The sequence below is a fragment of the Astatotilapia calliptera genome, chromosome 3 (genome assembly GCF_964374335.1).
Source record: "Astatotilapia calliptera chromosome 3, fAstCal68.1, whole genome shotgun sequence".
In the NCBI taxonomy this organism is placed as follows: Eukaryota; Metazoa; Chordata; class Actinopteri; order Cichliformes; family Cichlidae; genus Astatotilapia; species Astatotilapia calliptera.
This window is the reverse complement of record NC_137424.1, coordinates 66,763,003-66,906,150: the sequence shown is the minus strand read 5'-3', so window position 1 is coordinate 66,906,150 and position 143,148 is coordinate 66,763,003. Positions and strand designations below refer to the sequence as shown.

The window sequence follows — 143,148 nt, the reverse complement described above, 5'->3', positions numbered from 1 at the left end:
CCAAAAAGACAAAAAACAAACTAAAAACCAGCAACAAACAGCTTAAACATAAACAATCACAAAGAAAGAATACAGTATCCACATCTGAACCAAAGAGTAAAACAGTGAAATGTGGATTATTAAATATTAGGTCTCTCTCCTCCAAGTCTGTTAGTACATGACTTAATAATTGATCAACAAATTGATTTACTCTGCCTTACAGAAACCTGGTTGCAGCAGGATGATTATGTTAGTTTAAATGAATCAACACCCCCGAGTCATTCTAACTACCAGAAATCTCGAAGCACAGGCCGAGGGGGCGGTGTGGCAGCAATTTTTCACACCAGCCTATTAATTAATGAAAGACCAAGACAGACTTTTAATTCATTTGAAAGCCTGATGCTTAACATTGTCCACCCCAGCTGTGAAACTCAGAAACCAGTCTTACTTGTTATTGTGACCCGTGGTAGGTACCCATTTAAAATAGGACAGAGCCGTAGGCGCACAGTCAGTTTAAAAGAGTTTAATTTTTAATACAAAATAAAAGAAACAGTGTAACAGCAGCACCTAAAAACAATTAAAAACGTTACCTTATTAAAAAACGATAAAACTGTACGATTGCCCGTGAGGCAGGACAAGCCCTGCGGAGAACAGTTTAAAAACAAATCGACATAGCACACAGGTTAAAAATGGACGGCAACTCACACATGACCCCAAATGGGTAAAACACTATAGAAAAAAAAAAGGCAAATCTTCGGTGCCGTCTTCACTCGGGCCCCCCGCTGTGCATGCAAGAGCGGGGAGACAAAAAAGGATTTGTTTTCCCTGCAGCGCCTTCACCGCCTGCGAATCAATATCTGTGGTGCCTACTGATACAGAAAAAGTAAAACAAAAAACCAAAACCATCGACAGCCGCAGCAGTCAGTCTGTCGGCTTACACCAGTTTAAAACAAATTAAAACACACTGATGTGTCGGGTCCTTTGCCCGCAGCCAGAAATCCACCTGGCAAAGCAGCAGCTCGGTACTCTGTGAATAAAAGGCAGGAGATCACTAGCTGGACAATAAAACACAGGAATATTCCTCCACTGAATTGGTTTTGTTACCTGTCCACAAGTTCGTGTCACACCCTAATAAATGTGGGTCAGTGGCGATGAAGTCCACTATACCGTTCTCACGGGAGCAATGTTTCCCACCTACAAGGGTGCAAATAACTGTAAACCTCTGCCAACAGCCAGAGCTCAAGTGGTACATTTTTGTGTAACCTACCGTTCTAACAGAAGTTTAGGGGAGGACGCGTATCAGACTTTCATAGTTAAGAAACACCAACTTGCCCAACTCGGACCAAGCACTCGCAGCTTCAGGTTTGCAAAGGAATACCCAATTGCCCACACCTGCGCTTATGAAAGGAGCGAAGACCAGCTCCGCCCACCAGGGGCGGTCCCAAATCTCCAGGTCTCACCTGTCACATTATCATCTATCGTCCACCTGGGCCTTACACAGAGTTTCTGTCTGATTTCTCAGACTTTATATCTAATTTAGTTCTGAGCTCAGATAAAATAATTATTGTCGGTGATTTTAACATCCATGTAGATGCTAAAAATGACAGCCTCAACATGGCATTTAATCTGTTATTAGACTCAGTTGGTTTCTCTCAAAACGTAAAAGAACCCACCCACCACTTTAATCACACTCTAGATCTTGTTTTAACATATGGCATCGAACCTGAACATTTAACAGTGTTTCCTGAAAACCCTCTCCTGTCTGATCATTTCCTGATAACATTTACTTTTACAATAATTGATTACACAGCGGTGAAGAGTAGACTTTATCAAAATAGATGTCTTTCTGAAAGCACTGTAACTAAGTTTAAGAATATAATCCACCCACTGTTATCATCTCCAATGCCCTGTACCAACACAGAGCAGAGCAGCTATCTGAACGCTACCCCAACAGAGGTCGATTTTCTTGTTAATAATTTCACCTCCTCACTACGTACGACTCTGGATACTGTAGCTCCTGTGAAAACTAAGGCCTCAAATCAGAAGTACCTGACTCCGTGGTATAATTCTCAAACACGTACCCTAAAGCAGATGACTCGTAATCTGGAGAGGAAATGGCGTGTCACAAATCTAGAGGATCATCATTTAGCCTGGAGAAATAGTTTGCTGCTTTATAAGAAAGCCCTCCGCAAAGCCAGAACATCTTACTATTCATCACTGATTGAAGAAAATAAGAACAACCCCAGGTTTCTCTTCAGCACTGTAGCCAGGCTGACAAAAAGTCAGAGCTCTTTTGAGCCAACCATCCCTTTAACGTTAACTAGTAATGACTTCATGAACTTCTTCACAAATAAAATTTTTATCATTAGAGAAAAAATTACCAATAATCATCCCACAGATGTAATATTATCTACAGTTACTCTTAGTACCATTGATGTTAAGTTAGACTCTTTTTCTCCAATTGATCTTTCTGAGTTAACTTCAATAATTACTTCCTCCAAACCATCAACGTGTCTTTTAGACCGTATTCCTACAAAACTGCTCAAAGAAGTCCTGCCATTAATTAATTCTTCGATCTTAAATATGATCAACCTATCTCTAATAATCGGCTATGTACCACAGGCCTTCAAGCTGGCTGTAGTTAAACCTTTACTCAAAAAGCCATCTCTAGACCCAGCAGTCTTAGCTAATTATAGGCCAATCTCCAACCTTCCTTTCATATCAAAAATCCTTGAAAGAGTAGTTGTCAAACAGCTAACAGATCATCTGCAGAGGAATGGTTTATTTGAAGAGTTTCAGTCAGGTTTCAGAGCTCAGCACAGCACAGAAACAGCTTTAGTGAAGGTTACAAATGATCTTCTTATGGCCTCTGACAGTGGACTCATCTCTGTGCTTGTCCTGCTAGACCTCAGTGCAGCGTTCGATACTGTCGACCATAATATCCTATTAGAGCGATTAGAACATGCTGTAGGTATTACAGGTACTGCGGTGCAGTGGTTTGTATCATATCTATCTAATAGACTCCAGTTTGTGCATGTAAATGGAGAGTCCTCTTCACACACTGAGGTTAATTATGGAGTTCCACGGGGTTCAGTGCTAGGACCAATTCTGTTTACATTATACATGCTTCCCTTAGGCAGCATCATTAGAAGACATAGCATACATTTTCACTGCTATGCAGATGACACCCAGCTCTATCTGTCCATGAAGCCAGATAACACACACCAATTAGTTAAACTGCAGGAATGTCTTAAAGACATAAAGACCTGGATGGCCGCTAACTTTCTGCTTCTTAATTCAGATAAAACTGAGGTTATTGTACTCGGCCCTGAAAATCTTAGAAATATGGTATCTAACCAGATTCTTACTCTGGATGGCATTACCTTGGCCTCCAGTAACGCGGTGAGGAACCTTGGAGTCATTTTTGACCAGGACATGTCCTTCAACGCACATATTAAACAAATATGTAAGACTGCTTTCTTCCATTTGCGCAACATCTCTAAAATTAGAAATATCCTGTCTCAGAGTGATGCTGAAAAACTAGTTCATGCATTTATTACTTCCAGGCTGGACGACTGTAATTCATTATTATCAGGATGTCCAAAAAACTCACTGAAAAGCTTTCAGCTAATCCAAAATGCTGCAGCAAGAGTCCTGACAGGGACTAGAAAGAGAGAGCATATTTCTCCTGTTTTGGCTTCCCTTCATTGGCTTCCTGTTAAATCCAGAATTGAATTCAAAATCCTGCTCCTCACATACAAGGTCTTAAATAATCAGGCCCCATCTTATCTTAATGACCTTGTAGTACCATATCACCCTATTAGAGCGCTCCGCTCTTGCTCTGCAGGCCTACTTGTTGTTCCTAGAGTATTTAAAAGTAGAATGGGAGGGAGAGCCTTCAGTTTTCAGGCCCCTCTTCTGTGGAACCAGCTTCCAGTTTGGATTCAGGAGACAGACACTATCTCTACTTTTAAGATTAGGCTTAAAACTTTCCTTTTTGCTAAAGCATATAGTTAGGGCTGGACCAGGTGACCCTGAATCCTCCCTTAGTTATGCTGCAATAGATGTAGGCTGCCGGGGGATTCCCATGATGCATTGAGTTTTTCCTTTCCAGTCACCTTTCTCACTCACTATGTATTAATAGACCTCTCTGCATTGAATCATATCTGTTATTAACCTCTGTCTCTCTTCCACAGCATGTCTTTATCCTGTCTTCCTTCTCTCACCCCAACCGGTCGCAGCAGATGGCCGCCCCTCCCTGAGCCTGGTTCTGGTTTCTTCCTTTTAAAAGGGAGTTTTTCCTTCCCACTGTCGCCAAAGTGCTTGCTCATAGGGGGTCATATGATTGTTGGGTTTTTCTCTGTATCTATGAAGCGCCTTGAGGCGACTTTTGTTGTGATTTGGCGCTATATAAATAAAATTGAATTGAATTGAATGGATTTGAGAGGATACAGCTTGAATCTCTTACTGAGAACAAACAAGAAGGCCATTTAAAAAGGGAAAGACCATCTCTGAATGGGGGATCCATGTGTGTGTCTGTGTGTGTGTGTGTGTGTGTGTGTGTGTGTGGGAGGGTGGGTGTATTGCGTTGCTTATATTGTTGAGATTTACATTGCTGTGCTTGAGAGTCACCATCTACCTGAACCAAATTCCTTGTATGTGTCTGCGCATATACATGGCCAATAAACACGATTCTGATTCTGATTCTGGTCTTTGATCAGCGATCATAACAGTTCATGTTAATGATCATGAGCTGAGCTCAAGGGCTAAGTAATCGTGTAAACACATGTCTGTGACATCGTGTGTGTGTGTGTGCGTGTGTGCGTGCGTGTGTGTGTGTGTGTGTGTGCGTGTGTGCACTGCACAGTGTGACTGTGGGGATGAAGGAGCTCCCCTGTGGCTGTAACAGTCACTGCCCTACAGCTGTGTTGGACAGTATTTGTTCTACCTGCCAGCAGGTGAAAGTCGTATCATATGGACGTGACAATCACAGCGACACACAATGATGTAGAATATGAGCCAACAGGCCACGTGCTGACTGTGCTCTAAAACAACGTGCCATCATGATGATGGAAACATATGATTGCTACGATGAGGACGGGTTTCATAAAGCACTTATAAATATCATCCGTCCCCGTGTCTGAATTTAGCTTCAAAACTTTCAAAGAAAAGACTTTGTTTGTTCTCAGTAAGTGATTTAAACGGTATCCTCGCAAACCCATTAGTCACACACACACACACACACACACACACACACACACACACACACACACACACACACACACACACACACACACACAGACCGTCTCAAACAAACCATAAATAAATCCATTAAAAACAAATTTCAGTATCTTTTGAGTCAAGAGGACTCTGTTGCCATGGTGAATCATGTTTTAATGGAGACACCAATGCTGGTAGCCCACTTATGCTTCTGTTTTGTTTCTTTTCCTCCAAGTCTGATTTGCTTTTTTTTTTTTATAAAAGCAGCAGAAGCAGGAACAGCTTAAATCACAGAAGGGGGAATAATTATCTGATAAGTTACACACAATGAAGTCTTTTGTGTTATGTTTTTTTCATTTTAAAAGAGACAGAACATCAACAAAAGCATGAAGGCTGTGTATGAATTGTTTTCATGTCCCTGAGTGAGGTAAGTATTAGATGTGCTACAACCCAGCCAGAGGCAGTACTGTGGTGCAGTAATTAGCTCTGTTGCCTCACAGCAGGGTTTGAATCCCCCACCTGGCCTTCCTGTGTGGAGTCTGCATGTTCTCTCTGGGTTCTCTGTGTTTGGAGGCTTCCTCCCACAGTCCACAGACATGCAGTTAGTGGGGTTAGGTCACCCGGTGATTCTGCAGGTGTCACTGCAAATGTTACCCTGTGATAAGCTGGTGACCTGGCCAGGGTGTACTCTGGCTCCAGCCTCCTGTAACCCTGAGCTGGATAAGCAGAAGAAAATGCATAGATCTCCCACAGAGTCAAACCAAGTACAGATACTCCTGATCTCAGCTCAGGTGTGGATGAAGCACACCTGTCCACAGAATCACACCGATCACTGCTCTGCTAACGTCTTACAATAACACACTTACAACAACACACTTACAATAACACACTTATTTATTTATGTGAAAAGGTTGCACTCTGGATTCTTTGCACATCATGTCCTACCTGGATTTTGCACTCACCCCACTCATAATCATTGATATTTCATATTTTCTAATTGTATTCTGTATCCATGGGCAGATGAATCGACATGTATATAACATATATACTAAAATAAATAAATAACATATATTCTATTTCTGCCACTGTGTTGTTTCTCGCACTGCAACCGATTCTTGATTCATGTCTGTGTGTCACTGTCTGTTCCTCCAACCTCTGGGCTGCAGCGTCTTCAGCACTAGCTGTTTCTCAGTAAGTGTCTTATTGTGATGTGGACTAGAACACACACACTGTGTGTAAGAGCTCCACAAAGCTACAGTGAAGTGTCTTAGTGCTGCTTTTCTCCTTATATTACTTTTATATTCCTTTTTTGCTCATAGAGCTCCTTATAAATGAATGTCCACTGTTCAAGTGAGGCACTCAGCAGTGTGAGGTTCAGAAACCCAGCTGTGGGTCTGATTCAAACAGTGCTTATTATAGATGCAGCCAGTAATCAGCTACCCTCTGCTCCATCACCACATCTGTTGAAGCTCCAGCAGCAGCTGAAGCAGGAAAACCTCCACCTGCCTGTGCATAAATGAAGCAGTTCTAACTGCAGCGATGCTCCACTGACTCTGATTTGTAGTGGAGGATTTTCCTGTTTCCTGTTTATTCAGGAGGAAGAGAAGATGTGTTTGTCTTTGCTCTTCTTCTCAGGAGCCAACAAAAGCCCAGCTCCATTCCTGATATGCTGGCCTTCAGTGAAAACTGCAACACTAAATGTTTTTACAGTGTCAGCATCCTCTAGAGCAGGGCTGTCAAACATAAGGCTCGGGGGCCAGAATTGGCCTGTCAAGGACTGTGATTTTCCCGCTGGACAGCTTTGGATCATAACGGGCTGCATATGTGGAAAATCAGTTTGAGAGAAAAGATAAGGACAGAAAGCTGAGAGGGGCACGAACAGACCAACAACAAAGTCAACAACAAAGACGAAAGCACGATCAGATATCTCCTGCACCGAGACGCGGACCCAACAGCTGGATGCGAAGACAGAACATGTGAGAAGAGGGAGCTTAAACAAAAACGTCTTAAACTTTTATATTGTGTATATTTAACTTCAGCTGTGCTCTCAGACAGGGGCGGAGCGTGGGGGTGGCTTACTGGGCTTAAGCCCGGGTTGTTTTGTCAGAAGCCCGGGGTATTTTGGAGTGCAATTTTTTCATAGTTAGATGCCTGGCTGACAACTGTATAAAACAAAAAGTACACACAATATTCGAAGCACATAGTGCACACTGTGGGAATTTACGACTGTGCGTGAATCCCCCCCTGATATTGGTATGATCCAAGCTCAGGCACTAAGCGACTGAGCGAGGGGGCGGGGCAGCTGCTGCCTGTGTGCACTGTTGGAGAAACGGAGCCAGCCATACTAAGGAGAGCTTAAGTTTGAGCAGGTACCAAAGCAAATCATTCGTACCGTACAAATAATGTAAATATGACGGTGCATCACGAAAGATTGATATCAAACTGATCACTTGACCAATATTACGTTACTTGTTCTTCAAGTGAATCAACAAATGGCGAAATGAAAAGCCGAACAAATGCTATTTTTTAGAGTCTTAGCTTACGTGTGTTTATTTCATATTTTCAGTTCTTACCCTCCCCGACTAAATCGGTTTCAGTTATGTACTGAAATATAAGAATGGACATTAGAGGGTTCTTTCAAAGAAAAAACTCAGGTAAATGTTATTTTATATATTATGCTTTGTATGTTGTTCAGTATATTTCTATGCAAAACAAGAGGGATTTCAGTACACAGCAGGATATTCACATTTGTAACCAGATATTTACACTTTAGGGAGAAAACATAAAACATTTTTACTGCACAACATCAATTTAGAGTAAACTTTTGTTTTAGATAAATATTGAAATATCTTTTGAATTAGTTAAATGTCACAATAACGAGAGACACAGCTTTCTGTTTTTTATCACTTTCATCAAATTTAGGAGTACATGTACACTAAGTTTATTGTTAATTAATAAGAAAACTCCAGACGATTCCATTCTGAGCTGAAGAAGCTTCTGATTGGTTAGTAGAGTCCATGTGAGTAAATTGGTGGCACAGCTGTGGATGCATATAAGGCAAAACACAGAGCCTGTTTCTGTGACATGGAAAAATCAAGAGATGTCAACCAAAACACCAGGAAAAGAACTGTGGAGCTCCATAAGTGTGGCTCAATTTTGAATACAATTTGGTGCCATTTACAATTAAGAAATACAGACAGTTTCTCTCTTTACTCTTAAATTTAACAAATGTGTTTTTATATTTATCAATCTAAAAAAATAACATTTAGTCTGATTTGATGTTACAATTAAAAAGTGTTTGTGTTTTTATCTGAAGAGTTTGTAAATATCTGTATATTTGATGATTGTCAGCACAAAGAGGGAGAGAGAGGAGCAGAGAGGGAGAGAGAGGAGCAGAGAGGGAGATGGAGAATGAGGACAGAACAGAGATGAACAAGAGCAGGTGAGACACACATGTTAGTCAAATGGTCGTTTGCCAAAAGTATCACCGTATCATAGGTACTCATGTATCTCGTGTTTCTTTTTAGGTTTGTTATTTTTCAAATTCTATATTTATTAAGTTATGCAGGCTTGTTTGCACAACAAGGCTAAATAATTATATAAACCTTTCTCAATCTAAATATTGTACTTTGGTAGAATTAAAAAATAAGTGTAGTGCAGGTCTATGATGATTTTTAGTGCTACTATCATCTAGTTCTGATTCTGGTTCTGTCTTGGTTAAGTCCCAAGTAGTCCTGATTTTGAACTGTTGTAGTCCTGTTTTAATTCTGGATCAGTTCTTGGTCTGGTTGAATTGGGGTTTAGTCCTCGTGTCTTGATACAGCCCTGATTTTGTTCTGCCTTGCTGCTTAATTAAAAAACTAGTTTAAGGTGTTCTGCACATGTGATATATATTTTTCCCTATATGAAGTCATTCTTTTTTTAACAAAACTCAAAACAGAGCCAATTAATCTTTCAGTCATTTCTACCCCCCCCCCCCCCCAAGGGAAAAAAAATCCCACATGCATACTATCCTTTTGGGCTAAGCCCCGGGTGTTTCAAATGTCTGGCTCCGCCTCTGCTCTCAGACAGACTGTGGAGCGGCTCCCAGCAGAACTGGGCCACTAACGTCACCTTCATGTCCCGTGTCCATGGGAGCTCTTCAACACCACCTGGTAAAAAACTATATAGGACCAGTGACTGTAATAAAGACCCCACCACTGTGTGTGGACACAAACCAGTATCTTTGGCAGTGAGGACAGGACGAGTAAACTATCTAAATACTGCAGATTTAATGAGGCTGTGCTAAATGATGAGGTCACTAAACAGGAAGTACAGAAAGATTTAACAGAATGGGTTTTATCACATGATGATGCCACAGTCAATCTGTCTATCCTGTGGGAGGGGCCTAGAGTAGGCATGAGTATTACACCCATTTCCTCCAGACTGAGAAAACAAAGCTGATCCAGAGAAACGAGAGACAGAGCAACAGCAGCCACACAGTCACGTCATTAAAGGACACGTTGACGATATATCCACATCAAAGCACACACACACTGGGATAACAAACAGGAAAATGATGGAAGAGGTGGAAGGCGGAGCAAGTCTCCAGTTTCACTAATCACAGTCCATCAGGACTGGTCATAAAATGAAACGCTCACATCGTGACAAGACGTCAACATGACAAAACTATACCACAGCCATGTTTCTGCTTGCTGTCAGAAGACAAGGACGATCCCATGAAACAGGAAGGATTTAACTATTCTGTGACATCAACGACAGCAGAGGCTGAAACACGTCCTAGCCTTCAAAATCACAGATCCCCACGGGTACACTCCAATCACTGCACCTCCACAGTGCAGCTGGAAGTGTGTACGAGTGTTCAAACACCCCACAGGGATCTGTGATTACTCTGACAGAATATGAATCGTGATACAGACATTTTTCTTTCTCTCTGGTGGAGGTTGGGTGACGTTCTTTACTGCCCTACAGCTGTGTTGGACAGAAACAACCACAGGTTTACCTTACTGAAGGTCACCATGCTCACCTGTGATCAGCGTGGGAGGAGTTTCAGGCCTTCAGACAGACGCTGCAGGTCCAGTGCTGCACCGACGTTTTTGGCTCCCGAGTCATGGGGACAGCAAAAGATTTGTCAAATGATCTGCAGGAGAAGAAAGCTGAACTTTATTAACCAGGAAAAAGATGTAGAATCACTAGATGTCAGTAAAGAGCTGCTCCTCGGCCCCATCACCGTGTGCTTGCATGCTGTAACTTCTACATCAGGTTCTAGTGCACAACAATGAACCTGCGTTCATGAACACTGAACTGAAGTGTAACACCTGAACCTGTCCAGCCGTTCTCAGTCTTTGTGTCTCCACGTCTCTGCTGGATGGACTCACCCACTGAAGCCAGGACTCAGCGTGGAGCTGGGTGTGGAAAATGTCCTGTATCATCATCATATGACACACTGGGCTCCACAGAGGCTGGCACCGGTGACACGGGTAAGCTCATGGTCACTGGGAGGCTGAGAGTGGAGTCAGTGTTGCTGTGGTTTGTCTATGTGTGGAGATGAAACACACCAGTGCTGTGTGTGCTGTTCCTCCTCACATCTGTTTGACCTCTGTCACCATGAGCTGACCTCTGCTCCTCCTGCCATCTCTCACTGAACTAACTTTGTTAAATGGAAATAAATCGTGTCCACAAAATGTTTCCTTACTAGGTGAAGGAGGTTTTATTTAAACCGATGCTTTGATTTTATTGTGAAAAACCTCCTTGAAACACGTCCGAGTGGTACAGTCTGTGGATTTTCCCGCAAACGTTGCTCTCATGCTTCCACACAGCTGTCACACAGACACATTACCAACTTCATGTCCAAACAAAGCTCCCAGATTTATACTTTTCCACGTCCACGTCCATAAATGTGAGTCTTCAAATGAAAAGCGGCACTTCCTGTTTTCATGGAAGAAATGTAAAACCACATGGAAGCTTTAAAAGTTAATGTTTGCGGTGCTGTTGACGTCTCATCTTCAGTCTGGCATGTTTTATACTCATGTACGTCTTGTTTGCGTTTCTGTTATGATGTCATCATTTCCCTTGTTGTCATTCATGAATATTAATCCTGTTTTCTGTATCTGATTTGATTGTTTATCAGAAGCTGAGTACAGCTCAGGTGATCATCCACCATGTTTCCTCCAGCCTATGATCAGACTGGTGCTCCACCTGGTGGTGAAGATGCTGCTCAGCTGTTGCCATGGAAACAAAAATGGCTACGTATCATTTTGTGAGATTCAGTCATTTTAACGTGTTTAAAGGGCGAGAGATGCTGAGATCAAAAATGTGTCGCTATGGTTTCAATAAACATTTAAATAAATTCAGCAGAAAATGAGATGATTATGGTGACTCCGCTCCAGTGTTTCTAACATGGAGCAAAGACTGTGGTCACGTGACGCTGATACGGATCAGCAGAACAGACAGATGGAGGATAGAAAGAGTATAGATGGATAAAGGATGCAGGAAGGATGGAGGAAGGATGGAGGAAGGATGCACGAAGGATGCACGAAGGATGGAGGTATATTGTATGGAGTACCTTATTGGGAGAGATCAGCTCAAAGTGCTGCCATAGAGGGGAACCCCTTCTTCTGTCGGCAGGCTCCATGGTAACGAGCTCTACGTCACAAGTTAAACTCCAACACGAACACTGACATGCGCATTTTGCGGGGATCCAATCCTCTTTATATATGTTCGTACATCACGGAGACACTACAGCTACGCATTGCTGCATTTGAGCCTCCACACACGTGACTTACATGTGGTCAGGTGATGGCAGCTGCGGGTTAATTTTCCTTGCGCTTCTACACTGAGGTTTACGGTAGCGCATCTCTTTCACTGATTGATCCTCCGATCAAAGAAAAAAATAATTTATGTTTGTGGTAATGACTAAACATGTGATAATTATATTTATTATATTGCACCGTTTAAGATAAAGGCTGTGTGTGTGTCTGTGTGTGTGTTCTTGTTTGTGAGAGAGAGCGACAGAGGTACCATTGTGCACAAGTGCAGAAAAACATGGTCATACATGCAGCTTCAGTAAGTTTGCAGTATTTTTAATATAGATTTGGTTGCTCTAATGTAAAAGGTAAACAACATGAGAGTGAATATAAAACATAACTTTATTGATAGAAGATGAGAGGCAATAGCTGTGATGATTTGGTGCTCTATAAATCAAATTCAATTGAATGAATGGTAAACAACTATCTACACCTCAGCCAGGGGTGGGCAAATCCAGGCCTTGAGGGACGGTGTCCTGCAGGTTTTATGTGTGTCCTTGATTAAACACAGATGATTTAAATGGCTAAATGACCTCTTCAACATTTCTTGAAGTTCTCCAGAGGCCTGGGAATGAACTAATCATGTGATTCAGGTGTGTTGACCCAGGTTAAGATCTAAAACCTGCAGGACACCAGCCCTCGAGGCCTGGAGTTGCCCACCCTTGCCTCAGGCTGAGGTTCAGTGTCTGATCCTGGGTCAGGCAGATCTCCCTGGTTGCAATGAGACGTGACAAAGTGACAAACGAGCAAAGAGAGAGAGGGTGGGACATGAACACTAGAACAGAGACGTAAATGGGACAAGAAGGTGTTTGGAGATAACAAGAAGAATGGAAGTATGAGGTCTGAGGTCTGGTCCTTCTAATAGAGACACATTTCCTTCACCACAGAACGACTAGTATGTGTAACAGACTCTGTAATCCTCACTGTGATCAGTGCTGTCGGTCCAGATAAGAGGACATGTTGGATCTCTTATTGTTTAATGTCCATATTAAGCAGCCGCTGATTCACTCTCATCGCTTGAGGAATCTGTATTTTGCAAATCAAATTTTTGTGACATATGGGTGACATAATAAATAAATAAAACAAATATCATAATAGACCTGTATGTGAAGTTAGGCTAGTTTTTTCTTTTTGATTAGCACCTCTTAATCAACAAACTAATACTCATTCCTAGCTTGCACATGAAAAACCTAAGGCTGCTAATAAACTTTTTTATTTTAAAATCATAAAAGCATAGAAAGTTGAAATCCCCTAAAATATTGAAACTTTGGTTGTCAAAGACCAAGTTTGATCAAACGTATCTTGATTTTTAAGCTAAGTCAGTTCTGAATGTCTAATTTATATGTGGTTTGCTTATTCGGGCTACTTGGCTAAAACATATTTCCAAATTATCAACTAGCTAACCAATATTAGCATCATTGTGAAATAACTTTTTACATTCAGACAGAAAATGCTGAAATTTAGATTTTTGGTGTACTTTTCCTATTCAACAGAAACCTTAAGACATAGATATAAGAAACTTAAAATAAATCTAATCACTTTTCATACCTTTAAAGCTGCTCCACATGCTGCTGTTGTCCGGCGCACTCGTCCATAGCTGCATTCAAGACCTATGGTGAAATGCACCTCCCCTCTCTGGCCTTTAGGCTATCCCTGCTCTGTCCCTCTCGACTCTCTCACACACAAAAACTCCAGACCTGCATTCACCTCTTCCCTCTGAACCACCTGCCCCACAGCCATACCAAACCATTTATTTTGATCTTTTTATCTTTAAGTTCTTCATTGTTGTTCATACACTGAGGGCCATGGGAGCATTGCAAATTTAAATTCTTGCACATGCTCTGTGCATATGGTCATTACGGTGGCCCCTAGAGACAAAACACATACAAAATCCAAAACACTTCTTTGGAATTAAAGGATTATTATATTTCATTTTTCAAAACCTCTGAGTTTTAATTACTTTTGTCTCTAGTTTTTGGTTCTTTGTTGCCTTCATGTTTGTTTCATTTTTGTGTACAGTCTGTGAAAATAAAAGCAATGTTGTTCAAAGAACGTGTAGGATTTACAGGGAGTGCAGAATTATTAGGCAAGTTGTATTTTTGAGGAATAATTTTATTATTGAACAACAACCATGTTCTCAATGAACCCAAAAAACTCATTAATATCAAAGCTGAATGTTCTTGGAAGTAGTTTTTAGTTTGTTTTTAGTTTTAGCTATTTTAGGGGGATATCTGTGTGTGCAGGTGACTATTACTGTGCATAATTATTAGGCAACTCAACAAAAAACAAATATATACCCATTTCAATTATTTATTTTTACCAGTGAAACCAATATAACATCTCCACATTCACAAATATACATTTCTGACATTCAAAAACAAAACAAAAACAAATCAGCGACCAATATAGCCACCTTTCTTTGCAAGGACACTCAAAAGCCTGCCATCCATGGATCCTGTCAGTGTTTTGATCTGTTCACCATCAACATTGCGTGCAGCAGCAACCACAGCCTCCCAGACACTGTTCAGAGAGGTGTACTGTTTTCCCAAATCTCACATTTGATGATGGACCACAGGTTCTCAATGGGGTTCAGATCAGGTGAACAAGGAGGCCATGTCATTAGTTTTTCTTCTTTTATACCCTTTCTTGCCAGCCACGCTGTGGAGTACTTGGACGCGTGTGATGGAGCATTGTCCTGCATGAAGATCATGTTGTTCTTGAAGGATGCAGACTTCTTCCTGTACCACTGCTTGAAGAAGGTGTCTTCCAGAAACTGGCAGTAGGACTGGGAGTTGAGCTTGACTCCATCCTCAACCCAAAAAGGCCCCACAAGCTCATCTTTGATGATACCAGCCCAAACCAGTACTCCACCTCCACCTTGCTGGCGTCTGAGTCGGACTGGAGCTCTCTGCCCTTTACCAATCCAGCCACGGGCCCATCCATCTGGCCCATCAAGACTCACTCTCATTTCATCAGTCCATAAAACCTTAGAAAAATCAGTCTCGAGATATTTCTTGGCCCAGTCTTGACGTTTCAGCTTGTGTGTCTTGTTCAGTGGTGGTCGTCTTTCAGCCTTTCTTACCTTGGCCATGTCTCTGAGTATTGCACACCTTGTACTTTTGGGCACTCCAGTGATGTTGCAGCTCTGAAATATGGCCAAACTGGTGGCAAGTGGCATCTTGGCAGCTGCACGCTTGACTTTTCTCAGTTCATGGGCAGTTATTTTGCGCCTTGGTTTTTCCACACGTTTCTTGCGACCCTGTTGACTATTTTGAATGAAACGCTTGATTGTTCGATGATCACGCTTCAGAAGCTTTGCAATTTTGAGACTGCTGCATCCCTCTGCAAGATATCTCACTATTTTTGACTTTTCCTTCTTTTGACCCATTTTGCCTAATAATTATGCACACCTGATATAGGTGTTGATGTCATTAGACCACACCCCTTCTCATTACAGAGATGCACATCACCTAATATGCTTAATTGGTAGTAGGCTTTCGAGCCTATACAGCTTAGAGTAAGACAACATGCATGAAGAGGATGATGTGGACAAAATACTCATTTGCCTAATAATTCTGCACTCCCTGTATTTAACTGAATAGTGGACATTGGTTGCACAAAAATGTTTTGCTTTGACAGAAACTTAAACAACTGAGTTAAAACAACACAACTATTCATATTCAATAAACCTTTTGTGCTGATAAAACGTGATTGAAACATATTTAGATGAAATAAGTGGAGCTCTTGGAATATTTAAATCCTTCCCAATTTTGTCACTTTATTCCAACACTATACAATAACTTTTACCCCAATAGTACTTGGTCCCTTAAGTACTATATGTTGTCTTCATATTACATAATCTTCAACAGTCTAGTTAACTTAAAACGTAATAGATTTATAACAACTTTCACTCCACTCTCTTATCTTCATCGGCGTTGTGGAGGAGCTGGGGCCTATCCCAGATGTGATAGGGTAAGTGGAAGGGTACACCCTGGACAGATCGCCAGTCTATGACAGGGCTAACACATACAGAGAAAAAAACATTAAAATTAGTTTAGAATGACATATTAACCTAGGCGTAATAACTGCAAACCAGATGGAACCCACTGCCCAATTGTGGATTTGAACTCCTTCTCCTACTTCTTGCTGTGAGGTAACAGTGCTAACCACTGCACCACCGAGCTGCCAGTATATGTGTCATAAAAGTATTAAAACTATGATTGCAAGGTTTGATGCAGCATTTTTTGTCCTTGAGAGGTTAAACCACAATAAATAGCAACAGCATACATGTGATGCGTGCATAGTTGTCTGCCTCTTATAACTCCAGTGTTTTTCCTGTTGTTTGAAATCTTGTGTGATCTTGTGAATTTTGTGAGTCCGGGCAACTAACCACTCTTACTAGATTGTATCATGTCATCTGAACAAGAATAAATGAAGTTGTTAAATTTCATGCAAATCCTGCATGATTTAATTACGTTCATCAGAGAAACGTAAAATTATTTTGTACCAATTAAAAGTTAGACTTTTGTAACAACCACCCAATTTCCTTTTTTTTGTTTGTGGAGTGTCACTGTAAAGTGCTTTGACAGGATATCACCAGCAGGTGGAAGCCCAGTCAGACCGACAACACACAAGGCCTTGACTGTGACCTCTGACCTTTAATAAGGGAAAGCTTCTTTAAATCTATCTAAGTCATGCACAGTGATCTTTATGTCATTAAAATGTCTCAAATGGGTGAAATCACAGAATAAATGTTAGAAACTTTCCACTGATAAACAAACTGCTGTTGGGCGTGGCCTTCTCACTCTCTCTATCTCTCTCTCTTGTCAAGTCTCGGAGTACTCGAAACATTTAAATGACTTCCTTTGAGAGCAACAGCAGATTTCCCCATCATTGATTTTCTGAGTCTGTTATTTCGCTGTTCTGCTGAATGACAGAAACAAATAGTTTAAAACTCTGTCTCTGGCTCATCATGTTTCCTTGTCGTTGAAGGAAAACATCACGAGGTGAAGGAATGATGAGAGGTTTTCATACAGCTCTCTTATCATAAAGGATGCTCCAGTGTTTACTCTGCTAATAGAGGTCATAAAGGAAACACCGCTGCATGTTTCCCTGTTATTTAAAGAATCAAAACAGCTCTGATCACAACTACTGTTTTTCGGGTTTTCCATTGAGTCATAGTTCCTGGTACCAGGTACTTTTTAGTATCTGCTCGGCTGGGGTTTCAAACAATCTGAGAAGGTATTAAAATGTCACCTTATCAGACTGCATGCCACCGATTGGCTGATCAGTGGCATCACTTGATAAGTCATGAGAACATCTCATTCATAAGTATCCAATCCGCCATTTTAAAACATCAGTGTTGTGCCGAAAAAGTCATTGTCTACCAAATACAGATTTTCAGTATATGCCAAAAAAGGATTTCCCATATTTAAACAAATGTACATGACCTATAATACGTGAAACACATTACAGATGGATATAAGTAATGATATCATGTCATTTTGAGCCACAAACCACGTTCCTGTCAGAAGGCAGAAGCTGCAATCAGTTTTTGTCAAACTGATGTATCCTTTATTTATCGAGTTAAAAAGTCTAATTTAAATTAAAAATGTATTTTTTGAAGTAATCTGGCCAAGAGGATATCAGGAATTACAAAAATATAACACTAGCTTTATAAAGGTATATGTTATGTTAAAATAGGCAATTTTTAAATTTGCAAAAACTGTTCACTAACATGTATTTACAAATATAAGTAAAGACATTACACATAAAAAACTACAGACAATCACTTTTGGCACAACTGTCAACAAGAGAAACAGCTACATAAAATAACACTGTAGTCCCCGAATTCGACGAATAGCCACAGACAGAGTGAAAATGAGTGTTGTTTGGGCCACATGTGGCACAAATGTCACAGCACTGCTGACAATTTACATATAAGAGGGGAAGATGTGGCTGAATTGATACAGTCTGATTTATCCAACTTGTGAAAGCAAGTGTGAGCCAAAAATTACACACAGGCAGCTTGCTGAGGAAACTCCCTCTGATCCAGCTGAATCATCTCTGCTCTGGAGTTTTTCTTTAAAGCATATTTCAGTCTTTCATGAGATGTGTTATCCTGATGACATGATGTTGTGATTTGGCGCTGTATAAATACAATTGAATTGAACTGTAAAACACTAAGAGCAAAGCTATAGAGAAAAAGAAAAAAAGACCCAACAAAAAAACAGGTTCGAGCTGACAACGCACTACTGAATAAACTCATCTGATCACATTTTTAACATCCAGAGTTTGTGCTCAGGCACTTACACGCTCTTTAGGCATCATTTAAATTTAAATGATAAACTTGTTTTAAAGGAAAAAAATGATTCAGCAGATATTTTTGAGAGAGCTGGGATGGTAGCTGTTCTCCATAAAAACCACTTTTGCTTTTGAACTGTGCAGCAGTGGCGCTTATGTACAATCCAGGCCCTGAGGTGACGGTTGATGATTGCCTGGTTCCTTTCAGAGGTCGCTGTCCCTTCAAGGTGTACATTTTAAGCAATCCAGGGAAATGTGGATGTAATGTTGGACCCAAGAAACATAAGCTGGAGCGAATATGATGACAGCAGAATTTTTATTTAATACTGTGGTTTTTACTGGGACACAGACACACCCGCTCTCTCTCTGCTGTCACGTCCGCTTCCCTCCTCCGACTGTCACTGCCAACATATAAAGAGACACAATCACTGTCAGATCCCAGCACACCTGTTCACCCCGCCCCTGTGCCACCCCAGGAGCTCACTGCGTCACCCCTCCTCTGCAGCTGGCCAGAGACCACACCCACGCCACAGTGGAATAAAGGTCTGGGTAGCATGTGACGCCAGGAGCAGCTATGCCTGAAATATGCAGGTATACACGGGGAACCCCAGTAGTGGAGGAGCCGACGAAAACCAGGGCGTGTGTGTTGTGCTGGACAAAACAACCAGTCTCCAAGTGCATAATACCACATGTGACAACCAGAGATGGTTGTCACAGTAACGTAATCTGATTACTTTTTTCAAGTAACGAGTAAAGTAAGGGATTACTATTGCAAAAATGGTAATTAGATTACCGTTACTTTCCCGTAGGAACGCTCAGTTACTGCGTTACTAAAACCGTGATTTTTTTGCGAAAATGTCTCATGACAATGACGTAAGCGAGTGCCACGTTCGTGCAGCGTGAGGGTTTAATGGGAAACTCACAGAGAAACTCGCGGATTCTTCCACTGACCGCTCCGGCACACCTGCACCAGAGCACACCTCTGCCTACCCAACTCCTGCTTTACAGGTGAAAATAGAGCAACAGGACCGCTGAGTCTTTGACTTTATTTATGTTCTGCCGTGTTTTACTTGCATCTATTTGAAAGAGTGAGTGTAAACAAAAAAAAAAAATTTTATGTGCTGGAATGTGCAGAAAATAGGTTTAAATGTTAAACTAATTTCTTCCAGTCAGAGAATGTTGCATATAATTAAATTTTTGCTTGATGCATAAAGTTAAAAGATTAAAACTAATAAAACAAGTTTTAAAAAGAGACTTTTCCATTTGATTACATTTTGTATGATGGATTATGCAGAAAAAGTAGAGGAAGAGAGGCACTCTCATCAACATGTGCTTTCACTGACACACACACACTTGTGTTGGATTTTCCCACGGAGAATAGAAATGTCATCCCGATGAGCACGCCACACAAAGACGCCACGGTCAGCACCGTAGAGGACAGGAAGCCCCTTATAATCCAGGACTACAAGAAGAACAAAGGAGCTGTTGACTGCCTTGATAAGGTAATGTAAAGTTTCATCGATCCTGCATGCATTTCATTTTCATTTATGTGAATCATAGCATTTTGTGTACGACAGATTCAATATGTTCCCAATCTCTTATTTATTGTTCCTTTTATTGCAGTTTACTGGCACATACACCTGCAAGCTAATGACAGCTCGTTGGCCTGTGGCACTGTTCCACAAGATCCTTGATGTGTCTGCTTTCAGCGCATATGTGGTGTGGACAGCCATCAACCCAACCTGGAATCAGGGGAAGCGTTTCAGGAAGAGACTTTTCCTAGCAGAGCTGGGGAAAGCTTTGGTGACTCCTCTTATTCAACGGCGCCAGCACATTCCCCGCACACCAGCCTCTGCCAGTCTGGTTAAGAGTGTGCAAGCCCCAGCCCCAGCCACTGGCCTGGCTGCTCTCCCCGAACAAAGACACGGGCAGAAAAGGAAGCGCTGTGAGCTCTGTGCCCCGAGAGACAACAAAACAAGCCTGAGATGCTGCAAGGTTGATGCCTATGTTTGCAAGGCCCTCACCTAACTGTCACATGTGCATGATACACACACACACACACACACACACACACACACACACACACACACACACACACACACACACACACACACACACGGCTTCATGTTGAGTTTGGTCTTTGGTTTTTTATTTACTTTCATTCATTCGTTTTGTAATATGTTTTCAGTGCCCATTTGTATTTTTACTGCAGTTAATTCATATTAATATTATAATATTAAACACTACTTTGAGACATTGTTCACAGATGAAGAATGTTGAATAAAAGATTTGTTGGTTGTTGTGCTGATTTAAGAGCAGTTAAAACTGGCTGGTCAATTTTGAAGAATGGGAACACTAAAGTAAGGGGCGGGAGGTGAACACGACAGGAGCGTTTAAAGGGACAGTTCACCTGTGTGCACTCTTTAATCTTCTCACCATTCAAAGACACACATATTTGTAACTGTGACCTGTTTAGTTTATAGAGCTGGGATAAGCTTTATTCCCTGTGTCCCTGAGACCCCCGTGATAGTAATATATGAGTCTTTGTGTTACTTTACTGCTAATGTACATATTGCAGCTGATATTTACTGACCTAGAGCAGTAGGAGCAGGCCTACACATTACATCTTAAGCCTTAGCACCGCAAATCATATAAATAAAGGGACATAAATGTGAACTGCTGACAGTTAAATCTCTTCTATAAAAACATCAAAGATTATAGATGTGACCTGGCACATGGTTTACAGGTTAAGCAAAGTGAAGTGTTTTCTTTATGCAATGTAATGTCTATAAAGTGTTAAACAGTCCTGATAAATCTGTGCAGCTCTGTACTCGTCTGGACTCTATTTATCCCCATTGCAAGACCAAAGAGGTGACTTTACCTTTAGTAATGTGAAAGACGTGACTAAGACTAAGTTCCAGTCATAGTCAGGTGTGTGTGTTTGTTTTAGTGTTAATTAAGGCTTGTGTGTTTTTTCTGCCAACATTGCCAATGTTCACGCCTCCTGTCAGTCAACATTATTGCCTCATAGAACACAAGGTAAGAGCAGAATAAATGTCATAAACATTGTCCATTTGAAGCTGGAGATTTTTCCTTCTTTTAATTCATATTAACTTGTTAACAATAACAAGAAATTCCCTGGATTTACCCACTGTGAGATAAAGTCACTTGTTGGATTGTGAGTTTAACTTTGCGCACTTTAAGACTAAAGGAATGAGGAAATAAAAGGAGATGGTAGTGGAACTTTTTTAAATATGCATTTGAAATTCTAATCAGTCAGGAACTAGATTCTCAAGATTCCAGTGTAATTAGATCTTCATGAACACGAGCAACAGCATACCAGAAGAACAAAGGCTTGTATAATCACTTCTCTAGAAAATAACCATGGCTAGTATGATCATCTCTCATATGGACTATTGTTTCACGTCCTGGTCACTTGCTTGTCCAACAACACTTAAAACTATTGAAAACATTTATAAAAGAAGTTTAAAAGTACTTGACAAAAAACCGACTTCCCACCACCACTGTCATGTGTTAAAAAAACACAAATTACTGAACTTCAATAACTTAGTGAAATTTAAAAGAGTGTGTTTAATATATAAAGTCTTACACTCCCTTGCTCCACCACCACTAAAGGAGTTCATTAGGCATAAAGAAAGCTCAGACAGGACCACTCGAGCTACAACCCCACAGACGGACAGCATTTGGGCAGAACGTCCTTTCTGTCCAGGGTGGCCATCTGTGGAACAGTCTTCCTCAACCCATTAGAGAATGCTCGACATTCAACTTGTTTAAGGCAAAGGTTAAAAACTGGTTATGGACAAATCAAGTGTGTGATCATGTATGAGTTGTACAGTTTTAATGTTTCATTTGGGAACAGAATGGTGTGTATGTGTGAGTTTGGTGATGGAGTTTTTATTATAAGATAAGATAGAACTTTATTAATCCCTCGGGTGGGTTCCTCTGGGAAATTCGGTTTCCAAAAAAGCACAGCAACGACAGAAGTTACAGTTACAGAATGTTATATATATATATATATACACACACACGCACACACACACACACACACACACACACACACACACACACACACACACATATAAATACATAGACAAATACAAATAAAATATACGAAGGGGATAAATAGATTATGAATGAATTATGAATTTTTTATGAATTATTATGTTTATTTTTTATGTTTTATGGACAACAGATGGAAATTAGCCCTTGGCTATAATCTGGTATGTTTACATTCATGTAATTTTTTTTTACATGTAATTAACATGCACTTTCCTAAATAAAAAAAAAGTAGACAATAAAAACACACAATCCACAAAAAGAGGTTGTTGCAGGAGTTTTTGATAAAGATGTGCTTTTCCTCTCAGTGGGCTGAGAGAACAACAGTGCACATTAGCTTTAACTCTGTTTTGAGACTTGAAAACAAAAATTTATATATTTAACTCTCCAAAAGTTGATTCTGTTCATTCAGACGTAGCGTTTTGTAGGAGAAACGTTTCATCTCTCGTCCAAGTGACTTCTTCAGTCTGTATTTAACTGTTTAATAGGAGAGGACTCTCGGGTTGGACTTCCATTGTCATCTTTCCAGTTTCCTTGGGAGTCCTGGAAACTGGCTTTTGTTCAGAAGGAGAGCGATAATTTGAATTCGCAAATTTTCTGTAGATCACAAAACCAGCAACAGTAGCAACAAGAAGCCCAGCAGAAGCTGACAGACCAACCATCAGTTCAACAGATCCATCCTCCGTGAGTCCTCGTGGCTGAGCTGCAGGTGAGAAACATGCGTGAGGTGCTGTCAGACATTATCAATTAATAAATGGAAGAAGCAGTGAAAGATCATAGTAAACTTTGGAATTTGTTTGTGTTAGTTTCTAATTTGTTTGTAAATTGTAACATCACTGATCAATAAATTTACATTAAAAACACTTGACACGATACTTAAAATGAAACCAATTTAAAATCATATAAACAGGCTTCTGATCTTCTTACAATGGTTTTAAGGTATGATGGCTTTTGCTTTATTAAAAAGGAAAAAAAAGGTGCATTGTGTAGATTTCATCTAACTTAGGCTAAAGATGCCAAAACGTACTTATAGATTTAACTTTCAGCTGCACTACATGCTGGGCTTCAGAAACTGCTCTCTTACGGCGTCCAGCGTGAGTGCCTACCACATAACACTCATATGTTCCAGTGTCATTAGTGGTGGTGTTGAAGAGAATGAGGGACACATTTCCATCTTTAATTTGTGGATCACTCAGCTTCACTCGGCCACGAAAGGATGGATGCTGGATGTTTTCATAGAGGCGATTTTCTCGGTAGAAGAAAACATGCAGATTTGTTCCCACATCTCTCCTGATCCATGATAACTTTTCGATTTTACCGATACTGGAATCACAACACTTCAGTAGTGCATTCTCTCCAGCTTCTACAACTTGTTTTTGGTCTAAGTCAAACAGAAAAGAAAGAAAGAAAATATTTATATAAAGCACGTCACTGTCAAATGAGCCTTTGACGCTTTGACAGTTTAACGTTCTCTTTCCAGAAGAAATATATCTCTGAGCCATAAATGTACAATGTCACGGCGGTGCTGCTCAACCTTTTTTTTAATCTTATATATCCATTCCACCAAGAACCAGTAGTATAATAATTAACTCCATTTATACTATTATACTCCATGTTAGTGTTGTTCTTAATTCAAATGTCAACATTTTCCCATGTTTATCTACAAATGAAATGCAATGACTGACTGTTCATAATCCTTTAAAATTAAATTATCATCATATCAGTTGTCAAGTCTACCTTGGAGTGACTCAAAATACCTGCTTAGCCTGAAGTAAGCAACACAAGTTTCTTGTTAACAGAAGGGGAAAAACCCGAACAGGAAATTCGTTTTTTTTTTCTTTCAATCCAGTAGATAAAGGTCGAAAGTAGTAGAGGTAAAAAAGAAAGACAATAATAGGCAGACACTGCTAGTGCTTAATAAAATATAAAACAATATAAAGTTTAAATATACTGTTTCATATCATCAAGCAAAAATGCATTACAGAAGGAGAGAGGGAAGAAGCACAAATCATGCACGTATTTGACATTTGGTTTTACTGGTCTTAATAACTACTGGGTTATAATCAGTGTTGGGGAGTAACGGAATACATGTACCGCCGTTACGTTTTGGGGCATGTATTCTGTATTCTGTAACGGAATACATTTTAAAAGTAACCTTCCCAACACTGGTTATAATGACCTTTTTGAAGACATCAGTGACAAAGTTATTTTAGAACGGTTACTTGAGTTATGAGAGCAACTGTCAGTATACTACAGAAAGCACAGCTTGACCTGAAAAAAATATTTCAATTAATTATTTTCTATATAATTTTCTAAACTTGTTTGCGTATACTTGTGCTGTTCAGCTTACCACCGAGAGCAGAAGCAAATCCCCAAAAATATGTAGTAAGGAAAAAGCAGAGGAAAGGTGTTAAATCCATGGCTGTCACTGGCTGTGTGGCACACTTTGGGGATGTGGGAAATGAAGACACAAACCTTGGACTCTTTGTGATGAACAGTGCATTTATTTACAGTGGTGTAAATAATTCACACAAAAAACTGCCGTGCACTCCCTTGACTCCCGTGTCGTGCCGTCTCCAAAAAGTCCATGTTTTTCTTTGCTCCCCTGTCTCCTCTCTCTGGCCTTTCACACTCCTCCTGGGGGAGACAGCCATAAAGTAGTGATGGCCCGCTTGAAGCTGACGCTCCGGTGCGTGTGTCGAAGCTTGATTTGTTTGGCCAGAGTCACGTGATCAGTGACGTCCGATGCTTCATTTAGAATCTGACTGCCTCGGTATCTGATTCAATGGTTTATAAGGAAGCGAATCATTCGCGGGATTTGTGGAGTGTTTTGATGGTGACAGATAGCGAACCACTGATATTTCTACTGAGAGATTTGGAGCCAGCGAGGAATAGAGTAGGTTCTGTTGTGTGGGAATATTTTGAGTTGATTTTGGTCAATCGGGTGGGTTTTCCAGCTTTGTGTTCTTGTTGTTTGCTTTTGTTTTGTGCGTGTTTATTTTATCTGACAACGGGGCCCTGTTTCAGGAAGCCGGTTTAGTGGAAAAACTGAGTAAGTATACCCTGAGTTAACGAAAACTCTGGGTTTTCGGTTTCACAAAGCGAGTTCAGCTGCAGCCTGAGTGAGTCACTATGACGACACACGCCGTGAAGCTAACATGCCCCCTAGCAGGTTTACTACAACTAACCCTGACTGTCTCCGCCCCTTTGTCGGAAACCTGACAGTAGGAAGTGTCGGACATGGCGTACCACTTCCTTGAAGAGCCAGTAGATCGTGAAGCCCAAATTCTCCGCAGAGCTCTCCGCCGGGAGAGAGTGATCAGAGCGCGTTTGGACATTTTATCATTTCCTGATGATTTTCTGTGCGAACGTCACCGTTTCTCAGCACAATCTATAAGTTATTTGGATAACATCCTCAGGCCATATATTACGCATGTGACACATCGCGGACATGCTCTCAGTTCATTGCATATTATTTGTATTGCACTTCGGTTTCTTGCAAACGGGAGCTTTCTGTATAATATTGGTGACGCTGAGCACGTTTCCAAGGCTACCGTCTGTCGGGCAGTCAGGAATGTTACAGTTGCACTGAAACGTCTCCTGTACTCGTCTGTGGTGTTCCCCGGTCATAGACCCACAAGATTTATCAAAGAGGGATGCCACAAAATCGCAGGTATCAGGATGACCAAAACTTAATTTATGATGTGGTGATACTTGGACTACTACTTAAATTGCACATTTATTTTCACGGTTCCCAGGCGTGATTGGCTGTACAGATGGCAATCACATTCCAATCATTGCTCCTTCAGTAAATGAAGGAGACTATGTGTACAGGAAGTCTTTCCACAGCATTAATGTACAGGTACATAGTTCCCTGTAGCATGTCAAACTAACAAATTATTTCATCATAGTAATGGATGCTAATTTGTGTTCTCTGCACTGTGAAGATCATATGTGATGCTGCCAACATTATCACAAATGTGGAAGCCAAGTGGCCAGGCTCTGTCCATGACTCACAAATATTCCGTGAATGTACACTGAGCACAAAATTTGGACATGGTGAGTTGAAAATACTTTAAAATATATAAAGACCAATTGCTTCAGGGACATTTGAACTGAAGTGTATCCTTCTGTCTTAGGAGAGTTCACTGGCTACTTGCTTGGTGATAGGGGGTATCCATGTTTACCCTATTTGCTTACCCCTTACCCTGACCCTGAACCGGGCCCACAGCAGCGATATAATCTGGCTAATTGCAGGACAAGAGCCAGAATTGAAATGACTATCGGAATGCTTAAGGCCCGGTTCCAGTGCCTGCAAAGACTCAGGGTCACCCCAGAAAGGGCATGTGACATTATTGTGGCATGTGTGATTCTTCACAACATTGCCACAATTAGAGGAGAACACTGTCCTTCTGAACCAAACATCAGCAGTGATCCAAACCATGAACATCCTGACCCTCCCACGGACATACAAGATGGAAGCGCAGTCAGAGACACCATATGTCACAATCATTTCTTTTGACCCATCACCTCAACATGTTGAAAGAAGAATAAACAGATTTTCTGTTCAACTGGCTTTATTGGTCGCCTGTATTTCCTGTACACAAAGTATTAAAAGATGTAAACCTCATAAAGTGTCTCTGTTGCTTCCTCCTCTGTAACAGCTGTCAATGTTTCTTCATTATTTTCCTGTAGTAAAGAAATAAACAACATTGCTGTTCTACTGTAAACTCATATAATCTGTGGAGTATTACTCACAACTGCATGTTGGTCTGGCTCAACAGGAGGCTGCACCAAATGCAGTACACCACCACCATCAACTGATAGAATATGAGGTTCATACAGGTCACTTATAACTTACAAGGGACCAAATGGCAATTAACAAACATACCAATCACCTTACACTTCATTGTCATTATGCTCTCAAAGACAACCAAGACTGAGGGAAGGCAAAATCAGTAGGAAAATAACTTCACTACAAAATAATTCATTATGGTAAAGAGTTTATCAAATGAATGAGTAGCACTGCAAAGGTGACTGTGAAGAAAGGATGTATGCACATCATGTATTATTTTGGATTTACCCCCTATGTAGGCACTTGTGTCTTGCGGGGTTATTGACTCAGAGGATGTCCCCGCAGAGATGCCTTCGGCCACAGGGCGCCCACTGTTTTGGCTGAGGGCCAACTGCTCAGCCTCTGTGAGTGGTGGTGGTGGAGGACCCCCACCTGTTTTTCAGGCCTCCGCTTCTTTTCTGTTGGCTATAACGGGCCACATTTGAGCATACAGAGTAAGCAAATATGTACTTGTAATGTGCTCAGATAATTTCAATAAGTGCTTACAGAAAGAAAATTAATGTAGCCTCTAACTGCAATTGATTTACAAACAGACCAAGCACTATATGGCTCATAATACAATTACACCTTACCTGTTTGGACTATATTTTTATATTTCATTTTTACTTGCTGCCAGGAACGTTTGGGGCCTGTTGGGTTGCACCTGCGCTCACATCACGTCACAAAATAAAATGTATAAAATAACAAATAAAATAACATATGATAAAATAACGTGTTAAATGGGTGGAAATCCCTCGATCAATGTTTATATTAACACTCACGCATTGACTCTGTCGGCTATGTTTTGCCATGCATGCTCACTTTCTTTTGCAGCTGTGGCTGTGTTACTTTTTTCCGCGGAATTTGCATGTTATCGGCATATGCTGCCATCAGAATTTCGGCCTCAAGCGCTGTGAAATACATTGACCGCGCCTTCTTTCCCTCCGTCTCCATGGTGACTCGCTTAATCTGTGCTCCGCTTATCAGGGCTTTATGTATCCTCGTCCGCGCGCTTCACTTGGGGTTAAAGCAACTCCGCGTTGACTGAACTAATTGTTATCAGCCTTTCTGAAACCGAATATTCCGAGTTGGACAGTTCGGGGTTACTCAACCGTGAGTGTCGTTTTTCACTCTGAGTTTTCCAAACCGGCTTCCTGAAACAGGGCCCGGGACAAACTTAAAATGTCAAAAATCTGCTTTTCATAATATAAATATTGTGGCGAGCTCAGACAAGGAGGAGACGGAGGAATCGTTTGGTCGTGCTTCCCGTGAGCTAGCCAGGGAGCACAGCCGTTTTGCAGAAAAACACACTGCCGCTACCTAACTGCTCAGCGCGGCAACAACACCAACACACAGGGCGCCCTCTGACCCCGGAAGGACACACCGTCGCAGCGAGAGGGCGTCACCCGTCACCATGGCAACATACACAAAACATAACTGTACAAACAGAACCCCGAACAGCCCTGAGCCGCTACAATATCATTAAATAACTTTAGAAAGACTTCTATTTGACTCTTTACATTTAATGTTATAAAAAGAAATAATTTATGTTTTAAATAATCTTAAACTGCTAGTCTGCAAAAAATGTGCAGCAATTTAATTTATTTATTCTCATTAGCTGATAGTTTGTGGGGCCCAGTTAGACCATATAACTGCATCTCTACCAGTTTCTGTGCGCTCCAGCCTCTTCTGTGCCATGTGAAGGGATTTTCCTTAAGGCAAGAGAACTTAGAACGCACACTAGAACAAATTCTCTTCTTAAATACAAATGGAAAAGGGCTACTTTAAATGTATCATGTTTTTAATTTGCAAGTTCATAAGCATTTTCCCTTTCCAGTTCACAATCAAATCTACCTCCAGGTCAAAAATATGTCTGGGAAAATTTCCCAAAATATAATATTATTTATAAAAATACCCGTCTAGCGATTAACTGCATAAGTACATGGAGGCGGGACCTCACAGCAGAAACATACTCCATAATGTGTTGTACATTATCATATGTATATTATATGTAACGTGGTATTTTTCAATTATTGTATTTACCAACATCAAGAAGTCACAAGCAAAGAAAAATCACACAATGGTGCATGTTTAAACAAGCAGAGTTTACTGCTCAAAATTATGTATTAAAGAAAAACAACATTTTTGTCACCCCAAAAAATACACGTTTAAAGCAACACAAAGTGGCCCAACATCAGACAGAATTCCACTCTGTAGAGTGGGCAGTCATTATGAAGCAGTTGGTTTTATTTTGTGGATTCAAGCTGCTCTTCATATTTTTGGCCACCAGATGTCACCAGAGAGGACTGTGTTGAAAAGCTTCGAGTAATGAACCGTTTTTCAATCCAAGCTTCAGTGCTTCAGAAAGCTTCATTTGGCCATCACTACCATAAAGCCACTTTTCTACAGCAGGCATCTCACTAAGAATACTGACGTGGAACCTCACGCAACAATCCACCGTCAAAGAGAGCTCCACCACACTCCTAAGTAGCTCCTCCTACAGGCTGATCAGCTGCAGGTGCGTAGCATGATCTTCAGGTGTGGTCAGCCACCTGGCAGGGCCACATCCACCAGGCATGAAGGTGCCTATCACACCGACACACATACACCTGCCTATACATACAAGCATGAAAACACAGGAACTGCAGCACAGTGCAGCAAAAACAGATAATATAATATGAGTCACCAACTGCTCATGGACCCTCGGTTCCTTAGACCCAGGTGTCATGGTCTGTGTGAAGGCAGGCAGGAAACTGACCCAATATGCAGACTCACAGAGGCGGAAAATTAAACTCAAAGATTCTCAGGTTTATTGCTGGCAAAAAGGAAAACAGAAACCAAACTGGAAAGCTAGAAAACAGAACACACAGGCTAGGATGGGGATGACGCAACAACGAACGGGAACACACGCAGACATTAAAAAGAGAGGTGGGAAACACGGCTGACAGTAATTACAAATATGAGGTGGGGAGGAAGCAAAACAGAATACAATGACCTTCAAAGTAAAAATCCACAGACTAAACTCAGAGGCACAATGCTAACACAGAACCAAAACCTAAGAACTAACAAAGACACATCAAGAAATCTAAGATTAATAATAGAAAACCGAAAACACTGGCGTCACCGACCCAGGACTGTGACACCAGGTTCCTGACAATGGCATGGAGAACAGACTTTGACATATGACAAATATGACACAACCTCTTTCTTGCAACAATATGGGACTTTAGTGCCAGGGAGGGATCTAGAGGGTGGAAATCAAAGATGCATTGTATATATGGTTAAAATTCATCAAATGCAGTTAGTATGCACGTGTTTCATATAAATATAGTCTATAACTTTATTTTCTTAAGCCCACATAATTAAACATTCGAGTTACATAAAACATGTGAATTTTGACTTTATGTAAATAAGTACGAAAGCTACACAATGTGTGGTGGTTCATGCAAGAATAAATGTTTCACATTTGTTTTTTATTTGAAATAATCAAAATGTTACATCAGGGGTGGGCAACTCCAGGCCTCGAGAGCCGGTGTCCTGCAGGTTTTAGATCTCTCCCTGGGTCAACACACCTGAATCAAATGATTAGTTCATTACCAGGCCTCTGAAGAACTTCAAGACATGTTGAGGAGGTCATTTAGCCATTTACATCAGCTGTGTTGGATCAAGGACAAATCTAAAACCTGCAGGACACCGGCCCTGGAAAGCTAGAAAACAGAACAGAGCTGTTTCAAGCCCTGCTTTCCAGGCCCAGGCTCCAGGTCCAGGCCTGCGTTACATGCTTGCATTTACACAAAATATCAGAAATCTGCAATGTCATGAAAGATTTTTCACCAGTAGTTTAGACCTGATTATTCATGCCGATTGCCGTTTTTTATTTTCACAATCTCTCATCCTGTTTTGCTTCCTTCGTCCTGTTATGGCTGGTTAGTTCCTTCTGTGTTCCCCAGCTGCCTGCACTTTTCATTTGTATTTTGCACACCCATATATAAAGACTCACTTTTAGTTAAGGTTCCATTCTGCCTCAAGAGTCTGAATTTGGATCCACATTTAGCGATGTGCAAATAGAAAAGTAAACCAGTACTGAACATTTTTATCAGTTTTATTTAAAATGGGTTCCTTTATTCAATGCTTTGTTTTAGTGACATCTGGTGACAGAAAAACATTTTTTCAATAATCATATGATGATTGTTTTTTTTTTTTTTTTTTTTTTTTTTGGCCTGTCCCGTTTGGCTCTTTTGCCATCAGAATTGTTGTCTAAAGGCAAAGAAAGATGCCCAACGGATTTACTTTACCAAACTGACCATCCCAGCCTTGCCGTAATGGTCCATTTGATTCACCTTTTATTGTTTATTTTATTTTCACTTACTGAATACGGGACAGACTTGACTGGGGGAAAGAAGGGGAGAAAGAAAGAGGGAAAGAGAAACAGCTGAGAAGAGGGACGGGGGAGAAGGGCAAAAGACAAAAACCAACAGAACGGGCAGAGAGAAAAAAATGCATATATCAATCACCTGGATCACCTGCTGAGAAAGAAAAAAGAAAGCAAGCAGAAGAGAACAAGAGTAATAGAATAAACAACATCACAATGATATATGGGAATATGACAGTAAATACTAAATGTTAAACATTATTGTGCAGCACATAAGATCAACAGAACACAGTGTGCTTTGAGGTAGGAGCCAAAAAGGGTGTAGTTTGTGGGTGTGATCACCCGTGTGTACACCTGTGAGCATGGACGCGCTTGTTTTTAGTTTTTTTAAAAGGTTCCTTCATGTAATAATCTGCTAGAGGGTGTGGGGGGGCCACAGCCCCGTCCTCCAGGGCGTGAAGCAGGTGTGGAGGAGATCAAAACTCCAGACATCCAGAGGCCCCCAGAACACAAGAGACCAAGGAAGACCAACAGAGGGGCAGCTGCGCCACTGTCCCGGAAAGAGCTGAGGAGAGTCCCAGATGAGGGCTCACTCAGCAGCCGCGGGGGAGTTGCAGTGACGCGCCCGTGAGCTCCGCCGGCAGCCAGCTGCGCCTGAGTGACCGAGCCCCAGGCCGAGAGGCTGGGGGCACCCCACCTCCGAAGTGGCCCGAGCGAGCCCCAGGCTCCAGGCCCCGATAAGCGGCCGCCAAGGAGTGAGCCGGTGTGTACCTGGACGCCCATCCCCGGACACAAAGAACCACCAACGCACCGATGTCTGAGGGGGTCCGCCACTGGCAGGGGAAGTGGTGGTAGGGGGAGATAGGCCTCCAAACCTTGGAGGGCCTGAGATGTCCCCAGAGAGGTGGCGCCTGACACCCAACCTGACATATAGACACAGACATACAGGCACACACAGATACAAACATCCATACCCACCCTCATGCTCTCATATGCACTTACTCCACACTCAACCAACGTGGAGACAGACATAAAGAGACGTTGTACACACGATCACACTCCCCAAGCGTACTCTACAAACCGGGTCTAGGTGCCCCCGCCCCTGGAGGGGGAACTGCACCCAGACCCAGGTGGTGTTTCCCTTTTCCCTGCGGTGGGGGGAGGCAGACCGCCCCGACTCCGCAGCAGCAGGAAGGCTCCACACTCCAGACCGCAGTCGGACGGCCAACTCCTCCTCCTAGTCCTAGCCCCCCTGCTCCAGCAGGTCGCAGAGAACGGGGGTGAGAGAAGACTCCGAACCTCCCTCCACCCGCTCATTGTAGTGTTGATGCATGTGTGTTCTAAGGTGCATTTAAAACCCAGGAGGGCATGGAGCTACCTGCCAGAGAGCAGCAGGTAAGCGCATGGTCCCTCCTGCTAGCCCTCAATGTCTACGTGTATTTAAAATTGAGAGGTGGGCAACGATGCCAGGGGTGGGGTGTACACCCTGATGGTACTTTGGACTCCGTGTATCGTGCCCACCCCCAAGCTCCTATATGTATGTGTAATGAGAGTGTGAGTAATGTGAATGTCTAAGTTGTGGGATAAAATTGAGGCAGAGGCAGCCAGAAGGGGACAGAGGGGGGGGGGGTAGCCTCCTCTGCACCCTGGTGACATACCCCTACTCCAAGGCCCTGCATGTGTGGGTGGTTGTGGTGGAGCGGGAAGAGGGAGGCAGCTGGAGATGGGGAGGGAAGGAAGGGAGGGGCAAGTGACCCCTCCCTGGGGCCAGCTCCCCCGCTGACCCCAGTAGGCACCCCCATACTCCGCGACCCGCCAGGGAAAGGGGGCCCAGGCCCATCCAGACCGGGCCCAGTGCAGCAGCGCCGCCCGGCCCCACAGAGCCCGGGACAGTCCACCCAACCCCACCACAGAGAAAACTGCACCCACCCCACCATCCACTCATCTTCCAGACTACATAAGACAATAAACACCCAGGCTGAGATCTTCCTCCACCTCTCCTGTATCTCCCCCTCCTGCAGAGGCAGCTCCTGAGGAGAGGAAAGCTCCTGCAAGATGTGACAATCTCCCCCACCAGTTGAAGAGCCCCCCAGGTGGCTCGACGCACCGGCGGCACCCTGCTCCAGGGCTGGGCCCCCATGCACCCACCCGCCCACAACCCCGGCAACACACCAACCAGGACCCAAGCCCCCGAGGCCCGGTCCGGGTCCCAGCCCAGAGACGGAGCGCCCCCAGAACCTCACGCCCATCCCGGACCCACCCAGGGGCAGCCAGGCTACCAGGTCAGTAACCCACGTCCGTCAGCACAGACCCTCCCCTAGCCCCGCTGCACGCAGCCGCGAGGAAACAGTCACCGGAGAGCCAACAGAGCCCCTAACCGGACATGACCGCTACCCCGGGTTGAGCCCCCCAAGGAAGATGCCTCCGGGGAACCCCCCGACGCCCTAAGCCTGTCCCTACCCCCACACCAATCACAACAGTGAAGGCGGGACCAAACTATGACCCCCGACCCGCACTAGGTGATGGAGCTGATCAAAGGAGCCCAGAGCAATTGATCTGATGTGGTGGCAGAGGCTGTATCAAGACTAATGTAATCTAATAGATAATTTCTATATTGGTTAGAATTAAGATTATTTTTATTTTTCCAGTTCATGAGGACTGTTTTCTTGGCTATGCATAGGGCAGTGAAAACCATATGGGCGATATTCTTTTCTGAAGTGACATTATCTAAGCTGCCCAACAAACACACTAAGGGGGAAGTTGGAATGTTACATTTCAGACACTTCGATAAGTCTTCACATATCTCGCGCCAAAACTTCTGAACTGGTGGACAGAACCAAAGAGCGTGGATATAATTGTCCGGTGAATTGGTTTGGCAGTGTGAGCAGTTGTTGGTAGACGTAAAGCCCATCTTGAACATCCGATGACCTTTATAGTGCACTCTATGTAATATTTTGTATTGAATTAATTGAAGACTGGGATTTTTAATTAGATGAAAGGTTTTTAAGCAAATCTGAGACCAGAAGTTTAGGTCTAAGTTAACTGATAAATCCGCTTCCCATTTTGCAATAGGAAGTGATATTGATTCATCTGTTTTAGAAAGCATTCTGTATATTTTGGATAGTAATTTGGGGGGTTTAAGAGTAAGAAATTGAACCACACTTGGTGGTGTTTGTAGTTCAACTTGACCCGGTTTAAATTTCTTTTTTACTATGGATTTAATTTGTTGATATTCTAAAAATCTTTTCTTGTTGATCCCATATTGTGTAACTAGTCCGTCAAATGAAATAAATTCTGTTCCTTCTAGTATATGTTCTAAATATTTGATTCCTTTATCACTCCAATCTGAAAAGTTTATCATATTATTGTTTTGTAATATGTCAGGGTTGTTCCAGATACGTGTACGTTTGCATGGGATTAATGAAGACGCCGTCAATTTTAGAAACTCCCACCATGCTGTCAGAGAAGAGCTGATGTTGATGCCTTTAAAGCATTCATGTCGTTGGATGTTTGAGCTGATAAATGGTAGGTCTGAGATCTCTAGATTATTGCAGAGTGCTTGTTCTACATCTAGCCAAGGTTCATCTAAGAGGGTGTGTTTTAGCCATCCTGAGATAAACTGAAGCCTGTTGGCTAAGAAGTAGTGCTGAAAGTTAGGCAGTTCTAGTCCTCCTTTATCCTTGGTCTTTTGTAGTGTTTTTAAGCTTATACGTGGGGGTTTATTTTTCCAAAGGAATTTGGACATACATGAATCTAGAGATCTGAACCAATCTTGTGGCGGTTTAGTTGGGATCATTGAGAATAAATAATTTATTTTTGGTAAGACCATCATTTTTATAGCGGCAACCCTTCCCATGAGTGATATGGGTAGACATTTCCATCTAGCCAGATCATCTTCTACCTTCTTTAAAAGTGGGATATGGTTTAATTTAGTTAGATCTGCAAGCTTGGGAGAAACATTAATACCTAAATATTTTATATTTCCCGATTGCAGTGGTGTAGAAGAGGAATTATGGAAGGAGCAATTAATCGGTAGGACTGTAGATTTTGACCAGTTAATTGAGTAATCTGATATTCTTGCAGTTTATCAATTCAATCACCCCAGAGATATTGGTTTGTGAATTTTGGAGAAAGAGTAACACATCATCCGCATAAAGGCTGATTTTATGTTCCACGTTCTTGCATTTTATGCCCTTAATTACTGAATTCTGTCTAATTGCTGCTGCTAGTGGTTCAATAAAAATTGCAAATAGTGAAGGGGAGAGTGGGCATCCCTGCCTGGTGCCCCTCAAGAGACAGAAGCTGGAGGATGTCTGGTCATTTGTTCTAACACAAGCTGTTGGGGAATTATATAATATTTTTAACCAGTTTATGAAAGAGGATCCAAAACCAAATTTGTGTAAAGTTGCAAATAGAAATTTCCAGTTAACTCTGTCAAATGCTTTTTCTGCATCTAAAGAGAATATTGTAGTTTCTAGGTTTTTACTGTATGAGTAGTCTATCAAATTAAGTAATCTACGTGTATTTGTTGATGAGTGCCTACCTTTTATGAAACCAGTTTGGTCAGGATGAATTAAGAGGGGGGTTATTTTCTCCAGTCTCTTTGAGAGAGCTTTGCAGATTATTTTAAGGTCTACATTTATAAGGGATATTGGACGATAGCTTGAGGGATATACAGGGTCTTTGCCTGGTTTTAGCAGGAGATTAATGTTTGCAGAATTCATATTTGATGGAAGTCTGCCCTTTTCTTTGATTTCCAACAACGTTCTGTAGAAAACTGGTGCTAGAATCGACCAGAATTCTTTGTAGAATTCTGCAGGAAAGCCATCTGGACCTGGAGCCTTATTATTGTGCATACTTATCAGGGCTTCCTGGAGTTCACCTGGTGTCAGTGGTGAATCCAGTGCCATTGCTTGAGTGTCCAATAATTTTGGAAGAGTTATGTTGTCCAAAAACTGATCAATTTCTTTTTTAGATGGGTTTATTTGTGGTGAATACAACGTTTTATAGAAATCCCTGAAAATGTTGTTTATTTGTATCGGATCATATATTGTGTTCCCAGATGAATCTTGAACAGCACATATAGTTGTTTTTTCTTTATTTATTTTTAGCTGGTTTGCTAGAAATTGACCGGATTTATTACCATGTTCATAATTTTGTAGGCGTAGTCTTTGTACTAAGAATTTTGTTTTTTTTTATCAATTATCTCATTTAATTCTAGTTTTGTTTTGCGTATTTTGTTCAATGTTTCCTGATCTTGGTGGGACGCGTAGGCTTCTTCTAGTGATTTGATGTTTTTTTCTAATTCCTGAATATTTTTGTTTTCTTTTTTCTTTTTATGTGATGAGAAAGAAATTATTTTACCTCTCATCACAGCTTTCCCTGCTTCCCATAGAACAGAAGCTGATGTTTCGGGAGTGTCATTATAGTTCAAATATGAAGTCCACTCTTTTTTAAAATATTTAATAAAGTCTTCATCTTTAAGTAGTGATATATTAAATCTCCAGTTTTTTCTTGGCGTAGTATTATTCTTGTGCATTAGTGTTAAAGATACAGGACCATGATCGCTGACAGCTATAGGGTGAATCTCAGTGTCTGAAATGTCGTTCAGCAGTGAGCTGCTGACCAAAAAATAATCCAGACGAGAGTAGGAGTGATGGACATGTGAGAAAAAAGTATATTCCTTACTGGTGGGGTGAAGGGAGCGCCATGCATCGCAAAGACCAAAGTCGCTCATATACTGTTTGATTATATTTGTGGACTGCCAATTACGCTGAGTTCCCGCTGTATTGAGCCTATCCATGTCTTCATTTAGTCCAAGGTTGAGGTCGCCTCCAAGAACAAGTGTGCCATCTAAGTGTTCAGAGAGTGCACTGAAAAAACCGTGAAAGAATGAGGGATCATCAACATTTGGACCATATACACTTGCAATACATAGCTTTTTATCAAGTATAGATAGTTTAATGATTAAGAATCTGCCCTCTGGATCTATAACTGTATCGAGTACTGTGAAATTAATATTTTTATGTATTAAAATTGCTGCTCCCCTTTGTCTAGAATTATAACAAGCTGAGAACACATTAGGAAACTCAGGTGTTTTAAGTTCATTCGAACCTCTAAGAGGTCTGTGGGTCTCTTGTAATAGGACAACATCTGCCTGTAGATATGATGATTGTAACTAGGGTTTGGGTGAATGATATGTAATTTTGGGAAAATGGCTTGATTGGTCAGTTGATTCTATAAACTTATGTAATGTAGTAGTTGGCTGTAGAAGTGCTTGGGGAACAGAGGGTGCTGCTTGTGTAACTAAGGAGGATCTGTCATGAACCTCTACAGTAGCAGTGCTGTGGAAGGGGACATTGATTTTTACGAAGCATCTCACATTGTGTAGCAGTACCCATTGGTTTAGACCAGCCATACAATCAGTCAGGGGAAGAACAATTATTGTTCATGTGTGTTTTTCTGGCATTTTCCCTGAATGGTTCAGGAAAAATGCAACTTCGAGTTTGAAGCTTGTATCTGTTTCATATCAGCCATCATTAGTTTAATTATTTTAGAGAATTAAAATGATTATTTAGGAAATGCTTAGGAGAATTACCAGAAATATGGATTTTATGCTTGTGAGGAATGGTACAAAGCAGCATAAGCCTGACTCTCAGAACTAAATCAACAACTGTATTTGGCTGCCTAACTCATTTTTAATAAAACAATATAAATTGCCATTCTTGTGCAGTTTTACTCCTCTAGGGGGCACAGTTACCCCATTACAGGCCATAACAAATATATTTTCCTAAATACGCCACCATCTGATCTTAATCTGTTACACAATGTTAGAGGCAAAAGGTACAGAAACCTGTGTTTCTGGCTGACTTTTTACTAAAGGTATTTCAAAGACGTAAACAAGAAGAAAATTTGTAGGAAAGAACCTTAAAATAATTTTTTTTTTGGCATGTAAAATACTTTTTTTTAAAGTTCTGAGTTCAGGTTAACCCGTGAAACCTGAAAGCGGGAAACTGGAATGCAGGAATCAAAGAGTAGCCAGGAATATTGCTTAGTCTGGATCCACTAGGATTTCAAGAAGTGCTGCCTGACTAACAACCTGATTTAATGTCAGGGCCTAAATGACAGCTGAACCTGCTAAATCACTTACACTTTCACTTACTTAATTCGTTAATTGCATCGCTCTCTTTTTTCCTTTTATCTCATTGGTTCAGATTCTTTGTCTTTCCTATAGAATAGCGACATTCTTAAAAACTGCACCAATTTTCTTGGTACATTTTCTGCTGTGCACCTCAAGTAGTGGTGAGAGAAAACCACACTACACTGTAAATCTCAAAGAGGAAGGAGGTGGGCTTAACTGCTGTAAGAAATAGTCTGAACCTCATGTGACTTAACGATACGATGGGACAAACCACTCTGCTTTGCCTGCTCTGTAAGTATAGACATTTGCCTATATTATAAAATAATTAATTATTAAAATCTGTCTATATTATAAAAATTACATTACTAATGTCAAAGTTGTACAAAAAGAACACTAAGCTTTTACTTTCAAAGTTGCAGACTTTAATTTTACAAGACAAATTGAACTCTAAAACGTGAGTTTCAACATAAGGAAACAAATGCGATGACCAAATGTGCAAAAAAAAATATTAACTGTTTAAAAGCTGGTGTATGAACTTTGTAGCTACCGATGAATAACATATTCTTTTGTGGGGGGGATTTTACTGTTATATCTTTTTCACACATTTGAGGTATGAAAGGCATAAACTTCAAGAAAGAAGAAAAGAGCTCTCAGGATACAATCACCGTTGAAATGACCAGAAGAGGTCACCTGTAAAACAAAACACTAAACATTAAACTGGTTAAAACTTTTCTTTTGAATGTGATGATGTTTTCATGGATTTAAGCTGGATGCACAGATGCCTTCCTTTGGGTTAAGTTACAATACAATACAATTTTATTTAGATAGCACATTTAAAACCAAAAGTACACCAAAGTGCTTCACAGTAGTGCAATAGTCATTGTTATTAAACATTAACAAAGTACAAAAACAAGCACTCGTACTATCAGATGGGAAGCACTATTTAAACCAGGAGTGTGGGTTAAATAAATTGACCAGATGATCTTAAGGCTCGACTAGGAGTATACAAGCTAAGAAAGTCGGCAAGATAGCTAGGCGCAATGTTATTTATAATTTTAAAGGTAAGCAACAAGATTTTAAAATTAATACGATATTTGATGGATAGTCAGTTTAAGTCAGTGTGAACTGGAGTAATGGAAGCAAATGTTCCAGGAGACAAGCCGCAGCATTTTGAGCAAGCTGAAGTCTATGAAGATGGATGGCAAATCCAATAAAATGAAAACAGTGGGGTGACCTGAGTCAGCAATTAAAAGAAGATCGTTAAAGACCCTCTGCAGAGCCGTTTCGGTACTGTGGCGTGGTTTAAAGCCAGACTGAGATTTATCACTAATACTATTTGTGTTTAAGTAGGCCTGTAGTTGCAATAACACAATTTTCTCCAATACTTTAGATAAGAAAGGGAGTTTGGAGATCAGCCTATAGTTTGCAGGATCATTCTGGCTGCTCTTTTTTTTAGAACAGGTTGCACTATCACATGTTTAAAGCGGGACACACAGCCCACTAGTAATGATAGTTCATCATCATCCAAGATAGAATATAAGGCCCAATTCCAACAAAACCATCCACCATCCAGAATTCGAACTGCTCAGCTGTTTAATTAATCTCTTGAGGGTGGACAGTGAAATTGGCTCAAACTGATAGAAAGTTGACATTCATCCTAAAGTAGGAAGAAGATTCACCACAGAAGGGTGTAAAAGTGAGGCCCTTGATAATAAATTTTTTTCTTGTAAAATGATTTAAAAATTGCTCACAGAGAGCTGCGGAGGCCAAAACTGACATTCCCGGACAAGGATTGATCACAGAGTTACAGATTTTGAACAGGATTCGGGGGTTGTGGCTATTAGTCTCAACAATATCCAACAGGAAAGCAGCTTTAGTGAAAAGAAGGAAAAGAGACAGATAGAAATGCATGAGGCAAAACATGAAATCTCAAGACAATAAAATGAAATTGGGCCAAGTGTGCAAAGAAAATCTGAAGTGGTTTAAAAGCTGTTATTAATTACAGTGTTTAAGATGTACTTCTACCTTTGACCTGTTTCAAAATTCTACATGTTGTATGAGTATATACAAAACTATATAGAAAGGAGATGGATGCAGTTTTGTTTTGTTCAAAAGTTGAACGAAAAGAAAACAAAGGAATTGCATGTTGAAGTGTTTCAAGACTGTTCTATCAGCCAAAATTAGCCAAAATTAAATTATTTCCCTCATATACATGACCTTTGATGAACTCCTTAATTATGAGTTTGGACACCTTACTATGTATCAATAAAGACATTGTTCGATAATCATGGCTATTCCAAGGGTAGCCCTAGTGAAATGTAGGCAGAGATCAAACCCAGCCATTTTTAATGGAAAATGAAATGAAAATGAATCGCCTGAAATATAACAGAACCCACACATTTCAGAAAGCAGAAAAAAAAAAATTAAAACGATTAATTGACATCCGAGGGGGAAACAGCTACTGTTAATTATGAATGCATCTTGTTAACTGAGCTATCTAGCAAATCCCAGAAAAACTCATTGGTTCTACCTGCTTGTGCAAATTTGCCAAATATGGTCTAGTTTGTTCTGCACAAGCTGTCACAGTAGCTACTTCCTTTATAAAATATGGTATCTGATCTTAACCAGAGTTAAAACTAACAGACTCATTTCTCTGCAGTGCAGACATCTTTGCTCATCAGCAGATCAACACAAGGTAAGTAAACCTCTTGGAAAAAAGTAACATTTTCAGTGCGTGTGTGTTTCTATATTTTTTTGCTATATTACTAATGAAATATTCACACGAAATACAAGAATGTGAACATTCTACACATGATGCAATAACAGTGAGTGTAATAAATTCTCTCACAGCTCATTTGACTGTGAGTCCCAGCAGCTCTCAGTTGTTTGAGAACGAGTTTGTGTGTCTGAGCTGTGAGGATGTTCAAAGCTCTGCTGGATGGACTCTGAGGAGAAACACAAGTCAAGACATCAGTAGTGAGTGTGGACCTGGTTGGGGAAAACCAGCTGGTTCTTCTTGTAACATCAGCTACACTGACACAGTTGACAGTGGAGTTTACTGGTGTGAGTCCAGAGAGGGTCCCATCAGTAACATGGTTAACCTGACAGTCACTGGTAAGCTGAGTGTGTGGAGTTAGTGTTGATGAAGCTGTGTGTAAATGGATGAAATGCTGTAGTTTGTCTCTGTGTTGAGGTGGATCAGTGATCCTGCAGAGTCCTGTCCTCCCTGTGATGGAGGGAGATGACGTCACTCTGCTCTGTAAAACAAAGACCACTCCCTCCAACCTCCCAGCTGCTTTCTATAAAGATGGCTCCCTCATCAGGAAGCAGCCTACAGGTCACATGACCATCCAGCATGTTTCCAGGTCTGATGAAGGCCTCTACAAGTGTGACATCAGCGGTCATGGAGAGTCTCCATCCAGCTGGATCACTGTCACAGGTGACACACTCACCTGTCTGTGTTTCTGCAGCTTTCAACATTCACAATGTGACGACAACTTAATGACTGTGTTTGCTTTATTTTAGGGGAAGACACCACCACACCTCCACCTACATCCACACCTCCACCTCGTTCTACTTCTCTTCCTCCATCACTTGCTCCTCCAGTTCTCTTTGTGTTGTCATTTGTTGGGTCAGTCTGTGTTGTGACTTTACTGGTGGTACTGGTTCTGCTGGTGAGACGACTTGTTAAAAGGAAACTTAAAGGTGAGGAGATTTCATGGTTTCTTTCTTTTCAGCTTCAATTTTTAGTCTTACTTCATTCACATAGTAAGCATATATAGCAGCTGGATAGCGTATTCAGCTTTGGAACTTCAGATCATCCCTCCATGATGTCTAGATCCAGTAAGGGTCCCCAGGCTAATCAAGCCTAGCCTACCTTGAACATAAGCAAGCAAGAGCAATAACTGGTGTCATATACTGCCCTTTACTTTCAGTGACAAACAACAATGGAGCCGAAATCAAGCCAATATCAGTCACCATCTAATGCGGGATTTCCCAAGGTGCCCTGTCCACACTGCTGTTATAACTTTGTGTGATTATCAACAAGACTGGCTACAGATCCCGACTAAGGAAAGGAGCAAATCTGAACTACCTCTTCTATATGAATGGCATCAAGCCGTATGCCAAGAGTGATTGATAAAACTTCCAGTTCAGTGGAAGGCTCTAACCTATACTTCCCAAATGAAACATCTTTTGCCTGGCTTTGTATTTGCCATCAGTGACATCCGTAGTGGCTCATTCTGCAGCATTATTTGTCCTTGAGATGCTTTCAAAGAGTTGAGACATACTTCAAGATGACAAACTGATTTCAGGTCACAGACAGGAAGGCAGAGATAAGGAGACAGGGCCTGCTATTACAAGACAAAGATCAACACAGCACTAGCGTAACATCACAAAGTGTTCTGGTTATTGTAGGGACCACAGACCTGTTTTGATGATTGTGGGCCATAGATTGCAGAAGCAGCATGCTTCCACTACCCACATGGCCTACTTTTAATCCTTTGGGGGGCGGGGGTTCAGCTCTGTTTTCAGTTTCAAAACAAGACATTTCTGTATGAAAAAAACTTTTCTGTTCTTGTATCCTGTCTTATTTGTACCTGGGATAAGGTGCCTGCATCATCTGCACAGTTGCGTCCTCCCTAAAGCAGCTGTTTCACTGCTAGTCGCTGATTTAAGAAATTTAGTTTTTCATTATGTCCAGTTTGAATACTGGAGACAAAAGAAGGGGATCAAATAATTTTGCATCATAATCAAAATATTAACAGCAGTACTTAAATGACTATCTGCAGTGATGTCCTCTGTGTGTGTTTTATTGTGCAGAGACTGATCCAGCTGCAGTCTACTCAGCAGTGAGAACTGAAGACGTCAGTTATGGGCAAATCACCATCAAAGAGAAGAAAAGAAAATTAAAGAAAAGAGGTACAGCTGCGCTTCTTTGTCTTCATCATGGATAAAAAATGAGAAAGAGAGTCCAGCAGATGTTGAGATTACTGTCTGCATGAATGTGACACTGTGTACTAATTACTGTTGAGCAAAGCATCTTTATTTAAACAGGGCTGAAGTCAGTGTGAGATCATCACAGTTTTTTCACGGGACGCAGACACGTTTCTTTCATCAGATTCATAAAGCTGTGTGCATGCATGCATGCCTCGGCTTTAATTACATTTCCACTCTCATCTGTAGAAGTGAAAGCTCCCGCAATGCTTGAAGCAGAGACACCAAGTTAATTGTCCGTTCAGGCTTGTAAGGCCATCGCCTTCAGACTTTTTCATCTTTTCTGTGCATCATGGAAGATGCATGATGTGAAGTTATGGCAGAAGTCTTGACTAATATCTTTAATCATGTGTGGGTGTAGTCATTGCAATATTCATTTTTTTTTTGCATAGAGAATCACTATTTGCACCAAATGTTATAAGACATGTAAATATCAAAGAAGTGCAAAGAAGTGCAGCTCAGTTAAAAATATTGCAGTTAGTGTGATGTACATGCATCCCATGATTTTAGCATGTTTTCATGAAAACAGTGCTTTGATCAGTTGTTTGGTTTAATAATAACCTTCACTTCCAGTTCTGTTTTCTTCTTTCATGACAGTAAAGAAAAGGGTCAAATACTATATGAATACATAATAAACCTATAAATGCCAACAGTTTCAGTTTAACATTTTTGTTTGATGTTTGCTGCTGCAGCACTAAACAGATGTGTGTCTGTCTTATTCCTGTTCATACAACATAAAAAAAGAAGTGTAAATAATCGAAATAGTTTTTTTGTCATATTAAATGTAATGGTAAGTGCCAGTATGAATGTAGAACTGCACTGATGTCTTCTTTGTGTGTTTTATTGTGCAGAGTGTGATCCAGCTGGAGTCTACTCATCAGTGCGAACTGGAGACGTCAGTTATGGACAAATCACCATCAGAGACAAGGAAACAGATCAAAGACCAGAGGTACAGCTGCTCTTCTTTGTCTCCATCATGGTTCAGAACAAGTGTTTTTTTCCTTCATAAGGCCGATATTTATTCTAAATATTGAGATGCTATTTGATTATCTGTTTATCTATCATCTATCTATCATTCATTACCTTTATGCTAACCATCATTTCAAAGAATTTGAAGTGTGCACTTTGTTTTGAAAACTAAAAAAAATACTGTGTTAGTGCAGTTTTGCAGTTTTTTAAAACTCAGTTTGCTTTAAAATCATTGTAAGTTTAGTGATCTCTGAGGATATTTAGATGTGTTTGCACTTTTTTGTCTCCATAGAAATGCATGCCTTAGTCTACTTTAGCTTATTAAAGACAGTACCATACCATGTAGGGTATATTTTGTCACAAAGTGCTGCTGTTTGGGTTTGGAGTGTTAGGATCAACTTTTCTAGCTTGAGTAAGAAGGCAAGCCACAGCATTCAGAATTTAATACAATTGCACATAGCTCAACATCAGACATGACCAAAAAATGGTCAGAAATACCAGCGTTGTCGATGTTCATATTACAAATATCCAGAGAAAATGAGAGGACCAAATCCAAAGTATGTCCTTTTTTAAAAAAAATTGTTAGGCGAAATTATAATGATGTAAATGTTTCCAGTCTCCTGGTCACGTTGGTGTACAAGACAGCCCATTGACTTCAAATATATGAACACTTCAGGAAAAGAAAATCATTCCCACTATGAAGATGTCATAGTGAGTGATCCAAACAACACAGCAATGTATTAATGATTAACTGCGTTTGAGATTTTGAGATTTCCCTTCTTCTTGTGTCACACTGTACTATAGTGATGGGATTTCCGGCTCTTTTTAGAGAGCCGGCTCTTTCGGTTCGGCTCACTAAAAAGAGCCGGCTCTTTCGGCTCCGAACCGGCTCTTCAGGTTGTTTTGTTGCTTTAATTAATTTATTATTAACAATAATATAAAATTATGCACAAAAGGAATTACTAACGTAAAAAAAGTGGTTTTATTTGTATATGTTTATATATAAATATATGCGGTGGCCCCTAGAGACAAAACACGTACAAACTCCAAAACACATTTCTAGCATGAACTGAACTTCCAAAGCAGAGCTACTAGATCACTTAAATTACACAATTGAAAGCATGTGTGTATTGTTTGTGTATTTATACACAGGCACTCATATATATTCAAATAATTTAAAAAAAAAGTTCATTTACCTGTTACTACCACACACCAAATCCGGTCGTTGGTACTTGCTGGCTTGTGTAGCCACTAGGTAACAAAAGCTCAACACTGCGCCCAGCATCCTGGAGCACTTCTGTTGTCTTTTGTACGTGTTTTGGAGTTTTTACGTGTTTTGGAGTTTGTACGTGTTTTTACGTGTTTTGGAGTTTGTACGTGCTTCAGAGTTCGTACGTGATTTGAAGTTTGTATGTGCTTTGTCTGTAGGGGCCACTGTAAATATACTTTTATTTTTTCACTCCACATAAAATGTAATAAATAAATCATATAATACAAAAATCAACTATTCACATTTCAACTTTTAACTATTTAAATTTTCAGCTTTTTCCTTTTACAAATTTAAAGTGAAAACAACACAAAACACTGCAAACCACAACACAATTAAATATAAATTATAATATGAAAACAAAAAGAAGATGCATATTCTCTGTCATATGGACCTGCATGAATAAACTTTCTGAATCCTTTATCATCTGCAACCGAAAATAGTTGTGGATGATTACTATACCTTTCTAATGTGACGTTGTTGTCCCTGGCTCTCTTTCTCTTTCTCTCTCTCTCCCTCTGGCTCTGTTCCTGTGCTACTGAGTGTAACTACCGCCCCTCCCCCCTCTGCCCAGCATAAAGCACAAGGCTCAGGTGCGAAGTGAAGCGGAAAAAAAGTGCGAGAGAGAGAGAGAGAGGGTGAGAGAAAGAAAAAAAAACCCACATGACGGCTCGCGATAAGGAGCCGGTTCGCGTCGTTCATGTCAAAGAGCCGGCTCTAAGAGCCATTTCGTTCGCGAACGACCCATCACTACTGTACTAAGCAATTTGTGGAGAACTCAGGACTATGAGGTGAAACTAAAAAGCTTTTATTGTTGGCTATTCAACAAGTTCAAAGCAAACCACAGAAAAAGACTTCTAGGGGAAACAAGGAGCAGACAACTGTGAAAGTAGAACGGACAACTTGACATGAAAGCAGTGGGAGACAGACAATAAATACACAGCAGGTGATTGAACTGGTGGAAAACACAGAAGGAACAAATTAATGTGACAGAGGACGTTAAATTAAACATGATGTACATGAGTCAAGAGCCCTAACAAAATAAAACAGGAAACAGAACAGTGGGACAGAAAATAAAAATAAAACTCAGAGCAGAACAAGATGAGACAGTAGATCAATATATTATGTATATTTTTTGTATATATATATATGACAAAGCGGAAAAATGGAAAGAAACTAAAAACAAATCAAATACCCTCATAAATGATGATTATTATTATTATTATTATTATTATTATGTATTGCTGATGCCAGAACAATAAACTATATTGTAAAACCTGGGCAAGCAGCCACACTGATTATTTTAACTGAAGGCACATTCTTAAAGTAATAGAGTACTTCTTCGATTTTATCAAGAGTATTTAAAGCAAAACCCATGCATTATTTTAACTGTGGCTGGTCCCATGTTGTTTGAACTTTTCAGAGTCGTCGCCTAGTCCTTGCTGAAGTCCAACCGCTGGAATCCAACTGCTGTTCCACGTGACCTGAGGACATTCATTACAAATCAGATCTGTATATATTGTCTTTAATCTTTTCAATAAATTCAAGTCAACTCCTACTCAAAGAGAAATTAATGTTTGTGGTAAAATAAAAGCTAAACTTCTTTAACGACTTTAAAGAAAAAAAAAATACATGTATATTTTCATCACCCTGTCTTTCAGCATCTCAGTATGGCCATAACAGCAACATGTATCTATATAATACATGTTATGTGAACAATAAATAACAATCCTATCTAGTATATATCTAATATATACATGTAAAGTAATATATTTAACATACTTAGTTACTTGTAGAACCCTGCTGTTGTCTCCACTGCAGTGATCTGTATTCTCTGCAGGACTTTAGTTGGACTTGTTCTTCTCGTGTGGTTCTGTGGGTTTCATGAAGATGTCTGATGGAAAATGTGAACTGTTGTTGCTAACACATGCACATGTCTTCAGTGTAGATCAACAAAAGCTTAAGAACAAAGTGTGGATGTGGTTAATGAGTTTTGATTTAAGGAAATGAATTATGTGAGAATTTAGATGCTGTTTAAACGAAAAAATTCTCCATCAGTAGATAACAGTTTGCATGTGCATCTTAGTTACAGTGTTGTTGATATCTGTGGTTGTCCTTGCACAGGACAGTGAGGACATATGTGCTGTCTATACTCATTCAGTCTGATATGATCTCAGTTTCCATTCAGTCAAAATCGGGGTCAGATTATGCTGCAAAAACAAATGCTCAGAGAAAGACTGATGTACTAAGAGATATACTCAAGTAGAGTTACCAGAATCACCAGGATCTTTCCAGCCACTTTAATTATATGCATAATTAGTCAGTTCACAGCCAACTATAGGTGCATTCCAGCAGCATCCACAGACAGCAAAAAGCACTAACCACAGTTTAAAGCACGGTCTGGTGCTGCCATCTAGTGACACTGAAGAGCTCCAACGACTGATTTTAGGATCATTCTGGGTCACTTTAACTGCTGCACGTATTTTTGATTTCTTCTATCGATGTTTACAAAATGTATAGCGCATAGGGAACACAGAAAGACACATCTATACTACAATCATTATAGTATAATGTTGTGGACATTATAGCGTGACTCATTTTAATCTGACATTTCATTCTTTGCTCAACTGCACTGTGAAAAGCACAGATGTTTACAGTATTTGTATAAGTTATATACATGCTGCCACTCACAGTGCCCTATGTAATGTTAATGCAAAGTTTCATCAAGCTCAGCCCACTCATCTTAGGGAGCACACAGTCACACATGCATGTCTATGCTGCAGTTAACACAGTATGATACACACAGCAGTCATGGAGTAATGCAGAGTCTTTGTCATTCTCCCAACTCCTTCAGTTCATCATCTCTCACTCACTGTCATCTACATATAGACCTACACATAAACTAGCATATATATATATATATATATATATATACATATAGATAGATAGATAGATAGATAGATAGATAGATAGATAGATAGATAGATAGATAGATAGATAGATAGATAGATAGATAGATAGATAGATAGATAGATAGATAGATAGATAGATAGATAGATAGATAGATATAACAACAGTTCTAGATATAGAAGGAAGGGGGCCAGGGACTGGTGAGTGTCAGCACCACTGTCCAGGAGGAGAGAAGGAACATCCACGAATACATCACGAAGATGGCCCCAACTGACCGAGTGCTCAGTGAATACCTCAGGCAGCAGAAACCCAAGAAAGAGGAGGGAGACGAGGAACCATCATGGAAGGACAGGCCCCTGCACGGTATGTACCACCGGCAGATAGAGGAGGTGGCTGCTATCCAGAAATCCTACCAGTGGCTGGACAAAGCTGGACTGAAAGACAGCACAGAGGCACTAATCATGGCAGCACAAGAACAAGCTCTGAGCACAAGATCCATAGAGGCTGGGGTCTATCACACCAGGCAAGACCCCAGGTGCAGGCTGTGTAAAGATGCCCCAGAGACAATCCAGCACATAACAGCAGGGTGCAAGATGCTAGCAGGCAAGGCATACTTGGAACGCCATAACCAGGTGGCCGGCATAGTGTACAGGAACATCTGTGCCGAGTATAACCTGGAAGTCCCGAGGTCAAAATGGGAGATGCCCCCAAGGGTGGTGGAGAATGACCGAGCTAAGATCCTGTGGGACTTCCAGATACAGACGGACAAAATGGTGGTGGCTAACCAACCGGACATAGTGGTGGTAGACAAACATGAGAAGACGGCCGTAGTGATCGATGTAGCGGTCCCGAATGACAGCAATATCAGGAAGAAGGAACACGAGAAGCATATAATCTGTTTCTTAGTGTATTTTCTTTAAAATACGGTGTGTTTTTAATATCTTAATTCTATTAATCCATAATTATGTGATATGGATATTAAATACTTTTAGTGAAATATAATCCCTCCAGAAAGGCAGGAAAAGCCCTGTAACTTACTTTAAAACTAAATATGTTCCCTAAAACGGTGACAGAGCTACAGACCCATGACACCGTTACCCAGTTAGCTAGCAGCTAATGACCACCACTATTTGTGCAGTTAATGAAAATATAGGTGATGTTTGTTGTGGTGTTGCAAACACAGCACACTCATTTGTTTCAATTCGTCAGTTGTCTAAATGGATTGGTTCTTATAGAGCACTATTCTACTCTGAGCACCCACAGCGCTTTACACAACTTGCCTCATTGACCCATTCACACAAGCACTTTTTTTTCCTATCTAACACGCACACACATTGGGGTATAATCTTGGCCAAAGATATTTGCCACGCAGGCTGGAATTTAACCACCAACATTGCCACTTCATTGGGTACACCTGTTCAACTTCTTGTTAATGGAAATATTTAATCAGCCAATCACATGGCAGTAAGTCAATGTATTTAGACATGTATCATTTTATGATGCTTCATGCTACATGTTGATTCCTAAGTGTTTAGTTTCAATTTGATCCCGGTTATAATATAATATTATTTGGAAACTTTTCATGGGAATCATTCAGTCTAAGTCATCAGTCATGCAGGTCTTTCCACACAGCAGCTGTTTCTATGCAGTTTGTTTTCCTTAAATGGAAAGAACTGCTGACCTCCATGGGGAAGTAATTAGACAGTGTTTACAAATTTCAGTTGTTCATTGAGTCATCAAGTGTGATCTGTCAGGGGAGTGTGAGACAGTCCAGGAGGAGAAAATCACAATCAAGCTCAGTATGTTTGTGATGTCATGAGTATGACTAAAATACTTGTTGATCATTATTGATGTAGGTCTTTCATTTTTTTAGGAATAAAGTATTTATTTTGCTGCTTCTTGGCAAAATAAGAAGACTTTGTTCATGGATGAAGATTAGATATGATATGAAGGATAACCTGAGACAGGCCTGTAGTCTTAAAAACATCTTCAGCACAGAGGATCATTGGCTGTGCTCTTCTCTCCCTGGAGGTGCTGTAGGGGTCCTGCTGCCACAGGAAAGCCTGCAGCATCCTGAAGGACGCATCCCACCCATCACCTGTCAGAGCTGTTACCATCAGGAAGGTGGTTCAGGACCATTAAAGCCAAAACAAACAGACTGAGAAACAGCACATATGCCAGGGCTGTTGCATTAATAAATACAATCGGGGGATAAATCGCTGCGAAAACACAACATTCAACTGTGCAATATTTTCTTTTTAACTGTGCAACATTCTAAGGATTAAATCACAGTGCTCCAACCGTATCCCCACTTGTTTGTATTCTCACTTGTTCATATACAGTCTTGTATATGCTATATTTATTTATTTTATTTATTTATATTTATTTTTAATTTATTGTACATATATGTTTCCTCCTCTTAAAAGTACCCTCTTTCAAATGTATTGAACGGGTCTGCATACAATTTTGGTTGATTCTGATTCTGATTTAACAAATATGCAGTTAATCACCACACAGACCCATGAAACTTAAGAGTCTGTCAGAGTCCTGCGTTCAGATTCAAAAGAGGTGATTTTTTTTTCTGATGCAGAATCAGCGTATGTCTGTGGCTGCAGGTCTTATCTCTGAAAACAAACAAATGTTTAATCTCTTTCACAGATCAGAACTGTTTTGTTGTGACAGCTTTGTCACAGTGATGATGATGAAAAGAAACTGCAAACAAAGAACACACATTTTATCTAAGAGCAGCATTTAGCTGCGTGTCATACCAGTTTTCTTTCCTTAAAAAGCAGCTCACAGAAAGTGAAAACTGCACGCAATGAAAAGGTAAATATTTATTTCAGTTTTAAGTGCTTTCATAAAACTTTATATTTGCTGCTCATCTCAGTGTCGTCTTCACACTCTTTATGATGAATCGACAGACAAGAATACATGAAAATATGAAGCCCATCACATTCAATCTCAGTAGTAATAATTCATGTGACATTAGTTCCTACTCAATTAATGAACATTTTTAGAAGAAAAAAATGTCACTTCTGTGCAGCTTCTTTGCAACATATACAAACCTGGTCATGAAAGGAGGCTCTGTGTTTGAGCATTGTGAGGGGGGATGTTACTCAGGTAAAGGGACCAGGCGAGCTACAATGAGGCCCTCAGGTATTCTTCCGTTTTCTGGTATGTTATTATTCCCGATGAGTCAACACACATCCAGACATGATGCAATCGTGTTGTGTTAGTCTGAGTCCAGAACTCAGAGTCAGAGAGTAACAGATGGCATCTCAGTCTGACATCAGGTTTGTTTCTTTAAATATGCATGCTCACCTGGTCATCAGTGGATTTCTGTCTCCCTGCTGGACTTGACACCTGGGGTCTGTTTCAGCGAGATCTCCGCTCTTATCCTTTTTCTGATAAGCTTAAAGAAATCATGTTCATCTTGGATGTGTTATTAAATCTACTGAGTTACTGAGGCAGCATCAGCTGAAGCAAATATGTGTGACATGAGAGGTATGAGTTCACATCATACTCTGAAACTGATACTGTCAGCCTGCAGTATCACAGAGACAATATACATGACGAATACATCATAGAAGATCATAGAAGACCCACTGTTTTAAAAAAATAAAGACACGTCTGTGTCCCATTGTTGGCTTTTAGAGTACAACAGGTTTTCAGTAACTTGTCTGATTCTTTTGTAAGAGAAAAATGCATGACGTTGAACCACTGGATGAAACTGAAATACGTATAATACACAAACAGGTTAAACATGAACAAAATAGATCACAGAGCATCAGATTCTGCCCACATGATGTCAGCAGTAATAACTTTCCATTCAGTAAAACAAGTCCTTGACATCTTTCAAACCTCTTTCATATTCATGTAGGAGTTTTGTTTTGTTTTTCTGTTGTGTGTGTGTAGTTTACGTCATCAAGGTTATAATTTAATAACATGTTTATAGTGATTGGTGTATGAAGCCCTCTGACAGTTCTTCACCAGCAGGTGGCAGCACAGGAGATTCTGTCGACCCAACAACACATGGAGGCTTTCTCTGTGACCTCTGACCTTTAAGCCTGAAAACTTTTGAATTAACGAAGCGTGGTGCTGCTCTCTGTTTTCCTCCATGTTCCTCCAGCGGAGCGGACGAAAAGAAAAGAAAACCCCCAAAATGAATCAAAGCACCCCCAAAGATTTCTTACTTTTTTGACAATATTTGGTGTTTGTGTGACACACTACAAAAAATATAGAAAGCATATAGTACTTGGTTGAGATGTAATATTTTAACAACAAAAGTATAGTTACCCCCAGTCCCAAAATGGTTTGTTCCAGCTCACCTCTCCCCATCTCTGGCTCTGGTGCCCTTTGTGCCAGAGCGATAGTGGCTGAGTAAGTGCCTGGCTTAAAACAGGACATAATAGCTGCAATTAACCTTCAGTTACTCTTTATATACTTTGATAGGAGTCAGGCCATGTTTCTTTTTAGCTGAAAAACATTACACCAGGTAACCTGCAGTGTTGAAAACATGTTTTCCGACAATGTTTGCTACCCTACAATCCGTCCTGTTCTGTAGTAAAATCAGCGACATTTGACCATCCTGTTACTGTGTGTGTGTGTGTGTGTGTGTGTACAGAGAGATATATATAATATTGTTTTGCCTGAGACACGCTGGCTCAATTAAATTAGCAAATAAATAAAAAAGAAAAAAAATCATTTCAATTCAATGTTATTTATATAGCACCAAATCAAAACAGCAGCTGCCTCAAGGTGCTTTATATTGTAAGGTAAAGACTGCACAACAATACTGGGAAAACAGAGAAAACTCCAACTATCATATGACCCCCTATGAGCAAGCACTTTGGCAAGAGTGGGAAGGAAAAACTCCCTTTTAACAGGAAGAAACCTCCAGCGTAACCAGGCTCATGGTGGGAAAACCATCTAACAGTCAAATGTTTGATCATTTCTGAGACAGTCCTACACTTGTACGGACAAATTCAGGTATGAAAGTATGAATGTTTTGTGTGTGAAATTCACTGTTCATGAACGAGGCACTTAGACTGTAAACATACAGCATTTTAATGTCACAGCTATTTGAGCTGAGGGTAACGCTATCAGATGGAAGCAAATACTATTTTTATAATGGGTCTATCTGATGATTATTTATTAATCTTTCAACAGTCCAATACTAGAAAACATTAAAACTATTACAAATACACAACGAAAATGGTGATCACAGTTGTGGAGATAGAATCGTGTGAATGGGGGAAATTTTGGTTGTGTTGTTATGGATGTTCTTCAGTTTATTTCATATAAAGGATGAATAATGAAGAAAAACATTCTAGATTTTTGCATTTTTATTGTTAAAAACTGCTCAAGATGTTGCTCAGTCACATTTCCATAACAGATGGTGTAAGATCTTTATGCAGTGTCGGTGAGACGATCTTGCAGCAGATCAGTCAGGCAAAACACTCCTGCGGACACTCCTCTGTAGAAGGAAAAATGGAAAATGTATGGTAATCAGTGCACATCAATTTGTATTTCAGGCTATTTTTATATAGAACTTCACCACCAATGTAAAAGTACCGGTTTTAGGAAGATGAACAATATTTTCAGGAAGGATGCCGGACTGCAAGCAGAGCTGGTTGAACTTCTCCTTCACCTCAGCGCTGAGGTCCAGACTACGTCCTGTGAAACCACGTGATGTAAATCTGCTGCAGTGGCTGCAACTTTACTTAACAGTTTACTGAACACAGCTAAATGCAACTTTACCATATAATTTGTTTTCAACATAGGTTCCATTCCGTCCGGTGTTGATGTAATGATTCAAGCAGTACTCGTCAGGCTTCCCATCGACCACACGCATTTCAGTCGCTAACCCCTTGACTGACAAAAAGGGAAACAGCAGAAGAAAAGATGTTGGAAAAAAAGTAATACTCAATGATGATGATGATGGAGCATTAACCGTGGTGGTTAAAATGTTTCCTGGCTTTGTGGGCGTACTCACAGGGAATGCTGTATGTGAATTTTCCAGGCACGTCAGTCTTGGATGCCACCATGTCTATTTTCAAACAGTTATCGCTACGGGTGCAAAGACATAACATTAATCATCAGTGTAAATATTTTAATGCTATCCAAATGGTATTTGCTTTGTCTGTCCTCTCGCACTCACGTAGGAAATGAGAAAGACGCCTTAAAACCCCCATCTTCAGTTGGCTCAAGCGTGACCGTGCCAGACTTAATACTGGCTTTGCGACAGACGAACCACTTGGAATTAGAGCACATTCCAGTCAAGTACCACTTACCTGCACCCTGTGGACACACAAATGGAAAGCATTGAGAATTATAGAGAAGCACAAGAGCTGTTTATTGTAACACTGTGTGCGTGTGTGTGTGTGTGTGTGCGCATTTGTAATACACTGATGTATATTAGCTTTATTCATGCTATATCTTGAGAAAACATTTGCAGAATTTTACATCAAAGTTTGCAATGCTTATGTTTTGTTGTTCACACTCTGTTTTATATTTATATAGTTTTTCTGTTTGTTTGTTTTTAAAGCAATGGACAAAATAAATATTATCACGCAAAATCCAGGGTGAAAAATAACCAATTAACTTAAATGGTGAAGTCATTATAGAAGTAAATTTTGCAAAGGTCAGCCTCCTGTAAAGACTGCTAAACTGTCTGGGGGGTGCCCTGCCTATCCTTGTTGGATAAGGTCCAGCACCCCTTCTTTCCATAAGACGGAGATATTTGTATGAAAACAGATGGGCGGTGAAATAAAAAATAAAAAGTATTATGGATGACTCTTACCGCCTGTAAATCAAAGTCCGCCTGAGGTAGGATTTCAGAAGCAGAAACCATGAGGGAGCACAGTACCACTCCCAGAAGGGCACGAAGTGAAGCCATAGCTGCTGAAGAGTGAAGAAATGATGATGATGGGTGAAGGAAACGGTTTCCAAGGCCTAATCCATGGATCGACTTCCTTCGAGGCGTGGACGTCTATCAGCAGAGAATGTACCTTAGTCTGTAACACAGTCAAATATATTCTCAAGTAATATTCAAGCATGCCATTCAGCGTGTTAGTACGAGCTCGGGAGCAGCTTGGGAGAACAAGAAAACAGAGACTGCTTTAGATTGTCTTCCCAAAGTGACTCAACTTTATTCACAAGTACAACAGTTTATATAGAGGGTAAAATTCATGAGACAGCAGATTCATCAGTTTAAACCAGTACAGACCAAGATAAGGCAGCGTCTTCCTGCCCTTGGGTGAAGAAGCATCCTTTGTGTAGTGTATCAGTTCAGCTACAATTGTGATTATCTCAGCGACATATTTTCAAGGCACAAAACAAAGAGTTCTTACATTAGTGAAATCTGAAACAAACCATTTGGCCTTCAACAGGCGTCTAAAAGATTAAGAAACTAATGTAGCTGAGGGAGTGATCTCTGTGGTATTTCAACCTTGTACCAGCCTGTGATTCTCACACATCAATTCTTGGGTCAAAGAGAAAAATAACTAAAACAAAGGGGCCTTATTGAATGACAGAGTTTTCCTGTATAATGTCACTATAAAACAATATCCAGTAAATGCTCCCATGGTACTAAAATACCTAACAATGGGGGAGTTCACAAATGAAGATCTGGAAGTTGCTGCCTGGTGACTCTTTATATAGAAGAGTGAGATTATCTCCCCACCAACCGGTTCACACAGTTTTTTTCTAAAGCTGACTGATTAGGAATCTCAAAGTTGGCTTTCCTTATAAGTAATTCATGGTCTCAGTCAGACTGGACATGATCACTCCTACAGGAAGCAAAGTAAATGTACTATGATTTTATTTCACCTGTGAAATGATGAAAAACAGCAGAGTAGCTTACGCTAACAAAAGCGTGTTGAAATGTTTCATTTTCTGCTGTTTCATAGGTCAAAAGGGCGTTGAACCAAACTGAACCTGAACTGCTGCTACTGTTGTAGTGCAGCATCTGCTGTGTGGTTAATCATATAACATTTTGTACACAGCAGACAGAGGCTACTGGCACTTAAGTCCATCTGCTAGATAGCTTTTAAAATTGGTTAGGGAAGTGGCTTTGATAATACTGATACACGTTCTTTGCTACTGTGACAGGACAGGGATCCACCAGGGAATAGTTGTCAGGATAAAGAGCCTTCAGTTCTCTAAATATAAACTGGGTACTTGTAGGAAACTTTGGGAAGCGGCATTTTTCCTCATATCGTCTAAATTTAAGTTAGCTCAGGTACTTCTTACATACTTGCTCTACAGAAAGCCCAAATAAAGCCAAGGAGATATGTGAAAATAGGAATAGTAAAATATGCATCATAATCAGTTGTATGTGTCAACTATGTGGGCACCTCAGTCTTGTTGGCATGAAGAAAAGTTGTGTAATGTGTGCCATAAGAGCTGCAAAGGCATCATTTAAACAGTAGTCGTCTATTAGTCATAACGTATCTCCTGTTAAATAGTTAAATGTCCGTTCTCCATCTCTGTCCTCTCACAGCTCGGCGTATACCAACTCCAGGTCCCCACCAGCAGCTGTGGTAACAATGGCTGTGCCCATCAACACACTGAAGCTGAGAAGCCACCGGTTACTATTGGCGGCTCCAATAGGGTTACCTGTCAACTGTGGACACATGAAAGGACACCAGCAGAAGTTAAACAGAAACACAAGACAAGACAAGTTTACTGGAACAGTTCCTATTGATAGCTTTATGGAAAAGTGTGTTTAAACAATTTTCTATTTTTTATTTTGTTTATGATTAGATTTATTGTGAAAGGAATTTCAAACTTTTACATTTAATTTGACCTTTCCCCTGTTTTTCATACAGAGTGAAGACGAATGGATGGTGCTTTCTTTGTTTGTTTAAAGATAATGAATATAACTCTAAAGACGTCTTAAACCACCCCTCGTTTCTATATATTTTGTTATATAAATGGAAATACAGTGTACAAGACAAAAACTGAGCTTATATGATACTAAGGACCCTGTAAGTCAGTCCACCTTTATTATTCAGCACAGCCTTAAGTCTCTTAGTCAAGCTTTTTTGTATTTTCTGTAAAGAAGTATTCAGGAGCAGTTCTTTTCTTGGATGTTGGTTCCCTTTTATTCCATTCTCTGTTAAGACGTTTCAGTAATGTTGAGGTCTGGGGAGGCTAATCCATGACTGAAGTCCTGTGATGCTTCATACTGCATTAGCAGTTTGTTGTCATAGTGAAAAATGAAGCCACTGCCAATCAGACATTTGCATAGTGGATCAACTTCTGATGGTACTTTCCTGAATTCCATACCTATAATATGTTTGCACATGCTGATGAATATTTTCAACTGATTTCCCGTCCAGTTCCTGTGTAATGTGACATACGCCAGTCTTTCTCCCTGTGTCCCTTCCTTAAGAATAGAGCCATCCTTCCATTGAGACTGTTTCTGATGAGGCTTCATTGAGCAGTAGATGGATCCCTCAGCTCATCTAATCGTCCTATTTCTTAACACGTGACTTTCAGAAACTGTTAATCTGCAGTAGCTCGTTAACTCTTGCACTTCTTTTTTTTTTGTAATCTCTTAGTTTCCTCATTTTGTTAAGGTGGCACTGCACACCAAATCCAAAGTCAACATACTTTTATATAATGGAGTTGAACCTGTAACTGAGTTTGATTTAAACCAACCTAAGCGATTAAGTGAATGATGATGAGTAAAGGCGGAGGTCGTGGATGAAGACAGCTGTTGGCTTCTCGTATATTGCAGAGTGAGGTTGTGTTTGCGCATTATTATAAAACCATGTTCACTATATATTTTAGCTGCAGACAATAACATTATTTGTTCTGCTGTGCTGATGTTATTCCACTTTTTATTCCAAGACCCTCAACACAAGCCTTGTAGTCCAACCATATACAGACAAATAAATGGTTGTGGTTGTAACAGCTCATGAACATGAATCATTCCACATTACTTTAAAAATCATTGTAAACTAAAATGGAATAAATGAGTGTTTATATATAGTTTTGTCTCAGCTGTTTACACACAGTGTTTCAGTTCTTATCAGAGAGTCCCACCGTCTCACATGTGATGAACCTTTAGCTCTGTTGTAAGCGTTTTGTTAGACCAGGTTTCCCTCATTTAAAAAATAATCTCTCATTAGAAATGGATATGATGTCTAAGACATAGAAATGCTTATTATGGGTTCACTTGATGCCATTGAAAAGAGAGATGCACATAGGTAACGCGCAGGCCATCCGAGGTTTATCTTCTCACCTCGAGTTTGCGACACTCTCAGATAAGGGCGTGCACGTTTCTGCGTGATCTTCTAAATTAGAAAAAACATTTCACAAAACAGAAGCTGACCATCACAAAACACTCATCACAAACCAAAAATGGCTCCACTGAGTGTCAAATTATCACCAGAATTTACTGATAATCTAAAGACTCACAGAACTAATTTTGTCTCATTTTGTCTTAGTTTGAGACATAAGTGCATGATTATAATACTGTGTAGTTAGATGAGACAGAACTGATGGTTCCTCTTAATTATCCTCTTCATTTTTCCTGAGCCTCAGTAGTGGTAGCTACCATGGATAGAAAAACAATGACTCATCTTAAATCTACCCAACCACAGTGTTAGGTGTGGCTGTGTGCAGGCAGGAATAGGACCCAAGGTGCAGACTCCGGAGACGGACGTGAACTCAAAAAGGCTTTAATTAGGTACTCAAAAATATAACATAACTGAAAAAACTCAAAACAAACTTAAACTGGAGAAATGACAGAACACACAGCAAAGTAAACGGTAGATCGCAACACAGACACAGCGAAACACAGGGCTTAAATACACAGAGGGAGCAATCAGGGAATGAGTAACAGGAGGGAAACACAGCTGGGGCAAATCAGAACTGACGAGACCAAAGAAGCGTAAACTGCACACACTGAGAAAAGACGGAGACCTACAAAGTAAAACAGGAAACGCATAACACAGACTGAACAAAGACACAGACTCACATGCAGGCACTACAAAGGGAACAGAGACGTGGGACCAGGGCAGACACAAACACTGACTGAACACGGGGATATAGGAACTTAAGATACACATAGACGCGAACTAGACAAGGGGATGCAGGTGATAGAGGAGACAGAGCAACTAAAGAAGACAGAGACCTAAGCCATAAGACAGAACTCAAAGAAACCAAAAACTAGACAGTATAAATAATATCATAAACTCAAAAACCCTGGGTCGACGACCCAGGCATCCTAACACACAGACTGCAAATCTAAACAAACAAACATACGGTGAAAGAAAACAGGGACTTTAACCGGGGAAGTACACACTCAGACACTGTTGACTTAATGGTATTCCTTATCTGCAGCTGGACTTTCGTCTGAATTACACTGAAACTGGCAATTTCACTTAGTTTTACTGTTTTTTAAGCTATTAGGCTGCTTTGTGGCTCACTTAATACTAAACTAAGATACTTTCAGTGTGAATCATTTGCATGAAGCAGGATTTAAAGTGGCCTGCAGAACTTTACAGTCTCTGTCTCAAAACATGCTAACAGGTCTTTGTTTTTTTTTGTTTTTCCAATTTTCACTGGTTTGATGTAATAAAAGAAATTTTAAAGAAGCAGACAATTTTTGTTATTTTAGTTAGTATTTTAGTTTAGTATTTTATAATTTCATAAATCATGGTATGGATCCAAGTCAACATTAAAAATAAATGAGATAATACAGCACTTTTGATGTTTGCCTTTTTATTTTCCCAGCAGTACTCAAGTTGGTTCTCGGCTACGTTTACATAACAGATTTTAATGTCTTCAGCAGCTGGACACTCATCTGAGGAAGGAACATTGGAAAGGTGGTCAGTGCACAACTGCATTACAAATTTTATGTACGACCCTGTATTTTATTGCATTTATATATTTTTAACATTTTACTTAATAGCTAACCTCGTATTGTGGATAGATGATCTCAGTTGTTCTCCTGACTGAAGTTTAGTCCGTTTACAGCATCCTGCCATGAAATTGCATTGCATTACATTACAGTACCACTTTTGGGAAGGATGAAAATATTTTCAGGAAGGAAGTCAGTCTGCAAGGAGAACTGCCTGAACTTCTCCTGCACGTCAGCACTGAGGTCCACACTGCACCCTGTGAAAACATTAGGTGTTTCAGCTAGACGTTTTAATAATAATAATGGATTGGATTCATATAGCACTTTTCTAGGCACCCAAAGCGCTTCACAATACCACTATTCATTCACTCTCACATTCACACACTGGTGGAGGCAGCTACAGGTGTAGCCACAGCTGCCCTGGGGCAGACTGACAGAAGCGAGGCTGCCATATTGCGCCATCGGCCCCTCTGGCCAACACCCGTAGGCGGTAGGTGAAGTGTCTTGCCCAAGGACACAACGACCAGGACACAGAGAGCAGGGGGATCAAACCGGCAACCTTCCTCCCCTGAGCCACGGTCGCCCGAACCCTTTAAAAAAAGGATTCGTCAGAGTGTGAAATTATGCCTAAATACTGTTACTGTCTAGTTTGTTAGCAGATAGGTTTCATTCCCCTTGGTGTTGATGGAGTAAGTCAGGGTGTATTCATCATACTTCACATCAACAATGAGCAACTCGCTCAAATGTCCAAAGCCTGACAAAAGAATATAACTGAAATAATGAAAATTCTAAAAGGTGAAACTATTAATATCTTTCTCCCAGTGTGGGCGCACCCACTCTGACTTATGTGTCTCAACTTTCCAGGCACGTCGGTCTTATTGGCCACTTTTTCCATTTTCCGACATGTGCCATTATAGCTGAAAAGACATCATTGAAACCTGATTAATCTTCATTTTAAATTATTTATTTATATTTATATTTATTTATATGTAAAAGACTACAAGTTTAACTTCACATAATTATATGTTAATTGTTACCCTGAAAAAATGCTGTAGCTGGCATTTGTAACCAGTTCTGTTTAGAAACTCGTGGGTTTGCAGTGTGCTATGGGTCACTATTCATTTGAAATGGGAAGTGCTGTTCAGTTTTGTGATGGCTGCTGAAGGTGGCTGCTGTGAAGGCCTAGCAGAGCATCTCAAGGGAGGAAACACAGCATTTGGTAGTGATGTGACGTTCTGTATCGAGGCTTCGAAGCGATGCGCGTTTCGAGGCATGCTTCATTTATGGGAGGAGCTGAAAATGATGACGTCCGAAGCCTCGCTGCCCGGCTGTACCACGTGACTGGTTCATGAAGTGGTTCGAACTTTGCCGCGAGATATGACAGCGATATAAACCCCTCAGACTTCATTCAAAATGTGGGTGTTTGATGGAGAGTTGCGGTTAGTGAGAGTTTGGAGACAGTTTGGAGGTTTATGAGAGTGAGGAGAGAAAGTCAGGAGAGAATGGAGCCAGCTAAGAAGAGGAGGATGTCCTCCCCTGTGTGGGAACATTTTGATTTTATTCCTCCCAACAAGGTATGGAAATTTCTACAGAAGATGTATTTTCATAATACTGATGGTGCAATACAATTTATGTTAAGCTGTCTGTACTTTTGTACAAGGTGAAGTGTTCGCTATGTGCCAGGGAGCTGGGATATAACAACAACACCTCATCCATGCTTAGGCACTACAGAGCTTTGCATGAGAATAAGGGGAACACCGAATGTGGAGCAAGACCAGGTGAGCCATCAAATGCCATGATAATATAGCATGCAGTAATGTTACTAAATGATATAACAATATTATACAGCTGTAATAAGTTACGTGTGTGATATTTATATTTGTGCTTTGTCTTTATTGTCTTTCCTCAGGAGAACAATCTCAAATAGATGAAGACCTGGTCAGCATGGTGATTGAGGACTCCCAGCCATTTAGCATTGTGGAGGACAAAGGATTCAAAAGATTTGTGAAATCATTAAATCCTAGCTATGTTCTCCCCACTAAAAAGGTCATAAAAGCAGTGAAAATTTAGTTTTTACAGAATAAAATGTGAACAGGCAGGACTGAGGCTCAAAGCCTCAGTGTGTAGCTGTCCATACCTCAACGTTACAAAAGCACAACCACTGTCCACACCCCAACCACACCTCACCTCACAGTAAATGATCATTTCCATTTCAAGCATTTCCAAATGATCATTTTCCATACTGCCACTATAAATATACACAGTATACTGCATCACTACAATATACATGTGTTACACACTCCTTTTGTTGTTGACATTTACAGGCTGTGTGCAAAAGGCCACACTCTTCAAATTCATGCCAACTAATATTTTTACGTCCAGTAGGTGTCCTGCTAGAGCAAATGAAGCTTCAAGAAGCTTTGCGCTGGGGTGAAGCAATTGGATGAAAAGCTTCAGTGCTTCATGAAGCTTCATCTGCCCATCACTAGCATTTGGCACTGTCCATGAATTCTGTGCTTCAGAATTTCACCCAAGCAATATAATCAGTTGTTAAAAAGGGCACATTATGTGCAAAATTGCTGTAATTAATAATTAGTTAATGAATATAGTCAGGGGCGATTCTAGGATCAGAGCTTTGGGGGTGCTGAGCACCAGGAGAGCTGCCCAGTCAGGCAGGGTAAACTTTACTCGTCACGATGAGACTTCTTCCCCGTCTCTGTCAGTCCCTGCGTCCTTAAATGTCTCCAGTTGTCCCGGGTTCCCTCTGACTGTCTCCTTGGTGCATTTAAACCCCTGTCCCTCCCTGTCCTCGTCGTCTGTTGTCTTCATCTCCGTTATCAGTCATCATAATTTTACCATCTCTGTGCAAGTCTGCAAATTTCTTTATTAAATCATAAGATTCTTAAATTCATCAAGTCTCAAAACATGACATCATTGTTTTGTACATTTTAACACAATTTAATAAGCATATGCTTCAGCCAGTACCTTTTGATTATTGTCTCGGTTTCTTGCTTTGTGGTAGATCTTTATTCTGTTTTCACTAAGATATTTGAATGCTAATGAATAAATCAATATTCAATTCTAAAAAAAATAGAATCCCCACATTTGTGAAAGAAACGCAAAACACTTTTTTGAAAAGTCTGTAACAAAACCATCAAATCTGATAAAGGTTATTTAAATGCTGCAAAAGAAGAATGGATTGGAATAAAAAAATTACATATCCTAACCTTACTTACTGTGGGAGAATAATCAATGATGCTCACAGTGAGTGAAAAGTAAACTGAGTGCATTTTTTGGACAGAGATTCACTTTTAAAGTGTACGAATAATATAATACAGATACATAGAAAATACACTGCAAAAATAGAAGAGCCCTTGAAATGTACAAATGTACAAAATCTTAATTAAAAAAAATTATAAAAATGGAGGCAACTGTGCCTATGGTACGATGTATGAAAGGATCTTTACTGCAGATGCTACTACCATGGCTCTGCAGATTTAGTCTTTTATTTTAACCTATGTTGCCTCACCTTGAGGTTGGCAAATCTGTCACTGTTTGGTGATCAACTCTCTCAAGCAGTTTAACAGTTTGTGTTGTGCCTGTCACTGTTCCCTGTCTGTTTCCTTACCTGATTCTTCCTGATCTTGTACTTTCCTCTTTCCTCTCTCCCTCTTTGGACTGACAATCATACGCAAGATTGTATTAGATGAAAAAATTAAATTAATATGAAAAAAATTACTATTGAAATCACTAATAATAAAGTCCTCTCTCAGTGTACTTTCAACCAAAAGGCAAATAACCAAAGATTAAATATTGAAACACTGATCCAACATTATCCTTTATTGACGGATCATTTGATCTTACAATTTTACCTGAATGTGGCTCCTGTTTTTGAAAAAACGTCCTTATATCCATTATGAACCTGGCTGTCTCTCTGTACACCACACACACACACAAACACACACACACATACACACACACACACAGTAACAGGATGGTCAAGTGTCGCTGATTTTACTACAGAACAGGACGGATTGTAGGGTAGCAAACATCGTCGGAAAACATGTTTTCAACACTGCAGGTTACCTGGTGTAATGTTTTTCAGCTAAAAAGAAACATGGCCTGACTCCTATCAAAGTATATAAAGAGTAACTGAAGGTTAATTGCAGCTATTATGTCCTGTTTTAAGCCAGGCACTTACACCTCCGCTCTGCTGCGTCTCAGCCACTATCGCTCTGGCACAAAGGGCACCAGAGCCAGAGATGGGGAGAGGCGAGCTGGAACAAACCATTTTGGGACTGGGGGTAACTATACTTTTGTTGTTAAAATATTACATCTCAACCAAGTACTATATGCTTTCTATATTTTTTGTAGTGTATCACACAAACACCAAATATTGTCAAAAAAGTAAGAAATCTTTGGGGGTGCTTTGATTCATTTTGGGGGGTGTTTAAATGGGCTAAAAACGGCCCTTCTTACTAAGAAGGGGTTCAAATCCACAATCTGGTTGGTTTGCAATGTGTAATTAGAGTTAGGTTAATTGGTGATTGTAAATTACCCATGAATGTAAGTGCAAATGGGTGTTTGTCTCTATAAAACCATCAACCCCCATATTGGTTCATTAAGGAAGACTAGCAGTAATTGCCTTGATTAACAAAGTAGTTCTTCAAACAACAAGATTTCATTGTGTTTTCCTAAAGTTTTTAACTTGTGTAGAATGAATTAAAACAAATTTTACTCTACATACTTAAATAAATCACTTCAAGTCAATCATCGAGTCCATCCTCACCTCCTCCATCACTGTGTGGTACGCTGGAGCCACTATCAGGGACAAACAGAGACTGCAGCGTGTTGTGCGCTCTGCTGAGAAGGTGATTGGCTGCAGACTCCCATCTCTGCAGGACCTGTACACCTCCAGGACACTGGGGCGTGCAGCTCGGATCTCAGCTGACCCTTCTCACCCTGGACACAGTCTGTTTGACCTGCTCCCCTCAGGCAGGAGGCTCCGGTCCATTCGCACCAGAACCTCTCGCCATAAGAACAGTTTCTTCCCCTCTGCTGTTGAACACATGAACAATAACCGTATGACTGTCCCCGCCACTAACACATGACCCTATGCTGTGTTCACTGCATCATTCCATGTTTGGCACTGATCACCACCTGCACTCATGTATATATCATGTATCTATCTTTCTACTTAGCACTTTTAATTCTTATTCTTATTTTTATTTCATGTCTATTTAAGCGTAATTTATGACAGTATGTTTGCACTGAAGCACCGCAGCAATTTCCTAATGTTGTAAACCTGCTCAACATTTGGCAATAAAACCCTTTCTGATTCTGATTCTGATTCTGATGTATGTATACTACATTGATCCAACGTAATCTGATTACATTAAACCACCAAATGCCAAATGTGTTGGTTTGATACTGTCAAAAATAGGTTTTTGTACTTGGTTAAATCACGTGGAAAAAGGTGCCATGATTAAATTGTGTTCATCCAACAACAGATTTTTTTGAGTTTACGTTACAGTAGATCAGAGAAGTTAAACAATCAGTGAATATTAAACAGAAAATGGGCTTCTCCTGCCACCACCAGACACTAAATATTCTAAACAGCCAATTATATAATAATAATAATCCAGATTAGCAGTAATGTAGGCGATAAGAGTTTCTCAGGTCTTTGAATTCCAGCTAAACACCCCCACAGTAACAGCTCAGCCAGCTTCAGCTCCTGCTGTAGATGAATCCAGGAACGTGTTTAAAGCTTTTTTCTATATTTGCTCTGACTGTTAGGGACAAACATACAAATGAAGGTTATATATTTATATAGAGGAGGAAGGAGGCAGGCAAAGGAGAGATCAGATGTAAACAGGACACTCAGACTGAAAGTCAACCAGTGCCAACATGTTTTCTTTTGAAACATCACGACTTCTTGAAATTTCTAAGAAACGGCTGAACTGCATTCCAGACATGATGAGACAGGATTGAATGCTTCCTGATAGTTCCCAACAATAAACACATTCAGACACTCCTGTAAGTCAAAACTCTGATTAAAGAGAATTTCTAACATAAATATTAGAGGTCCATGAATAAATATGTGTCATGTTCACAAGAGCAGCCTCTGTGTTTAAATCTGACCTCCAGAGGGCCCCAAAGCTCCTGCTGGCTCATCTATAATGAGGTCATTTGTTTTAAGTGATTCTTTTTTCTGCATATTAAAAAACCTGCACCGAAGCTTCTGTTCATCCATCTGAGTCATGCACAATGTTCCTTATATCATTAAAATGTCTAAAACGAGTAAAATCACAGAATAAATGTTGGAAACTTTCCACTGATAAACAAAATGCTGGTGGGTGTGGCCTTCTCTCTCACTTTCATTTCTTCTAAAACGAAGCTCAGTGCGTAACTTTCTTTTTCCCTCTTTTGGAATTTTATGTTTTAATACTTCAGAATAACTGATAATAACCAGTGAAATTCCCTGACTCCTAAACAGCTTCAGTTTAACTCATTTGTTTGTTTGTTTTTTGCTCTTCACAGAGCCATCACACTGAGGACAGAGTACAGCGATAACGTGAGAACAGAAACTTTGCACATTTGACATTCAAATCAGCCACAGTGCAGGGCCTGTTCTAAAAAGACATCTGTGTGCTGAGTCTGCTCTGGTGTCCGGTTTATGTCTGTGAATAGCTGCTGTTATAGCGCTGATATGACTCAATTTCCTTTGACAGCAACAGCAGATTTCCCCCCTTGATTACAGAAGCTTTTACTTCCCTGTTCTGACAGGAATAAAGTTTCAAACTTACAGTATGATAAACTTCCTCCTCTATCTTTGGTTTATGTTTACTCTAATTTGAAGGAAAACATCACGAGGAGAAGGAATGATGTGAAGTTTTCTTACTGTCTCCCTTCATAAAGGATGCTCCAGTGTTCAGTCTGCTATTAGGAGTCATAAGCAGAGCACAGGTGGATGTTTCACCAGTATTTAAAGAATCAAATCAGCTCTGATTACAACTAATCAACTGAAATGTGTGTTATATTTCTACCTCATGGTTGCAGTTCAAGGTTCTTTATTTGTCACATGCATAGTTATACAAGTATAACACACAGTGAAATGTAACCTGACACGCTCCTGGACATGTGCAAAAAGGGGGTAGAGGAAGAACATTATATATATATATAGTATATACATTGGGTGAATGTGCAGTAGTAGCAGCAAGCAGGTGAATTCTGTACATTAACAAAAATAGACATCTGACTATTTTACAGGATAGACAATATAGACATATTTAAAATCAAAGGAATTTGAAATGTACATTGTGCCTGGGTTTAGAGTTTTTGGATGAGAAATTCTCAGAGAAACAGACAAAACAGACTCCCTGACATGCGAGACTATTGGTATTTGATCCTGGAGACAGATCCCATTGTTTGCCCATCAAACAGAAGCAGGTGAGCAGAACAGGTGACACCGTATACACACAATGCTTGTCCTGTTGTCCTCCTGCTCACCTTTAAAAGCTCACAGCAGATGACCACCCGTCCATTAATGTGATTCTAAGGTTTCTTTCTGCTAAATGGATTTTTGTTCTTCCAACCGTCACCAAGTGCTCGCTGTGTTATTGTACGGTCTTTACCTTACAGTGCAAAGCACCTTGAGGTGACTGTTCTTGTAATTTGGGACTATAGAAATCAAACTGGACTGACACCAAATTGTAAAATAACTGAAGAATTATGAATAACCTTTAGACACATGGTTGAAATAGACACACCTCACTTCCGATGTTTCCGGCTGTCTGTGGACTGAAGCCCTCAGAGTCTGTGTTTTGTACACACACACACAGTCAGGGTTAAACTACTGTACACTTTGTCCTTCTGAAGTATTAACACACACTCACATTCTACCAGGCTGCACCTTCTTCTCCTAATTATACACCATTTAATATTTAAAAAGTTGTTAGAAATGAAATTATAAATCTCATCTCTCTTTGTGTCTTGTGTCGCCAGCTTCTCCTGCTATGCTGAGCAGAAAGATGAGTGATGCATGAGCTGAGGCTCTTTTAACAGACAGACTTTGATGTAAGGAAAGGATGGAGGCGCCCGTGTGTGCGACTGTTTTAGAGGACTCCACAAAGTGCATCCCACAATCCTACAACACAGTCCAACACGAGTTCCACATCATCAGTGATGTGAAACAACCGCAACCTCAACTCTCTCTATCAAATATTTTTATTTGTTTTTTCCAATAGAGCGCACAGAGTATTTGCAGAAATTACACGGACCTCACAGCAGGAAACAGGAAACTGTTTATAACATCACCCTGAACACAGGATCCTGATATTGTTTTGAGTTGAACCTATGAAAGAGTTCATAAGGCAGAGCTGTATTCGTTTTTGGGCTTCTGGTCTATGGTTTACATCACTTCTGCTTTCCCGCACTTTAAAACTCATTTCTGTTGTCATCAGTCTGGTCCAATCATCTCACAGCCCTCCTTCAGTGAGCCAATCAACCTCTGCTCTGTGCACTTCAAATGCCAATAAACTCCTCCCTCATAACACCGCCTCATTAAACCTCACCCTGTGACTCAGAACAAACATAAACACTATTACACAACCGTATATAAACACTCTTCATGTGAGCCTTGGTCACACAGACCTTTGCCACAGAGTGTGACATGTGTGAAGGAGGAAATGTGACACTCTGGATTTTTTTGTGAGTCGGCCTAAACAGAAGGCTCTCTGCATGGTGCATGAAGCAACTTCCTGATTCAGTCTGCAAGCTCGAAACCACAGTGCAACAGCTTCAACCACAAACACTGTGCACATATGTGTGTACACCCATTTTGTTATCTCTGCTGTCTCTCAGGGACGGACCCCTAACTGACATTTAGAGATAAACACATTTTAGTTTTGATTCTTACACAGTAAAAACAAACTTTACTATTTGTATTTTCCAAGGAAATTTTTTAAAGCTGAGTTTTTCCCCCAGAGCAACATTTATGTTTCATCTTTCTGAGTCACAGAGTGACTAACCACACACACCAGACGGCACATGTGGAACTTAACCTGGCCCACATTAAGACCTTTATAGCTGAGGAGCTGACGAGGTCTAAAATGAGTGCTGTGTGGGCCAGATGTGGTAGAAGTGTCAGAAAACAGCGTACGTCTGACCTATAAGAGATGAAGCCGTGGCTGAGTTGAGACAGTCCGACTCACTCAACTTGTCACTTTCACATACGTTCCCCTTCAGGTTCATGTCCATATTTGACATTTAAAACCATCTTATCAAATTACTGCATCCCACAAATATCACAGTGTCACATGACCTCCAGCTTTAACTTCCTCTGATCCAGATGATGATGATCTCTGCTGTGATGATGACCTGGATGACTGAGAACCTTCACAAACAGATCTAACCACACACTGAGCTCTGTTTACAGTCGCAGGCTCATTAGGAGCTGTGCAGGTTACATTTTAATTTCAGTTTCTTTGTTGCACACTGCAGTTAAAGCAGGTCAATGATCAGGTTTAGTATCAGCCTCTGCATAAAGAAATACCAAACAAATATGTTTCATTATTCAGTGCTGCAGCTGCTCTCTGAGTGTTTTTCACCTGGTGATGCCTGAAGCTGATCTCAGGAGCTGTGTTTGACTCTGGAACTGGATCAGCAGGTTTCCAGTAAAACTAGACCTGCATGAACACGCCCACTCGCAGCACTGAACACATCAACAGAAAAGAAAACAAGCATAAATCCTTTTTAAATACAGAAATGCATCACAGTACAATACAGAAACAGAACAATTGTTTTCACAGTTTGTTTTTTGAGTATGTATTAAGAACATCATAATAGAAAGTTTTAATACAGCCCTTATTATTATTTAAACCACTGTTTTCTCTTTTAGGATCATATATTAATACTTACAGTCAGACGATTAAACAACCTTTCGGTTCTTAAAGATTTCAAGCATTTTACAGTAAAAAGATACTCTGCAAATAAGTTCATGGCATCAGGAATAGGCACCAAATTAATTTTGTGCAAACGCTTTTAAAAAGCATGTTTAAACATGCAAAATATTTAAGGACGATGGCTAAGCCTTTAAGAGGGAGCCTGCTCTTATCCAGGAGTTGCTGAGCTGATAAATGTGCAGATTAAACCATAGCCATAAGCAGCTGAATCAAAGATCAGCAGTGTTTACACATCAGGCTTCGTTTGCACTTTAGACTCACAGAAGAAGTACTGAAAACTTCTTCCTGCCTCAGGCTGAGAAACAGTGGCAGAGCTGAAGCTGAACTTCAGGCAACAACATGAACCTTTTTGCTTCTAGTTACAGTCACAGGCTCATCAGGAGCTGTGGCTGAACTTAAGTTTAATCCAAAGTATTTTTGCTACATACTGTAGTTAATGAAAGTCAGTCCAATCACTTTATCACCAGCTTTTATTGAGTATAATCAGTGTGTGTTCTGCACAGAGAACTTTGTTCAAGGAATAACTGATAAGCAGCCTTTATATCAGGTATAAAGAGCTTCAGACTCAAATGTGTCTTGAGGGAAAAGATTATTGACTTTTAAATCTTCAGTGCTGCAGCTTCTCTCTCTGAGCTGAGTTCAGGTGGTTCCCAGTGAGATTAGACCTGCATGAACATGATATTAGCCAGTTGTTGCTTTTTTTTCATATTCACCAGTAAAGGAAAGAACCTGAGCACGAAACAACAGAAAAAAAAAACAATATAAACTGATAGTTTTCCCTTTAATTTCATTTCACACTAGTACTTCAAAAGGCACATTAAAGCATCAGAAGGTAATCATACAGGTGATATCACCCAAACAGGATTTTGTTTAAAAAGCTGATGCTAAATAAAATGCAAGAAACAGTAAAGAAGTGAAATGAATACTATGTTTAACTGTAGCTTATAAGAGGACTTCTGCTTCAAACAAGACATTGATATTAAACAGAGAATCATTTCAATTGGCTCACAGTGACTGATCTACTTATATACGTCATTACCAGACAGACCCTCAATCCAAACACCAGAACAGCAAATCTTTAGTTTATGTTCTGACAGACAGAGACAGAATGCATTCAATTTATAATTTATGTAAAACTGTGGAAGTTTTAGTTTTTGTAATTTTCTATTCTTGCATTTTTCTTGTTGTTTTATATTTATTTGCCCTTAACAGACATTTTATTGCTAGACCAGCAATAAAAGGCTTAACATTTAGAATAAGTGATTTCATTTTATCTTTGCTCTCTGTTTTGAGGTGAGGATGAAGAGGCAATTATTCCTCAGACGATGAATGTTTATTAACTGCCCTGTGCAAAGAAACTGAAGATGAAAGGCCTATTGGGAGAATTTTTTCTTATCCAGGTAACTTCAAACTTCAGGGTTCAATCTGTACTATGAAGGTGGTTCACTTTTTCCTGGGGTTCCTTGTTAATCTATGACCTAACCTGTTCAATAGCAGGTTAGGTCATAGATTAGAGATCTGTAGGTATGAAATGAGGTGTGAGATCACTTCCTACTGACAAACTAAGTCTGTGGCAAACAGCATCACCATTCCTGGAAGAGCCTTCAGACCAGCGTGTGGATAGTAGTAGTTGTCCAAACTCTTTATATTATATTATTATTATCTTATAAGATTTTACATCAGTTCCAGGTGGACAGAGTTTACATTGGACAGTATACAGTATGTTATTCATATTGTAGTCTTATCTTTGCTATATAACACTGTCTGTGAAGGTTTTAGTCATCCAGGTCATCGTAGTCAAAGGAGCTTGGAAAGAAAAGTGTCTGGACATCTTTAAGTTACTTGAAGATGTTTCACCTCTCATCCGAGAAGCTTCTTCAGAACTGAAGAAGCTTCTCAGAAACATTTCGGAAACATCTTCAAGTAACTTAAAGATGTCCAGACACTTTTCTTTCCAAGCTCCTTTGACTACGATGACCTGGATGACTAAAACCTTCACAGACAGTGTTATATAGCAAAGATAAGACTACAATATGAATAACATACTGTATACTGTCCAATGTAAACTCTGTCCACCTGGAACTGATGTAAAATCTTATAAGATAATAATAATATAATATATAAATATGACCACCAATGTCAGGAAAGATACCCTGGGTATTTTGAACTTGCTTCATAGTACAGGGCCCAGATTCGGACCTATATTATATTTCCACATGCTGAATGTCAGAAGTGAGAACTTGGAACGGCAGCAGGAAATTTAAAGTAAAGCTGAAAAAAGCTCTGAAATTTTTCAGACAAGCGGTTGTTCAGCTGGAGGCTGGTATGATTCCTGGCTCTGCTGTTGTTTATGTTTTCTGTAGATCACAAGGCCAACAACAGCAGCAACAAGAAGCACAGCAGAAACTGACAGAATAGCTGCAGGTCCAACAGATCCAATCTTCCCTCCTCCATCGTCTGGGTTTTCTCCTGTCTGACCTGCAGGTGAGAAACAGGTGTGAGGTGTCAGCTGTCAGGTAGGTGATGAGTGAAGAACAGAACAGAATCCATTTCCTCTTCAAACTGCTGTCAGACATTATCTACTGCACTCTGATCACATCACTCAGACCAGCTGCTTTCTACAAAGTCTCATCAACAACATCTTTAGAAACAAACATCAACAAGCAGGAAGCAGCTTCACCTCTGATCACACACACACTCAACTCTACTCACTCACCTGGAGGATCAACAACACTCAGGTTTATGCTGCTGATGGTTTTCACAGCTCTCTTTCTCCGTTCTCCCCCATGCGTGAGGATGCGGCACTCGTATGTTCCATTATCTGCAGCTTTCACTTTCTCCAGAATCAAAGACACGTCTCCATTTTTCATCTGTTGGTCCTGGAGTTCCACCCGGTCTTTAAAAGATGGTTGCTGGTCTTCTGGAACAATGTGCCCGTCTCGGAGCAAAAGAACATATTCTGGCTCCAGGTCCTGTCTGCTCCACTCCACACCTGCGAGGTTGTTGCTGTTTGGAGCTTGACATGGCAGAGTGACTTTTTCTCCAAGCCTAGCTGTGATGGTTTTTATGTCTGAAAGAGGAAACAACAAAGATCAGAGAGGTTAAAGGGGTCAGAGTATAGGTCTTCACTTTTACAGCAGCCAATAGGAACAAGTAACTTTAAAGAGGAACTGCAAAGCTCTGATGAACTGGGCAAGAGACAAAACAACAGACATACTTGGCATCATCTGATGTGTGGTGGATAAATCATTACACCACTTACACAGAATCGACTCTCTTTCTCTGTGAGGACCTGCACTGATGTGTGTTCCCAGACCTTAACCTTAAATGACTTTAACCTGAACATTAAAATCAGGAAAATCATATCAACGTCTTCTGTACTATAAAAGCATAAAAGCACACACACAAACCTTCTGTTGACTGTTCCCTTTGATATGAATCTCCACAGCCACTGAGTTTGCTCCTTTGTATCCTTTTGATCCACATATTTAATAGGAGTGAGGAAAAAAATTGAAGCAGCCAAAGTACCACAATATTATGATTGGCTATACTGTATTAATACCTTAGTTGCATCTATTATTGTAGGGTCTTTTCCTTACAATATAGAGAACCTTGAAACAACTGTTGTTGGGATTTGATGCTAAATAAATAAAACTGAACTGAAATTATAAACAAGGAGAACACCTCAAGTCTTTTCATTTTTAAAGAGATAAATTAGACTTAACTACAAATTAAAACTAAGGCGATGGCAGCTTCTAGCTTTGCTTGCCAGTGTCTAGAAAAAAAAACAGATGGCGCAAACTAGTCTTAGAAGCTTAGAAGTCAAGAAAAAACACATCACAGTTATTGACAGTTTGATAATAATACGTTTGTTTACAGGTTTGCAGGGGCGATTTCCAATACGCCAGCAGATGTCGCTGTTTGAAATAGCAGGAAACAAATGCGTCAGCGTTTCCGTGTTTTACGAAGCCTTTTCTTTCCACATCACTATCGATACTGTTTTTAAAATAGACATATTTATACGTTTCTGTCATACGAATCTTACAGGCACTTTGTACTGTCGCATTAACTTCCCATGTAAAGGTTTTTTATGAAAAACAAAAAGACTAAATGTAGACTACAATAAAAAAGCAACAAATTAAACTCACATAAAATGTATTAACCTGTTATTTAATCGTTTTTCACACATTCACATTGATCTACTAATACAATGCTCACCTTGTGCGGCAGAAATCAGTGGGTTTAGAGACAGAAGAATCAGGAAGGGCAGCATTTTCTCTCTCTTTTCATTATGTACACGTTTGTGTACTCCCCAACGCCAGACCTAGCAAACAACTGAAGTTTAATATTAAATTTGTAATATTACGCCTCTAATATTAAACTTCAGTTGCTCGCTGTAGAATCTTACAGCAAGAAGTGTTGTTAAGTTTCGTTTTCCTTTCCACACAAAGGGAACATCCACGCCCTGTAAACCACACCACGTGATTGCCGATAACACATAGGTTTCATGCATTCTTACTTCAGTTCCCTTCCTAGCTCAGACGCCATATATATATATATATATATATATATATATATATATATATATATATATATATATATATATATATATATAGATAGATAGATAGATAGATAGATAGATAGATAGATAGATAGATAGATAGATATGGCGTCTGAACATTTTATACAGATAAAAAAATATAAAATATAAATAAATAATATGTATGTACCCTTACATAACAGGAAACAGTTTTATGCTGTTTAAGTTGTGTTGTGGTGAGAGTGCCGTTGTCATTAATGGGTGTGTATAGTCTAAGAATATGTCACAGTTAAAACCAGGAAGCTCAGAGGAGCAGTTTTTACGCGCTTTTACGTTACATTACAAAGTTTGACTGAAACAACAGACCGCGCACATATTTGAACTCTCTGATTGGCTCTTCTTCAATTTATTGACCAATAGCTGTTCTCCTACAGCAGCGCACACTGTTGTCAGGTGTGTGTGGTGTAGCCGATTCTGTGCTGAGTGTTTTTAAATCCACTCACGTTCGTTAGCTGTGAATATTCGTGGATAACACTTTTTAACTGTAAACTGCTAGACCAGTTAGTCTGGGTGGTAAGGACAATACTATCGGTCAGGTTAATGTGTAAGAATATTTATGTACTCTAAGGAGCTTAGAAAGGAAAATGACTGGACTTCTTTAAGTTTCTTGAAGACGTTTCATGTGTTTGTTCTGACAAATAACAAAGCAGTGTTGTAGGTACGAAGTGAAAACAGAACTGCACGAAACTAGGATGTATTTGTATTATGTGGAGGGTTGTAGTTTTTTTTTTTTTGTATGGCACTTTGCTGCTCTCTAGTGACAGACACAAAATAAAGTAGTCAACTGAGTGATTACTGTTAATATTTTGGGATATTTTTACATGTAGACAACAATCAGCCAACACATAAATAAAGACTTGAAGTCCATTTGAAACAGAGGCCATCTGACAACAGCACGAGCACAGGCAGCTCCTCGTGTGATGGTTTCTTTTCTTCCTTCCATTCTTTCTCTCTCACCTTTTAGATGGAACTGTAATCTGGTTTTACACGTTTTTGGGTGGCTCCTGTTCATTATCAATTCATAAAGCCTGCAGTATTTAAAGACACAAGTCTTATTCAAGTAACTCCACATTCACAGTACTACGAAGGTGTGTCTGTGAAGATGCTCAGTCATCAAGGTCAATTGTAGAACCACCTTCTCTACTATGAAGGTGGTTCAGTTCTCATATCTCTCGTATTAGCCAGTAGAATGTTCTTGGATTATTCCTGCAAACTCAACCCACTTTGGTCGTGTACTACAAAGCAAATCCACCATAACCTGGATGTCTTTTCTTTGATTTCATTAAAAACTGAAATTGAACATTAGTAACAAATACAGATTAGTAGACATAATTATTCGTTGATCTTTCTTTATTCATTGATGTATATAAAAGAACTGAAGAAGCTTCTCAGGTGAGAGGTTAAACATCTTCAAGAAACTTAAAGTCCAGTCACTTTTCTTTTCAAGCTCTTTAGAATATATAAATATTCTTCAACAATGTACACATTAACCTGACTAACCAGTCTAACCATTTACTCTTTAAGCATGATATCCATAGTTATCCATTACAGTCAAGCTGTGTAATGTAACAAAGCACAGTGTGGTGCTCTGATACAGCTTCAGAGTTTTAAACAATTGATGGGTTAAAGTTCCTTAATCAATTTTATATTTGACATATTTTACTCAGCTGAGTGTTGTTACAGACACACACACCCATTAATGACAGTGATAGTCTTGCACAAAGCAAGGTCCATAAGGTCAGGTAACATTTCATGTCTACAGATCTTTACTCATAAAGTGCAGTGTCAGCTTGAGGAAGCAAGAAAATGTGTTCTTTTGCTCCTTTTTGCTTTGGCTGTGCAGAATTGTTCAGTATGAGCGATATGGGGTTCTGACGCTGGTCAACCCCTCTGGTGCAGACACGGGGGAGTACACATGCTACCCAATGTACTGTGAACACACTGACTGCAGGAAGGAATACAGCAAAGCTGTTAGTCTTCGTCTTCTTTCCAGGTGTGATTAATACATTTTATTGATGGTTAGCCTTGCATTTCTCTGAACTGCAGATTTGACATGAATCTTTTTTACATCCTAATAATCTCATCATAAATTTGCCATATCTGGTCTCTGTACGGACCAGATCCACAACTGTTTGTTCTGAGTATTACAAGGTGATTCAGCTGAGGAGCAACTGGCCTGGCAGCCAGGTGACCTCCCCTGTCAGGCGACGTCACCTGAGGCTAAAGTAACTCTGCACTGTGAGTACCCACCTGTGGAGGTGGACAGAAGGGAGATCTCCTTTAATGTAAGAAGGGCTTCACAATCCATCGACCTCGAGCATATCATGCCGGAGCTTTATACTGTGTTTCCAGTCTGGGAAACCTGAGGCAGAGCTCTATAAAGTACATGCTCATCTATGTTAACACAATGCTGAGCTCCACTCTCTTGACTGCCCAGCACAGAGTCCTGACATCCACTCATTAGAACACCTTCGGGAGGAATTGGAGCGGAGACTACAACCCGGGCCTTTTTGTCAAACATTAGTGTCTAACCTTACAAATGGAAAAATTAAGAAAAATTCCTATAAACATGCTCCTAAACCTTGTGGAAAGAGTTCCCGGAAGAGATGAAACTGCAATAGCTGTAAATCATATTACACCAATATGAATTAAGAATGGGATTTCACTCAAGTTCACATGTGTGTGAGCGCACACAAAACAATACTTTTGGCAATATAGTGTAGCTTTGTGTGACAGTACAGGATGTAAAGCCTATTTGCACTCACTTGATGTATTTATAAAGTGGCATCCAATATCACCAGTGGATAGGAGTCGTGGCTTGGCAGTGTCTGGCACACGAATGGCAGATGCAAAGTAGCTCTGTTATATTGCAAGACATGGTATCAAAAAGAGAAGCAGACAATAACACAAGACTGCTTGTTGTGTTGTGTTTCAACACAGTAAACATCAGTATGCATCTGAGTGAATACTGTGTTCATCCAGTGTGTTATAGATATAGTAAATTAAGCAAAAAAAAATCGTTCAAAAACATTGGACATGCTAGGGATGTCATGCTCAATATTGATGTGTGGCTCAAAAAACCCATGTCAGGTGACCACGGGTAACTGAGGTTTTGGTGCATGTTGAGTCATGGCTTGCCCACTGGTTTGGTTGCCAGAGTATTGAAAAATATTTATGATGCCACAAACTCCCAGACACACACACACACACACACACACACACATACACACACACACACACACACACAAACTACAAGCACTTTTTCTAGGTCCAAGTGCTTTCTGTCTCACATTTGCACATGTTCAAACGCCAGTGACAATGTGTGACAATAGCAAAAGTGGCCATTGGGTGTCGCTGTTCAGATGATTTTGAAACCTTGACTGACCAATAGAAGAAGAATGTTTGGTCTGGGGGACAGAGGCACTCTCCCGTCCCTAATGACAGAGCAATCATTATTTATTCCCATCTGGCAGACCTGATAGGGGGGAAAATTAGTGAAGGAGGACAAAGAGAGAGAGAGCGTAAGAGAGAGAGGAAGCAAACGCAGGGGAGGGCTTACATACAGTTAGGGGAAGGGGGCGGGCTTTAGTTGGTGTCATTTAAAAATAAGAAAAAGAAATCTAATTACCGAGAACAGAAATAAAGAACACAACCATGCCAAGTAAGTAATATATATATTTATACATCGTTGTACTCTGATTGTATGCTTTGGTTGGTAACTGAGGGCTGGGTTTGGGATGATGACAGAGAGCAGAGTCTAAACTTTGATTTAGAAGTTGTGGCTTTATTATGTGCATCCCATGTCACAAGCATAGCAAAGGAAGAAGGTGTAAAATGAACATTAATGGCATCAAATATGAGCTAAAGCCTTACACAAACAGTGGAGCATGAACAATAATTATAGAGAAGAATTTGAATTTAAGTGTTAGAGAGCGCACACGTGTGTGGGTGGGAATAGTTATGACTATTAGTTAATTGTTTAAATTCTGTTGATCTACTGGACGGTTGGCCATGTTGTTTCATAACCAAGAACTGAAGCCAAACCTGAAAATCTTTTATATTACGTTTAGTTTTTGGTTCAGTTTCAGTGACAGCAGTTTCTCTATGATCGTGTTCAACAAAAGGCACAGGGGTCCTAAATGTCCTAAAACTGCTTGAAATTTGAAAATTTCGATTGTGGATTTTTGAATGCTGATGTTTTAAGATTCAAAGCAAAAATAACTTTAAGACATGAATGATCTAAAAATGTTTGTGCATTATTCTTAAATCAACCAAATGCATTTACAGTCATGGCTCTAATTTGACAAATAAATGTTTTTGACAAATAAAGTGGGATTTTTCCCACTGATAACACTACGTCCAGATGAACAGAATCAACTTTTTGGGATTGAAAAATAAACGTTTTAATGATCATTGTTTGTTTTTAAATTTTGCCTCAACATGTTCCAGACTTTGACATTAATTTGATGGCTTTAGGAAAAGTATTGCATTAGCTTTTTAGAATAACAGCAATATTTATAGACAGTCCCTCATATTCAGAGGTTTTAAAATGACTGGTCAGTTCCTGTGTTATTCTATTATAAATTAAGCAGATAAGGAGTGGTGGAGGTGGAATCTTCTGGTGCCACCTTCATTACTTCTTGATGCATGCTCAATAAGGTAAGTGAATCCCCCAAAGTTGATTCTGCTCATCTGGACGTAGCATTTTCCACCCCAGAAAAACAAAAACAAACAAAAAAACCCCGCAACATCCAGATGAACAGAATCAACTTTTGGGCACCTTCACCAGTATTTCTCCATTGCTCTCTTTGGCTTTCTTGGTATCATGGTATTATTTGCTTTATCAACAAGTAATGAGGATTTTAACCCTCACAGCTCGTCTGACTGTGATTCCCAGCAGCTCTCAGTTCTTTAAATATGACTTTGTGTCTCTGAGCTGTGAGGAGGACGACAGCTCTGCTGGATGGACTCTGAGGAGAAACACAAGCAAACAACAGAGGACTCAGTGTGGAGATGGGTGGGGAAAACCAGCTGGTTCTTCCTGTGATATTCAGAACGTGTACCCACTGGACAGTGGAGTTTACTGGTGTGAGTCCAGTGAGGGTCCCATCAGTAACATGGTTAACCTGACAGTCACTGGTAAGCTGAGTGTGTGGAGTTAGTGTTGATGAAGCTGTGTGTAAATGGATGAAATGCTGTAGTTTGTCTCTGTGTTGAGGTGGATCAGTGATCCTGCAGAGTCCTGTCCTCCCTGTGATGGAGGGAGATGACGTCACTCTGCTCTGTAAAACAAAGACCACTCCCTCCAACCTCCCAGCTGCTTTCTATAAAGATGGCTCCCTCATCAGGAAGCAGCCTACAGGTCACATGACCATCCAGCATGTTTCCAGGTCTGATGAAGGCCTCTACAAGTGTGACATCAGCGGTCATGGAGAGTCTCCATCCAGCTGGATCACTGTCACAGGTGACACACTCACCTGTCTGTGTTTCTGCAGCTTTCAACATTCACAATGTGACGACAACTTAATGACTGTGTTTGCTTTATTTTAGAGAAGCACACCACCACACCTCCACCTACATCCACACCTCCACCTACATCCACTCTTCCTGCATCCCTTTCTCCTGCTGTTGTCTGCATTTTGTCAGTTTTTGGATCAGTCTGTGTTATGGTCATGCTGGTTTTACTAACTCTACTGGTGAGGCGATTTGTTCACAGAAAGCCTGAAGGTGAGAAGATTTCATATATACGTATATATACGTGTGTGTGTAATTTTGTTTATTTATATGTTGTTTATTTTTTATTTTGGCTCATGTCATCATAACTTGAAGAAGACGACGTCAGAGATGATATCAGATACAGTGAAATCAAAATCTCAAATCCTCATCAACAGCCAATGAGGCGGCGTAAAGGTGTGTGACTGTGTCTCTGTGTGTGTGTTTTCTAACAACATTCAAAAGAAGGAGAAAACTTGTTTTGATGGTTAATGTAAAGTGGCTAAAGTATAATATTATGTTGCACTTTTCAGGAGAAATATCTAAATAAGTGCTTCAGAGGAAAAATACTAAAACATTGAAACAGTAAATTTACCAACAGCACTTTTAAAAAGATGATTTTTAAACTGCAGTTTAAAAGAGACCGCAGATTTCAGGCTTAGAGCGAGAGCACTACAGAATTCGGGGTTATGGGTTTATTCTGGTATATTTTGTTCATAGTGAATAGTGATGTGTCGGTCCCAAATGAAACGATTCTTAGAGTCGGCTCTTTGAAGTGAACAAAGGAGACGTGCTTCTTTTCTTTCTGTCTCTCTCACACTTTTTTTTTTTTTGCTTCACGCCGCACGTGAGTCTTGTGTTTGCACTGAACACAGGGCGGAGAGGCGGTAGTTACACTCCCAGTAGCACAGGAACAGGTAGGAGAGGGAGAAAGAGAGCCAGGGACAACAACGTCACATTAGAAAGTTATAGTATAGGTATAGGTAAAGGTATAGTAATAGTAATCATCCACAACTATTTTCAGTTGTTCAGAAAGTTTATCCATGCTGTGAATCCTACGTATGCAATTCCAAGCAGGAAAACACTCTCCCAAAAAATCATCCCAGACCTATATGACAGAATATGCATCTTCTTGTTGTTTAGCATATTTTAATTTATATTTTATTGTGTTCTGGTTTGAAGTGTTTTGTGTTGTTTCACTTTAAATTTGTTTAAAAGAAAAAAGCTGAAAATTTAAATAGTTAAAAGTTGAAATGTAAATAGTTGGTTTTTGTATTTTATATTTTATTTTTTACATTTTATGTGCAGTGACCGGTCAGAGCGGGCACACTCTGTTTTGTGTAATTCTTTTTAAACCCCTGTAGAACTGCAGCCACATAAGCTAGCGCAACAATTTTTTGTTTTGCACATGAAACCGGAGGAGTTGTACTTAGATTTTATGCCATCAGCTTGTCCTAAGTCACGGTTTCCGTCCACATAGGCCTTGCAAAAATTTTGTAAAAAGTATTTGCAGGAACAAAAACATAATATTCCAGAAACACGCTTTGCCAATCTGATCAGCTGTTTGTAACACTTCCTAACTGGAATAGACGTCAGCGCGAACTATCGCGTGTCCGCCATTATCTGCCCGAAACTGGAAGCAACATAATTTATGGGCCATATAAGTTATACTGGTGTTTTTAAAAGTCATGTTTGACTTTATGGTTTTCTGTATCGTTTCTGGGATGCTTAGAACTCAAATCACACTGCTGGAACACACATGTTGTTTTTGTTCTTTTGCAAATTTGCATTATATTAATTTTCCGGTTTTCCTTCAGTATTCAGGAGTGTCTATGAAGACACTCTAAAAAAAAAATTCCAGAGGTGGGAAACTACGTTGTCCAACTTTTTTGTATTTACAGTTTTGAGGGATAAATCTCTGAAATTTCTCTAACTAGAAATTATATGTAAAAAAAAAAATAATAATAATAATAGCGAAAGGTAAGGAATTTCAGAAAAATTATGCATAGCTATAAAATATAAAATATAGTGTTTGTATTGGTGTTGTGCTTTTTTAAATGTAAACTTATCATATTTTACAAAAATAACTGTATGTGGTGGAGGGAAATGGAGATCAAACATATAATTTACTAAAAATATCCCATGGAGCTGAATTTTTATTTATTAAATGTTTTTGCAGACCTGTGTAATTAAAAGACTCTCTCTCTCTTTGCTCTCTATAGATAATATAGGAAGAAAGCTTTTGTGTGGTGGTAAAATCCTAGGTTATCCTGATCTTAAAAACACATTAAAAACCTTTAGCCTTGGCAAATGTTGAAGACTAGTTTCAGAAAGTATTATTAGTGAATGCCTTGGAAATGCCTTTAATTTCTGTGACATATGCCTCTAGGTTTAATCTCTTTGATTGAGGGGACACAATAAAGCTCTTCTCTGTAGATGTTATCTTCATCAATAAACACAAGGCACATCACTCTCCAGGCACTATTCACTTGGGAATAGTATTATATTGTGTTTATATATTTATTTTATTGTATTTGTAGTTTTTAAACATACTATAAGACGTTTTTAGTGCAGTAAAAATCAGACAAGGGCAGCATTAACGAAAAAAGCATCTATTAATAGAAAAAATGGATTATTCAGTGTATTCAGATACACAGCTGTCGTCATTTTTTAGGCACGTTTCTGGACCCAAACCTTCATTTTACAGCTACTTGGTGACGTTTTTTCTGCTGGCTGTGTATTTGTCATCAGTGACATCAGTAGTGGCTCATCCTGCAGCATTCTTTGTCCTTGAGATGCTTTTAAAGAGTTGAGACATACTTCAAGATGACAAACTGATTGTTTTTCAGGTCACAGACAGGAAGGCAGAGATAAGGAGAGGACCTGAGATTACAAAACCAGATCAACACATTGTGTAATAGCAGAGGCCTAATACTAGAGGTGTAACATCGTAAAGTGTTCTGGTTATTGCAGGGACCAGACTTGTTGTGATGGTTGTGGACCATAGATTGCAGAAACTGCACCTTTCCACTACACACATGGTCTATAATTAATATCTTGTGGTTTAATTTCACATTAGCATGCAAATGAAATAATTCACTTTATTTATCTTAGATTAGATTTGTTTAAGTGATGCAACCAAAACTTAGTCTATAAATGTTCACACTGCTCACCTGCTGAACCGTTCACACAGTTGTTTTTTACATGCTGGACTGCCTGTTTGTCAGCCTGTGGTTAGTCTGTTAACATAACACAGCAGCTCTGTGGTTGTCCAGTTTCCTGTTTCTAATGAAACACCTCAACTGCTCAGGTTTCGCTGCAGGGCAGTAAAAGGGATTTTTAAACTCTGTATAGGTACAATACATTGACAAAAATATTCATTTTCAAAATATTAATTTTATGTATTAAAAAATAAAAATGTACAGTTCTGTTAATCATACCTGCCATCTGTCTTGCACCTCAGATAAGGTGCCTGCACCATCAGCACAAAGCAGCTGTTTCACTGCTAATTTGAATACTGGACACAAAAGCAGTAGCTGAAATGGTTTTGCATCATATTTAAAATATTAAAAGTAGTATAAAAATGACCGTACTGTCTGCAGTGATGTCCTCTGTGTGTGTTTTATTGTGCAGAGACTGATCCAGCTGCAGTCTACTCAGCAGTGAGAACTGAAGACGTCAGTTATGGACAAATCACCATCAAAGAGAAGCAAAGAAAGTCAAAGAAAAGAGGTACAGCTGCTCTTCTTTGTCTTCATCATGGATAAGAATGCGAGGAAGAGTCCAGCAGGTGTTGAGACTCCTGTCTGGATCAGTCTGACACTGTTTACTAATTACTCTTAAGCTAAGCATCTTTATTTAAACAGGGCTGAAGTCCTGAAATAATTAACAGGGAAATGCATTAAAGTGCGAGGTCATCACAGTTTTTCCACCCCCAGAAACAAGTGATGCTGACACTTATCCCTTATGAGTTTCACAAAGCTATGTGCATGTATGCTTCAGCTTTATGCAGCTTGTGGTTACTGTACACACATGCACAAGTGTGATTTCCACTCTCATCTATAGAACAGAAAGCTCCAGCAACACTTGAAGCACAGACACCAAATTTATTGTCTGTTCAGACTTGTAAGGCCATCACCTTATACTTATTAATCTCTTCTGTTCATCATGAAAGATGCATAATGTGAAGTTATGGCAGAAGCATAGAAAATCACTATTTGCACCAAAAGTTATAAAACCTGTAAATATCTGCAAAGAAGAAGCGCAGCACAGTTTTTGCAGTTAGCAGAAATTTTGCACTTAGTGTGACGTACATGCATCCCATGATTTTTAGCATGTTTTCATTAAAACAGTGCTGTGATCAGTTGTCTGCTTTACATATAACCTTTAGTATCACTTCTGTTCTCTTCTTTCTTGGCAGTGTTGACATCTGTGTTATAAGAGTTATTCTTATTTACACAATTAAAAAAAGTAAATAATCTAAATAGTTTTTTGTGTTGCTTCTAATGTAATGGTAAGTACCAGTATGACTACTGCACTGATGTCTTCTTTGTGTGTTTTATTGTGCAGAGTGTGATCCAGCTGGAGTCTACTCATCAGTGCGAACTGGAGACGTCAGTTATGGACAAATCACCATCAGAGACAAGAAAAACAGATCAAAGACCAGAGGTACAGCTGCTCTTCTTTGTCTCCATCATGTGTTTTTGTCCTTCATAAGGACGATATTTGTTGTAAATATTGAGACGCTATTTGATTATCTGTAGTGGATCCTCTCAGCTGTTACTAACATGTTGCAGCCTGTGTTGGAGGATGGTGAGAGGTCAAGCAAGAAATCCTTCTTTATACATACAGGACAGACGTTACGAATTTCTTTTAGGGACACTAGAGGAGATCCTGCCAAAATGAACACAGTCAGGGATTTTTTGTTGGGATAAATGAGCTGCAGGCTGTATGAGTACCTCAGAAACACCTCTGCTCATATGCATCCAGGCTTGTGTGATACATCCTTGCAACCATTCATGGGGTTTGATAATTTACTGATTGATTTACCATCCATCTGTTTTAAAAGTTGAAGGTTTTGAGAGCTTATTGCAGGGCAAACACAGGAAGACAAACTCAAATTCTCATGTATGACCAAGTTAAAATCAACATCTAATTTAACAGGCATGTCAGAGGCCACGTGGCAAAACTAAGTAACAGTTCCCTCTAAGCTGAGCGCGTGAGCAATCGCACACTGCTGACACAGTCTCCACACAGAAAACCAGCGGAATTAAAATAAGTACATGTACTTACTTCAATTTCAATTCAGGCTGGATTTTTTTTGTGCAGTGCAGATTGTCTGTGTCAGCAGTGTGCGATTGCTCACGCGCTCAGCTTAGAGGGACCACTGGAACATTTAACATGTAAGAACTGTGATGAATTGTCCGTATCATCATATTTAAAGCAACCCTGCTTTAAAAATGACATCATTAAGTCCTGATACTGAATCAAACTAACAGTGTCTTAGATAAAATGTTTAAATTAACATCATTTCTCACACAAATGCAATGAATTAAATTTATCATTTATGTGTTATTGTATAAAAAAGTCTGAGCATTAAATATATTTGATGGCTCTGAGGTGATTCACAATAACAGGTAACTGGAACCTGGATTGTAGCTCCATCAGAATCAGAATCAGAAAGACCTGAAATATATGACAGAGCAGCATGACGTTGAAGATAAGCACAGGGCACAAACAGGCAGTAAGAGTGAGATAAGAACCTGCAGAGCTGCTCTGTGTTGTTCTTATGGATGTGTTCTGTTAAAGTTAGAAGTTATTCTTTTTTTAGCAGAGTATCACAAAAAAAGGTTGGTCTATATGTCTGAGAGTAAGCTTAAGCATTATACTATAGACTATTACAGTTACAATCTTCATAAAAGCAACATTTTGCATTAACACCTGAATTTTAAACATCTATATTTACATATCTATAGCCTCCTCTTTCTGAAATGCTTTTTAAGCCGTGAACTCAGTTAAAGCGTTTCATCAGAAACAGGAAACTGGATGACCACAGAGCTGCAGTAGAGTTTAGCTTAAAAAGTTTTAAAGATTGACTTCTCATCATAGTCCTGATGATAGTGTGTATATGTAGTGATAACGTATTGGTCTATACAGTACTCTGTGGTAAAATGAAACAGGAAAGATGACCACAGGGCCTCTGAAACCTGCTGGCAGTTTCTAAGAAATCTGATCATGATGCTTACTGGGAAATAACTTCTTTTAACACATCCTGTATACTGACACCACTTTCTATGTTTCACTTCCAGCACTCATGTCCTGTTAGACACTGTTGCTCATTATGCAATGACGTTACATACCTTTTAATTTTTGTAACCTGGTGCATACAGAAGCACTCAGGTTGAAGACATGAGATTTATTTTTGTTTTCTTCTGGCTCACCTGAAGCACCAGTAGTGCACCAGTGACAGGCCTGTGGTAACGTCATCGTTAGTGCATGCAACAACAAATATGGTGACTATAAAGTAGAGTTAGATTATTGATCCTTATGCAGCCATGAGAAGACCACAGCCAACAAATCCTAAAGTCTGAAGATAAACTGATAGAACTGGATGCATTTACTTTTTTCCAGCACAACTTTTTTAAAAGATGAATTTCTTGCCAACTGTTGTTTTCACCTGGACACATTTTAATCACATTCAAAGTGACATCACAATGACGTGAATGTTTCTAGCTCTAGGTTTGAGTCTTGGGTCACCTTTCAGCCTGGACATTAAGCTTAGCACCAGGACTTTTTCATAATTAGAAATCCGAGGGCTAAATTTGGTCTGTTTTTAATTCTTCATCTGGTCATACGATGGTTATTTGCGCCCATCAGGGAATCACAACTTGAGCTTTTACTGAGAAATATTTATCTCTCATCAGGCTGTGGGTCAGTATCAGCAGAGGTTTATAGTGATTGTGAGACGTTACCTGTGATGAGGCACATGATCAATAGTGGGTCAGTGGGACAACTCCCACTAGGGATTAAATACTTGGGACTCTCCACAATTTGACTTTAGAACTGAAGAAGAAGAGACGTGAAATGTGAAGAAACGTGATGAAGTCCAGTCGCTTTCTTTCCGAGCTCCTATACAGACACAGAACCACACAGATGGTGTTTTTGGAGCTGTAAGAATTTGGACTGTTTTAACTGGGAACTGAAGGAGCTTTGAATGGGCTAATTGTGTATTTTATCATTTTAACAAGTGTTTACAACATAACATGGAACAAAAACAAAGCTTTAATTACAACCTTAAAAAAATTGTAGACCTTGAACAACCAAGACATCAACAATGTAGAATTATGTTTCTTATATAGTTTTTGTAGGAGCAACTTCTTGAGCCACGCCTCTTTTTTAACATTTCATATGCAAGGAGATAGAAAATAAGAAGTAATTTTCTTGTAATGCATTAAAGTCTTGAGCAATAGTTCTCCAGGATCTCTGAAGACTTAAAGTTTTGTTTTGGCTGCTTTTTCACTCATTTTCATCTTTCATCTTTCTAGTTTCCATTTTCAGAGGTACATTTCTCTTTTGTTAATTTCTTAAGCCACTTAACAATCATTGAAGTACAAAAAAATCACCTAACTTAAGAAATAAACCAGTGTTGTGTTTACACATAAAAGAAACCAAAGCAAAACTATTTTTTTCTAAAAAGCACACATACACACAGCTTGTGTGTGTGTGCAGACAAGAAAAAGAAGGAAGACCAACTTTCTTAAATGTCCAGTGAGATTTATTATGCAGTCATCTATACATATCTATATGTTTATTTTGGTTCATTTCAGCCAGTGGAGGGAAATCTGGAGGTGATGACATCACATACAGTGACCTCAAAATATTACATCATCACCAGCAGCAGCCAACCAACCAGAGCAGAGGTATTGTTTTGTGTGCTGTGTGTCTGTCAGAATAAGGAAGGTCGAGTCAATAAAAAATATCAATAAAAACTGACGTTAAAGTGATCTCTCTGCTTTCAGCTCAGACAAGCTTCTCATGTATTTGCATCCATCCTTGACATTAATGCCATCTTATGCTATCAACAATTGCTTGTTGTTGGAAGTAAGTTTGCCTCCCATAGAGACTGTAGCATCTTCATTTCACAGGCGTTACTGTTAACAGTGGCTGGAGCTAAGATGCCAGCTGCTTTCACTGATTGTTTGCACGTTGTGGATAAGCCTCTAGTCTTTGGGAGAAGATTATCATGCTAGACAAGCTTCCTCTGGATCTACTTTCACTTGTCCTGAGATCAGCTGCAAGTCTTGCTTTGTGTGGAAACACAGCTAGGATCAGCAAAAAGAGGAGTTTCTATGTTTATCACAGATATTCTTTTTTTGAAAAACTGAAGGGGAACATTAATCTCTAGAATGATCATTTTTAAGGGCAGGGACTTAAACATTTAAGGAATCATTTCCCTTCTACACTAAAAGTGACATTGTGTGGTTGTTACATTTACAAGAGACAAACATGTAACTTGAACACAATGACTTTATGTTTCTATGGTGAACGTAATTAAATCATGTAGGATCTGCTTTCAACAACTTAAAACTAGTTAAATTTATTCATGTATAGCAACAGTGCGTAACTGCCTGGATTTGCGATATCACAATATCACAATATCACATGCAATTTCAAACACAGAAGACAGAACATACACACACCACATGTATGCTATCTCTATTTATTGTGGCTTAGCCTGTCAAGGACAGAAAAGTAAAGAAAATTCGGTATCAATCAGCTTTCCCACTTTTTTTTTAGTTTGGATTGACAGTTTGATTTTGCAGTGTTTAGCACTGTTGCCTCAAAGCTAGAAGATCCCAAGCTCAAATCCATCATCAGGCAAGGCCATTTCTGTGTGGAGTTTAAATAAACATTAAAAAAATCATTGAGTGAATTTCCACGCGGCTAAATTGCTTTATTTGAGCATTATGCAATTCTTTTATTCCAACTTTATGAACCAACTTCATTAACTCATGATGAGTGAACTTGTTTACTGCAGTTGAGTCCAACTGAATTCAGTTGAGTTGACCCAGCCCGTGCAAATTGTGCTTGTCCAATAAAAGTACTTAATAGAAAGACATTTATTAATGTGGAAATCCTTCCCATGATTATTCTAACTTCATTTAAAGAGTCTCGATGCATGCTCAATCATGCAGATAAGTAAAAAGAGTTTAAAGAGTTATTCTTTGGAGTGATCAACAAAGTCAAATTCTGGTTGACATAAAATTGTCATGTGCGTCTTTTTTTCCTCCAATTTAATGGATTTAGGACACAGCTGTCATCTGTCCATCTCTACATCAGGGTTGCAGGAGGCAGGAGTCAATTCCAGCTGTCGTAGGGCCAGAGACACCCTGGTCACCAGTCTATCGCAGAGAGACAGACAACCTTTCACACTCACACATATGGGCAACTTAGAATCATTAACCTAATCCCACCAACTTGCATGTACCCATGGAGACACAAACATGGAGACTGTTTTGCTGTACGCCAGGGACGACAAGGTTGCTTCTCTGCAACTTTGAGCAGGGGAATGAGTCCTTACTGTCATCTATTCAAACATGCTGATTGACTGTTCAGAGTATCCGGTACAGTGTATGTATTTTGTGACAAAGTTGAGTCTGTTTGGCATTTGGGTGCTGAACTTTATTGTAACACCCGGGCAAACAGCTGAAAGAATTTGGCCCCAGGAATCAGTGTATAATACTACAAAGGATACAGTTTATTAAAGTGATTGAATCTTTTGCTGTGGGTCTTGGGCAAATTACTTTGCCAAAGGATAATGTTGAAGTTTGGATTTATGCTCATATTTAATGATTTATGAGTCTCATGTTAACGTTCAATGTGAGCACAGGATGTGGTTTGAACTTAGTGAAGAGTTTGAATTTAAGGGAGGTGAAACTGTAAAAGTTCAGGCAGTCAGGAAGGAAACCACTGCCTGGTTGTTTTGCACTCTTTGGTCAGTTGCAGCCTTTTTGTTGTTATCCACAGAATCCACGTATTTGAGCCGCCTGCTGGAAGTTCAGATTTAGTCTTTCTCTGAGTTTGAATAGAACACCTAATAAAAAGATTACCTATATATGTGAATATGTTTCCAATTTGGATCCTCCAACTTAAATTTTCGTGGCACTCATCAGTATGTTTTTTTGAAACAGGGAGGCTCTGAGTCGCACTTCCTGGTTGGTCTATTTCACATTATTTGTGACAGTTTGGCTCCAAGACTATTAATGTGAAAATGTGGCACCACTGATGTTGACTTTTTTTAAATAAATGAGTGAGTTATTTTAACTGTGACTGGTCTCATATTGTTTGAACTGTGTGTTCTTGTGTTTTCAGACCTTCCATCAAATCCAGATGTTGTCTATTCCTCACTGAAGAAATCTGCAAGTCCAACCTGACAACCAGCTGCTGGTCCACACAGGCCGTCAGACCAGAGGGTTTTCGTTATAAAACAGATGTGTATGTATTCTGTTTGATCTCTTCATTAAATGCACTCACAGAACTGCAGACAGACAAAGAGAAACTTCATGCGGTGATGAGACGTTTTTGTAAAGAAGCTCAAGTAAATGTATTTTTGTCACACTGCCTCTCTATGTCTGCAAGGCCAAAACAGAAACATTATACTGTATGTATATGCTATGTATTATATCTATAACTGATAAATAAACATAATGTATTTAAAATAATCAGTAACTTGTGGGACCCTGCTGTTGTCTCCACAGCAGAAACCTTTTTCTTTGTGCAGGATCAATAAACTTTGGTCGTACTTGTTGTTCTTCTCGTGTGGTTCTGTGGGTTTCATGAAGCTCTCTGATGGAAAACATGAGTTGCTGTGGCTAACCCATGCACGTCTCCACAGAGCAGATAGAAAACAACAAATATCAATAAAACCACAACCTCAGACTGAGAGCAGCACTAACATCACTCAGTGGCTGGAAACTTCACACAAAAGCTTGAGAAGCTCGTATGTGTCTGTGTACAGTAAGTTTAGATTCAAGGAAATGAAATATGTGAGACTTTAGATGCTGTTTGAAATAAATACGTCTCCATCAACAGATATTTTTCAGACGCATCTTAGTTACTGTGTTGTTGATATGTGTGGTTGTGCTTGCACAGGACACATAGTGACGACATCTGTCCTCGTTCAGTGTGATGATGATGATCTCGGTTTCGATTCAGTCAAAATCTGGGTCAGATTAAGCGGCCATAACAAATGCACACTAACATGAATCATGTGTTTCTGAAAGAGAATAACTTCTACTGATATTTATTTATTTTGAATTTCTGCAAAATACCAAATACCACTGGGACCTGTCATACGACACATTTTTATTATCAAAGAGGTGAAGTAAACCATTCATTCATAATTTAGAATAATCTGGAATGAATCAGGAGAGAAAATCTAAGATTAGCACTGGTTCAGGTGGAAAAGTGAGACTTGCATTTAGCAGCAGTCTGTGTGAAAGTTTTCTTGCATCGCTTGTTGTTGCTTTTTTGTTTGCTTCATTTTTCAAAGCAGCTCCTCGAGTTTGTGTTAGAGTGATTTTTATACAGTGTCTCTCTGGTTACTTCAATCCATGCTTACACGCTCCTCAGTAAAAACATGAATTTAACTTTGTTCTCAGAGAGGTAGGAAGAGGTTTGAGCTCTGCATGTTTGTTATTATAGGTATGAGGATGAGTGTCATCTGTTCAAACCCAAAAAATTATCTGTCTGTAGATGTGATCACGTCAGTTTTGTGCCTAAACTGTCCCCACGGTCTTTCCGGCCACTTTAATTATATACAATCAATAACTGGTCAGTTTACAGCTAACTGTATGTAGCTGATTCCAGCAGCATCCACAGACAGTAAAAAGCACCAACAACAGCTTAAAGCACAGTCTGGTGCTGCCATCTAGAGACACTGAAGAGCTCCAACCACTGATTTTAGGATCATTCTGAGTGACTTTAACTGCCTCATGTAATTTCGACTTCTTTTTATCTATGTTTAAAAAACTTATAGCACACAGACAGACACATCTATACTACAATCATTGTAATATGATGGTATGGACATTATAGTGTGACTCATTTTAATCTGACATTTCATTCTTTGCTCAACTAGACTGTGAAAAGCACAGATGTTTACAGCATCTGTATAAGATATTTGTGTAAGTCAAATAGATGCTGCCACTCACAGTGTCCTATATAATGTTAATTCAAAGTTTCTTTTCTGCATGTCGATGCTGCAGAAAATTCTTCATCTATGTTTCATGTGATGATCAGCTTTTCTGCTCCAACTGAGCATTCAAAGCCCCTTTTGGCATATTTGCCATGCAGACTGGAATCGAACCACCGACCTCCATGATTAGTAGTTGACTTTGCTCTACCAGGTCTGGATTGGTTTCAAATTTGCAGTGATGTACATTTAGGTCAATGTTACTGGCCACTTTATTGGGTACACCCCTTCAACTGCATGTTACTAGAAATATTTAAGCAAAAGGAAGACACTGGCATGCATTCAGATGATCTTTTAGAGGAGCCAGGAGGTGATGAGTATAATCTCCTTAAGGAGGAGTAATGGCAAGTTGTGGAGATCTGGATGAAAGTTAAATAACGGGGTTTGCTGAGACACTTGGATAAACTGACAGGTTCCACTTCCAGGCTTGTTCTGTGATCTGCTACTGCCCAAAAGATTAAAGACATTCTTCACAATCATCAAACAATGTGGCAGGAAAACCAGACTGAGTGGCATCCAAGGCATTTCATTGGTTATTAATAACAAGTTATGAAAGTAGAGATGCCATTGATGCCTAACATTTATGGAATATTATCTTAACTTGTGTTTAAATAAAACCCCGCACTACATACCATGTTTCAGACCATTTCAATCTTCTACTGTATTCACACTAGCTCCTAAACTTTGGAAGAGCCTTCATCGGCCTGTCAGGTTGACTGGCCCTTTGATTCTTTTTAAATCACTACTGAAAACTCAGTTGTATAAGTTAGCTTTTCTTAAATATTTCGGTCATTATTCCAACAACTTGAATCCGATGTTAGGAAATATCAGGTAAGAATGTGCTCACCTCAGAAATGAAGGGTAAGTCAAAGTGTAGTATGTTCTGTAACTGTAAACTCTTGTTCATGGAGAACAGTAATGGTGGTTTTAACTTTCTTAGTGCAAACAGAGTGAACAGGGAAGTGGGTTGTGTGCGCCCATGTGACGCTGACGCTCCATCACACAGTGTGACGCTGTTACTGCCAATGTTCTTTTAAATTTCACAGTTGTGAGAAAGTGATGTTTTTCTTTGCTACAAGCAACAAATCAAACTTGAATCCTTTTATCACCGAAAGTTAAAAGCAAATAAAGACATTATGTGATCATTTTCGAACTGAGTTTTATTGTTTTTATCTTGAGGTTTACAGCAAAAATATTATAAACATTCGCATACTTTAAACACAAAGTTTCACATCAAACATTCAGACTGCATTAAGCCGATCACAAAGACCTCCAGACTTTGTTTTAAACAAATTTAAAAATTATAAAAAAAATATTGTCTGCAGATACTAATTTCATTTATAATAAAATCAATAGTTATTCCAGTACAAGGATAGGAGTTGGTAGGAAGGAGTATTAGGGACACATTAAGAAAAAAATAATATTTTTGACCATTTTGAGAATAAAGTCGAAATTTCGAGAAAAAAAAAGTCAAAACATGTTTCAAGATAAACTGCCACGGTTGATACATCATCTGAGTTAGCGAATTCAGGTGTGTTTAATTTATTAATTAATTTATCTTTTAACACATAAACACAGTTTGGTGATCTGGACGTTATAAATTTCTGCACCCTCTGGTCAGACATGACACACACAAACTCGGAAGAGTGGACTTGTACAAAAACGGACCGATGCAAGGTTATCGATGATTAACACTCGTGCAATAAATTAGATGTACGTTGTACAAAACGGCTGGTCAGTTTGTTTGTTTCAACTCATCTAAACATGGGATTTGTATAGTATACAGCGAGGCAGTTTGTCTTATAACAACAACGTAATTTGCACACTCGAATTTTTATTTCGACTTTACTTTAAAAATTATCAATAATGTTTTTTTTTCTTAATGTGACCCTAATACTACGCAGGATGGTGAGGTTATATGGTCAGTGAGGTCAGATGGAAAAAAAAAAATCGTACTCCAGTGAAAAAAAGAAAAAAAAAAGAAAGAAAAGAAAACCAACAACAAATAACAAAAAAAAATAAAACAAACAAACTTAAACTGTACAATGTATTAAGAAACACACACACACACACACACACACACACACACACACACACACACACACACACAACGGCAATACAACTAGAAAACCGGTGTCCGAAAATGGGGAAAATCCGTGTGAACCCACAACCAGCCCAATATGATTTTAATTACTCTAAAACAAACACTGAAATTATTATAAAAATCTAGTCAAGACTCAGGAGTCCACAGACCATTTGTAAGAAGCTGAACCTGAACGGAAAGGGCTGTAAAGCGCGTGAGCTTACCGTCAGAGGCTAAAGCCAAACTGAAAAACGAGCCGACGGGGGCACCAAGAAAACCGACTTGAAATGAAAATGTCATCATGCGTTCAGTACAAAATGATTGCCCGGACACATCTCTTGGTCTGTGTCCTTAGAAAATGGCTACGATTGCGCATGCGTCGCTCTTCGGGGGCGTGGTCTCCGTCTTCTTGCTGGTTTCTGCTGCTGTAGGTGAGATTGACACTGGCACACATGTTTCTATTCGTGGGATCAGAGATAACTTAAAAAAGTTTTAGTGGTTATAAACTCTGGATGTTCAGACCCTAGACAACAGATTATTTTTGCCCTTCATTTGTATTATTTTAAAGAACCGATATGTGTTACTGGACTATTCATTGAAAATATGCTATCAGTTACCATAACAACTGTTTGAAAGGCTTGGGACTACTTAATATTTTGTTGTGTTTCAGTCTTTATGTACTACCATGATAAACAAATCTCCACTGAAACCTCCTCAGTATTAATTTGGCCAACATTAATTTACTTACCAAACATCATACTGTTACGTAAATTTGGAAATTTTTTTGCATTTTGACCTTTGTAACTTCTCTGCTCTGTGTTGTTTCCTCTTTCAGATCAGAAACACATAACAGCTAAATCTGGTCAAAAGAACGTCACTCTGACATGTCGAGTCCCAGACATCAGCTTCACAGCTGTACAATGGAGCAGAACTGATCTGAATGAAGAATATGTCCTTTTATACCGGGATGAGCACTTTGAGCCATTCAGGCAGCATCCATCTTTTAAGAGCCGGGTGGATCTGCAGGACAGACAGATGAAAGATGGAGACATGTCTCTGATTCTGAAAAATGTGACGATTAATGACGCTGAAACATACGAGTGTCGTGTCTTCATGGAGGAAACGCAATCATGGTTGTACAGCGGCAACATCACACTGAGTGTTGTTGATCCTCCAGGTGAGTGAGTAGAGTTGAGTGTGTGTGTGATCAGAGGTGAAGCTGCTTCCTGGTTGTTGATGTTTGTTTCTAAAGATGTTGTTGATGAGACTTTGTAGAAAGCAGCTGGTCTGAGTGATGTGATCAGAGTGCAGTAGATAATGTCTGACAGCAGTTTGAAGAGGAAATGGATTCTGTTCTGTTCTTCACTCATCACCTACCTGACAGCTGACACCTCACACCTGTTTCTCACCTGCAGGTCAGACAGGAGGACACACAGAGGATGGAGGGAAGGAGGATGGAGGAGAGAAGATTGGATCTGTTGGACCTGCAGCTGGTGTGACAATTCCTGCTGTGCTTTTTGTTATTGTTGTTTTTATCTATAGTCAATATAAACAACACAGTCGAGGTCCACACCAGCCTCTAGCTGAACTGCAAGACGTTTGAAATGTCTACACTCTAAGAAATAAAATGTTGCATTTACTCCACCCAGTTATGTCAACCGGTTCCACATAACTGGGTTAGTGAAATCTAAAATGTATGACACATTTAATTTGAACAACAAATTTTAAGTACATCTGATAAATTGACTAACCCTAAACGAGCTCTACTGAAACTATAGGATTAAATTACTTACTCTATTTAAAGTAAATTGAATAAATCAAACAATTTTATTCAGTTAACCCAACTTTAATAACACTTGGTGTAAAATGTGCTGAAGCAAACTTTGAGCTGTTCAAAATTCTAGATCAATGCCTTTTTCCTAAACAAAAATATCTTCACATGTATGCAAGTGCATATTAAGTTCAGGAAGACATAATACAGAATGTTAAAATCAAGTTATTAAAACTGGAAAGTGTTGTGATTCCAACATTTTTAACATTAACATGACTTAATTTAAACTTGCTTCAGGTACAATGGAAAACTCACAATACAGTCCTATAAACAACAAGTAGAAATGATTTTAGTGGCATTTTTGTCCATATTTAAAAAAAACTTTTTTTTTTCAAAACTTAAAATGAAGTCCAAACTTAGGAGCAGTCTTGTTCAATGCAGCTGGATGGTGGTAAAAGTTCAACATGAACAAAGCATGCCAAAAAGTATGAGGCCTTGCAGAAGTTCTTGCGGAATTCAAACTGAACAGTTTATAAAGTGCAAGGAGATGGGTTTGAGAATCTTGTAACCAGTTCAGTGTCCTCTATAGTTCAGTGCAGGCTGTTTCACTCAAGCAGTTTGTTTTTCAGAACTTGCACCTTCATGGATAGGTTGTTCCCATCCAACTCCATCAGCACCTTCTGAAGAAATTCAAATATGTATTTCAGGTACTTTGGGTACCTCAGATTTAGACTGTAGATTAGTCCAAGCAGGAGGGCACACCCCTTTGCCACATCACTAAGAGCTTTCAGCACAGTGTATCCTTCTATGATGACACCAATGTCCTCAGGTGTATCTGCAGAGTCTGCTCCTTCATGTCTGACAACACAGACTCCTAAAGTCAGCTGCTCCGTTTCTCTTCTTGCACTAAGATCCATATCCTTAAAATGAAAACAAGGGGGGAAAAAGCTAATTGCATATAGATACATATGAACAAATGAGCCCATCTTCAATTTACTATCCCAAATTAAAAAAAACAAACAAACAAACTGATCTTTCCCCTTTTCTAACTTACCAAAAATTCCTTGAACAGGTCATCTGGCTTTTTATTTAAGTAGACACAGATAGTTTTTAGAACGCATTCCTGTCGAACATCAATGCTGATATTCTGGTGGAGATAAGAACTCAATGTGAGACAAGATTTTGGTTCTTTTCCACCTCTTCCCAAACCAAAGTCAAAAATATTAACAGATGAGTGATTAGCGATGAGTAATTAAACAATGTATACACATCTCACATTAGTGACATTCAGTGAGGTTAATGATTGGTTAGGCACTGACTCTTCTGAGTCAGATCAACAAATATATGAACACAAAAGTAGAAGCTTTTCAATTTTGACAATACATGAAAGCTTTCACTTTTGCTTTAATCAATTCTAGACTGTTCAACAATATAATTATTAATTGTACCCCTAAAAATGTTAAAAAGAAATAGAAGATTAGAACTCAGCAATATGGATTCAAAATCCTATCACAATATTTTCTGGTATTTATTACGATAACAAGAGTTACAATAAAAGATAACAGTAACCACAACCACATCTGAGCCACTTTTGTTGCATCTACTGACAGACAGAACTAGCTGACCAACATAAAATGAAGGGGGGAACACACAAATTGTCACTTTGATAATCAATGGAACTGATACAAGGAGTTAAATAAATTACATATAGCTATATTACACATAATGCTGCATTTTAATGACACAAGATAAATGCATGTCTTACACTTTAATCACTGATATTAACACTAAACCAGATATCAACACGGGGTAGAATTCCTTCAAACAATGTAGCAACTTATTTGATGCATGTTTCTAAAATACACTATACATATATTTCATTCTTCAAACGGATCGGATCGCTGGCGCTCCTGGTGCTCATTACTGACACCAGGGAGCATGCGCGGTAGATGTTGGGAGTAATTTTAAAGCTGCAGTTCTTAGTAGGCAAGTTGCAGCTTAACATGAATCGTAAAACATTTTGGGAAATTACACCGAAGTGGACCCGATAATATTTGTTAAATGCCTGACTAATAACACCTGTGAGAGGCATACAAGCTAGAATGCTAAAAAAAATTACCAGACATCATTTGTTTTAAAATAAAACATACAGAAGTACTCCCGAAAATGTCGGATGTTTATCATTTAGTACACATTAACCAAATATGTCATCCTTAAATGGTTGTACTTACCAAATAATCCTCAAATGGCAATGGATTTTATCCAGGCTTCTGAGCATGATGCAAGTTTCGGTTAAAAATGGCGGTTGTTCAAACTTCCACACTGCACATGTGCAAACTGAGAAGTACTGAGAGCCTGTTAGGACAATCCTCTTCAAATTAAAGTGCTGTTCATTTTAAATGAACTTTTTATGTTGGATTTAATGTACTGCATTTTGTTGTATTGAAATATTGTGTTATTAATTAAAATCAAAACAATATCCTTGTGTTTAGAGTTAAAAATCAATTGGTGACATTAATTTTAACATAAAACGTTTACATAATGCTAGCAACATCAATGTATCATTTCTTAGCTTTTTCCAGCCTAACCACGAGTCTCCTGTTACTGCTCCAACTTCTTAGTGCTGACATTCAGCACATGGAAATTTGATGAAAATGAGCCTTTGAATTTATCTGCTTGTAAGTAATCCTAGTATTGTAAAACAACCTATCCCCACAAGCTGCATGTCTTTGGACGGTGGGAGAAAGCTGGAGTACCCGGAGGGAACCCACGCAAACACGGGGAGAACATGCAAACTCCACACAGAAAGACCCCGACCTGATGGTGGAATTGAACTCAGGACCTTCTTGCTGTGCAGCAACAGTGTGAACCACCGTGCAACTGTGCTGTGTGGATAGGTTAATTCATTAATCCAAATTGCCCATAGGTGTGAATGCAGGAGTGAATGGTCGTCTGTCTCTGTGTGTTAGCCCTGCGACAGACTGGCGACCTGTCCAGGGTGTACCCCGCCTCTCGCCCTATGACAGCTAGGATAGGCTCCAGCAACCCCCACAACCCTGAGAAGGATAAGCGGAAGCGAATGGATGGATGGATTAATGGATTGTAAAACAAAAATAAATCTTGTAAAACCATTACTGTTTCTGTTTGGGTTCTTTTCTTTAAAAATAAATGTGAAAAAAATGGCAGTGATCATGATTATGTAGGTCTAATCTCACTGGAAACCACCTGAAATCAGCTCCAGGCAACACCAGGTGAGAACGACAGAAAGAGAAGCTGCAGCACTAGAGGCGATTTCTTATTCCTTAAGACATTGTTACGACCCGTCTAGGGCCAGGCCATAACATGAGCGAGGCACTCGCTTCCCTCCCCAAGACCCAAGCAGTCACACGCAACAAATCCGTTAGATGTGAAGTGATTTATTTACAAGGTGAATAAAGAGAACCAAAACGGGAGTGTCAACACTTCAGGGTGAGCCAAGGCCAAAACAATAAACAAAACAAACCTACACAAATCCCGCACCCCTGACCTCACCAAAATAAAGTCAAAATAAGGACAGAGTCTGACCTCCTTAACCAACTCAAAAACAGGAGAAAACGGGTGATCAAAATAAACGGCAGCTCACCCCTACCCACTCCACTTCCACAATTTTCGCACGTATACTGCAGCCAGCGGCTACCACAGGACTACTGCTGGGTGATGAGGAGAAATACGAGGACCTCTCCCGCTGTAGCACTCCAGCCTCCTTTTAATGGGCGGGTCCTCCAGCTGGATCCAATCACGCCGGGGCAGTATATCCACGCACCAATCGGAACAGGGCCCTGGCACAGCTAAATTAACATAGAAAAAACACAACACCTGCACAAACAAACACATTCGTAACAACATATTTAAGAGTTTTTCCTCCCCTCTGTCACCAAAGTGCCTACCCATACGAGGTTGTCCCAGTTTTCTGCATTATTGTAGGGTTTAATCTGGAATCTAACCTGCTCCCGGGGAGGTTAGATTCCAGCATAATGATAAACCACCATTCACCATTCGGGTTAACCCTGATCTTACTTGGGTAAGAAAAAATTCTACTTTATCAGAAGTACCTGAAGGTGCTTCAGCTGTGATAAGGTGAAAAGCACCTGGACAGGCCACCAGTCTGTTGCAGGACCAACACACATTCACGCTTAAAGCCAATTAGGAATCACTGGTTAAGCAAACAGGCCTGTATCTGGACTGTGGGAGGAAACCAGTCCATAGAGGTACAGGGAGAGCATGCACACTCCACACTGAACGACCTGAAGTAGATTCAAAGGTGTACAGTAGTTCAATGTTATTTTAAAGAACATTAAACTATATTTAGCTTTTATTAATGACAATATTTGAAAAAACAACAAAAATATACTGAGTCAATCAAAATGACTACTTAACCTTAATTCTTTGGAACATTAAACACTTTTGATATAAACAAAAAAAAGGTGAAGGTGAGTTCACATTCAGGTCTTTTATGAAAACAGAGACATTCAGAAACTATTTTCCAAGCAAACTAAAGCATATTTATTGGGTGTTTGCATGCCTGAAATTTTCAGTGTTCAAATGCTTTTCATTACCTTTCCCAGGAAAAATACTCCTTTCTCACATTCCTTCTGTTACAGAAAATTAATCATTCATGAACCTGTACTAAAGAAAAACAAGCAAAAACAAAAACAAAGTGATGAATTTCACATTTAGCTTTTACTTTTTTTTCTGTGCTGAGGTTTGAAGAAAAGCATAGACACGAAGAAAAAATTCTGTAAAGGCTTTCAAAAATGGAAGTGTTAATCATTTATTGTCATCAACCAACAAAATGCAGTGATAGAAGAAAAGAGAAATCTAAATCAAATCAATATTCTGTGTGACCAACCTTTGCCTTCAAAACAGCATCTATACACTTGCACACAGTTTATGAAGGATCTCGGGTGATAGGTTGTTCCAAACATCTTGGAGAACTAACCACAGATCTTCTGTGTCTTCCTCTAATCCCAGACATACTCGATGATGTTGAGATCAGGGCTCTGTGGGGGCCATATCATCACTTCCAGTACTTCTTGTTCTTCTTTACGCTGAAGATAGTTCTTAATGACTTTGGCTGTGTGTTTGGGATCGTTGTCCTGCTGCAGAATACATTTGGGACCAAAAAAACAACCATTTTTATTTCTGAGAGCATTCTATGTTTACAGCATTTTTTCCACACCTGTAAAACTTTTGCACATTACTCTATATAGTAAATTCAGATCAGGCCACAGCACAGAGCCTGTTTTCATCATAATCTGTGATGCTGAGTCTGCTCTGCTCTCAGGTTTTAGTCTGTGAGTAGCTGCTGTTAAAGTATTTATATGACTAAAGTTCCTTTAACATTACCAGAAGATTTCCCCTTTATTCATTACAGGAACCTTATTCTTCTACTGAATGGCAGGAACAAATTTTTTCAAACTTCCCTTTTTTGTCTTGTTTCCTGGAATTGTAAAGAAAACATCACGAGGTGCAGGAATGATGCAAGGTCTTTTTTTTTTTGATTCATCTATTTTAGAAAGTGTTTTGTATATTTTAGACAATGATTTGGGCAGATTAAGAGTAAAACATTGTACCACACTTGGTGGTGTTTGTAATTCAACTTGACTGGGTTTATTTTATTTTATTATTTTTTTACTATGGATTTAATTTGTTGATATTCTAAAAATCTTTTCTTGCTGATCCCATGTTGTATAACTAGTCTGTCAAACGGAATAAAGTCTGTTCCTTCTAATATATGTTCCAAGTATTTAATTTCTTTGCAACTCCAATCTGGGAAGTTAGTCAGAATCAGAAATACCTTATTAATCCCGAAAGAAATTATAGGTTACAGCAGGCAGCACGCTAATGGTGCATGCACACTTACGAAGGAACCCTCTGACCAAACATACTTTACACAAACATCACATTGAGGAGACATGTCAGAGAGCTAAGCTGATAGGAAAAAAAACAACGAAAAGTTGTTGTTTTTTTACTGCTTTATTGTCATAAAGGATGCTCCATTATTTACTCTGCTAAAAGAAGTCATAAGGGAAGCATTGATGCATATTTCCCTATTATTTAAAAAACCTAACCAGCTCTGATTGCAATTAATCGACTGAAATCTGAGTTGTATTTGTACCTCATGGTTGCAGTTTGTAAGAAATTCTTAGAGCAATGCAATGTGGTGGCAGATTTCTTTTCTCATGTATTAATCACATATTTAATCATATCACATTAGTTATAGTAATATTACTTTCTCACTTTACCATAGTAAGAGCAGTCCTGCCACTACTTTACATGCATGTGGAAAGTTAACACAGTGAGGCCATTGTAATGGGAGACATTAAACAGATAGTGGGACTCCTGCTTATCAGGGATGTAAATCCTTAGGTGAAGGCTAAGCAGAAAACAAGGTCATAATTCTCTCTGTGAGGGAGGAGGTATAGCCCCCCACCCCACCCCATGAGAGGGGCCAACATGTAAGAGTTTGAGAAATGTTCTTTGTCTGTGTGTCTGTATATAAGATGTAAGGGCGGTGGCCACAATTCAGAGATGGTCCTGGTGTTTCACTGGGATGCTCTCTCCACATTGCAATGTGTTTATTAAACCCACATCAAATCAAGCTCACTGGGTGTGTTGCAGGTTATTGTTAAAAATGTCCATAACAACAGAAAACAGCAGACTCTCTGATACATGAGACTGCTGGGAGTATTTGACCTTAAGACAATAAATAGAACCAGGTGACACCTTATACAGTTCAATTCAATTTTATTTATACAGACCCTATAAAGACCCTGCAATAACAATAATAACATCATGCACTTGGTGACAGTTGGTAGGAACTCCCTTTTAGCAGAAAGAAATCTTAGAATCAGGTTTGGGGAGCGACAACCTTCTGCTGTGAACAATTGAAGGTGAGGGGAGGAAACCAGGACAACCACTGTGTGTTAGGCAAACACTAACAATCCTTTCCCGCGCTGTGAAACGCCTTTGTGTTGTCAGCAGTCTGGTCCAATCATTTCTTAGCTTTCTTGTAATGAGCCAATCAGCCTCTTTTCTGTGCACTTCAAATGTCAATAGTCGTGACATGTTTGAAAAAGGAAAGGTGACACTCGGGACTTTTTATGTGAGTCAGTCTAAACCAGGGGTCGGCAATCTGCGGCTCCGGAGCCGCATGCGGCTCTTTAGTCCTTGTACTGCGGCTCCGCATGGTTTTGGAAAATAAATTAGAAGTATTTAGCTGAAGTGTATTTTATTTATGTTAGTTCTTTTTTAACTTGTAGTTCTAAATTGGAAGATTATTGTGATATTGAAATATAAAAATAAAATTATATTCTATTATTTTTTGCCTGTGAACTTAACAAACTGCTGACTGTTTAAAATGTATCAGCATAGGATCAAGCTCTGCTGTAAAATACATCCTGCACCTCTGTGCAGCATATGTTAGTTATTTAATTACATGCTGTGTGTGTGTTTGCAGTTTTACAGTTGCACTGAAATAAATGACTTGAATGTACAGTTGAGGGTGTGGTGGATTTTTTTTTTTCAGTTGGCCAATCATTGCAAACAGTCATGCAGCTTCAGCCAATCAGAGACTCTCCCCTAAGGCAATGTCAACGGACCTAAGCGTGCACGTCCATGCCTGCAGAGATTGTCTTTGAAAACAGTCACTGCATGTTATCCAGCTCGACCTACTCCACACATACTGGGTTGTTTTTCTAGCACATAGACAGATGTTGCATCACCTTCAGCGGTCTCGCAGGGTCATAGCTGTTTGCTGTTTCAGAGGGAGTAATGATGAAAAGAAACTGCACACAAAGTGCAGCATTCATCTGTTTGTTTGTTTGTTTTTACCACACAATAAAAGTTCACAGAAAGTGCAAATGTGCAATGCACACAACGTGGACAGTGACACACATGTAGAGAAAGTGAATTTTCTCTAAAACATGTTTACTTTTCATGATAATAAGAGAAGCTGCTTAATGGACAGAGGTTGGTTTTTACAGTTGTAGACACATCAAACAGAGTTCAACACTGAATTTTTATGTAACTATTTGTGCTGATTTATTTCAGTTCATGGTGAACATTATTGCCCTTTGCCCCTTCTTCACTGCCTAAGAAATGAAAAAAATGTCCAAACCTAAATCCAATAAATCTCAGATTTCAGCCTGCAGCTGGCACAACCACACAGCATCTGAACTGTAGATGGAGTAATGTGCTTTACATCAGCAAGTTAAACAGGTGTACTGTAAACTAAATTAAACTAGAACATTAAATACATAAAACAAAATGCACCTCATCCTCCTGTGAGATGTGAGGAAGCCTATATTTGCTGCTCAACTGAGTGTCGTCTTCAAATTCTTTACGATGAATCCACATACAGGAGTAGAAAAATATGACAATATGAATATGACATTCTTACTTTCAACCAGTCATTACTAACACCTTCATCAAAAAGTAATTTCAATAATTTTACAAATCATCAGTTAACAAAAATAATCACACAAACTGAGTATAAATAAGTCATGTGATATGTCTCCCATTCACACTCAGGTAATTCCTAATCGATCAATGATCATGTTTTTAGAGGGGGAAAAAGTCAAATGTCGCTTCTGTGCAGCTTGGTCCAAAATAAGAACCCGGTTCATGAAAGGAGGCTCTGTGTTTGAGCATTGTGAGAGACCCATTCAGCAGAGGGTCAGACGATGAATCTTTATGCACCAATCTTACCATTTTACATCAGTTTATGGGGGATGTTACTCAGGTAAAGGGACCAGGTGAGCTAGAATGAGGCCCTCAGGTATTCTTCAGTTTTCTGGCATGTTATTATTCCTGATGATTCAGCACACATCCAGATATGATGCAATCTTTTTGTCTTTGGCTACGTTCACACTGCAGGCGAAAGCGCATCAAATCCAATTTTTTTGACCCTATGCGACCCATATCCGATCATGTCATGACAGTGTGAACGGCACAAATCCGATATTTTCACATCCGATCTGGGTCACTTTCATATGTGGTACTGAATCCGATACATATCTGATGTTTTAGAAAGCGACTGCTGTTTGAACGGTCATGTCGCATTAAATCCGTCTTTTACATCACTGACACAAGACAGACGCCAATTATCAGCTCCGGAGAAGACATCGCGAACGCTTCCTGGCCAATAAGTGTAGATGTTAGTGAAACTGTTGGGAAGACAACGTTGGGGAAACGTGAACATTTTATTTTCACGTATATTTTATGTACTGTATAATCTGCAAATTCTGACAGAAATCTGCAACTATCCTTTGAAGCACCGCTCCTCTAAAACAGCGATAAGGATCATTATTAGGTTATCTACGTTATTATGTAAATAACAAAACTTAAAGCACAAAAGTGGGAAACGTGAAGTCCGAAGTCTTTATATTAAGGCCCATCAGTCAAACATTATTGTTTGTTCTGGGTCTAAACAGAGCGCGTTGTGTGTGACGTCTTCTTTTGCGCATGCGGGCCGCTTTGAGCGTTCACACTAGAGCACCTTTGCTGTCGCATTTTATTTGTAGTGTGAACAAGCAGACAAAAAAATCAGATTTGATCAAAAAATCGGAATTGAGCATCAACACCTGCAGTGTGAACGTAGCCTTAGTGTGAGTCCAGAACTCAGCGTCAGAGTAACAGATGCATCTCAGTCTGACATCAGGTTTCTTTTGTTTCTTTAAATATGCATGCTCACCTGTTCAGTGGATTTCTCTCCCTCTGCTGGTCACCTGAGGTGTGTTTCAGCGAGATCTCTGCTCATATCCTTTTTCTGATAAGCTTAAAGAAATCTTGTTCTTCTTGGACGTGTTATTGAGTCTACTTAGTTACTGAGGCAGCATCACCTGAAGCAAATATGTGAGACATCAAACGTATGAGTTCACGTCACCTCTGAGTCAGCCTGCAGTATCACGGAGACAAAATACATCATAGAAGGTCATAGAAAACCCATTGTTGAAAAAGAAAGATACATCTGTTTCCCATTGTTGGCTTAGAGTACAACAGCTTTTCAGTAACTCGTCTGATCCTGTTATTAGAGGAGAAAAATGCATGATGTTGAAACAAAATGAAATACTTATAATACACAAACAGGTCAAACATGAACAAAATATATCACTGAGCTTCAGATTCTGTTCACACGATGTGAATAGTAATAAGTTTCCATTCAGTAGTAAAAAAAAAGTCCTTGACATCTTTCAGACCCCTTTCATATTCATGTAGGTTTTTTTGTTTTTGTTTTTCTGTTTTGTGTGTGTGTGTGTAGTTTATGTCATTAAGGTTATAACTGAATAACATGCTTATAGTGATTGGTGTATGAAGCCCTCTGACAGTTCATCACCAGCAGGTGGCAGCACAGGAGATTCTGTCCGACCAATAACACGTGAAGGTGTTCACTGTGACCTCTGACCTTTAATGAGAGGGAAAAAACCGAAAATGATAAAAATTGTAAATATGAGCTGATAGAGAGCAAACAATCTACATTACAGTGGATCAATAAACATCAGAGAAGTTAAACAATCAGTGAATATTAAACAGAAAATGGGCTTCTTCTGCTGTGCCCTCTGCAAAGAGCCAGCAGACACTAAATATTATAAGCAGTCACACCAATTATATCAATGAAAATTATCCAGATTAACAGTAACATGTGCAGGACACGTGTTTCTCAGTTCTTTGAATTCCAGTAACAGCTCAGCCAGCTTCAGCTCTGCTGTAGATGAATCCAGGAACGTGTTTAAAGCTGTTTTTCTATATTTGCTCCGACTGTTAGGGACAAACATACAAATGAAGGTTATACGTTTCCACGGAAGGGCTGAAACGAATTCAGGTTATGATAAGACAGGGTGTATGTGTGAGTCAGCGCTGATTAATGCTTCTTGATATTTCATACACACATTCAAACACTCCACTTGTCAGTCAACACTCTGGTTTATAAATATTATTAAAGACATAACATAAATATTAGAAGTCCATGAATAGATACGTGTCGTGTTCATAAGAGCAGCCTCTGTGTTTAAATCAGACCTCCAGAGGGCCCCAAAGCTCCAGCTGGTTCATTTGTAATGAGGTCATTTGTTTTAAGTGACTCACTTTTATCTGCATATTAAACAGAGAAAAACCTGTTTATCCATCTGATTCATGGACAGTGATCTTTATATCATTAAGATGCCTCGAACGAGTAAAATACCAGGACAAATTGTGAAAACTTTCCACTGATAAACAAACTGCTAGTGGGCGTGGTCTTCTCTCTCGCTCTCTCTCGATTCTTGTGAAACAAAACTTACTGCATAACTTTCTTTTTCCCTCTCTTGGAGTTTTATTTCATAATAACTGACAATAACCAGTGAAGTCCCAAACAGTCTCAAACAGCTTCAGTTAAACTCATTTGGTGTTTTTGGTGTGACTTCACAGAGCCACCAGAGGAAACATGAGAGCGGAAACTTTGCACGTTTGACATTCAAAGTTTCCACTCTCACGGCCAGTTTTATCAGAGATCTGTGTGCTGCGTCTGCTCTGGGGTTTCAGTCTCTGAGTAGCTGCTGTTATAGCACTAATATGACTAAAGTTCCTTTAACAGCAACAGCAGATTTCCCCCTTTATTGATTACAGAAAATTTTACTTCCCTGAATGACAGGAACAAATACTTTCAAAGTTACAGTATGGTAAACGTCCCTCCTCTATCCTCTATCCAACAGTGGGAAGAAAAAACTCCCTTTTAACATTAAGAAACCTCCAGCAGAATCAGGCTCAGGGAGAGGCGCGATCAATTATCTTTAAACCTTTAGTGCTGCAGCTTCTCTTAGACCCGCATGAACATGTTGAACATGTCAAATTCACTTCTAGAGTAAAGAACCAAAGCAGGAAAACAGACAACAAACATCAGGAACTGTGTTATATTATTGTTTATTTATTTATTTAGGTTTTCTTTTGCAGGATAGAAGTCAAAAATAAGCAGGATACTTTATTCGTTTTACATTAATCCTATTCAGTCTTAATGGGGGAAATTTATATTTTAAACAAATCTGGAACGAGCTTCATTAAATTTTAAGGCTGTAGCAGTTGTTCACAAATCCTTCATTGTCTGCCAAAAGTCCTTGCTTCATCCTTATTTGGTTTAAGCCAATGTTATTTTCTTTAAACAGTGGTGCACTGTTACTGAAACAATGTGCATTTGAGCCTCCTGCCCTATGACAGCTGGGATAGGCTCCAGGCCCCCTCCCTCACAACCCTGAGAGAGGGTTGGAAGAAGACTGATTTAAAAAAAGAAAAAAAAAAAAAGATTGCTAATCTCCTCCATTATTTATGATAACATCTACAGAGACAGCCAATGAACCAAAATATAGATACAAGCATAGTACCTATACATATCACACCTTGGAAAACTCCAACCCCTGAGCAACACTGACTTGGACAAGTGGAAGAAGGAAGATGGATATTGGATTTTTTTTTTTTTAAATCAGGATGCACTTTTTGCTAATCTTCTCCATTATCCAAGATAACATCTACAAAGACAGCCAATGAACATGAAATATATGAACAACCATAAAAAAAGAAAGAAAGAAAGAGCACGTGGAGCCTATCCCATATCTCAAAGGGATCTCAGTACTTTGGGTTATTGTTTTTAATTTATTTTAGTTTTAATTTCAATACATGTTACTTTTTAATATTTATTATTTTTACGGTTTTTAATTGGTTTTCTTCATAAGCATAGTTGGTATGTGTTAACTTTTGAGACAGCGGGAGATAACATTGTTAAACCTATGAATAACTGTGAGCCACTGCTAAATAATGTCAAGAATGTCAACGAGTCAGAACGTTGTATATATAGTATACGTTGTATGTATAGTACGTTTAGCTGAGAAACCTGCTTTAGCTTCAAACATGGCATTCATATTGAAAAGAAAATAATCGTTTTATGTATATTTTTCTTGTTTGTAATTTATTCCTTCCTATTAGCATTTATATTTTATTCCCAGTTGGCGTGGAACACTTACAATTTAATTGTACAATGACAACAAAGGGCTATTGTATTCTAATTGACTCAGTGTGACAGATCCAGGTTTCTGGATCATTATCAGACAACTCTCTGATTCAAACATCACATCTGTAGATCTCTAGTGGATTTTCAGCTCCTCACACAAAGTGATGAATTGCATCGTTCAGGCTGATGCATGATTATGTTGATATATTTTACTGTTTTTTTTTATTTATATCTAATTTCTATAAGTTTTTATTATATTTATTTATTTTTCATTTCATTTTTTGCCTAACACACCCTTATTGCACCAATAGTATGGAAATGCTTAAATTCATGGATCCAAAATCCATTTTCATTTTTTATCACCTCTGCTGTTTGTTTGTCAGATGAGGATGATTAGGTAGATGGTAAAAGTTCATGAAGTGCTTTATTCTACATAGCAGAAGCGGAATTTTGTGCTATCCAGGTAACTTTATGATTAAACCTGTTTTTTTTCTATACTAAAAAAATGGTTCACGTCTTACTGGTACATCGTTAATCTGGGGGGACAAAATGAATAGCTGCATCTAAAAATCTGTATTTATTACTGATGCTCATCAGAAAAACAAACGCTAGATAAATTTCTCCTAGTACTAGTGCAGAGATTAGAGGGGTCCTCCAGGAACGGTGATGTTATTTCATAGAGAATTGATTGCTCAGAAAGCAGTGATTTCATACCTGCGGATCAGGTTAAGATCCAGATTGGAGATCAGCAGGGATGAAATCACTGGCTTCTGACCAATAAGTCTTCAGAAATTACCATCATCATTCCTGGAGGATCCCTCTGACCTGTGCAAGTGGATAGAAGGTTTCACAAGTCTGTGTTTCCGCAATGAGCATCAGCAATATATACAGATTCTTCGATGCAGCTTTTTTTTTTTTTTAATGTAATCAAAAAAAATTATTCTAACCTTCTGCCTGCAAACATTTTGTACTTCTGGGCTTTACAATGCCTGCTAGTACTAAAACTACATCTTCTCCCACTTGCTCACACACACTCACCATTTTCCTGTCTTTACTTCCTGCCTTTAAGGGTCAGTCTTACTGACCAATACTGTTCAAGCTTACACATACAAAGCACTTTTAAAACTAAAAATGAAATCTAATGAAATGCACTGCTTTTCAACTCCTTCTCTGCCTTGTTTGCAGCAGTGCTACTTTTCTGTTTTATGTGTTACCTCTTCATATTTTTCTAATAGTTTAGAAAACAAAACAAAAAAAATGTTAAAATCAGCCAATCGGCTACAATGATCAATGCGATGGTGAGATATCGCCCATGCTATCCCGTTCATGTGAACCTGGTCATCCTCATTGCCAATGTTAGCGTAAATTAATGCAGATGACGAAAAGGTACCCTGGTGTTAATTGAACGCACTTCATAGTGCAGGGCCCAGATTCGGGAGCTAGGTCATATTTCCATGTCTCCACTGAAGCTTTGGAACAGCAACAGAAGACTCACAGTTAAGATGTAAAAAAAGCTTTGAAACATTTCAAATAGACTACAGCTCAGCTGGAAGCTGGTATGGACTCTGACTCTTTTTTTTTCTGTAGATCAAAAAACCAGCAAGAGTGGCAACAATGACGACAGCAGCAACAGACAGACCAACGATTAATCCAACAGATCCATCCTCCTTCCCTCCATCCTCCTTCCCTCCATCCTCTGTGAGTCCTCCTGACTGACCTGCAGGTGAGAAACAGGTGTGAGGTGTCAGCTGTCAGGTAGGTGATGAGTGAAGAACAGAACAGAATCCATTTCCTCTTCAAACTGCTGTCAGACATTATCTACTGCACTCTGATCACATCACTCAGACCAGCTGCTTTCTACAAAGTCTCATCAACAACATCTTTAGAAACAAACATCAACAACCAGGAAGCAGCTTCACCTCTGATCACACACACACTCAACTCTACTCACTCACCTGGAGGAACAACACTCAGTCTGATGCTCCTGACAGTTTCAGCAGTTCTCTTTCTGCGCTTTGTTCCTGGGATGAGGACACGACACACGTATATCCCATCATCGGCAGTAATCACATCCTTCAGAATCAGAGACACGTCTCCATCCTTCATCTGTGTGTCATTCAGATCCACCCGGTTCTTAAAAGATGGATGCTGGTAATCTGGGACAAACTGCTCATCCCGATACAAGAGGACATATTCTTCTTTCAGGTCAGCTCTATTCCACTCCACACCTATCAGGTTCTTGCTGTTGTTTGGAGCTCGACATGTCAGAGTGACGCTCTTTTGTCCAGACTCAGCTGTGATAATTTTCAGATCTGAAAGCGGAAACAACCCAGAAGAGGTTAAAGGCTATTATTTCAACAGCAGCCAATCAGAGCTACCTGCTTCCAGAGGAACCACTAAGCTCTGTGGAGTGACACAAACAGCCTCAACGGTCTTTGGGAGGAGCACTGAATAACGTCACATTCTCTAAATAAACAGACTATAGGCGACTTAACTGGTGCTTGGAAGAGGCAAGTTAAGGCACATGATTCTTACATTCTGCAATTCATCTCATGTAAACAATCACGTGGCACACAGCGTGACGTGAAAAAAAGCACATACCAAAATAAGTTTGGGAACCAACTCCCCGCGAACCTGATAAATAACAGGTGGATGAATCGTACGTTAGCTCGAACCTAACGGGAGGTCGAGACCTACTACAGCCGGGAGGAACACCGCTTTCCCGGCACATCGTGCCTTGACCTCCCGGTCGGCTTCGAGCCGGCGTCCGAAGAATGCGGCTAAAACTTTTGCGAGATCCCGAGTTTGTTTTGCGAGATCTCGCACACATAACGAACAGATGAAGTATACAAAACAACAGAACATGAACACACAAAGCCAGGGGTAAAAGAAAAAGGTAACAATTATAAGAATACACGCAAAAATTCACATACATATATTGTTTTGAGAGCCTTTTTGTATGGAACGCCAGGACTGCCATAATGAATTAATTAAATACACCATTAAATAATTAATTAAATGTGTCAATAATTAATTAAAATTGGAATTAATTAATTAATTAAATAGTTATGACGCATGTAATTAATTAATTATTGACACATTTAATTAATTATTTATGTATTTCACATTTTAATTAATTATTGACACATTTAATTAATTAATTATTGACACATTTAATTAATTATTTATGTATTTCACATTTTAATTAATTATTGACACATTTAATTAATTATTTAATGATATATTTATTTATTTCATTTTGGCAGTCCTGGCGCCTGGCTCTCATCATGAAATAATTTTATCTGTCAGCCTCACCCATCAAACTCAGGGGGCGGGGTTAACGCTGATCGAGTCAAAACCATTGCTTTGGCCCGGTGGCCATTGTTTCTAGCACACAACAACCGGCATGTGGAAGCTAACAGAACTGAGCTTTGAAAAACCCTGTTTGTGTGTTACCAAATACCGTTTTAATATTTTTTTAGCCGAGAATGTAGTGGTTTAATCTTCATGTGTCTGGTCGGTTTGTCAAGATACAGCCTCTTTGCAAAAGTGCTTCGATGATTTCGGAGATGTCTGCCCAGTCTCACGGCAAAGCGTGGGATAGACCCGCTCGCCTCGCAAGCAATCCCACCGACAAAGCGCAGGCCCCGGTACACAGCTGTAGTAACCCCCGCTGACTTCTTTTACTGAGGTTATATTTATCGGTGTTTTATTTCCTGATGTTCTTATGTGTCCTACGTGTTTCAGTCGCCAATTCTGAATTATAACTAACATTAAAAACATGTTTAAGGAGGAGAGAGAGCAAATAAATCTGTTTAACATCTGATCTTTGGGTTTTTGTTCAGTAATCAGCGTGACCTGTGTATAAACACATAAAAGAGATAACGTTGGTGTTTCCGTCATGTAGTAACTGCTGGCTTTAACTGTACAAAGGTTGTTCGACACTATGAAACACATACAGACTTCATGATGTTCGGCTAATATTTTTATTGTGAATATTAATCATGCTGACCTCGCTCTGTACACCACGCAGCGAGGTCAGCATATCCACGATATCCTCAGCTCCATGAGTTAACACAACGTTTCCCAGCTGACTATCTAACTGCCAACTATTCCAGAGACGTGAAAATATACAGCATAAAGAAAAGTGTAAGAGACTCAGCAGCAGATTAGAATAACAGTTATACATTTAATAAATCACCAAATGAATCCAAGAAACGAGCAAACCTGTTCCGACAATTTGAGTTTGTATTCCCTCAGCTGCAGACTCGCTGCTGTTTAAATGTTTGAAAAGGAAGATTAGATATAAACAAACGTCAAACATAGACTCAGTCTGCCTTCACATTTGATATGAGGCCAGCACGTATAGTGGCTGTGTCCTGTTTTAAGATCATACATGTAAAATTGTTGTCTGACCTCCGTCGATCCAGCCGCTCAGTCCGTGGTTACCATGGTTACTGCATAAGCAGCTATAATGTTAACAGCTGTGTTTATGTTTTTCATTGCAAAAGAACTGTCTGAATGGTTAACTGAAGTTAACTTGGATAAATTATAGTTAAGGAGTATCACAGATAACGCCTACGTGAGCTGTGCGACTGTTCACCACTACACTGAAATCAGCAGGCTATTACTGAAATACATGTGCTATATCATAAACTATGATATAAATAGGGAGGTCCTATTAACATGTTTAGTTTTAAAGGACACCTTCCTGCCTGTAGTCTCCTTCATGAGCAGTATTAGTTTTCTTCTAACATCCAGAAGTCTGCACGATGTGTTTCATAGTTTGTAACAAGCCTTTGACAGGTAAACATAACATGACCGAAAAAGAAAAAAAAAAAGAAAAAAAAAGAGAGAGAGTGTTGACATAAGAAGAGAAAATGCTCTCAATTATGGAGACAGGCAAATGGTTCATTTATGTTTGATGTGTGTTTATTCCTCCCTAAATATCGTCGGTGAAGTTTGCCATGCACGTCAGATTTTCCTGCGCATTTTTATACCTCTGCCAACAGAGAGAAAAAAAATCACATTCTAACAGACAGCTGGTGCTTAGAATACAGTTGAATAACTATTAAAAACAGATGATATTTAGATGATAGTTCAGTCTAACACATGTGCCAGTGAACCATTAAACGTCTGTGAAACTATGCAGTTATGAAACGTAACTTTAACCTCAGCCAAACCGATTTGCTCAGTTGTAAATAAAACAGCGAAGTAAACGTGACCCGACAGACAGAACCTGAGTGAATGAAGTCCAGCGTTTAACCACTGAGAGCTAAAACTCAGCTGAGGTTTGAAAGCTGTGTGCCGGTGATTGGACATCAGCCGCTGATAAAGCTGTTCGCCTATAAAGTGCTCTGTAAGGAAACAAGCTCCAGCAGCTCTGCGCTCGGGGAAAACACTATATTTCCTTATCTTGTGCAGAAAAATGCGCTGACATTGCTTTATATCGAGCACCGGCTGCCCAGTTAAACTGTGACTATCACCAGGTAACGTAGGCGTGTTTCTTGAATTAGCAGCAGGTGTTAAACAGCTGACAGATGAGGAGGAGGATGCATGCAGGTAAACTGAGGGTCTGTTGAGCTGATCGCTGGTTTCGTGAGAAAAATGTCAGCTCGTTCTTTATGTTACAGAAGCACAGAGACACAAGACCAGGCGGAAAGAGACGATCGTTCGGTGAAAATGAGAATCTGCGAATGCAACATGTGGAACACGGAGAGTGGAATATGTAAACAAACCGGTTAACGTAACCCCCTCGGTGCACTCTGCATGCTAATTGTTAGCAGAGCTAGTGAAATCTCTGAAAACATCTGAGCACTTTTGCAAACATGTTCTATGTTGACAACCTGACCAGACATACGTCGCGACATTCGCGGCTAAAACACTGTTAAAAGTGTAGCTGGTGACAGAAAAACTACACCACCACCATTGCTGCCTGTGATTTGATCTGCATTCTGGGATAACTGGCTGCCCCAAGTCTACACAAGCAATCGATTATCTAGGATCGACCTGTTTTGACTTACTTTGCACGGCAACCAATCAAATGTTAGAGAAGCTGCATGGGCAGCTTTAACCCCGCCCCCTGAGTTTGATGGGTGAGGCTGACAGATAAAATTATTTCATGATAAGAGCCAGGCGCCAGGACTGCCAAAATGAAATAAATAAATATATCATTAAATAATTAATTAAATGTGTCAATAATTAATTAAAATGTGAAATACATAAATAATTAATTAAATGTGTCAACAATTAATTAATTACATGTGTCATAACTATTTATTTAATTAATTAATTCCTTTTTTAATTAATTATTGCCACATTTAATTAATTATTTAATGGTGTATTTAATTAATTCATTATGGCAGTCCTGGCGTTCCATATTTTTGTTGGTGGAGTCTGATATTGAATGTATGTACATTTCCACATCCTTAAAATAATGACAGAAATATGGTGTTTTGTTAGTAAACTTACATTTATGGATAAAAAATTTAGCTAAAAGTATTAACAAATTTATCATAAAAAAACATTTATCATACTTCTTTGGGAACTTAAAGAAACAGAATAAAACATTTTCCCATCGTAAAGAAAACTCCCTTAAAATATGGACAATAACAAACCTGCTAAATTCCTTCCAGAATCTCTGTGTAAAAGAACAGTACCAAAAAAGATGTGTCACAGTTTACGGCACATATAACATACATTAACCTAATACTTCCGTACCTTCGGTGGCAGAAATCCGTTGACAGAGAAACAGCAAAACCAGGAAGGGCACCATGTTCGCTCTCATTTCATGTTGTTCAGCTGTGTGAGTGTGATAACGACCATCACAGCAAACAATTGAAGTTTAATAATAAGTTTGATTAAACTTCAGTTGTAAGCCACCGAAAAGCGGCTGAACTGTAGATCCTGCGATTGGGCGCGCGCGTGTGCGTGTGGACGTTGAGTGCTATTTCGAGGAGGTTTGCTGAGCTGCACCCGTTCCTGTAAATCACGTGATCACATTGCGATTCAAATGTTTTGCTACTTCTGTTGCTCTACTTCATTTCGATGATAGTTTTTCTTACTCGCAGATCACTGAATTTAGTTGTACATGTTATTTAATGACCAACCAGTAGCCTAATGTTATACAGACATATCTGTTGTTGATAGTAAATGTATTCGCTTACATAACTGCTAAATTTGAATCCACCAATCAGAGAGGCTGTTTACGTTTTCTGCTGTCTGTTCTGCGGTGGGGGTGTGTATAGTCTGCACCAACACTGCTGCGTAGAATATGTCAAAGTAAAATTTTATTAACCATCTTTAACCCGTCGACATGTTTAAAACCTATAAAGGCAGCATAGTGTGCTTTTAAGCTACATCACAGGTTTTAAAGTAACAATAGCACAGGAGCCCATACGTTTTTCTTCCCCTTGTATTTTGCTGCCCTCTGGTGACTTATACAGAATAGGGCGGCCAGCTGGGAAACCGAGAAACCTTTCTGTTTAGTCATTTGTGAAATTTTTATACGTAGATCACACTGGACCAGAATGTAAATAAAAAGGGGGGCCTGTATTTATTTGAACCTTCCAAATACTATATCACTAAATCGATAAGCTGTAACCTAATATCTTTGAAATACGGTATCTAACCAGATTCTTGATATGGATGCCATTGCCTTAACCTCCAGTAATACTATGAGGAAGTCGTTTTGAACCAGGTAACCAGGTTGTCCTTCACTTAAAAAATATGCAGGAATTTTTTTTTTGTGGGTCTGGTTTTTCGTCCCCTTGTCTCACTAGCTCTGATTTCTCCCAGCTGCGTTTCTTCAGTATCTCTCTCTTTTTTCATTCCCTCCGTGTCTCTGTGTGTCAGTGGGTTCAGGTTAGTTTTCTGTGTTCCACGCGTTTGTAGTGTATTTTATCAGCCAAAATAAAGGCCTGTTTTCTGTTAAATCATTCTCCTGCATCCATGTCTGCGTTTGAGTCCACTCCTCTCTCTCTGCACGATTTGCCCCTGGAAATTGTGACATTATTAACCTCTTGCTCTCTTTGACAGTGTGTCTTTTGTCCTGTTTTTATCCCCTTACCCTCAACTAGTCATGGAAGATGGCCGCCTCTCCCTGAGCCTGATTCTGCTGGAGGTTTCTTAATGTTAAAAGGGAGTTTTTTCTTCCCACTGTTGCCAAGTGTTTGTTTACAAAGGTTCATCTGATTGTTGAGGTTTTTTCCTGCATTATGGTAAGATTTTTATATTATTACAATATGAAATATCTCGAGGTGACTGTTGTTGTGATTTGGCACTATATAAATAAAATGGAATTCAACTGAAGACGGACCACTTTAAACACTTCCACCTAAACTGGAAAAGTGCTGCTTTCATATTAAAATTTAGCCATGGTGAAAAGAAAATTGACAAAAAGGAGGAGGTTGTTAGTGCAATGCGTACCCACATCAAGTATGCGAAGGGAATGCTTCTTTTTCTTTAAGGGTGGGAAGGTAATTTGTAAAAACAATAATTCCCACTGCAGTAACTAAAGCTCACTGCAGCCTACACTAAAGTAATCAACATTCAGATTGAGCATCTGAACAAACAGGCAACATGGGGAAAATAGTATTTGTGAAATTAATGATAGTCTGATATATTGTATTAGCTTTATTTTGAATTGTGCAAGTCTTTGCTGTGTTGTTTCACGTTATCGCCTTATTAAAATGTGACATTACAAAAACTGTCCATTGGGTGTTGCTGTGTGATAGATGCTAGATTGTTTTGAAACATTGTTAAGACTAATAACACTGCTTAGTCTGAGAGTGAGAGAGGGACATACTCTGTTACAAAATGAGTGAAGAAGGAAGCAAACAGTGGGGACGGGGCATAACATCTATATATGTGTTATGCCCCGTCCCCACTGTTTGCAGGAAGAGGACGGGTTTAGCTGATATCACAGGAAAAAAAATCTGATTACTGAAAAGGAAAATGAAGAACATATTTGTGCAATGCCTGCTCTGTAAGTAAAAATGTGTTTAAATGCCTTTGTACTGTACTGTCTGCTCTGATCAAAAGAAATAAGATGATGACAACAAGAATAGAAAAACGAAGATGATAATTATATTTTGTTTTAATTCTGCTTATCTACTGGGGTTGGTCCTGTTGGTTCTTTTGTTTCAGAACTAAGGTGAGAAGTGAAGCACAAACTGAAAATTCTCAGATGTACAATTTGCATTTCGCAGTGTAGTTTTATTTACACCAATTTCCGTGATCACATTCATAAAAGGCATAAAAGACCTAAAAAATTGTTTTGAAGGTTCAGATTGTAAATTTTTGTATGAGCTTGGACAGCTGATTTTTTTTTATGATTTTTATGATTCACTTTCATGAAAAGTACCTGGAAGTTGAAAACAGTGTAAAAATGTTTTGCGTTATTCTCAGGTCAACCAACATATATGTAGTCAGAGCCACGATTTCCTGCGTAAAAAGATGCTTTTTATTTTTTCTTTTAATTTTCCCCATTTAAAAAAAAATCCATTATGGTGGTATGAATGCATTCATACCACCATAATGGATTTTTTTTTTAGTAAAAAACGCCTAATTTGTAATCAAAACTTATTTCAATTCAATGTTTTAATTTGGGGATTTAACTGAAGTATTGCTCAGCTTTGTTGCAATTACAACCACTACTCTCGCCTCCTTTTTTCTTTATATTATGGCATTGTTAACTTTAACAACAATCAATAAGGATTTAAACTTTCACAGTTAATCTGAATACCAAATGACTTTTTTTTATGAATTGATTATATGTAAAACGTTAGACTTGAAAGCGGATATACAGTGGGGCAAAAAAGTATTTAGTCAGCCACCGATTGTGCAAGTTCCCCCACTTAAAATGATGACAGAGGTCAGTAATTTGCACCAGAGGTACACTTCAACTGTGAGAGACAGAATGTGAAAAAAAAATCCATGAATCCACATGGTAGGATTTGTAAAGAATTTATTCGTAAATCAGGGTGGAAAATAAGTATTTGGTCACCTCAAACAAGGAAAATCTCTGGCTCTCACAGACCTGTAACGTCTTCTGTAAGAAGCTTTTCTGTCCCCCACTCGTTACCTGTATGAATGGCACCTGTTTGAACTCATCATCTGTATAAAAGACACCTGCCCACAGCCTCAAACAGTCAGACTCCAAACTCTGCCATGGCCAAGACCAAAGAGCTTTCGAAGGACACTAGGAAAAGTATTGTAGACCTGCACCAGACTGGGAAGAGTGAATCTACAATAGGCAAGCAGCTTGGTGTGAAAAAATCAACTGTGGGAGCAATCATCAGAAAATGGAAGACATACAAGACCACTGATAATCTCCCTCGATCTGGGGCTCCATGCAAGATCTCATCCCGTGGGGTCAAAATGATCATGAGAACGGTGAGCAAAGATCCCAGAACCACACGGGGGGACCTGGTGAATGACCTGCAGAGAGCTGGGACCAAAGTAACAAAGGTCACCATCAGTAACACACTACAACGGCAGGGAATCAAATCCCGCAGTGCCAGACGTGTTCCGCTGCTGAAGCCAGTGCATGTCCAGGCCCGTCTGAAGTTTGCCAGAGAGCACATGGATGATACAGCAGAGGATTGGGAGAATGTCATGTGGTCAGATGAAACCAAAGTAGAACTTTTTGGTATAAACTCAACTCGTCGTGTTTGGAGGAAGACGAATACTGAGTTGCATCCCAAGAACACCATACCTACTGTGAAGCATGGGGGTGGAAACATCATGCTATGGGGCTGTTTTTCTGCCAAGGGGACAGGACGACTGATCCGTGTTAAGGACAGAATGAATGGGGCCATGTATCGTGAGATTTTGAGCCAAAACCTCCTTCCATCAGTGAGAACTTTGAAGATGAAACCAGGCTGGGTCTTCCAACATGACAATGATCCAAAACACACCGCCCGGGCAACAAAGGAGTGGCTCCGTAAGAAGCATTTGAAAGTCCTGGAGTGGCCTAGCCAGTCTCCAGACCTCAACCCCATAGAAAATCTGTGGCGGGAGTTAAAAGTCCGTGTTGCTCGGCGACAGCCCCAAAACATCACTGCTCTCGAGAAGATCTGCATGGAGGAATGGGCCAAAATACCAGCTACTGTGTGTGCAAACCTGGTAAAGACCTATAGTAAACGTTTGACCTCTGTTATTGCCAACAAAGGTTATGTTACAAAGTATTGAGTTGTATTTTTGTTATTGACCAAATACTTATTTTCCACCCTGGTTTACGAATAAATTCTCTACAAATCCTACCATGTGGATTCATGGATTTTTTTTTTTTTTTTTTTTTTTTTCACATTCTGTCTCTCACAGTTGAAGTGTACCTCTGGTGCAAATTACTGACCTCTGTCATCATTTTAGGTGGGGGAACTTGCACAATCGGTGGCTGACTAAATACTTTTTTGCCCCACTGTACTTTGTTTTTCTGACAACTGACTGTAAGTGTAATTTCTTCTAGTTCTGATCACTCTGCTGTTTTGCACAACAAATCAAGCTCGTCTGACTGTGAGTCCCAGCAGCTCTCAGTTCTTTGAAGGAGACTTTGTGTCTCTGAGCTGTGAGGAGGACGACAGCTCTGCTGGATGGACTCTGAGGAGAAACACAAGCAGACGGCAGAGGACTCAGTGTGGAGATGGGTGGGGAAAACCAGCTGGATCTTCCTGTAAGATCAGTCACATCTACAAATGGGAGACTGGAGTTTACTGGTGTGAGTCCAGAGAGGGTCCCATCAGTAACATGGTTAACCTGACAGTCACTGGTAAGCTGAGTGTGTGGAGTTAGTGTTGATGAAGCTGTGTGTAAATGGATGAAATGCTGTAGTTTGTCTCTGTGTTGAGGTGGATCAGTGATCCTGCAGAGTCCTGTCCTCCCTGTGATGGAGGGAGATGACGTCACTCTGCTCTGTAAAACAAAGACCACTCCCTCCAACCTCCCAGCTGCTTTCTATAAAGATGGCTCCCTCATCAGGAAGCAGCCTACAGGTCACATGACCATCCAGCATGTTTCCAGGTCTGATGAAGGCCTCTACAAGTGTGACATCAGCGGTCATGGAGAGTCTCCATCCAGCTGGATCACTGTCACAGGTGACACACTCACCTGTCTGTGTTTCTGCAGCTTTCAACATTCACAATGTGACGACAACTTAATGACTGTGTTTGCTTTATTTTAGGGGAACACACCACCACACCTCCACCTGGTTCCACCTCCATCACTCTTCCTCCATTGCTCTCTCCTCATGTTGTCTCTGTGTGGTCATCTGTTGGATCAGTCTGTGTTGTGACTTTACTGGTGTTACTGGTTCTGCTGGTGAAACGACTTGTTCACAAAAAATTTAAAGGTGATGAGATTTTGGGCTTTTCGTTTATCCAGTTATCAAGTTTTATATACATGCATTTGGTTCCAAACATCATCTGTTATTCTTCTTGGCAATAAATAAAGTCCCCAGTAAGACATGTACAAAGTAAATTATATTGCTGTTCATTGTGGTTCTTCATCAGAACTTGAAGAAAATGACATCACAGAGGATATCACATATAGTGATATCAAAATCTCAAATCGTCAACATAAGCTGATAAGGGGGAGCAGAGGTACTGTATTATGTCCTTTGTATGTGTTTGATTTAATAGTTAAAGTAAAGAAGGTAAAGTGAAATGTGATTCATATAGACATTTTCAAGATAAATATCACAGTGTCTTAGAGCAGAATGACCTGTTTCTTAAACAGAAATGGACCAAAAAGTAAGTTTAAAAAGCTGAGGTTTTAGCTGCTTTTAAAAAATGCCACTGAGTTCACAGATCTCTGTGGGAGCGAGCTCCAGAGTCTATGAGCCACTGTCTCCATGCAGAGCTCTAAAAATCAAAACCAGTATCGTATATGTGTCTCTGAAGCTAATAGGGAGGCAGTGCAATTGAATTATCAATGGTGTGACATATAATTACAACCTAAAGAAAACATTCTGAGCAACTTTTGATAAGACAGTTGTAAAGAAGCTCTGTAGAGTCTTCCATTAAACAAATTAGTTTCTCGCCAAAATTCACTTTTGGTGTTCAGCTTCAATCGAGGTTTTCGCAAGCAACATTTACAGAGCCAATTCCTGTAATATTTAATAAGTCTTAGGATTAGTGCCATGGGTGAGGTTTGAGGTAAAACTGCATTTTTAAGCCTTTCAAAATATAAATAAAAGCATAATGCAATCATTTGAAAATCTTATAAACCCTCATTTAGAAAATGTATTATTTTCTCTGTTACACTATGAATAAAGCGTATAGAGTATAGAAGTATAGACATAGATTTTGTGAGTTTCATAGGCTTAAAAGTACATCTTTTTTAGAGTTAAAGTCTGTCCACCTCCATTTACTGTTATTTTGGTTTTGTCATCTTGGTCAATCCATTAGAGAAAGAAGAAAAACAAACATCTATTAATTGAAAAAGCAGGTATTCAGTATATTCAGATAGTCTGTTGGCATCATTTTTTGGACATATCCGCCACACAAACTGCCTATTGTTAATCCTTTATGTTATTCAATTTCAATTAATGTGCATCTTAAATAATTAACTGTATTTATCTTAGATAAAATGTGTTTTAGGGATGCATTCAAAACTCATCCTATAAATGTTCACAGCATTCAAACGTTGAATGTCAACAGATTACACGGTTGTTTTTTACATGCTTACTGCATGTGTTTCAGCCGGTGGTTAGTCTGTTAACATAAGCCAGCAGCTCTGTGGTTGTCCACTTTCCTGTTTCTGATGTAACACTTCAATGGCTCAGGATTTACTGCAGGGCAGTAAAATATATATATATATATATATTTTTAACTCCGTTTAGGCACAATAAATATTAAAAAAGTTACTGACTATTTGCGATCTTAATTTTATGAAGATAATTATTTTTGAGGTGGTATGACATCTTAACATCTTCACCAGTTGGTGCATTCCCACCATTATCAGCATCTCTCCATCCTCTATAAACACTCTGATCTGGGTCAGAGTGAGTATCAGATCTGTTTTCCATTTTCAAAATAGTATATTTATGTAAGAAAAACTCTCCAGTTCTTGTATTCATACCTATCATCTGTCTTACTTGTACCTGGGATAAGGTGCCTGCAAGATCTGCACAAAGCAGCTGTTTCACTGCTAGTTGCTGATGGAAGAAATGTTTTCATTCATTTTTTTCATTATGTCCAATTTAAATTTGAATACTGGAAACAAAATAATAATTTTGCTATATAATTTAGATATTAACATTAGTAGCTATATGACTGTTCTGCCTGCAGTGATTTTCTCCATGTGTGTTTTATTGTGCAGAGACTGAACCAGCTGCAGTCTACTCAGCAGTGAGAACTGAAGACGTCAATTATGGGCAAATCACCATCAAAGAGAAGCAAAGAAAATCAAAGAAAAGAGGTAAAGCTGTACTTCTTTGTCTTCATCATGGATAAAAAATGAGAAAAATAGTCCAGCAGGTGTTGAGATTTCTGTCTGAATCAGTGTGACACTGTTTACTAATTACTGTTGATCAAAGCATCTTTATTTAAACAGGGGTGAAGTCATGAATCGATTAACAGGGACTTGCATTTAAGAGTGAGATCACCAGTTTTCTCTCCCTGGTAAAAGCTGATGCAGACACATTCCTTTCATCAGATTCACAAAGCTGCGTGCATACATGCCTCAGCTTTAATTAACTTCACACATGCAAAAAGTGTGATTTCCGCTCTTATCTATAGATGTGAAAGGTTCAGCAACAGCTTAAGCACAGACACGAAGTTTATTGTCTGTTTAGGCTTGTAACACCCCCATACTTTGTTCATCATTTCTGTGCATCATGTGAAGTTATGGCAGAAGTCTTGACTCCTATCTTTAATCACATGACAGTGATTATAGGTTTGCATCAAAACCTATAATAGAATATAGAAATAGAATAGAAATATAGCATAGAAATATCTGCAAAATAAAAGCACAGCACAGTTAGAAATTTTGCATGTTGTGTCACGTACACACATCCCGTGATTTTAGCATGTTTTCAGGACAGTAAAAGAGTCAAATAAATTTGCAATATACCTATAAATGTTAACGGTTTCTGTCAACTATTTAACATTTTTATTTGCTGCTTTCTGCAGCAGCATTACACACGTGTGTGTGTTTCCTATTTGTACAATATATAAAAGAAGTGTAAATAATCAAAATTGTTTTTGTGTTGTATTTAATGTAGTACCAGTATGATCTTACTACTGCACTGATGTCTTCCTTGTGTGTTTTATTGTTCAGAGTGTGAACCAGCTGCAGTCTATTCATCAGTGCAAACTGGAGACGTCAGTTATGATCAGATCACCATCAAAGAGAAGAAAAACAGATCAAAGACCAGAGGTACAGCTGCTCTTCTTTGTCTCCATCATGGTTCAGAACAAGTGTTTTTGTCCTTCACAAAGATGGTATTTGTTGTAAATATTGAGATGCTATTTGACAATCTGTAGCGGTTACTGTTATCTGTCACATTTTGCAGCATGAGTTCTCCATGAGTGTGATGATGGTGAGAGTTCAAACAAGAGATCCATACAGGACAGACGTTGTGAAGTGCAGTCAGTGATTTTAGTTGTGTTATGAACAAGTTGTGTTATGAATAAGTTGTGTTATGTTATGAACATGCCATAACACAATAAGTAATCCTGCTTTTAACACAGTAAAATTAAGTCCAGCAACTTAATTAAACAAATATCGGCTTAGTTCAAATGTTTAAATTCACATAATTTCATCACAAAGATGCTTTAAATCATATTTATCCCAAGGGCGTAGATTTGGTTTTGGCATTGGTGGGGACGGATGATTCAACCACCAAACCCTGTTTCTTTTTTTTCCTTTTTGTCTTTGCTTCTTGATAAAAAAAAAAAGGGAGAAATATACTTGCCTACAGTAGCGGTTTTTGATACGGGCGACACGGGCAGTTGCCCGGGGCGGCATCGTGGTGGGGGGCGGCATCACGGGCATCGGCAAAAAAAAACAATGCTCGTATTCATGCTGCCCCGACGTCATGCCAGCGCATATTGGGAATGTCACAGGCACTGATCGGTTTTCTATCTCCCATTTGCTGGGAGTAAGGACGGCCTCCGTTTGTGAGGTGCGCCTGCTGCTTGCGGCGCAGAGAGGAGAGGGCGGGGCGGCGGGGATTCTCTGACCGGCTGGAGCAGCATCTAATAATCAACTCACAAAATAAAACAAAATAAAAACAAACCAACAAACACAAAAACACCAGACATTATGATACAGACTTATAATTTGCACCGATGTTTTTTCGAAATTCTATACGCGAAAAGTGAGCGCGAGAGCCCTCGGTGCGCCTGCTCGCTGCTGAAGTCAAAGTAAACTTTATTGTCATCTCCGCTACATACAGTCCAGTATATAGAGAGACGAGACGACGAGGCTCCAGTTACAGCAGTACAAGTAAACAAACAATAAATATAAGAAGAGTAAGAAAATAAATATACACTTTAGGACCAGGGGTAAAGTACGGTGGCCCCTAGAGACAAAGCAAGTACAAACTCCAAAACACTTGCAAACTCCAAAACACTTGCAAACTCCAAAACACTTGCAAACTAAAAAACACTTGCAAACTCCAAAACACTTGCAAACTCCAAAACACTTGCAAACTCCAAAACACTTGCAAACTCCAAAACACATGCAAATTCCAAAACACATGCAAATTCCAAAACACTTGCAAACTCCAAAACACTTGCAAACTCCAAAACACTTGCAAACTCCAAAACACTTGCAAACTAAAAAACACTTGCAAACTCCAAAACACTTGCAAACTAAAAAACACTTGCAAACTCCAAAACACTTGCAAACTCCAAAACACTTGCAAACTAAAAAACACTTGCAAACTCCAAAACACTTGCAAACTAAAAAACACTTGCAAACTCCAAAACACTTGCAAACTCCAAAACACTTGCAAACTCCAAAACACTTGCAAACTAAAAAACACTTGCAAACTCCAAAACACTTGCAAAATCCAAAACACTTGCAAACTAAAAAACACTTGCAAACTCCAAAACACAACGGAAGTGCTCCAGGACGCTAGGGGCAGTGTTGAGCTCGATTTGCAAAATAAACAGCAAGTTTGTCGTAATGGGACGGTCTAGTCTCCGTCGCGCTTCCCAGGTTGCCTAGCAACCATGATACTAACCGCTGGAAACGTGTCATACAACTTGGTTTGACAGAGGGAGAACATATTTTGTTCATTTGTTTGTTTGTTTGTTTGTTTCTACAAGAGCTTTGTGTGATCTGAGGCTGAGACCACAGGACAGTAAAACATGATTTTTGGGCTTCATTTCTGTACTGAACAGTTATTTCAAGATTAGTTAGTAAATAAGAATTAGCTGATGTTGTTCATGAGACTAAAGTCATATCACTTTGGTAATGTAAATATAATATGGCCAATATTATAGTTATTATATTAATCATTATTAGCTATTACAGCAGTGAACATGAACTCTGTGTCAAATACTGAGCTTCAGCACAGATTCAAGTTGTAGTTATTTATATGTCTTATCACCTTAAATCTTCACTCAAAGACAAGTATCTTTGACAGTGCATATATAGGTGTATCATATATAAGAGACAAATGTTGTTCCTTCAGTATGTTGGCATTACTAAATTTGGCTCATTGCTTACATATGTTTATAAAAAGAAAATGTACAAGCTGTGATAACTGTTTCTGATAAAATGAAGAGTAGACTGATATATGAAATATTCCTTTATTGGGTGAGAAAATCAGACCATGTCATAACTGCTTTAAGTCATACAGAATAGATATCAGAGCCCTAAACAGGCTGGCTTCTGCTAAATGGGTCAAACTGGGCAGAAAGTATCCAAACACATAACATCCTTATAGAATATGATGTAACACTATAGATCAACTTACCTCAGAATATATAAAGCATATAAACAATTACAGCAATATGATGCAACAAACACAGCAGTGCTACTAATCCAAAATACTCAAAGCTTCATAGAACTGGAACAAACATTTATTTTTAGCTCCATTCTGCTGCTGATACATACTTTAGGTTTCTGAATATTACACTTGTTGCTGCCTTTCATAGTTTGTAACGTGAAGGCCCTGAGTACTTTCTCCCACACTGAAAACACTGGAATGATAAAATTATTTGAACATTACCTAATAAGACTGATTCAGGACAGACAATTAGTTATTTTAAACTTTCCTAGCAGTTGAAGAAAATATAATTTGATCAAACACTATTCAGCTTTAAATATTGTTCAGCTTTAAAGTTACTGTGCAACTGTGTAATAAAATGTGTGCTCACGACTTTGGCCTTGAGAGCGATAAGAAGCGATCGCCTCATTCTGCAGGTGCAAGATATCTGCAAGCGAAGAGACTAGAACACCCAAGGCCGCTTTCCTTTTATGGAGTTGTTTTTCTGCTAATGCAGCACTGTCCTCACAACCCCCTCCTGTAAGTTTTAGAGAATATATACCCATCCTCACAGCAAATATTAGGAATCTCCTGATGTGAGCTGTTTGAGAGGTTGTCTCTGTCTCAATAAAAGTTCACTGATTCCCCCATCTGCTGCAGGTGTCCGGTTGTCTTCATTCTCCGCCAGCCTGGTTAAGTCAATTCCTCCTTAACATCTAAAAGAACCTATTTAATGAAGGAAGACGGGTTCACTTTGTGTTTAATATTATTCTATTGCTGTTGTTGTTTTTTTTATATCCTTCAATTGGCGTCACGAACAGGATCCGCTCCAGGGCAACTGGAACGGAGGGAGGAAATCGGCCGTGGTCTGAGTGAACGGAGTTTGGACAAAAGCTGTGTGCACACAAAAACAAGGTAAGCAGACCTTTTATTTCTGCTATATTGAACATTATAAAATACTTAGTGTCCAAACTCCTAGTAATTCATAACCAAAATTGTCTGGCTTACTTAAGGCTTGCTGAGAATCAGACAAGTGAATAAGAGATAAGTGAATAAGAAATAAGTGAATAAGTGAATAAAGATAAGAGTGAACTGAGGTCTGACCACGGTTGCGGCCGACGGGTCGCTCTCCGGTGTCGGATAAATACCTCAGCAGGTCTGGGACCTTGAAAGGGTTTATTAGTAACGCCTTTCTAAACAAATTAAAAGGTTAAAGGCCTTGAGAATATTTTTTAGTAATATTCTCTAAACTACAGAAGGGTTAGGAAGGCCCAGAGGACTTTATTAGAAAAGATCCTCTAAAACTTAAAAAAGAGAAGTACTGGTTGGAGTCCAAAGGAGGGGTCCCTTTGATCAATAGGAGAAAACGGATCTCTTCTTAAAACCCCGATGATTTTAGTGTTTTAAATGTTTTGATGTTCTGTTTGATATTGGACACACATAAATACACGCTGAATGCTTGCTGTGGAACACTGGGCAGGACAGTTTGGTTCTCCGTGTTCACAGATTACACAATTAAAGGAACTAGGTTCCTCTTTTGGTTAAAATAATACACCACACATAGAATTTTTTTTTTACACATTTATTACATACATAAGGAGGGTAATGAGTGACTGCAGGTAATGTATGAAGTGTGAATGAGACGTGTGAACAAGGTGACAACCAACTAGCACCCCTATCAGGAAGCTCTAGGCAAGGTTACCCGCCAGACTCCGGTTTGGTAGAAGCTTGGTAACACCTGAAGGGATATTTCAGTGCTGACTCACCTTTAAAGCAGCGCCCCAGCTGATTAGTGCCTAACAGAGGCAGAAACCCAGCTGGCCCAAATTCTCCTTTAAAATCAATAAATAGAACATAAATTACCGGTGTGTGTAAATAAGTTGTATAAATCTGTTAGATCTGAAACTCCTGCTAAAAAACTTCCTCTCTACAACTCTTTTCTCTTCTCTCCCTCTTTCTCTCAGTTGGGATTCTGTGTGTGTATGTGTGCTGGAGAAATAAAAAAAAAAAGGAAAAGGGTCTCTCTCTGTCTCTGTGAGAGGAAAAAGGTGGGGGCCGAGTGAGCCCGCGGGGCCGAGCGGGTCCGCGGGAGCGAGCGTGTATGCTGTATGAGGAAGAAGGGAGTGAGAGGGAGCGAGTGAAAAGAGTAATCGAGTATTTGGTGATTTTTTATTATTTCAGAGGCACTGGGTAAGAGTTTTGACTTTAGCTGTGAGAGTTGTGAAAAGAGCAGGTTTTTCTTTTGTTGTAGACTGTGAGTAATCGGTGTTTTTCCTGCCTATTGTGCTGCGTGGAAGACACAGAAGTGTAGAAATGTTTGTGGTTTATCTTTGTTTGACGTTTTATATAGAGTTGGTTGATTCAGGGTGATTTCTCCCGTTTAAGGGAGGAGTTGCATTGTGGTTATGTTAAAGCTTTGCTGTAGGGGTATGTGTGTGATTTTGTGCTGGCTTCGCATGTTTAAATGGATGCATAGAAGTTTGTCAGTGAGAAATTGTTATGGTGGGGTTTTAAAGTTAGTAAAGAGTCAAACAACGCCCACTGTTTTAAAAAGGCCCAAAACATCATAAAAGACACCTCACATCCTGGCCACTCCCTGTTCGAACTGTTGCCCTAAGGCAGACGGTACAGGGCAATCAGAGCAAGGACTAATAGACTCAAACACAGCTGTTATCCAACTGCAATAACACATCTGAATACTACAAAAATGTCCACCATGCCACTCTTGTGTTAATCTATGCACGGTCTGAAGCATGACGGTGGGAATACTTAGTATTTTAAGTATTCTATCTATTTTATTGATTGAATTTTATTGTTTTTTTATATTTGATATTACTAGGGATGATGCAATGATCAGGGACCATTCTTAATGTCGTCGGTCTCATGACAATGACAATAAAGTTTTTGATTTTGATTCTGATTCTGAAATACACCCTCCTCAAGAGTTCAATGATTTAGGCAGTTATGTTTATACAAATACTAAATGTATGTTTAGTGTCTTCATACAGGTGTTTTTTCTTAACCTGGAAGCCTGAGTACGGCAGCAGAAGACAGGCCAAGCTTTGGCTAAAATTCACGGCTGGACACCAGAGTTGTCCTCACCCCTCCCGGTAAAACAAAAAAGAGAGAATGTAGTTTGAGGCAGGTTTTTCTCGCTGACCTGCTCTGGGTGCTGTGTCCCTGAATCTCACCAGTGTTAACCTCTGGCGGAAGACATGGAGAAAAGGAAAAGATGTTCCTGGTAAATCACTGAAACAAATAAAACCACACACAACCAGAGAAAGATATGAGAAGGGTGAGGAACAGACACATGTGCGTGTTAGAGAAATGCCTCGTTTGAGAAAAAGTTAAAGTAACCCATATACAGACGCACCCATACATGCAATGAAGAAACAGCTTACATACATGTGCACGTACATGCAAGGTTAAAGTAGCGACACTTAACATACACCTGTTTTTAAATGATATAGTTCATACATTACTGACAATTAAACGCTTTGGGTTGCAGGACAACAACGTAACGTCAAAAGACAAAGACACTGGTCTGAGGATTAAGTGAGGACACGACAAATTTAGTGGTTAAAAGGGTCGACTTGGGACATGTTTTTGTTGATTGTTTAAGACAAATGACTACTGAATGATAGGAAATTCCTTTTTAGGTTTCTAAACAGGATCTTAAGAATTTTAACACGTACCTGTGTTGTCCTGTCAACTTGAGGGGTTATGAGTTGATTATATGGAGAAAAAAAAAAAAAAAAAAAAAAACAAAAACAAAAAAGGGGGGAGACGAGATCTCGTTGTTTCTCCCCTCTCGGGATAACACAGCCAACACAGCACAGCCAACACAACATCATTTTCCTGTTCGCCTGTTTTGTTTTGTTTTTGTTTTTTCTGAGAGCCGAAGCTGACCTGGACTCCTACCCTCCCCTCTACCATCGTTGCCCTCTCCGCGACCATCTTTGACCCTTTGACCCCTGAAGGCCACAGCAGCTGGACTCACAACAACAACTTGAGGATGTCAACAGTGCTGCAAAAGAGTGATCTCATGCAGCAGAGACGGAGAGCACTAAACCTAAAGCCCGTTTCACTACACGGGGGAAATTCCCAGGCTGCGTCAGCTGACAGAGCTGTGACGAGACGCGCATTAAGCCCGGAGGAAAAGGGACGGTGAGCAGAAGGATGCTGACCTCTGAGAAGAGCCGAACAGCAGAGCTGCAGAAGGCCGTGGAGCAAAGTAAGGAAGATGCAGGCAGCTGCAACAACGGATGAAAACAGACCCAAAGAGGAGGGGAGGACCCTAGGCCATGCGTCAGGCCGCTGGTTTACCTAAACTACAGAACAGGAAGGTGATGAACACAAACATATACCAACACACGAACACACACTTCTGCATGCGCCTACTTAGAATGAAGGGAAACACACACATGAACACTTATGCACTTGTTGAGGGAGTAAAAACTGATACATACCCATGCACTAAAATCAAAATGTTGATTTAATTTACTAAGAAGTGACACACAATGCTCTAGCTGCTGCAATGAAGAATGCTTTACTGACAAAGGCTCAATGCTGCACACAACAAAGTCAAATACAGAATTTGCTATAATAATAAGCCCAGAGGGCATTTGTGTGGTCTGGGGAGCAGAGTCCGGAGCGGTTTGGTTATGAAAATGATGCCCGTGCGAGATATCTGGGGCTTAAGGCCTCGACTTAATTGTTTACTCTACACTAAAAAGAAAAGAAAACACTCTGAGCAGTGGTGCAGAGTGAAAACGAGGAATTAACAGTGTGAGTTTTATTTCAGAGCGCCACGTCATTGTGATGGAGATTTAATAAAGGAGGAACACACGGACAAAGAAGAAGAGAAGGGGGGGCAGCCCTTGAACGCGATTGCCTGAGGCATTAAAGTTCTGTACTAAATTCTGGTTTCCAGTGTGAGAAAAGTCACGCAGTGCCAGTAGTAGAGCTAGGTTGAGTGATGATTCTAAATTACTGTAAGTAAATCATCGTACACCGTTCAAGTTTCATGATAACGGGGATCTAGACTTTGTTGAACCCTAGGCAATTTGAACAGGTAAAAGTCGAGTGACCAAGTAGCAGTTGAATAAAAGTCATTGAATAAGTGTTGAAATAAACTGGCAGAATTAAGAGAATTAAAACATTTCAAGAGCTCAACTTACTTAATGGTTCAATTTTGTTTCACGAACGCAAAACATATAGGTTTATGAATATGAAAAGGTTGAGGTGGTGTTGATTTGACTCTGTGTAGGTTTAGGTTGGTATTTTTATTGATGGGAAGAATATTCAGTGACAAGTCCTAAGACCCGGGCGTCTGCATTTTGTTTTTGTTATTTTTCATTTTATTTTGTTTTATATTTACTGATTTTTGTTTGTGAATCTTTTCTTTAAGCAGATCTGCACATCGGAAATTACAAGCATTACACGTCGGCGAGAAAATTGTTGTAAGTGAGTTTCTCCGCATTGAAATGGGTTCTGGAGGAAACACTTGTGGGGACAATTAGAAACGAGAGTCCCTGTTTAAAAAAGGATTCAGCGAGGTAATCCAAACTCAAGTTCTTGTTTCTTTTTGAGATGACGTCATTTTGCTGAGTGTGGAAACTAGATGCGACGACAGGTTTCACTATCAGCAAAGAACGGATGAATGGATGAAAGACTGGGAATAAAAACAAACGGACTGACTGGTAAAAGATGACAAGACTTGACCATGACTCAAGGTTAACCACCTCCACCTAGATAGGATAAAAGGGTGGATGAATTTATGTGGGTTTCTTTTACAGGAGTAGAAGGATGACAAAATATTCGAGGATGAGTGAACCTGTAAATGCCATTTTTGTGTCTTGTGTTGCTTACAGAGGTAACTGCGCAGCGTTACCATTTACATTTTCTTCCCTACAGGGTTACAGTTTTAATGTTTTTCTATTACAGGATTTCTGGGCGGATGTGTGAAGAAACGGTGTTTATGGGTTAGGAGTTGGGGATGCTATTACACTGTATTTACAGGAAATGTTTTATAGCACCTATGGAATGAGGATGCCTGACTACGGTCAATGTGCTGCTAATGTTTGCTTTGCTTTGGTGAGAGGGGTGCAGTAGAAAACAGACAAGTGACATGAAAACAAGTAATAATAACAAATAACAAATTTGGGGACAGTTTGACCTAGAGCCCACTAACTGGCCATTAGGGGCTCTCTCGCTCTCTCGCTCTCTCTCTCTCTCTCTCTCTCTCTCTCTCTCTCTCTCTCTCTCTCTCAGGTTGTTGCTCTTTAACTCCTAGAACACGCCCTTGGCGAGGTGGGGGGAACTGGACCACCTTTCTGTGCCCCATCATCCTCTATTAGACGACATCCAAGCTAAGTAAACATGTCTTGGCCCTTTCCCCCTGAAATGACAGGCAGGCAAAGATGTTGCGTCTTTGTTTGCTTCCTGGCCCTGGGTCTCATTCCCATTGGCATAATCCTGATCTGTGAAGGGCCCCCGACACTTCTGACACCTTCAAGTTCAAAAGCTTCGCCCCCTTCTGACAGTCCCAATCTGACAAATGTAGCCCCTAGGGTCTTGCCCACCACTTCCTCTCCAGTTTTGCCCACGCCCGATCCATTTAGAAAGAAACGAGACACGGTTACCTCCTCGCCAACGGATGATGAAAACTCTGATCGTGAGGGTGACGAACATTATCGTCTTTCTCTTGTTTAAATGCTTCTAGAATGGTTGTTTCTCTGTGGTGTTTTGTATTAGGCTTGTTATTAATTGTTTCCCTCACCCACTTCCTCTTGAAGGATATATCTGGTTGAACTGTGTCTGGTCGGGTTGTGAGGGTTAAGCGATGTTCTCAGGGTCTCCGGACTTAAGCCTGAGCGAATGTGTACTCCCACCACTGGATATAAATTGTTTTATTCCACACCCCTTCCTCACGTTTTACCATATTCACTTTTGAATGTCCTTAGCAGTTACCGTTCTGAGTTTATTTTACGGTTGATTTATTCTTTCACATTTTCACGTTTATATCTCTCATTATTATAGTATACTCTGTACTCTCCACATTTTTATCATTACTTATGCTTTTTGGTTGCTGAGTTACAGGAACTGTTAATTTTGTGTCACTACCCTGGTTGCACTAACTCGTTGTATCCGTGTGTGCAGGACAGCTGTTACTGCTTTCATCGGGAACCGAGACTGCTTGCAGCCGACCCCTGGGCAGGGTGGTGCCTGGACTCTTTTCTCCTCATCTGCAATGACAGATAAAGACAAATGATAAGACCCGAGGAGTTTTTCGAGCCAGGCTTCGACACGTCTCTGTGTTCCTTTGAATGTTGCTTATTTTTGTGTGTTGACCCATTTAAGATGGGTCAAAAGGGGGATTTGAAGAAAATATAATTTGATCAAACATTATTCAGCTTTAAATATTGTTCAGCTTTAAAGTTACTGTGCAACTGTGTAATAAAATGTGTGCTCACGACTTTGGCCTTGAGAGCGATAAGAAGCGATCGCCTCATTCTGCAGGTGCAAGATATCTGCAAGCGAAGAGACTAGAACACCCAAGGCCGCTTTCCTTTTATGGAGTTGTTTTTCTGCTAATGCAGCACTGTCCTCACAACCCCCTCCTGTAAGTTTTAGAGAATATATACCCATCCTCACAGCAAATATTAGGAATCTCCTGATGTGAGCTGTTTGAGAGGTTGTCTCTGTCTCAATAAAAGTTCACTGATTCCCCCATCTGCTGCAGGTGTCCGGTTGTCTTCATTCTCCGCCAGCCTGGTTAAGTCAATTCCTCCTTAACATCTAAAAGAACCTATTTAATGAAGGAAGACGGGTTCACTTTGTGTTTAATATTATTCTATTGCTGTTGTTGTTTTTTTTATATCCTTCACAGTCCTTCACAAACAGGGAACAGTCTGTCTATCCTCTCCATCTGTCAGCTGCTGCTGGCTCTTCCTCTTCCTCCTCCTCTTCCTCACACACTGCTGAGTTTGTCCTGGTGGATCATCAGGTCTGCAAAGCCTCACAGATGATGTGCAGCAGTGGGTCCCTCAGTCTGTCCTCACTCTGGACACTTGCAGTTGTCACACATGGAAATCAAATGTGTGATAAGCTGCAGGATTCAAACACAAGTGTAACTTATAAACACATGTTCATACTTTTATTCCACAATCAGAGAGAAAGAAACAGAGAGCGAGTGCAGGACAGACAGACAGGTGAAAGTCTCAGGTGTACACACTGCTACAAAACAGCACACAAGAAGGAGGATTTAGTGTTTGTGTTATTACGAAACAAGAAGAGTTCCCAGATGGTGCAGTGGACACATGTGTGACTCCTGTGATTAAAGCATCTTTCTTTCAGCTTAACGAGTGAACCGTCAGCTCGTTCAAACACACGTTAAAGTCCGTTTGGCTCGACACCACCGAACAGAGGCAGCAATATAACATAGCTAACATTAACAGTGCAGTTAATCCTGCTTGTGCCGTGATATTCAGGACTGCAAACCGAGCAGCATCACTGACTTTCAGCTTGTTGTGTTTGTGGATATATGACTGACTTTAATTATCCACAAAATCATCACAATCTCTGTAAGATTAAGGTCGACTATATATATATTTTTTAAAGTAAAGGCTTTAAAATCAAGTTAATTCTGAAAGTACAGACATCGCTAATGTCACATAACTTTCCCGACATGTGGCCAACAATGTTTAATGTTCTTCATTAAAAAAATATTTACGCATAAATAAGTGACATAATATTCAGTACTTACTTCTGAAAGTTTACTCTTCCTCTGCTCCGCTTCCACCGTTTTTTTTCGGCAAAATTATCCACACCACCACCGCACCATGAAGTCTGGGATATGTTGGGCCATGAAGGCTACACCGACCCATCTTTAAAATTCAGGGAAATTAAGGACGCATTTGAGGGCCGCATGTAGAGCAGCCTTTGAATTGGGACAGCCTTCTCTTGTCGCTGTGACGTAATCGGTCTTAAAATGCGGCCTTTAAGGCTGCAAACCCCAAATCCGGTCATTGGTACTTCCTGGCTTGTGTAGTTACTAGGTAACAAAAGCTCAACACTGCCCCTAGCGTCCTGGAGCACTTCCGTTGTGTTTTGGAATTTGCATGTGTTTTGGAGTTTGCAAGTGTTTTTGAGTTTGCAAGTGTTTTGGATTTTGCATGTGTTTTGGGGTTTGTACGTGTTTTGGAGTTTGTATGTTTTTTTTAGTTTGCAAGTGTTTTGGATTTTGCAAGTGTTTTGGAGTTTGTACGTGTTTTGGAGTTTGCAAGTGTTTTGGAGTTTGTACGTGTTTTGGAGTTTGCAAGTGTTTTGGAGTTTGTACGTGTTTTGGAGTTTGCAAGTGTTTTTTAGTTTGCAAGTGTTTTGGAGTTTGCAAGTGTTTTAGATTTTGCAAGTGTTTTGGAGTTTGTACGTGTTCTGGAGTTTGCAAGTGTTTTGGAGTTTGTACGTGTTTTGGAGTTTGCAAGTGTTTTTTAGTTTGCAAGTGTTTTGGAGTTTGCAAGTGTTTTTTAGTTTGCAAGTGTTTTGGAGTTTGCAAGTGTTTTAGATTTTGCAAGTGTTTTGGAGTTTGTACGTGTTCTGGAGTTTGCAAGTGTTTTTTAGTTTGCAAGTGTTTAGGATTTTGCAAGTGTTTTGGAGTTTGTACGTGTTTTGGAGTTTGCATGTGTTTTTTAGTTTGCAAGTGTTTTGGAGTTTGCAAGTGTTTTGGAGTTTGTACGTGCTTTGTCTCTAGGTGCCACCGTAGTAAAGGGATCAATAACAATTTAAAATTTATAATTTACAGTTTGATGATTTAAAGTCTCACACAACCCGTTGAAAAGGGGAGGGGGACATGATGCTTCCAAATAGAGCACATTTCATTTATATTGTTGTAAATCCAAGCCCATTATGTATTCATGATTTGAATTCTGGGTTGTGTGAAATCTCAGAAATGCACCCTAGACAAAGTGAATCTGTGAACTAAGGTGTAGGTGTGTTAGGTTATGTTGTGGTGATCCTTGGGTTGAGATGGGTGTTCATACTGGAGTGCAAAATTAAAAACAATGGAAGATGGTCAAGAACAGTTCAAAGCCATCAGGTGCTCAATTTAGAAAAAAGAGAAAAGAAGAGGAGGAGAAACGAGCAAAAGATACCGGAAAGCAGATGTGTCATTGGATAATGGCAGGTCATGTATCCTGAAACAATCAGAATCATATTCAGAATACTTTATTAATCCCTAAGGAAATTATGTGGGTTACAGTTGCTCCAAGAAGAAATGGTAAAAAATAGTAACAGTAACAGACTAAACTCCAAACAATACATTATGTTACAGATTTTAATATTAATTAGTCATTGTCAATTGTTGATTTGTCCTGTTCTCATTGTATGACGAATTATGATGGCTGTTTGCATACTATGCATACTCTCTCTCTCTTCATATGTGTGTACAACAGCTTTATGTTAATGTACAATCCTTAATATGTTTTCTGTGTGTGTGTGTGTGTGTGGGGGGGGGGGGGGGGGGGCGCCAGAGGGAGTGTTCGCCCAGGGCGCCAAACAGGCTAGGACCGCCACTGCTTGCCTACATATGCTATTTTACATGCTTTTAAACCATTTAAAATGACAATTTATAGTTCTCCTCTCGTTAACTGAGATAAACTGCTGGTATATTTGTTTTACATCTATACTACCCAGTCTCTCCCAGTGGACATGGCAACACGTTATTCGTGGTTAGACTGATGTGGGCCAAAGCCTAGCATAGCCTGTAACGATACTATGAGGGACACATTTTATGAGTTGAACTTGACTTTAAGTGACTTACAGGTTTCTTTGAAAAATACTTTCTTATATCCAGGTTCTTGCTTTTTGGGTGAATGAGGCGTTGACATATCTTTTTTTTTCCTTCTATCGGATTTATTTTCTTTACTCGAAGAGATCAAATTATTGGTGGGGACAATTCAATAATCGCTGGATATTGGTGGGGACGTGTCTCTTCCGTCCATGCCACATCTACGCCCATGATTTATCCTATATGTTATTGTGTTAAAAAGTCAGGATTAAATATATTCAATGGCTCTAAGGTGACTCACAATAACATATCTATAACCTCTTCTTTCTGAAGCGCTTTTTGACCTGTGATTTGAGCCTGACAGTCAGTGCTGCCCCAAACCAGATTCATGGTTCGGACATACAGCTCTTTATACTCTAGGGCATTGACAGGATCTAGCACATTACAGGGTTTTTTTTACCCCAGAAAAGTCTTAATAGCAGACAAGATTGCAGCAAAACTCATGAAAATGAGTTCAGTAAAATATGGACAGTGTGTATTTTCTGTCAAACTGTCCTTTAACAACATTAATAAGTTTTTAATGTTTTAAGCTCTGTATTTGAAACCATACAAGCTACTTCCTCCTGTCTTTATCTGCACACGGAATTTGTGTGTAGATAAAGAGTGATTTCAATTCACAGTGCTGATAATCATGTATATATAGTCTGACAGAGTGTTGATCTACACAGTACTTTGTGGTAAAATGCATGTTTTTTTCATGTTCATCATGAATGACTAGAAATAACGGGTGGGTGTTTTTCTGAAACAGGAAAGATGACCACAGGGGTTCTGAAACCTGCTGACAGTTTCTAAGAAATCTGCTCATGATGCTGACTGGGAAATAATAACTCTTCTTTTAACACACATCCTGTATACTGACAGCACTTTAAGTTTCACAACTTGCATTCATGTCTTTTCAGACATTGTTCCTCAAAAAGCCTCAAAAACCTTTTAATTTGTTGATAGTGCATGCAACAACTAACATAGTGACTAAAAAGTAGAGGTAATAGCATTAATAGATTATTGACCCTTATGTGGAACCATGAGGAGAACACAGCCAACTTCTGAAGTCTGGTCGCCTACAATCAGTGTTAAAGCCCTGGATGTTTCTCACATGTTTAAGAATGAGTCTTGGGTCAACTTTCAGCCTGGACATTATTTATTTTTATCTGGTCATATGGTGCTCTATATCTCATTTGTGCCCATTTCTGTCCAGCACCTTGAGCGTTTACTGAGAAATACTTATCTCTCATCAGGCTGTAAGTCATTATCAGCAGAAGTTTAGAGTAAAACCATTGTGAGACATTACCTGTGATGAGGCATTTGGTGTTAGAACTGAAGAAGATTCTTAGTTGAAAGGTGTGATGTCAAGAAACGTGATGAAGTCCAGTCACATTCTTTCCGAACTCCTACAGATACAGAGATGGTTTTCTTGGGGCTGAAAGAATTATGTTTTTAAATGGGAACTGGAGGAGCTTGAAATGGGCTAATTGTATATGTTATAATTTTAACAAGTGTTTTTAATATAACATGCAACAAAATAAAACCTAAATCACAACCTTAAAGAAATTGTAGCGCCTAAAGAACCAAAACACCAAAATTTTAAAATGATGTTTCTAATATACTTCTCGTATTGAGCAAAGTCTTGAGCCACCCCTCTTTATTAACATTTTGTATCCAAGGAGATGCAAAATAAGAAATTATTTTCTTGTAATACATTATAGTGGTCTTGAGTAATAGTTCTTCAGGCTTCCTGAAGTTTTGTTCTGGACATTGGCTTATTTTTCACTCATTTTCATCCCAATCCTTCTAGTTTCCATTTTCAGAGGGACATTTCTCTTTTTGTTTATTTGTTAAGCCACATAACCCCAACCTGTAAATCACTGAAATACAAGAAATGCACTTAGGAATGAGCCACTTTTGTGTTTACACATAAAAGAAACAAAGCAAAAGTTTTGTTTTCTCCTTGTTTTCTCTATTCGTCTGTGTATACATGCATATTTATACACACAGCTTGCAGCTCGTCTACATCTTTAGACAAGAAAAACAAGGAAGGCCAGCATTCTTAAGTTTCCAGTGAAATTTATTATCCAGTCATATATATATATATATATGTATATATATATATATATATATATATATATATATATATATATATATATATATATATATATATATATATATATATATATATATATATATATATGTGTGTGTGTGTGTGTGTGTGTGTGTGTGTGTGTGTGTTCATTTCAGCTGATGGAGTAAAATCTGGAGGTGATGACATCACATACAGTGACCTCAAAATATTACATCATCACCACCACCAGCCAACCAACCGGAGCAGAGGTATTGTTTTGTGTGCTGTGTGTCTGTCAGAATATTGAAGGTCTAGTCAATTAAAAAAATATCAATGATCTCTCTGCTTTTAGCTCAGACAGCATTAGATCATTAAGCCTCTTATGTATTTGCATCCATCCTTTACATTAATGCCATCTTATGCTATCAACAATTGATTGTTGTTGGAAGCAAGTTTGCCTCCCATAGAGACTGTAGCATGTTCATTTCACAGGCGTGTCCATCTCTTTTTAACAATGGTGGAGCTAAGATGCGGAGCTAAGATGCCAGCTGCTTTACTGATTGTTGGCACGTTTTGGATAAGCCTCTAGTCTTTGGAAGAGAATTATCATGCTAGACAAGCTTCCCCTGGACCTACTTTCACTTGTCCTCTTATCAGCTACAGCGACTTAAAATTTTAAGGAAATATTTCCCCTCTGTGATATTGGGTGGTTTTTCCATTTACAAGAGTCGAACATGTAATTTGAACAAAATAATTTTGTTTCTGTGGTGAATGTATAAAATCATAGGATCTGCATTCAACAACTTAAAACTGGTTTCATTTATTCTTGTATAGTTGACGTCATACAATCTAGCAAGTGTGTTAGTTTGCTAGACTCACGATATCACAATATCATGTGGGATTTCAAACCACATAACAGGCAGAAAAGCATACACACACCATGTGTATGCTGTTGCTTCATTACATCATCTATATGTCTGGGTGCTGAACTTTATTGTAACACCCGGGCAAACAGCTGAAAGAATTTGGCCCCAGGATTCAGTGTATAATACTACAAATGATACAGTTTATTAAAGTGATTGAATCTTTTGCTGTGGGTCTTGGGCAAATTACTTTGCCAAAGGATAATGTTGAAGTTTGGATTTATGCTCATATTTAATGATTTATGAGTCCCATGTTAACGTTCAGTGTGAGCACAGGATGTGGTTTGAACTTAGTGAAGAGTTTGAATTTAAGGGAGGTGAAAGTCTAAAAGTTCAGGCAGTCAGGAAGGAAACCACTGCCTGGTTGTTTTGCACTCTTCGGTCAGTTGCAGCCTTTTTGCTGTTATCAGAATTCAGGTTTTTGAGCCGCCTGCTGGAAATATTTTCAGATTTTTTCTTTCTTTGAGTTTGGATAGAACACCTAATAAAAAGATTATCTAAACATGTGAATATGTTTCCAATTTGGATCCTCCAACTTAAATTTTCGTGGCGCTCATCAGTGTGTTTTTTTTGAAACAGGGAGGCTCTGAGTCGCACTTCCTGGTTGGTCTATTTCACAGTTTGGCTCCAAGACTATTGTGAAAATTGAGGCACCACTGATGTGGATTTTTTAAAAAAAAATAAATTAGTGAGTTATTTTAACTGTGACTGGTCTCATATTGTTTGAACTGTGTGTTCTTGTGTTTTCAGAGCTTCCATCAAATCCAGATGTTGTCTACTCCTCACTGAAGAAATCTGCTAGTCCAACCTGACAACCAGCTGCTGGTCCACAAAGGCCCTCAGCCCAGAGGGCTTTTATTATAAAACAGATGTTTATGTATTTTGTTTGATCTCTTCATTAAATGCACTCACAGAACTGCAGACAGACAAAGAAAAACTGAATGTGGTGATGAGACGTTTTTGTAAAGAAGCTCAAGTAAATGTATTTTTGTCACACTGCCTCTCTATGTCTCTCAGGCCAAAACAGAAACATTATACTGTATGTATATGCTATGTATTATATCTATAACTGATAAATAAACATAATGTATTTAAAATAATCAGTAACTTGTGGGACCCTGCTGTCGTCTCCACAGCAGAAACCTTTTTTTTGTGCAGGATCAATAAACTTTGGTCGGACTTGTTGTTCTTCTCGTGTGGTTCTGTGGGTTTCATGAAGCTCTCTGATGGAAAACATGAGTTGCTGTGGCTAACCCATGCACATGTCTCCACAGAGCAGATAGAAAACAACAAATATCAATAAAACCACAACCTCAGACTGAGAGCAGCACTAACATCGCTCAGCGGCTGGAAACTTCACACAAAAGCTTGAGAAGCTCGTATGTGTCTGTGTACAGTAAGTTTAGATTCAAGGAAATGAAATATGTGAGACTTTAGATGCTGTTTGAAATAAATAC

At 39.4% G+C, this 143,148-nt stretch overlaps 8 protein-coding genes and 6 long non-coding RNA genes across 20 annotated transcripts; 8 read left to right on the top strand and 6 right to left on the bottom strand.

Annotated features, from left to right (window-relative positions):
* The first annotated feature begins 19,615 nt into the window (after positions 1-19,615).
* LOC145426103 (uncharacterized) lies at positions 19,616-20,351 on the top strand. The gene is made up of 2 exons (XM_080299639.1): positions 19,616-19,810; positions 19,932-20,351. The coding sequence occupies exons 1-2, from the start codon at positions 19,703-19,705 to the stop codon at positions 20,334-20,336; spliced, it is 513 nt and encodes a 170-aa protein (XP_080155765.1). The 5' UTR covers positions 19,616-19,702; the 3' UTR covers positions 20,337-20,351.
* A 2,123-nt stretch (positions 20,352-22,474) lies between these two features.
* On the bottom strand, positions 22,475-25,033 carry LOC113019549 (uncharacterized). The gene is made up of 3 exons (XR_013903861.1): positions 24,736-25,033; positions 23,413-23,766; positions 22,475-23,088 (listed from the first exon to the last, which is right to left on the bottom strand). It is a non-coding gene; the product is annotated as an uncharacterized LOC113019549 (long non-coding RNA).
* Positions 25,034-26,132: 1,099 nt separating this feature from the next.
* LOC145422552 (uncharacterized) lies at positions 26,133-27,019 on the top strand. Its single transcript, XR_013903863.1, has 3 exons — positions 26,133-26,247; positions 26,333-26,444; positions 26,525-27,019. It is a non-coding gene; the product is annotated as an uncharacterized LOC145422552 (long non-coding RNA).
* Positions 27,020-38,907: 11,888 nt separating this feature from the next.
* On the top strand, positions 38,908-47,521 carry LOC113019564 (high affinity immunoglobulin gamma Fc receptor I-like). Of its 3 annotated transcripts, XM_080298858.1 has the most exons (8): positions 38,908-39,023; positions 41,392-41,427; positions 41,583-41,846; positions 41,926-42,171; positions 42,258-42,437; positions 43,554-43,652; positions 44,579-44,676; positions 47,387-47,521. In XM_080298858.1, the coding sequence occupies exons 1-8, from the start codon at positions 38,993-38,995 to the stop codon at positions 47,444-47,446; spliced, it is 1,014 nt and encodes a 337-aa protein (XP_080154984.1). In that variant the 5' UTR covers positions 38,908-38,992; the 3' UTR covers positions 47,447-47,521. The 3 variants fall into 3 exon arrangements, with proteins under 3 accessions (XP_080154984.1, XP_080154983.1, XP_080154982.1); XM_080298857.1 differs by having other exon boundaries at positions 39,009-39,023; positions 41,392-41,846; XM_080298856.1 differs by lacking the exon at positions 38,908-39,023 and having other exon boundaries at positions 41,364-41,846.
* Positions 41,548-42,611, bottom strand: LOC145425647 (uncharacterized). Its single transcript, XR_013906363.1, has 3 exons — positions 42,498-42,611; positions 42,286-42,400; positions 41,548-41,677 (listed from the first exon to the last, which is right to left on the bottom strand). It is a non-coding gene; the product is annotated as an uncharacterized LOC145425647 (long non-coding RNA).
* A 6,682-nt stretch (positions 47,522-54,203) lies between the features above and the next one.
* Positions 54,204-56,486, bottom strand: LOC113019553 (lipocalin-like). Its single transcript, XM_026163310.2, has 6 exons — positions 55,676-56,486; positions 55,034-55,173; positions 54,869-54,942; positions 54,634-54,747; positions 54,448-54,549; positions 54,204-54,349 (listed from the first exon to the last, which is right to left on the bottom strand). Exons 1-6 carry the CDS (start codon positions 55,769-55,771, stop codon positions 54,321-54,323), a joined length of 555 nt encoding a protein of 184 aa, XP_026019095.1. The 5' UTR covers positions 55,772-56,486; the 3' UTR covers positions 54,204-54,320.
* A 4,106-nt stretch (positions 56,487-60,592) lies between these two features.
* Positions 60,593-62,053, bottom strand: LOC145425645 (uncharacterized). Its single transcript, XR_013906361.1, has 2 exons — positions 60,805-62,053; positions 60,593-60,691 (listed from the first exon to the last, which is right to left on the bottom strand). It is a non-coding gene; the product is annotated as an uncharacterized LOC145425645 (long non-coding RNA).
* On the top strand, positions 62,053-62,846 carry LOC145425641 (uncharacterized). The gene is made up of 3 exons (XM_080298855.1): positions 62,053-62,322; positions 62,409-62,526; positions 62,658-62,846. The coding sequence occupies exons 1-3, from the start codon at positions 62,221-62,223 to the stop codon at positions 62,816-62,818; spliced, it is 381 nt and encodes a 126-aa protein (XP_080154981.1). The 5' UTR covers positions 62,053-62,220; the 3' UTR covers positions 62,819-62,846.
* An 8,316-nt stretch (positions 62,847-71,162) lies between these two features.
* On the bottom strand, positions 71,163-75,180 carry LOC113019551 (myelin-oligodendrocyte glycoprotein-like). The gene is made up of 3 exons (XM_026163308.2): positions 74,929-75,180; positions 73,427-73,780; positions 71,163-73,188 (listed from the first exon to the last, which is right to left on the bottom strand). The coding sequence occupies exons 1-3, from the start codon at positions 74,981-74,983 to the stop codon at positions 73,004-73,006; spliced, it is 594 nt and encodes a 197-aa protein (XP_026019093.1). The 5' UTR covers positions 74,984-75,180; the 3' UTR covers positions 71,163-73,003.
* A 3,552-nt stretch (positions 75,181-78,732) lies between these two features.
* LOC145425639 (uncharacterized) lies at positions 78,733-91,524 on the top strand. 4 transcript variants are annotated; one of them, XM_080298848.1, is made up of 9 exons: positions 78,733-78,971; positions 80,186-80,449; positions 80,529-80,774; positions 80,861-81,037; positions 81,140-81,220; positions 84,437-84,535; positions 85,373-85,471; positions 88,630-88,722; positions 91,175-91,524. In XM_080298848.1, the coding sequence occupies exons 1-9, from the start codon at positions 78,965-78,967 to the stop codon at positions 91,234-91,236; spliced, it is 1,128 nt and encodes a 375-aa protein (XP_080154974.1). In that variant the 5' UTR covers positions 78,733-78,964; the 3' UTR covers positions 91,237-91,524. The 4 variants fall into 4 exon arrangements, with proteins under 4 accessions (XP_080154974.1, XP_080154973.1, XP_080154975.1 ...); XM_080298847.1 differs by lacking the exon at positions 78,733-78,971 and having other exon boundaries at positions 79,017-80,449; positions 81,143-81,220; XM_080298846.1 differs by lacking the exon at positions 78,733-78,971 and having other exon boundaries at positions 79,019-80,449.
* Positions 91,525-95,621: 4,097 nt separating this feature from the next.
* On the top strand, positions 95,622-99,389 carry LOC113014735 (uncharacterized). The gene is made up of 2 exons (XR_013906360.1): positions 95,622-96,316; positions 96,555-99,389. It is a non-coding gene; the product is annotated as an uncharacterized LOC113014735 (long non-coding RNA).
* A 9,439-nt stretch (positions 99,390-108,828) lies between these two features.
* On the bottom strand, positions 108,829-116,975 carry LOC113019550 (V-set and immunoglobulin domain-containing protein 1-like). Its single transcript, XM_026163307.2, has 3 exons — positions 116,646-116,975; positions 111,881-112,237; positions 108,829-111,642 (listed from the first exon to the last, which is right to left on the bottom strand). The coding sequence occupies exons 1-3, from the start codon at positions 116,710-116,712 to the stop codon at positions 111,461-111,463; spliced, it is 606 nt and encodes a 201-aa protein (XP_026019092.2). The 5' UTR covers positions 116,713-116,975; the 3' UTR covers positions 108,829-111,460.
* A 1,808-nt stretch (positions 116,976-118,783) lies between these two features.
* LOC113014702 (uncharacterized) lies at positions 118,784-142,879 on the top strand. 2 transcript variants are annotated; one of them, XM_080298844.1, is made up of 9 exons: positions 118,784-118,911; positions 121,396-121,695; positions 121,775-122,020; positions 122,107-122,274; positions 122,435-122,524; positions 124,245-124,343; positions 125,205-125,303; positions 140,945-141,037; positions 142,442-142,879. In XM_080298844.1, exons 1-9 carry the CDS (start codon positions 118,881-118,883, stop codon positions 142,501-142,503), a joined length of 1,188 nt encoding a protein of 395 aa, XP_080154970.1. In that variant the 5' UTR covers positions 118,784-118,880; the 3' UTR covers positions 142,504-142,879. The 2 variants fall into 2 exon arrangements, with proteins under 2 accessions (XP_080154970.1, XP_080154971.1); XM_080298845.1 differs by lacking the exon at positions 122,435-122,524.
* Positions 128,114-135,605, top strand: LOC145425642 (uncharacterized). Its single transcript, XR_013906357.1, has 2 exons — positions 128,114-128,781; positions 134,140-135,605. It is a non-coding gene; the product is annotated as an uncharacterized LOC145425642 (long non-coding RNA).
* Positions 142,880-143,148: the final 269 nt, after the last annotated feature.

Bases quoted from the DNA above. Each gene is read 5' to 3' on its own strand.
- LOC145426103 (XM_080299639.1), top strand. From the start codon at position 19,703: ATGAGCACGCCACACAAAGACGCCACGGTCAGCACCGTAGAGGACAGG. The intron at 19,811-19,931 runs GTAATGTAAAGT...CTTTTATTGCAG, and splicing joins CTGTTGACTGCCTTGATAAG to TTTACTGGCACATACACCTG.
- LOC113019564 (XM_080298857.1), top strand. From the start codon at position 41,501: ATGAAATATTCACACGAAATACAAGAATGTGAACATTCTACACATGAT. The intron at 42,172-42,257 runs GTGACACACTCA...GCTTTATTTTAG, and splicing joins CAGCTGGATCACTGTCACAG to GGGAAGACACCACCACACCT. The intron at 42,438-43,553 runs GTGAGGAGATTT...TTTATTGTGCAG, and splicing joins TGTTAAAAGGAAACTTAAAG to AGACTGATCCAGCTGCAGTC.
- LOC113019553 (XM_026163310.2), bottom strand. From the start codon at position 55,771: ATGGCTTCACTTCGTGCCCTTCTGGGAGTGGTACTGTGCTCCCTCATG. The intron at 54,943-55,033 runs GTGAGTGCGAGA...TTGCACCCGTAG, and splicing joins GCGTCTTTCTCATTTCCTAC to CGATAACTGTTTGAAAATAG. The intron at 54,550-54,633 runs GTAAAGTTGCAT...GTGGTTTCACAG, and splicing joins TGTTGAAAACAAATTATATG to GACGTAGTCTGGACCTCAGC.
- LOC145425641 (XM_080298855.1), top strand. From the start codon at position 62,221: ATGAGAGTGAGGAGAGAAAGTCAGGAGAGAATGGAGCCAGCTAAGAAG. The intron at 62,323-62,408 runs GTATGGAAATTT...CTTTTGTACAAG, and splicing joins ATTTTATTCCTCCCAACAAG to GTGAAGTGTTCGCTATGTGC. The intron at 62,527-62,657 runs GTGAGCCATCAA...GTCTTTCCTCAG, and splicing joins CGAATGTGGAGCAAGACCAG to GAGAACAATCTCAAATAGAT.
- LOC113019551 (XM_026163308.2), bottom strand. From the start codon at position 74,983: ATGCTGCCCTTCCTGATTCTTCTGTCTCTAAACCCACTGATTTCTGCC. The intron at 73,781-74,928 runs GTGAGCATTGTA...TTCCTCTTTCAG, and splicing joins ACTGATTTCTGCCGCACAAG to ACATAAAAACCATCACAGCT. The intron at 73,189-73,426 runs GTGAGTGAGTAG...TCTCACCTGCAG, and splicing joins GAGTGTTGTTGATCCTCCAG to GTCAGACAGGAGAAAACCCA.
- LOC145425639 (XM_080298846.1), top strand. From the start codon at position 80,164: ATGAGGATTTTAACCCTCACAGCTCGTCTGACTGTGATTCCCAGCAGC. The intron at 81,038-81,139 runs GTGAGAAGATTT...CATAACTTGAAG, and splicing joins TGTTCACAGAAAGCCTGAAG to AAGACGACGTCAGAGATGAT. The intron at 88,723-91,174 runs GTATTGTTTTGT...TTGTGTTTTCAG, and splicing joins GCCAACCAACCAGAGCAGAG to ACCTTCCATCAAATCCAGAT.
- LOC113019550 (XM_026163307.2), bottom strand. From the start codon at position 116,712: ATGAGAGCGAACATGGTGCCCTTCCTGGTTTTGCTGTTTCTCTGTCAA. The intron at 112,238-116,645 runs GTACGGAAGTAT...TTCCGCTTTCAG, and splicing joins ACGGATTTCTGCCACCGAAG to ATCTGAAAATTATCACAGCT. The intron at 111,643-111,880 runs GTGAGTGAGTAG...TCTCACCTGCAG, and splicing joins ACTGAGTGTTGTTCCTCCAG to GTCAGTCAGGAGGACTCACA.
- LOC113014702 (XM_080298844.1), top strand. From the start codon at position 118,881: ATGAAGAACATATTTGTGCAATGCCTGCTCT. The intron at 124,344-125,204 runs GTAAAGCTGTAC...TTTATTGTTCAG, and splicing joins AAGAAAATCAAAGAAAAGAG to AGTGTGAACCAGCTGCAGTC. The intron at 125,304-140,944 runs GTACAGCTGCTC...TGTTCATTTCAG, and splicing joins AAACAGATCAAAGACCAGAG to CTGATGGAGTAAAATCTGGA.